The sequence below is a fragment of the Rhinoraja longicauda genome, chromosome 8, assembly GCF_053455715.1.
Source record: "Rhinoraja longicauda isolate Sanriku21f chromosome 8, sRhiLon1.1, whole genome shotgun sequence".
NCBI lineage: Eukaryota > Metazoa > Chordata > Chondrichthyes > Rajiformes > Arhynchobatidae > Rhinoraja > Rhinoraja longicauda.
The window spans coordinates 33258934-33401433 of NC_135960.1; the positions used below are offsets into that span (position 1 = coordinate 33258934).

The window sequence follows — 142500 nt, forward strand, 5'->3', positions numbered from 1 at the left end:
ACATGTAGCACCAATAAGACTGTCACCGTACTGGGAATGTTTTCCTAAATTGGAGAACTTTAAAAGGTTTGATTTGGGCACCTGTGGTGCTCTCACTGACTCGCTTTCAAACCCTGGGATAGAAACCATCTGGTCCTGGGATTGGCAAATTCCAGTACCATTATTTTCTTCATAATCTAATTTTTCTTACTTTTTTTCCCGGAAAGTCACTGTCCCTGACCTCACTATTAGTTTGCTCGGGATGTCTGGGATGCTTCTCTCTAATGTAAGCACTGATGCAAAGTCAACGTTCTCTGGTTCTGTTATGATGTTGGACTATTATCTGCTACCTGGTGAATTGCTACAGCCTTTTGGAACTCTTTTAAACTTGCTGCAGCATTCTTCAGCTTCAACTGAAGAGAAACCGATGTTGCTCCATGTCTAAGTGAGTGAATGAGTGAAGGTGACACTCAGCACTAGACACATTCCAAAGAACCCACAATGGCAATGAGGGCAGGTTACATAGAAGATTCAGATTGGTGAAAGTAGGGCTTAGGTGAGTTTGCTAATTTGAAAAAGCACAGTAAAGGGAAGGCATTCCTTTAAACTACAAGGCTGTCACAGGGAACAAGAGAGCTCAAGAAAGATGACAGAAACAGCATAACTTGCGTAAACTCGATTGCTTAGGAAATGCAGAAAAGCACCAGCTGGTTCTTCAAGGCTGTGCATAACACTGTTGGTAATCCAAGAGCAGAAAGTGCCATATAAATAGAGGAGAGCTCTGACACTTCTGTGCCAACAAGGCAACTTATTTTCCCTGCGGAGTGCGATAGACGCCCTTTAATGACAGGGCAATCGATGCCAATAGAACAAAATTCAGAGTTACAGCTTCAGTGTTCATAACAAAATGCAAGAAAAGACAATTACATTACACTGTGAGTTTGAGGGACCCAGCCAGCTAGTCTAACTTTGGCATGTCTTGGACAATGCACTGTGAAAGGTCAGTGGTAGGGTTAAATGATGAGCAAATTCAGGACAAACATTTTAATCCAAGGGAACACTTTTACAAGGGCAGAAAGAATTGCAGTTTCAGTGGAAATGAGGGAGGTATTTTGGTCAGCTCAAGGTCTAGAATCAGAGTCCAATAGCATAGAAACAGGCCCTTCAGCGCAACTCATCCATGCTGACCAGATTTTATAACTGAGCTCACATTCCATTTTCCTGCATTTGTTCCCTATTCCTCTAAACCTTTCCTATCCGTGTACCATTTAAAATATATTTTAAACATTGTCGCCGCACCCGGCCTCTACAGCTACCTCTGGCAAACCATTCTATATATACACACTTCCCTCTGTGTGAAGAAATTGTCCCCCAGGCCGCTTTCAAACCTGTCCCCTCTCAGCTTAAACCTATGCCCTCTAGTTCTGGACTGTTCTACCCTGGGAGAAAGACTGAGCTTTATCTATGGCTCTTCGTATATCTCTGCGATCACCCTTAGGCCACCTATACTCCAGGGAAGTGAGTCCCAGGCCTTGTTAAAGTCCCATATTAGCTCTCTCTTCAACTCTTTAATAGTTAAACACTGAGAAAGATTTTTGGACCTCAGGATCGTCAAAAGTGTAGAGAACAGGGCAGCAAGGTGGAGCCGTGAACCAGATCAAATCAGTCAGGATCTTTTGAATATTGGAGCAGGTTTGGCTGCGAGTCTTCGGCGAGGGAGGCTGAGGTGAGGAGGTTACACTTGTTTTTGAGCCTGATTTGTTTTTCGACAATAAAGTAATGGCAGATAAGTTGGTGCAGTGTGTTTCCTGCAGGATGTGGGAAGGTAGGGACACTGCTGGAGCTTCTGGGAGATACACCTGTAAGAACTGTGTCCAGGTGCAGCTCCTAAATGGACGTGTGGCGGAGTTGGAAAAGCAGCTGGATGACCTCAGGGCCATCCGGGAATGTGAGAGTTTCCTGGACAGGACCTACTGCGAGGCTGTCCAGGTCGAGTGAAGGTGGGAGACCGTTTCAGGGGTGAGTGAACATGGACTACAGGAGATCCCAGTGGCTGTGCCTATTGCAAACAGGTACACACTCTTGGGAGCTGTTGGGGCAGAAGACGCTTCCAATCCGAGCAGCGGACAGGTTGGCGGCTCTAATCCAGGCAAGGAGACTCGACCGGGGAGACCGAAGTCAGGAAGAGCCATAGTAATGGGTGACTCAATTGTCCAAGGTACAAACAGTAGATTCTGTGGCGGCAGGTGGGACGAGGATGGTCTGTTGCCTCCCTGGTGACAGGGTTCAAGACATTACGGACCGGCTTCAGAACATCCTAGCGAGGGAAGGCGATCAACCGGAAGTAGTTGTGCACGTGGGCACGAACGACGTCAGGAGGAAGAGGAAGGAGATACTGCAACGTGCGTTTAGAGAGTTAGGAAGAAGACTGAGAAGTAGGCCGTCGAAGGTGGTTGTCACTGGACTGTTACCTGTACCTCGTGCTGGTGAGGGCAGGAACAGAGAGATCGGGGATATGAATGTATGGCTGAGGGGCTGGTGCAGGGAGCAGGGATTTAGATTTCTAGACCACTGGGACCACTGGGATCTCTTCTGGGGTAGGGGTGACCTGTACAAAAGGGACAGGTTGCACCTTAACAGCAGGGGGACCAACATTCTGGCAGGCAGGTTTGTTAGCGCTACACGTGTGGCTTTAAACTAAGTAGTGGGGGGGAGGGGTTGACAAATTGGGAATATGAAGATGGAGTTAAAGGGGAAGCGAATACAGGAGAAATTGCAAAGGACTCTCGAATAAATGGGAAGGGAAGTTCTAGATGGGATAAAAGAGTAAGGTCAGGGCCAATTGTGACCGGTGTGAGAGGGGAGGTGAATACCGAAGTTAAAGTGTTGTATTTAAATGCGCGAAAAATGAAAAATAAAGTGGATGAGCTTGAGGCTCAGTTAGACATTGGCAAGTATAATGTTGTGGGAATCACAGAGACATGGCTACAAGAGGACCAGGGCTGGGAACTGAATATTCAAGGGTATACAACAAATAGAAAAGACAGACAGGTGGGCAGAGGGGGTGGGGTCGCTCTGTTGGTAAGGAATGATATTGTCCCTTGCAAGGGGTGAAATGGAATCAGGAGATGTAGAATCAGTATGGATAGAAATGAGGAATTGTAAGGGTAAAAAGACCCCAATGGGAGTTATCTACAGGCCCCCAAACAGTAGCCTCGACATAGGGTGCAAGTTGAATGAGGAGCTAAAATTGGCATGTCGCAAATGTAATGCTATGGTGGTTATGGGAGATTTCAACATGCAGGTAGACTGGGAAAATCAGGTTGGTAATGGACCCCAGGAAAGAGAGTTTGTGGAGTGCCTCCGAGATGGATTCTTAGAACAGCTTGTACTGGAGCCTACCAGGGAGAAGGCAATTCTGGATTTAGTGTTGTGTAATGAACCTGATCTGATAAGGGGACTCGAGGTAAAAGAGCCATTAGGGTGCAGTGATCACAATATGATGTTTTACTCTACAAATTGAGAGGGAGAAGGGAAAATCGGAAGTGTCAGTATTACAGTATAGCAAAGGGGATTATAGAGGCATGAGGCAGGAGCTGGCCAGATTTGACTGGAAGGAGGCCCTAGCAGGGAAGAACAGCAATGGCAGGTATTCCTGGGAACAATGCAGAAGTTGCAGGATCAATTTATCCCAAAGAGGAGGAAAGATTCTAAGGGGAGTAAGAGGCTCCCGTGGCTGACAAGGGAAGTCAAGGACAGCATTAAAAAAAAAGAGAAGTATATCATAGCAAAGAAGAGTTGGAAGCCAGAGGATTGGGAATCTTTTAAAGAGCAACAGAAGATAACTAAAAAGGCAATACGGGGAGAAAAGATGAGTGAGGTACGAGGGTAAACTAGCCAATAATATAAAGGAGGACAGTAAAAGCTTTTTTAGGTATGTGAAGAGGAAAAAAATAGTCAAGGCAAATGTGGCTCCCTTGAAGTCAGAAGCAGGGGAATTTATTATGGGGAACAAGGAAATGGCAGACGAGTTGAACCGGTACTTTGGATCTGTCTTCACTAAGGAAGATACAAACAATCTCCCAGATGTTCTAGTGGCCAGAGATCCTAGGGTGACGGAGGAACTGAAGGAGATTCACATTAGGCAGGAAATGGTGTTGGGTAGACTGATGGGACTGAAGGCCGATAAATCCCCAGGACCTGATGGTCTGCATCCCAGGGTACTTAAGGAGGTGGCTTTAGAAATTGTGGACGCATTGGTGATCATTTTCCAATGTTGCATAGATTCAGGATCAGTCCCTGTGGGTTGGAGGGTAGCTAATGTTATCCCACTTTTTAAGAAAGGAGGGAGAGAGAAAACGGGAAATTATAGACCAGTTAGTCTGACATCAGTGGTGGGGAAGATACTGGAGTCAATTATAAAAGACGAAATTGCGGAGCATTTGGATAGTAATAACAGGATCATTCCGAGTCAGCATGGATTTATGAAGGGGAAATCATGCTTGACTAATCTTCTGGGGTTTTTTGAGGATGTAACTAGGAAAATTGACAGGGGAGAGCCGGTGGATGTGGTGTACCTCAACATTCAGAAAGCCTTCGACAAGGTTCCACAATTGAAATTAATGGGCAAAATTAGAGCACATGGTGTTGGGGGTAGGGTACTGACATGGATAGAAAATTGGTTGACAGACAGAAAGCAAAGAGTGGGGATAAATGGGTCCCTTTCCGAATGGCAGGCAGTGACTAGTGGGGTACCGCGAAGCTCGGTGCTGGGACCGCAGCTATTTACAGATGATACAAAGCTGGGTGGTAGTGTGAGCTGTGAGGAAGATGCTATGAGGTTGCTATGAGGTTGCAGGGTGACTTGGACAGGTTGTGTGAGTGGGCGGATGCATGGCAGATGCAGTTTAATGTGGATAGGTGTGAGGTTATCCACTTTGGTGGTAAGAATAAGAAATCAGATTATTGTCTGAATAGTGTCAAGTTAGGAAAAGGGGACGTACAACGAGATCTGGGTGTCCTAGTGCATCAGTCACTGAAAGGAAGCATGCAGGTACAGCAGGCAGTGAAGAAAGCCAATGGAATATTGGCCTTCATAACAAGAGGAGTTGAGTATAGGTCCTTCTACAGTTGTATAGGGCCCTGGAATGGCGGGACTGTCATGTGTTGAAAGACTGGAGCGGCTTGGCTTGTATACACTGGAATTTAGAAGGATGAGAGGGGATCTTATTGAAACATATAGGATTATTAAGGGATTGGACACGTTAGAGGCAGGAAACATGTTCCCAATGTTGGGGGAGTCCAGAACCAGGGGCCACAATTTATGAATAAGGGGTAGGCCATTTAGAACGGAGATGAGGAAAAACTTTTTCAGTCAGAGAGTTGTAAATCTGTGGAATTCACTGCCTCAGAAGGCAGTGGAGGCCAATTCTCTGAATGCATTCAAGAGAGAGCTAGATAGAGCTCTTAAGGATAGCGGAGTCAGGGGTATGGGGAGAAGGCAGGAACGGGGTACTGATTGAGAATGATCAGCCATGATCACATTGAATGGTGGTGCTGGCTCGAAGGGCCGAATGGCCTACTCCTGCACCTATTGTCTATGTTCTGTTGTTTGAAGGCCAGTGTAGCCTGCTGTCGATCCTATTTCTTAGATTCTCAAGAGGGAAAACACCCAAGCCTATTCATCTTTTATGGAGAAGGACAACTTCACATACTGGTATCAATCCATTCATTCATTTTATTAAGGACTTAACATTTGTATTTCTATTATTTTGTCTCTATTGTCCTTAAGTAATTTCCTTTTGAAAGCATATTTAAACAAACCATATCAAAGAGTTCCATTGATAATGATCTGTTATGGGATATTACAGAGATGTGATCGGCTGGTCAATAAGAACAATCTTTCCTTTACATGTAGCGCCAAACTCCATTCACCTTAATTGACATATGGTGCAACCCAACATTTGTCACAAACTATTTATTGTTTATATGCAATGATCCTTTCTCCAAACAACATAATATTTCCCCCCAAAAAGATATACTATGAGGAGTTAAGACCATTTGCCTCCACGTTTAGATTACTGAGAATGAGGAACGTCCAGTTGGGTTTGGGAATCTGCATGTTACACACCATTTGAGGGTCTTAATTCTGATTGGAATCCTCCCACTGTGTTTGTAAAAGGTAAGGTGTTATCTGTTTCAGGAAATAAAAGATTCAGATTCCACGTTAACTTTCTTACACCTTGAGGGTACAACATGAGGGTTTGAGGAGAGCAAAGGGAGGAGCTTCCTGTTCTCAAACTCTGAACGGATAAGGAGTGGCGGCAGCAATGGGCTTTCAGAGGAAAATAATGAAGATAATACATGGGTCGAGCTGCTGAGCTTTGCTGAAAGCTAGCAATTTAGTTAATGAAGAGGGGACTGCACGAGGCTTGGCTGTGACAAGATACATAGATATGTGGGCTGAGCGGAATGCCATTACATCTTTAACAAATTATGCTTATCCTCACATAGAGTGAAAGAGCCATAGAGCACGGAAACAGACTCTTTTGCTCATTAAGGCCACATTAGCTGTCAAGCACCCATCTATACTAATCCACACTAATCCCTGTTCAGCCAAAATTCTGGTGAAATATATACCTCTAGTTTAGAATGGCCCAGAGCTATGTTCATGCTTTCAAACTGAAGGTCACAATCTATCTTTGCAATGAAGACAAAATGCCATATAAACACAACAGCTCCAATAAATCTGAAAAGAATCGTGTTAATGTTTTGTATATGTATCCCTGGAAGGGTCTACACCCAAAACATTAAACTACCTTACTCCACAGACGTTGACAACTATGGAACCACAAATCAACAATATTTTTAACTTTTCTTTCAAGCTTCTTTCATGGTAGTTTAACATTTTTTTTAATACCTGTTCCTTTTGCATATAATCGTTACTGTTAGGTTTAGTTTATTTTGTTTTACTCTGGTTGCTGGGTGTAGTTCTACTCCCGAGGCACTGCTAGGGAGGGAGGGAGGAAGTTCTACTCTGTTGGAGGTGTCTCAGGTTATCTCAGATAATGAGTCTAAAGAAGAGTTGCAACCCTAAACATTGTCTGTCCATTTCCCTCCACATATGCTGCCTGACCTGCTGAGTTCCTCCAGCAGTTTGTTTTTAACCAACATTTTTGGCTGCATGTAACAGTTTGAGGAGAGTAAAGAAGTTATAGGGAGGGGGAATGGTGGAGGAGAGGGAGAGGGGGAGGGAGGGGGAGTGGGGGAGGAGAGGGAGAGGGGGAGGGAGGGGGAGTGGGGGAGGAGAGGGTGCTGCACCAATGCAGGAGAGGTTTGGGTCCAACGGGTCCACTTGGTCTAGTGTTCTAAAAAGATGCTGCTGAATTACTCCAGCGCTTTGTGCCTTTCTGTCCCTGTGCTGTATTACTACTGTCATTCCAATACTGCCTTCCATCGCCCGGTGCGGCGCGGCCGCGGGACTGAACAGCGCCCTTTCCATTCTGCTTTAGTTAAACATTTTGTTCAAGATGGCCGCGCCGTTGTGTTTGGCTGCCTGCCACTGTATGTTTCTTTTTTTTTTTTCTAATCAGATGTGCAGCACTTTGGTCAACGTGGGTTGTTTTTAAATGTGCTATACAAATAAAATTGACTTGACTTGACAAAGTACAATGTTGTCAGACATGCTGACTTTTGGATGCAATGTTAAACTCAGGCTCTCTTTGATTGCTTGGATGAATGTAAAGTTCCCACATGCAATTTTAAAGAAGTGTTGTGTAATTATCTTTTTTGCCCTCATCTGTATTTTGCCTGATCAACAATAACTAAACACATTGATATTTTTTAAGAGAGTTTGCTGTGTCCAAATTAGCCATTAAACTTCCTAACAACAGTGACAAAACTTCCAAGATATTTCACTGGTGACAAATTTTTTTTAGATGTACTGAATGTAATGTAAAAATGGATAAATAATGTCACTCTTTCTTCTATTTTAGTTTAGTTTAATTTAGTTTAGAGATACAGCATAAAAACAGGGCCTTTAGCCCATGCCAACCAACCAGTTCTACACTCTAGGGGCAATTTACAGAATCAAATTAACCTACAAACCTCCATGTCTTTGGAATGTGGGAGGAAACCGACACTCCCGGAGAAAAACCAAACGGTCACAGGGAGAACGTCCAAACTCTGTACAGACAGCACCCGCAATCAGGATCGGACCCAGGTCTCAGGTGCTGTAAGGCAGCCACTCTACTGCTATGCTACTGAGTCATCCATAAAGTATGTTCTAAGTATGACCTTTACCATGAATTGATAGAATCTATTGGTTAGTAGGTTAATTGGCCATTGTAAATTGCCCCTAATGGTGAATGGTGGTCTTGGGGCAAATGATGGGAGAATGGATCTGAGGGAAAATGAGTGGGAGGGATAGGATTGCTCTGTGAACTGGTGATGACTCTGTAAGTCAAAATGGGTTCCTTCCTTATCATCAGGAAATATGATATATAAACCAGCAAAAACACGCAAAGTTTATTTTCTCAGATCTGCTGGTCAGACATCCAGATTACCCTCAAAAGCAGCTGGCTTGGATTGACATTTCTCGTTCAAAGTCTTCCAGAGGTTTCAACAAATGAGCTCCTGCTGCCAATCACCTTCCTCTACACACATCACAGCTTGCTCAACATGTCCACCTCACAGTGTCTTATATCCCTGCACCAATCAGATGATTCTTAACTGCTCAAATACACCTATTTACCCCAATACCAAATACTATAATCAACAAATATGTCTAAAGAAAATGAATGAATCCATGCTTTTTGTAAATGCCCCATGCGATTTTTCTGTCGCTTGCTCCAGGCACTGGAAATTAATCATTAATTCCTGGCAGTTGCAAGATAGTTTTGGAGAATCGGAGTCCTTGCAGGAGCCCCTGATTTCCTCCTGGATCAGAACACCAGATGAGTCCAAGCTGCACCCATGAAGCAACAATTGCTTCTCATTGAAAGTCTATCTGAACCATCAAACTTTCCTGGGCTGTCCCCTATCAACAAGCTCCTTTCATCTGAAGCCAAGTTTCAATTGTCTCCACTCAACCACACAGAGGGAGCAGTAATCTCAATAAATCAGCCTCAGTACTTTTGGGTTTCACTTACATTGAACAAAGCACAGAGCACGTCTGTGTGGGAACTGCCACTGATCAAAAACACTGGTAAAGGAAACTCAAAGAATATCAGTCAGATAACAAGTAACAGAAAGAAATAAAACAGGAAAATGGCTGTAAAGAATTTCTCGATTTACATAATTTTATTGGAATTTGTGTTGTACTCTACAATGGCTATGGAATTTACAACTGATCGAATTGGAACACATTTCTCAATAAAGAATAGTAATGGTTCATTAATTCTTCCATATTAATTCACAACAAAGACAATAGGCACTGTGACAAGTACTGGCAAGCACAGGGGGAAAGAACTATTTTTTTTTTCTCCTGTCATTATTGATTTATAAGTAAATTATTAGAGGTCCTTAATTATAGTTTGGCCAATGAATCATACACAAACCTTTATTACTCTAAATATAAAGAACTTTCATTAATGGTGTGCTTTTGAAGCCGTCTGAACGTTCTGAAATATTTTACAACCGATTTTTTAGGTGAATTCACTGGCGGAATGTAGGATTCCTGACACCAATTTGCATGCAGATGTGGGGAAGAAAAATGGTGATGAGCAAGATGCCTCAACATGGAGAAGCACGGGCTTGGAGCAGGTCACAGAGGTCAGGAGGAATAAGGCCAGGAGCAGTTTGTATGACAAGGATATAAGAAATGTGGAAACTGTAGTGGCCTGGCGGAGGCCAGAGAAAAGGCAAGACGCCAGGCAGTTTTAAGTAAGGTTCTTTATTAGGCTGTGAGCTCCTGCCCACAGCGTAGTCCACCTAGGGATGAGCCACGCCTCTCCATGGGCTGGCTTTTAACCCCTTACGCCTGTCCGTCACGTAACGAGGGGGCTGACCCAAGGAGTGGCCTGATCCGCCACAAAACTTACAAAAGCCACAACATAGACCAACTGCAATGGTGGCTCCGTGTCTAGGTTATCAAACCAGTAGTTCAAAGGCCTAAAGCACTTGCCAGAAATATGAGTTTATATGCCATGGCAGCAGAGTGGAATTTATATTCAGTTGATAATTTGAAGATTTTAGAAAAGAACTGGACTTTGTAATAATGTCCACGTAATTATCAGATTGTGAGAAAAGAAATAGGTGGATGACTAATGGCCTTCAGGTGGATGAGGGTGTTTCTCATACAGATGGTGGTGGTTTTCTGGACCGAGCTGCTGAAGAGGCGGTAGAGGTAGATAAAATTACAACTTTGAAAAGGTACATGGCCAGGTACTTGAATAGGAAAGACGTAGAGGGATGTAGGCCTAATGTGGGAAAATAGGATTGCGTAGAAGGGCATCATGGTCAGTCTGGATAGGATGGCTGTTAGGGCCCATTTCTGTGCTGTATGATTCTATGATTCCACCATATCAAGAAATGGTTAAGAACGGCAGATGGAGTTTAACCCGAGTAAGTGTGATGTGTTTGCACTTTGATAGGTTAGATACAGCAAAGGATGAAGGAAAAGAAAACAATGCTGTGCCTCAAGCCAAACTGTTCCAATGATGTTACCATGCTGACCCAGAAGATAGAAACATAGAAAATAGGTGCAGGAGTAGGCCATTCGGCCCTTCGAGCCTGCACCGCCATTCAATATGATCATGGCTGATCATCCAGCTCAGTAACCTGTACCTGCTTTCTCTCCATACTCCCTGATCCCTTTAGCCACAGGGGCCACATCTAACTCCCTCTTAAATATAGCCAATGAACTGGCCTCAACTACCTTCTGTGGCAGAAAATTCCACAGATTCACCACTCTCTGTGTGAAGAAATGTTTTCTCATCTCGGTCCTAAAAGACTTCCCCCTTATCCTTAAGCTGTGACCCCTGGTTCTGGACTTCCCCAACATCGGGAACAATCTTCCCGCATCTAGCCTCTCCAACCCCTTAAGAATCTTATATGTTTCAATAAGATCCCCCCTCAGTCTTCTAAATTCCAGCGAGTATAAGCCTAGTCTATCCAGTCTTTCTTCAAATGAAAGTCCTGCCATCCCAGGGATACAACCAGTTCATGAAAAGAACACATTCATTCCAGATAACTGCCCCATAATCAGTCTAAGATTAGATTGTCACCAACAGTGCTAGTAAGCAGAACCTACTCACCGATCACCTGTTCACAGAGTATCGTATCAAGCTTGGGATCTGCCAGGAGCACTCAGCTCCAGACCCCAGCACAATCTCCATCCAAACTTGCTCCAAACAGCTGAATCCCAGAGGGGAGGTCCAACTGACTGCACTTGACATCAAGGCAACATTTGACCAAGTCAAGGGCATGAAGGAGCCCCGGCAAAAGTGAAGTCTATGGGGAAAATACTCCATAAGCTGTAGTCACACTTCACATCTTGAAATAGATAGTTGTGGATTTTGGTGGTTAATTATTCCAGTCTCCAGACATCAGCGCAGGAAATCTCCCGACCCAACTATCTTCAGCTGCGTCATCAATGACCGATGTCTGCCAGGGCTACATCATGAGCCGCAACAACAGCTGCGTCAACCAGGTGTTGCGGCAGCTGGTGAAGAAGGGCTCGCTTGTGCAGACAAGCAGAATCGGTGCCCAGTTTTAGGGTGAAACAGTAGGTGCTGAAGTAACTCAACGGACTGAATCAGTCTCAAGAAGGATCCTGACCCGTAATGTCCATGTTCTCCAGAGATGCCGCCTGACCCGTAATGTCACCTGTCCATGTTCTCCAGAGATTGCTGAGTCACTCCAGCAATTTCAGTCATTTTGTGTATTATCCAGCATCTGCAGTTCTGCTTCTACTTAGTTTTAAGGTGATTCCGAATTGCGTAAAATCTGAATTACGTAAAGGTTTATGGAATGTAAACCTTACACAAGTCTGGACATGGATTTTAGTAAGGTTTTTGATAAGGTCCCTCATGGTGGGCTGATCCAGAAAACGAAGATCTACGGAATTCACAATGACTTGGACGTATGGATTCAGAACTGACTTATTCATAGAAGGTTGAAGTGGAAGATAAATATTCTGGCTGGAGGTCTATGACCAGTGGAGTTCTGCAGGGATTTGTGCTGCGACGTCTGCTCTTTGTAATGTATATAAAATGACCGAGATGTAAATGTAGACGGGTCGGTGAGTAAGTTTACTGATCACATCAAAATTGGAGGAATTGCAGTGAGGAATGCTGTCAGAAGATACAGTGGGATTTAGATCAGCTGTAGAAATGGGCAAGGAAACAGCAGATGGAGTTTAACCCGAGCAAGTGTGAGGTGTTTGCACTTTGGTAAGCTGAATGTAAGGAGAGATATAGTTAATGCCAAGACCCATAGCAGCATTGGTGTGCAGAGGGATCTTGGAGTCCAGGTTCATAGCTCACTGTAGGTAGCAACACAAGTAGATAGGGTGACTAACAAGCCATACGGTATACTCGCTTTCATTTCTAGGTGCACTGAATACAAGAGTTAGGAAGTCATGATGGACCTCTATAGGACTTTGACCAGGCCACATTTGGAGTATTGTATGCAGTTCTGATCACCCCACCACAGAAAAAATGTGGAGGCTTTGAAGAGGATGCAGAGGTGGTTTACCACAATGCAGCCTGGATTAGAAGATTTAAGCTACAGGGAGAGGTTCGATAAACTTGGATTGTTTTCTCAGGAAAGTCAGAGGTTGAGGGGAGCATTGATAGAAGTATATAAAATTATGGGAGGCATGGATAGGGTAGACAGTCAGAGCCTTTTTTTCCAGGGTGGAATGCCCTCCAACACTAGAGGGCATTGCTATAAGGGGAGAGGGGGAATGTTTAATGGAGATGTGCGAGGCATGTTTTTTTACAGGGAATGGTGGGACCCTGGAATGCATTGCCAGGGATGGAGGTGGAGGTTCATACGATTGTGGTGATTCAGGGACTTTTAGATAGACACATGGAAGTGTTGGGAATAGATTGTGGGCCGAAGAGCCCGTTCCTGTGCTATACTGTTCTATGTTCTGTGTGTAAATGCATTGGCTATGAGAGAGGCTGGGTGTCCTGTGGCCAGTTAAACACCTGACCCTCAGAACCTTTCTATCTTCTACAAGGCACAAATCAGGTGTGATCCAACAACACTGAAGATCAAGACCATCTCACTTGACTGGCACCCAATCCAACACCACAAAGAACCATTACTCCATTACCAAGCACCAAGACTGCTGTGGAAACTACCTGCAAAATGCATTGTACCTGCACACCTCTGCACTTCAACAGCTCCCCCCCAATCAGTGACCTTTACCAGCAAGGAGGACAAAGGCAATGTACACAAAGGAAGAAACAAGAAACTGCAGATGCTGGTTTCCAAGAAAAACAGAAAGTGCTGCAGTTATTCAGCGGGTCAGACAGCATCACTGGAGAACATGGCTAGATGATGTTTTGGGTTGTGACCCTTCTTCATACATAGCGAGCACCATCATTGGCAGATTCCTCTTCAAATAAAATACTAAAATTTGTGGACAGTGCATATTGGGGAGATGGCCATGAAATCCTTGGAACAGCTGAGTTTTGAGATAACAAAATAATAAATTAAGATTTCATCAGCTGAGTAAAGGACAGAGAAAACCAATGTGATGGAAGTGGAAACAAACTGTCTTGATGATGTATAAGCCTCAATATGGATTCATCAAACAGTTTTAACTTGTAGTTAATAAGTGAAACAAACAGGAGTATGATTAAAGCCAAGTTAACTTCTAGCATTGCATTTACTAATGCCTTACATTGCTTGGTACCATATCTTGCTGATTGTAATCTGAGGTTAGACATTTACACCGATGAGCGAAAACATTATGGCCATTGATATTGATTATCTTGTTACAATGGCACCTGTCAAGGGGTGGGATATATTAGGCAGCAAGTGAACTGTCAGTTCTTGAAGTTGATGTGTTGGAAGAAGGAGAAATGGGCAGGAGTAAAGACCTGAGAGACTTTGACAAGGACCAAATTGTTATGGCCAGACAGCTGGGTCAGAGCATCTCTGAAACGGCAAGGCTTGTGGGGTGCTCCCGGTCAGCAGTGGTGAGTACCTACCGACAGTGGTCCGAGGAGGGACAAACTACAAACCGGCGACAGGGTGTTGGGCGCCCAAGGCTCATCGATGCGCAAGGGTGGAAGACCAACAGCATATTAGACAGGTGGTCATAACGTTTTGGCTCATCAGGGCACTGAAGCATATTTAATGAGTTTTGAAACAAGCTTGTCAGTTTGACAAAAAATCAAATAATCCAGTGTCAGGTTTAGATGGCACTCTATTTAGCAGACAAAGCAGAGATTCAGACATAGATCCTGTTAGCCTGTCACAGACCAATGTTCCCCATTTCCTAATTAATTACCTACTGGAGATAGTATCTGTTCAATGATCAAACACGTCATCGTAAACTACTTGTATCTGAAGCTCTAGGGAATGGTGGAAGTGACTTGTCCGATGATTGACATTAACTTCTCAATGAATATTGACTCCCTCACCTGTGACAGTCACAAAAATTAATGCATAAAAACTGGCTGCAGCTTTAATATCCAAAGACATATGAATCAATTGTTTTAAATCCCTAATTGCTTATTTCCCTGAAAGTGTGTTTGAAAACATGAATTTATACAATCTCAGTATTTTTTCAGCAAATGAAGACATTGTGAGAAGTGTGGTTCCCATAGGAATGCAGGAATTGCTACTTTTAGCAGTTGCTGACGAATAGCAATGTGAACGATTAGTTAATCTGCTTCCAGTGATGTGTGATGGATGAATATTGGGCAGGATATCAATAGAATGACCCTGCTCTCTCTCTCAAGTAATGCCACAGATTTTATTGTTACCCTGAAAAAAATAGATGGTTAGTTTATCTTCACACAACACCTCTGATGGTGAAGCACTCTCCCCGGACTGCACTGGAACCTCAGCCAGGATTTGGATCTCAAAGCTGAGCTAAACTTACAATCTTCCAATTCCGAGACAAGAATGCTACCAACCGAATCACAGCTGACGTCTTGGAACACCTTCTACAATGACACCACCATCCAAGTGTGTCAATAGCACTCTTGCCTCTGATCCCAAAAATTGTGACACCCGAGAGACTTGAGTTAAAATAAGAATGAATGCTGACACTCCAGTAAAGTATTGAGATAGTACCCGACCGTTGGAAATGCTGGCTTTGAAATGAAAAGTTAATCCAAGTCCCATCTGCTTGCTCAGGCAAAAAAATTTGAAGAGAGTACTTTGAAGAGGGAACTTATTCCTAGTTTTGTGGGTATTTGCAGATTAGAGAGCCTTCTATCAGCAAATTGCTATATTTCCTGCATTGTGACCTTACCTGGATGTCAGAAGTGCTTTGGGATGACTTGAGATGATGAAATTGACTTTCAAGTCAAATTGAGTTTATTGCCATGTGTACAAGAACAATTCATCATAGTTACAATGAAAATCTTGCTTGTAGCCACATCGCAGGTCTGTGTACTCAGAGAACACCAAATCAAATGACATGTAATTGTACATAAATATTGGACAAATTTTACAAGACAGTGAAAAGATAAGATGACAATGCAAAAAACAAGACATTAGTGCAAAACACAATTAGAAAATAAATCCATAGAAGTGCAAGAAGTGGTCCACAATGTTCTGTTGTCGAGGTAGGGTCAGAGTTGTTCAGGTCCGTTGAAGAAACTAATGGTTGCAAGAAAGTAGTTGTTCCTGAATCTGATGGTTTGAGACTTCAGGCTTCTTGCCCAATGGTAGCAGTGAGAAGAGGGCATGGCCCAGATGGTTGTGATCCTTGATGATAGATGCAACCTCCTTGAGGAATAAAACATCTTCTTTCTCTGGCACTTGCCAATTAGTGTACTCAGTATCATTGATTCATTCGTGCACGTTATTATTCCATAGAGACCTGAGTGTTCAAATCCCCTTCCCATTTGTTTCTTCCACCTTCTCCCCCACCACTTTATGCTTTGCCAAACATTCAACATTGAACTAGACAGGAATGTCAGCAGATTATTTGACCAAGGAGAGTTTATCAAATACTTAAGTGTGCCATACCAAATAAAAGTGAGGAGCAGCACCCACACTTTATTTTCCTCTCACAGACCAGGGTGACAGAAGCCATTTTGAGAATACAAGGTGCTAATCCAATTGGAATCAATTCATTTCACCGCAGGTTAAACCCAGGGCAAAACACTTATTTCAGTCTGCCAAGGCCTGCTAGATCTCCCAGTTGCTAACCATTTAACTCCCTTTCCCATCCCATACCAACCATTCTTTCGGCTTCCTCCATTGCCATAGTGAGGCCAAACTGGAGGAATAGCACCTCATATACCACTTGAGTAGCTTACAACCAAACAGTCTGAACATTGAATGCTCCAGTTCCAAGTGATCTCCCCCTCCCCCTCTCTTTAGGGGTACTGACTTCCGCAGTTATGTGGACGATGCATCCTCCCACCTTGCCTCTTGCAATGACCTATCCTCTCAATTTCTTCACCTCCACCACGTCTGAACCAATATAAGGCTTTCCATTCCACGAATTCTGACATCTTCATTCTTTTGTAAACATGGTTTCCCCCCTGCTTTCATAAATGGATCCCTTAAACTTTCTCCAACCATCCTTGTCACCCTGCTCCTTTCCCCTCCTTTGTACAATCATTGTAAATCACGTGTGGCGGCACTGCGCAGCAGTTGCGGCTCACCTGCAGTCCGTTTGTCTTTTTGTGGGTTTTTTTGGTTTTTGTCTTAATTGTAGTGTTTGGATGTGATGTAGTATTTTTTTGTGGTTGTGTAATATGTGTGTGGGTGGGGGGACGGACTATAAAACATTGTCTCTTCTGAATGGAAATGCGACCTTTTTCCTGGGTGGTGTTTCCATTCACACTGCGGCCTACCATTAGCCAAACACCTGGAGCTGGCGGCCTCCAGCTGGGACCACCTGGGGCTCTGGTTCGCAGAGCCCATGGACCGGACTGTACTCACCACCTGCGGAGCTGGCTGTCTTCAGAGGCTGTGGTGGCGCTGCGAGTGCGGCTGCGACTCGCCTTCGGAGGCTTCGGCCGTGGGCCCTGTGGACGTCGAATGCTCGCAGATCCCAGGGCGGGTGCCGACTTCGGGAACTCCGGCAGCAGCAGCGTCTTCGTCCACCCCGAATCGCGGGGCTTGGGTCGGCCCACTGCGAACATTTCACTGTCGGCGCGGCCTGGAATAGGCTGCGGGATTTTCCACCGCCCGGCAGGGGCTTCAATGTCGGGAGCCTTGACCACCCCGACGTGGCAAGTTCGACAGCCTGACCGCGGGAGAAGACGGCAGGGAGGGGAAAGACATTCTGGCCTTCCATCATAGTGAGGAGGTAACTGGAGGATACTCACTGTGATGGATGTTTTTTTGTTGTTTTAAGTTGGTTTTGTGATTGTGTGCTTTATTGCTTTCATTTTATTGCCTCTCATTGTTGACTGTGGGTAACGTAACTTTCTTCAAAAACATGTTTTTGGATGACAATAAAGGCTATTCTATTTTATTCTATTCTATTTCCCATCCTTGAATTCCACATTTCCCTTTTGTTTCCACTTTCCCCTCCTCCCTGTCACCTTCTATCCTTATCCCTCCCTCTGGCTTTATATTTAATAATAATAATATATTCCTTTATTCGTCCCACACTGGGGAAATGTCACTTCTTTCCTCTTATCTGACACCTTTTTATCTCCTTTTCACCTCCAGCCTTTTCACCTACTCCACCCATCTACCAATTAGCCCCCTCCTTCACGTGTATCTACTTATCACTTGCCAGGCTTTGCCCCACCCCACCTTTCTAGTGCAGCTTTCTCCCCCTGCGCCATCAGTCGTCAGTCCATTCCCCCCCACAGATGCTGCCTGACCAGCTGAATTCTTCTAGCACTTTGTTTTTGGTGAAAGATTCCAGCAAATGAAGTTTCTGATGTCTTGCAGGGCTGCCTTAACGTTTAACTTTTATCCACCAAAACAATCGCACTGTAGATACATGACATCTTTAAAATATATGAATAATCAAAGATACTTCCAGAGTGTGAGCGTCATTGATATTATACAAGACAATGTGATGACTTGATCTTGCCTCCTCAAAACATGGGATCTTTTACATCCCTGGGGCTGGATGGGCCTCTGCTTAGAATCTCAACTAAAATATAGTACTTCTAATCATGTTGCATTCCCTCAGAATTGCCTGGAGTGTCAGCCCATATTATATGGTCCTGTCCCTCAACTGAGGTTTGAATGCATGCAATTAACGAAGGGCTGAGTTGAAACAAGTAGAAATATTCAATTTGTGTCATTCTGGTTGGGGGGATATTAGATTCCTGTCCGCCTGCTGGGGGATATTAAAATCTTGTCAGTCTCATAGATAATAATAATTCCTGTCAAATTGCAAACAGTCCAACAGTAGCTTGTCCAATCTGATGGTCTATCTTCTCTCTAACACGTCCCTACTAGTCGAAAGGAGAATACTATTTTCAGTCATATAGCATATGTTTCTGACAATCCAGTTACCTAGGAAGAATTTAATAAATTTGAAAGATTCACATTCACAGCAATGTCAGGAAGTCATGATGCAACTTTATGGACTTTGGTTAGGTTGCATTTGGAGCAATGTATGCAGTCCTGGTCACCCCATCATAGGCAGGATGTTGATGGTTTGGAAAGGGTGCAGAGGAGGTTTATCAGAATTATACCTGGACTGAGGGGTATACTGGCACGGTGGTGCTGCGGTAGAGTTGCTGCCTTACAGCGAATGCAGCACCGGAGACTCAGGTTCGATCCTAACTACGGGCGCCATCTGTACAGAGTTTGTACGTTCTCCCCGTGACCTGCGTGGGTTTTCTCTGAGATCTTCGGTTTCCTCCCACACTCCAAAGACGTACAGGTTTGTGGGTTATTTGGCTGGGCAAATGTAAAAATTGTCCCTAGTGGGTGTCGGATAGTGTTAATGTGCGGGGATCGCTGGGCGGCGCGGACCCGGTGGGCCGAAGGGCCTGTTTCTGCGCTGTATCTCTAAATTCAAAATCTAGATACAGGGAGAGGTTGGACAAACTTGGATTATTTTCTCTGGAATGCCAGAAGTTGCAAGGAAACCAGATAGAAGTATGTAAAATTATGAAAGGCAATGATAGGGTAGACTGTCAAAGCCTTTTTTTTAACCAGGATTGAAAAATCAAATACCAGAGGGCATAGCTCTAAGATGAGAGGGGAAAAGTTTGAAGGAGATGCGTGTGTTTTTACACACATCCACCACCAATATCCAGGCAATACCATTGAATAGAAATTAATTTCCACAGAAATTCTGTGGCTGCAAGAGTATATTGGAGGATGGGTGCTCTGCAGCAGGTTACTTGCCTTTCGTCCCAAAACCAATCCACTATCTACATGGATAATTGTATTGATTGATAACATATATCTCTTGATGCTCCTGAACACATCATCAGTGATGTAACCTGGGGTCTTTGGGTGTTTCGGGTCTTTCAAAATCAGACACCCTCGTGGTTGATCAGACCACGATTTGTGTTCAGGTTTCATTCGCTCCACCCCATGGACCTCCTCTCCTGATCCAAAGCCATCTCGAGGCTTTCTCCGCTGCCTGTGGTGTTCTTGATGGCTCTTCTCTCCATTCCAGTGATGCCCAGTGCACTCAAGGCCTTGTAGAGCGATTGCCCTGCAAAACCTCTACAGTCAACCTCGATGGGCATACACCTTGCCTTCCAGCCCTGCTAACAGCAGTCTATGACCAGCTCTTGGTACTTGGTCTTCTTTGTCTCATAGGCCTCCTCCAGACAGCCCTCCCACGGCACTGTCAGTTCCAACAAGACGATGTTTTTAGTCACCCCTGAAACCAGGAGGATGTCTGGCCTCAGGGTGGTCGTGGCAATGTGCCGGGGGAACTTCAGCTGATTCACCAGGTATACAGAAAGCTGCCAGTCCTGCGCAGTCACCAGGATTCCCGACGGATTCTTGGCTGCTGTGGTTCTTGGCAGCTGCACTCCAGCCTTCACAAAGGTGATCATCTGGGTGGTGGGGCGTGCTCGTCTGCAGCTGCTGATTCCCATGCTGATGGCTTCTGCAACGGGTTTCAGAACCTGGTCGTGACGCCAGGTGTACCGGCCCTGCCCAAGAGCCTTTGGGCAGCAGCTCAGGATGTGTTCCAACGTCCCCTTGCCTGAACATTGCGGACAATCCGAAAATTCTGCTTTGCCCCAGATGAAGAGGTTCGCTGGGCTGGGCAGGACATCGTTCGCTGCCTGGACTAGGAACTTGATATGCTGTGGTTCAGCCTGCCAGAGCTCAGTCCATGTGACTTTTTGGTCCATGGCCTGCTCCCACCTTGCCCAGGCCCCCTGCTGCCTCAAGCCAACCACTCTGCTAGACCTCTCCTCCTCCACCGCTGCCTTCACTTCCTCTTGTATTGTAATTAATTTATTAGTCAAATATGTAAAAACATACAAGAAATTTGTTTTGCCAAAAAAGCAACAAGACACACAACTACATAAAAATTAACATAAACATCTACCACAGCGCACTGTGATGGAAGGCAATAACATATTATCTTCTTCCCTCCTTTTCTCCCATGGTCGGGGCAGTCGAACCATCTGCAGCCGGGGCGATCAAAGCTCCTGCAGCCGGCGATCGAAGCTCCCGCAGCCGGCAATCGAAGCTCCTGCGATCGGGGCAGTCGAAGCTCCTACAGTTGGAGCTCCCGAGGTCGGTCCCTAGCCGACCTCGGGAGCTCCACGATGTTGTTCGCAGGCTCCCGCAGTTGGAGCTCCCAAAGTCGATCCCTGACAACGGGATCGCAAGCTCCACAATTTTAAGTCCGCAGGCTCCCATGGTTGGAGCTCCCAAAGTCGATCCCCAGCAAAGGGGCTGCCAGCTCCACGATGTTAGGCCGCAGTGTGGACGGAAATACGATACGGAAAAGTCGCATCTTGTTAAGGAAAAATATTTTAAAAGTTTCCCTCGCCACAATCCACCCCCCCCCCCCCATTAAATACAAAACGAAAGATACACTAAAACATACATTTAACAACAGACTAAAAACAACCGACCGTTGGCGAGGCTGCCATCATACGGCGCCACCTGGTGGAATGGAATGGAATACTCCACGTATGAATGAATGAAGCTCTAACAACTCTTCAGAAGCTTGACACTATCCAGGACAGAGCAATTTACTTAGTGGCACACCATCCAATGTTCACTTCCTCCACCAACCGCACATTATAGCTGCAGTGTACAAAATGCACTGCAACTACTTGTCCAGGCTACTCTGACAACACCTCCTGAACACCTCAGCCTCTACCATCTAGACAGACAAAGCTTCAGGCAGATGGAATCACCACCATACCAAAAATATAGACACAAAATGCTGGGTAACTCAGCAGAACAGGCAGCATCTCTGGAGAGAAGAAATGGGTCGAGACCCTTCTTCAGACTCCTTCTTACACACCACCATCCCACACTGACTTAAAAATCTATTGTTGTTCCCATTGCCTTAGGGTCAAGGGCTCAGTGTAAGTACCTTCAGCAGAAGGATTCTAGTGGTTACCATCCTCTCCTCACTGTTAATTAGTGATGGGTGACAAATGTGCACCTTACCCCAATACCCAGATTCCGAAAAAGGAACAAACATTCAGCAGAAGCACAGAAGTTTCTGGTTGATAATTAATGCCAAATGACATCACTGAGTGTGCGTGGAGTATTTACCAGAACTAACTTCAGAAGTGCGAATTCGTAATAGAAATAGACAGCCTTGCATTGTCTTGCCTGCTGAAACCCACACTGGAACTAGAGATATTCCTGACATAAATAGATGGTAATTGTGAGACGGTGAGACATTCAGAATGTTTTCTGGAGATTCATTCGGCAGGATGTTCACCTTTGAGTTAGAGTGTTGTGGCTCCAAGAACTTGAGATGAAAGTCCTGACTGATGTGAAAATACTATTGTTGAGGAAATATTGCACAGCGAGTGGTGCTGCCCTTGTGAATGGGTCATTAAAACAAGGCTCCAAGCAAGCAAAATTATAAATATCTCTGGTATCTTTTTGGAAAGGGGAGGGGCGTTTTGCACAGGTGATATCAATCCCTCAACCAACAATTAAAAATAGATCCAAAATTAAAATGCTGCAGTTGTTGGAAATCTGAAATAAAACTAACAACACTGGAGCGCATAGATCAACTTGCACTTTATCACTTGCTGTTGTCTAAATTAATTAAATTATTGCATCGTATGGCAGGCGCATTCCCAATCTCGTTGTACCCCTGGGTACAATGACAATAAAGATATATTGTATTGTATTGTATTGTATTGATAGATCACAGGTCAGGCAGCTTATGTACAGAGAGAAACAAAATTAAGTTCCACGTTGTTAACCTAACCTTCCATCAGATGTTTTAAACACAAACTCTGCATGTACACTACATAAACTACTGAGTATTTTCAGCATTTTACCCAAATCCGGTTACCATCCCTGTTCATAAAAACTTGTGTGTTGACGCATTTCCCACTTACTATGTCAAAGGTAACTTATTTGCAATAAGGTGCTGTTGGACTTTGAAAAGGTGAAGGACAAGTTGAGCTTACTTTCATAGTATCCCAATCTTTCCAGACAGTTTCTCTGAAGCAATTGTGCGGCTAACTCGCGGGAGTGTTCATCTATCCCTATTACATTCTGAGGTACCCACCTGCTTCAAGAAGACCACTATCATCCACCGGTGCCAAAGAAAACTAAGATCTCATGCCTTAACAATGATAATTCCTAGAGAATGGAATGGAAAGTATGGAAGGCAAAATATCCTTGACAACTTTCCTCTATTCAATGAATAGATCCAAAGGTGCAGTCATGGTGTATCACTGATGGAAGGATCAATGTTAACATTGGAGGACAGTGTCCAGTCATTTGGATTGATTTGTTCTGGAGCATATTCAATTCCTTGGTCCAAACAAGTGGACCCAAAAAGTAACCCACATAGGATCAGTTAGTTCGATTTTTCACTGTTCTTCTACTGATGAAAGTTATCTACTAAAAACATTTTCTAAACTTTTTCTATAGAATATGGAAAGTAGCAGAAAGATGCAGTTTATGTATTCTTTTCCATTACAGAAAGCACTCAAGAAGTTAACAGCAAAATGCATATATTTTGTTCCTGCTGTTATTCACCTGCTTAGTTACTATTTCATATATTTAGTTGTCAGAATAAAATATACATTAAATGTACTGTTAGTAGACATCTACAGTAAAAATAGTAATTAATGGTGTCTTGTGCCAAGAAGCAATCATCACATTGATCTCATATATTCTGTGTATCCAAAATATATTAAATCAAAACTTTATCTCCACTCCACAATTTATTTTAACCATAAATGATGATGTTCAAAGTAAATTGTTGTAAGGTATATAAAGACTACAGCAAACATTATTTTAATTGTTAATGAAATTGGGTGAGACCATTCATCAACAGTCATTGTTTTCCAGGCGAATGATTTTCTCTTAAATTAAAATATGGCCTTCTGCCCTCTCAAGATGTCAAGGTATATTTACAACCTATTTCAAAATGTCACCGTGCTCTCTGTTATCACAGTGCCGCTCCTGCAACCTTGCTGACTCTTCCAAAGCAGTACCATGCCATCAACTGTGTAAACATTTAGATTATATGTTAAACTGAGGCACAAATACCTTTCAGGTCTACACAAAAAGTCCTATGATAACATTTTGATGAGGTTTAAGAGGCACACTAAAATGAAGGGAAAGGAGAGATAAGAATCATGTAGGCAGATGGTATTAGGTTCATTTGGCATCATGATCGTACAGACATCATGGGCTGAAGGGACTGTTCCTGGGTTACACTTTTCTATGTTCTGTGAACAGGAATGTTAATCCCAGAGTCCCAGTTAATATTAATGCTTGTCAAAATAACTAACCTTAGATTTTTCAGATTTCCAAAGCGTTATTTATTGATGATTGTGGGAGGTTGTGGTGCAGACAGTTTGTTGCATTTTCGCCTTATAACAACGACTACTTATCTGTGGTCATGATGCCCATTATCTGGGTCTAAATGAGGGTCCTGACCTGAAATGTCACCTATTCCTTTTCTCCAGAGATGCTGCCTGACCTGCTGAGTTACTCCAGCTTTATCTATCTTCTATTGTTAGATTAATGGACAGAGAACCATGGGGCCAGGCCTTTGGCTACTGCCATGCGGCTCTGAGCTGCTTTTACAACACACTAATAGAGAGCTTTCTATTCTTAAGCAAGGGGTCATGTCATTTGAGGGGGAAAATTTAAAAGGAACCCGAGGGGCAAGCTTTTCACACAGAAGGTGGTGGATACATCTCAAAGGAAGTGCTAGAGATAGTTACAATTATAACTTTGATCGACTTTGGGATTTGTACACGGATCTCCTTCTTGCGTTTGAGGCAGCAGAAATTATGTAACGCCCTCCAGGCGCTATAGCCAGTGCAATGTGCTGTTGTCAAGGGCCATGAGGCCTACCCCTCCACCAGGGGGACGGAGGATAGTGCAGTCGAAAATGATGTGCTGCGCTGTTTGCTGGTCTGCTCCACACACGCAGGCTGCTGATGAACGCCAGGCCCAACGATGCATGTTGGCATTGAACCAGCCGACCCCTGTGCGGAGCCGGTTCAGGGCAACCCACTCTTTGCGGGGCATGTCCGAGCTGGGTGGGGCTGTGGTGTTCGGTGCGACAGTGAATTGAGGAGGTCGCGATGTCTGTTCCCAGCTGGTTCTCCATGCTCCTAGTATGTTGTACACAGATAAGAATGCCTTACAGACAGACCAATAGCAGGCAAATGGTACAGGTAGGCATCTTAGCTTGCATTGACAAGTTCGGCCTTAAGGATGTGTTTTGATGCTAGATAACTATCCAGGGCCAGGCCAAACACATCTTTTTCTGTTTAAAATGTAAAGCTAATTCTCCTCTACCCCCATAACATCTTTAGACTCCAATCTTAGGAGACCATCCCCAAACAGAGCCAATGGGACAACTCCCACACCAATCACTACTCTTGCCAGTGATGTATTATTTAGGAACAGAGTAGGCAGCTCAGGTACTCAATTAATTACATTGGTATTTGAACTTTAGCTTTTAATACCTTTACTTAACAAAAATCTGTCAATCTCATTTCTGATGTTTTCATTTGACCATCAGTCTCAACAGTATTTGAGGATAAAGGTCTCTCCTAGTCTCAGCCCTGAACAGACTAGATCCAAGGGCGAGAGTAAATTTCTTACCAGTGAAGTTGTACCGCTAACATTGCTGATTGAACCCGTTTCTTTTGACTGTATCAGCTACGTTCTGACTGGAACAATCTACCAGCCTGTTACAGCTTTCATTTTAAAGAGAACAAGGCAGAGTGTTTGTGAATGCTATAACCTTCCCAATGAGGAAATAATAATTTGTCGCTACCAACATCAACTTCAGTAAATATATTAAGCACCTTAATTAATGTTCAATGCTCAAACATTTGCAATCCTAGCTGATACAACCTGCTCCCATAACTTAACCCTTAAACCACATTCTCATGCATCACATCCTCTGGGAAATGGATCAAATTGCCACACAAAATCATTTCAAGCAGCAATGAGGTGGAACACCATCCCAACCATTGCTGCGGGTTTAAAATGAGAGTGGCAGAGGTACGAATACTGCATGAAAATCAAAACTGTGCTAATTATTCTAAATGTGCATTCCAATAAGAGCCATGTTAAAATTAGGCTAAACATCTCCATAATCAATACTGCACTTCAAAACTTTGAAATACTTTAATACAGAATGAAAACAATATTTTTAAAAGTACAATGAATGTGAAATTTGGCCTGTTTACTTCTGCGCAATTTCTTCTAAATTTTGAACAGATGCTGCATCTGCACAAGAGATTATCAACCATTGCTGCTTTGCGTTATGGTTTACATTGAGAAGGGTGTGACTGTCAGGTTTGAGCAAAACCTGGCATTCTGATGTGTTGGATCACATTTGGAAAACCATCAAAATCAGTCAGCTTTATCTTGGTTCTAGTTAGTAACTGCAAAAATAAACATTTTAAAGCTTTCCTAAGCAATGTTATTGAAGTGTACCAAATGGTAAAGCAGGTCAACTGAAAAAGTTTCCATAGGAATGTAAAAAAGAAAAGATTAGTGAAGGCGAATGTAGGTCCCTTACAGTCAGTCAGGTGAATTTTTTTAATGGGAAACAAGGAAATGGCAGAACAGTAAAATGAGTTCTTTGGGTTCTGTCTTCACTAAGGAAGACACAAACAATCTCCTGGAAATACCAGGGGACCGAGGTTCTTGTGGGAGGGAGGAACTGAAGGGAATCCACAATAGTCAGAAAATGGTATAAGGTAAACTGTTGGGACTGAAGGCAGATAAATCCCCAGGGCCAGATGGTCTGCATCGCAGAGGACTCAAGGAGGTGGCTCTAGAAATCGTGGATGCATTGGTGATTATTTTCCAATGTTCTCTCGACTCTTGATCAGTTCCTGTGGTCTGGAGGGTAGCCAATGTAACTCCAATTTTTAAGAGAAAAAACAGGGAATTATAGACCAGTTAGCCTTACATCGCTAGTGGGGAAGATGCTGGAGTTGATTATTAAAGATGTTATAGCAGCGCATTTGGAAAGCAGTGACGGGGTCGGTCAAAGTCAGCATGGATTTATGAAGGGGAAATCATGCTTGACTAATCTTTTGGAATTTTTTGAGGATGTAACAAGTAGAATGGATAAGGGAAAGCCAGTGGATGTAGTGTATCTGGACTTTAAAAAGTCTTTGACAAGGTCCCACACAAGAGATTAGTGTGCAAAATTAGAGCACATGGTATTGGGGGAAGGGTATTGACATGGATCGAGAACTGGTTTGGCAGACAGGAAGCAAAGAGTAGGAATTAACGGGTCCTTTTCAGAATGGCAGGCAGTGACTAGTCGGGTGCCGCAAGGCTCGGTGCAGGGACCCCAGTTATTTACAATATATATTAACGATTTAGACGAGGGAATTAAATGTAATATCTCTAAGTTTGCGGATGACACAGAGCTGGGTGGCAGTGTGAGCTGGATGCTACGAGCCTGCAGGGTAACTTGGATAGGTTGGGTAAGTGGGCAGGAGATGGAGTATAATGTGGAAAAATGTGAGGTTATCCACTTAGGTGGCAAGAACAGGAAGGTATATTATTATCTGAATGGTGTCAGATTAGGAGAAAGGGAGGTGCAATGAGACCTGGGTGTGCTTGTACATCAGTCACTGAAAATAAGCATGCAGGTACAGCAGGCAGTGAAGAAAGCCAATGGCATGTTGGTCTTCATTGCAAGAGGATTTGAGTTTAGGAGCAAGGAGGTCCTACTGCAATTGTACAGGGTCCTGGTGAGACCGCACCTGGAGTATTGTGTGTGCAATTTTGGTCTCCTAATTTGAGGAAGGACATTGTTGTTGTTGAGGGAGTGCAGCGTAGCTTCACCAGGTTAATTCCTGGGTTGGCAGGATTGACATATGATGAAAGAATGGGTCGACTGGGCTTGTATTCACTGGAATTTAGAAGGATGAGAGCGGAACATAGAAACATATAAAATTCTTAGAGGATTGGACAGGGTAGATGCAGGAAAAATGTTCCCGATGTTGGGGGAGTCCAGAACCAGGGGTCACAGTTTAAGAATAAGGGGTAGGCCATTTAGGACTGAGATGAGGGAAAACGTTTTCACCCAGAGTTGTGAATCTGTGGAATTCTCTGCCACAGAAGGTAGTGGAGGCCAAATTCACTGGATGTTTTCAAGAAAGAGTTAGCTTTAGCTCTTAGGGCTAAGGGAATCAAGGGATATAGGGAAAAAGTCAGAAAGGGGTACTGATTTTGGATAATCAGCCATGATCATATTGAATGGCAGTGCTGGCTAGAAGGGCTGAATGCCCTACTTCTGCACCTGTTTTCTATGTTAGGAGATGCATTTACAATTCCCCCCATCAAAAGGAGGGTTGCTATGAGAATTGTTCAGGAGTCAGAGTATTTTATTGTCATATGTCCCAAAACAGAACAATGAAATTCTTACTTGCAGCAGCACAACAGATATGTAAACATAGTACTCAGTTGACACCATAAAAATCAACTAAAAGTTGAATGTGTAAAAACGAACAAACAAAACAATATAGTGCAAAGACAAAGATAATGCCCCCAAGTTCCTCGTGCAATCAAGGCAGTTCGTAGTTCGGAGTAGTTTGTCGTTTGTAATTCTGATAATTTGCTCACAAATCAACCTATCTTGGCCATTATACCAAAATCAGTGTCTGTCAATTTATTGCATGAAAATGAAAGATAATTAACAAACTCCTTTCTTCACAGAATCTATGCCATGACATAGTACATGCACACATAGAGTCATAGAAACTTGCCACACCGGCCAACATGTCCCAGCTACACTAGTCCCACCTGCCCGCGTTTGGTCCATATCCCTCCAAACTTGTCCTGCCTAGCTATTTCTTAAATGTTGGGATAGTCCCTGCCTTAACTACCCACTGGCAACTTGTTCCATACACCCACCACCCTTTGTGTGAAAAAGCTACCCCTCAGATTCCTATGAAATCTTAAACCTATGTCCTCTGGTCCTCGATTCACCTACTCTGGGCCAGAGACTCTGTGCATCTACCTGATCGATTCCTCTCATGATTTTTTACACAATAATATACATAATATACACACTAATTTACATAATATATACATGTTGTTTCTCTACATGGCTCGGTCAGTGGGATATAGTTGCAAGATCTAAAGCTCACTGGGAAGGTGACACTCCAATACTTGAAGCTGTCCGGTGTGATCTGAAAATTCCTTGAGAAGACAAGGGTTGTTAGGGCTTGAGCCTTAGGGCTTCTGACTCAGAGGCAGAAATGTAATTGCTCAGCCAAATCTGATATATTCAATGGGGAAGAACCTGCTCAGTCCCAGCCAATCTCTGCTGGAGCATTAGCTGAGGTAATATAATTAGCAATGGTTACACAGGAACCCATGTTTCTGATCCAAATCGAGTGAAGAATTGTATCAGCCAGTAAGGTGACCATAGAGTCAAAGCAGACTCTCAGAAAAGGTGCTCTAGCTCCCACAGGCTGTCCCTTGGTAATGAACAAGTTCCGTTTTCACAGATGTCCTTAACTAGAAGTGTCCACAAATTGAATATTCATAACCCGGGGATAGCTTGTACTTAGTTTTGTGCAGGAAGTTTACCAGCTACCAACCTTTAACCTGATTTGTTAAAACCGGATTAGCTGACCATTATTGCATTGGTGTTTTTTTGCGTGCTGTTGCTGTGCAAATTGGCTGCTGGATTTCCTTCAAGACTGCACTGCAATATACTTCAATAATTGCTGAACTCTTAAAAGTCAGAGGATACACAGTGGAAATGCAATTAATTAAATAAGCACTTGGTCCACATGATCATCCATGAGATCAAGCAGCAAGCCTTCAAAGTCTAACTAATTTGCTATAACATCAGTAAGGGAGTAGTATTAGCTATTAACAGCTTTAGGCCGGCCATTTTTTGCTAAGAACGTGCGCTCTGTTTGAGGGCCAAACTGTTAAAACAAAATCTGAACTGAACTGTTCAAACAGATCAAAACAGAATAGAAGCAACTTTCAGCTGTTGATACAACATCATTTACATCTTCTAGTTCATCAGCAAAGGCAATGAACACCTATTATTACTGATAAATGAATATAAAATTCTTGTACTTAATTAGTTTGAAGTACAAAATTACTTTTTTATTTCAAGTAAAACATTTGTACACTAGTCCAGATCTGCCCTGAAATGTAATTTTTCCATATAAACTAAACTGAAGTATGTTATTGGTGTTTTTTCTTAAGAAATATGGTTTATTCCAATCATGCAATTGCTGTATTTTGGCAAGTACAAACAGGTACAGTATGTATGTGGAGAGGACTGTTGGCTCTAAGCCAGAAGTTTGAGTTCAATTCCCTTTCCAAATACTTGCGTAAATAGATTAGGATAACTTTCCAGTGTAACACTAAGGGAAGGGTGCATCTTCAGCAGTTCCATCTTTTCATCGGGATATTAATCTGACCACCGATCTCCTCTCTCAGGTAAATATAAATAATTTCACTTCTCCATTTCTAGAAGAGCCTGTGAGCTCTCCTGATTGCCAAATTTATCTCCCAACCCGGGTCACTACAACAGATCACCGCATTACTATCTTACTGTTATTTATAGAAATTTACTGTGCATCAATTGACTGCCAAAATGCCTACTTTGGACAGTGACTGTACTTCAAGAGTACTTTGTTGGTGAAGGAAACTCTGACATTTCATGAAAGAAACTATATGAATATGTTCTTTCTTTCTCCATGGCCCAACTATTTTTCATCAATATGGCATTCAGAGATTAGGTGCCTGCAGCTGTTTTGAATTCTTGCTCAACATCATCAATCTTGCATAGAGGTTCAAGAGTAGCGTGACTAAAAGGTGACGGCTTACCAGAATTGGCTGTCACAGCCATGTTCTTCTCAGCAACATTATGTCTGCTTCACACTCCACATGATGTGGCATCTATTCTGCCCCCTCACAACTACATATTATTCCAATACCCATCAATGAAAATATTCTAATAGTCAAATCTTGCCAGAAATGAACAAATACTTGAGCCCAGCATGGACACTGCACTAGGAAGGGGAGTAAAGTTTCAACAGCACCTCATATTCCGCGTGTATTTTAATGCCAATGGTATGGCACTGATTTCTTCAATTTTAGGTAACACCCTCTTTTTTCCCTCTTTTCTGTGCCTCCAACCCTAGTGCATACCCTTTTCTCCCACTATCTCGCTCTAATTTACCCTTTCCCCGTTCCCTTCTCACCTCCAGTATATCCCTCCCTCTGCCTTTAGATTGAACTCTTCTCTCTTTATCTGACGACCTTTCTTCTCTAGCCTTTGTCCACCCATCAGCCAATCACTTGCCAGGCTTTGTCCTGCCCCCGGCTCTGATCCAGTTTTCCTCCCCCTAGCCCAGTCAGTCTGAAGAAGGGTTCTAATACAAAATGCCACCTATGTCCTCTATAGATGATGCCAGACCTGCCGAGTTATTCCAACACTTTGTGTTTTCATCAACATTTTAGCATCTGCAGTTCCTTTGTATCATGAATCATCTATTCTATGTATCGCTGGTACTCAGGAGCTTTGATTTTAGTACACCCGCTTTGATTTAGTCGGTAGTCTGCACCACTGCTTTGCACAGAATATCAGTTGACTAAATGGGACAAGCTGTGAGTTCAAGAAAATCAACATCAATAGTCATCCAAAGGATAAGGTCCATGCAGAGTTTGTAAATGAAATTTGAGCAAAATCCCCCAAATCACTTGCACACAGATTTAGCATGATTTTATTCAGAGCAAATCAAAAAGAGCTGTCTTATTTTAACCACTCGTGCTATACCATAAAAGAAAACATACACTGCAATAAATTACAAGTTTTTAAATGAAACTGGAAAAAAACATGGTTTCAATTTGTAACATTTGCTGAGAGACATAAAAACACAAGTTAGACAAAATCTGTGCAGGGTTCATTGCTCAATATTACAGTGGTAACTGGAATAATAAAATACCAACTACTTCACTACAATTCCCACAATATGACAACAGTATTAGACTTCAGACAGGGTGATGGACAGACTTGTGTAGATGAAGTTCAAGTGCAATGTGATTTTGTAGGAACAATGAGGAGAGACAGTATAACCTAATATATACTGTTGTGGAGAGCTGAGAAACAATTTACATCTATATAAAATGTGGTGACATAACAAATTGACAAAGCATTTGAAAAAAACATATGGGATCCTGGGCATCAAAAATAAAAGCAGAGAATATAAGCGCAAGGAGTCACTATTGAAATATTAGTTTGATTACAATTCGAGCATTGTTCCCCAAACCAGATGTGGTCCTTTAGTAAGGATGTGAAAGCCTTCAAGTGGGTGCTGAAGGGATTTACAGGGAAGAGGGATTACAGTTACTGAGATAAACCACAAGCAGGAGGGCTGAATGGAAATTTTACCCGTGCTCAAGATCATGGAGATGCTGAACCAATTATATGAGAAATCGTTTCCCTTGATGGTAAGTTCAAGAACCAGAGATTGAAAATGTATCAAGACAGAACCAAGGGAGACATGAAAATTTTTGTGTTAACATAGTTATGATCTGGAATGCATGCCTGAAAGGGTTTTCGTGACTGGTTGCATCATGACCTGATACAACAATTCCAGCACACAAGAAGCTGAAGAATGGAATACTCAGCCCAGTTCATCATGGGCCCAGTCCACATCACCATCGAAAGCATCTATGTGCAATGTTGCCTCAATATGGCGGCATCGATCACCATCTCAGTCATGCCTTCTTTTCACTGCTGCCAGGAGGTACAAAGATCTGAAGTCAGAGGAATACAGGAATACAGAGGAATACAGAGCTTTATATGTCATTCGGTACCGAGGTACCGAACGAAATTACATTGCAGTCACACACAAAAAAAAAGAACACAAGACACATGACCCCCAACACAAACATCCATCACAGTGACTCCAAACACCCCCTCACTGTGATGGAGGCAACAAAACTTCCACTCTCTTCCGCACCACCAAACTGAGGAACAGCTGTTTCCTATAATCATCAGGTTCTTGAACCAATCTGCACAACCTTAATTCTACAGACCATCTCTAGCACTTCCATGGACTTGTTTTCCAATTGCATTTTGCACCAATCTCCTGTTTTTGCAATCTTTCTTTTCACTATCTTGTGGAAATTGTGTGTAATTTATGTATGATTTATGTTTTTGTGTGATGTTTATGTGCCTACGATACTGCTACACCTGTACCTCACCATACTTGTGCATATGACAATAAACTCGACTTGACGTGAAGCAGATGCATTGAGACTTTCAGAAGGGAATAAGTTTTTAACAGAAAAGATCTGCAGGGCTACATGTAAAGAAACAAGGAAGGGGACCGAATTATTTTACATAAAGCTGACAGAAACACAATGTACTAAATGATTTCGGAAAGAACTGCAGATGCTGGTTTAAATCGAAGGTAGACACAAAATGCTGGAGTAACTCAGCAGGACAGGCAGCATCTCTGGAGAGAAGGAATGGGTGACGTTTCGGGTCGAGACCTTTCTTCAGTCTCAGTTTCCGTTCAGATGGGTCTTGAGTTACTCCAGCATTTTGTGTCGACGTACTGAATGGTTTCTTCTGTTCTGTAATCATTTTATAATTTGAGAATTAAAACAGTAATATATCAAAGGTACTGAATTGGCTGTAAGGGTGGAAGAGTGACTTGATGCCGTGAGGGATTCTGTAATAAATTCAAGCATTTCTCGTCCCTTTCCACACCAGCTTCCCTGGAATCTCTCAATCAGCATTCACAGGTAGCAATAATGGTATTGTTTCAATCAGTTGTTGAATCATATTTGAATTGGAACTGAGCTTTAAACCCCATATCTATTTTTTTTGGCCAGAACTGCCTCCTTCACCTACTTAATTGGCCTCTTAGGATCAAGGATGATTTACCACTATTCCAATTTAATGGATTCTAAAATGGCTGTTGAGGGGTACTGTGAATCCTGGATAATCTGTCACATTTAGAGTAGGAGGTGTTTGATCCAATTCAATATAATTAGAGCTTGGATAGTTGGGCGGTTGGCTTGGGAGAAAATGCTGACATTGGTTTGCAAAATCCAGCAGATTTGGAGGATTTTGTGGAGAAACTGATGGCATGTCTCAGTACTTTGAGGTGAATACCCTAAGTAGTCCATGTCTCATATGCCCGTCGGAGAATAAGGATCACTGCTGCACTGTAGACTATGTGCTTTAGAAACATAGAAAATAGGTGCAAGAGGAGGCCATTCGGCCCTTCGAGCTAGCACCGCCATTCGTGATCATGGCTGATCTTCCACAACCTGTGCCCAACATCTCCCCATATCCCTTGATTCTACTAGCCCTTAGAGCTCTATCTAACTCTCTCTTAAATTCATCCAGTGATTTGGCCTCCATTGCCCTCTGTGGCAGAGAATTCCACAAATTCACAACTCTCTGGGTGAAAAAGTTCTTTCTCACCTCAGTTTTTAATGGTCTCCCCTTTATTCTAAGACTGTGGCCCTTGGTTCTGGACTCGCCCAACATTGGGAACATTTTCCTGCATCTAGCTTGTCCAGTCCTTTTATAATTTTATATATCTCTATAGGATCCCCTCTCATCCTTCTAAACGCCAGTGAATACAAGCCTAGTCTTTTCAATCTTTCCTCATATGACAGCCCTGCCATCCCAGGGACCAATCTCATGAACCTACGCTGCACTGCCTCAATTACAAGGATGTCCTTCCTCAAATTAGGAGACCAAAACTGTACACAATACTCCATATGTGGTCTTACAAGGGGCCTATACAACTGCAGAAGAACCTCTTTACTCCTATACTGAAATCCTCTCGTTATGAAGGCCAACATGCCATTAGCTTTCTTCACTACTTGCTGTACCTGCACGCCAACTTTCAGTGACTGGTGTACAAGGACACCCAGGTCTCGCTGCACTTCCCCCTTACCTAACCTGACAGCATTGAGATAATAATCTGCCTCCTTGTTTTTGCCGCCAAAGTGGATAACCTCACATTTATCTACATTATACTGCATCTGCCATGCATCTGCCCACTCACTCAACCTGTCCAGGTCACCCTGCAACCTCCTAGCATCCTCTTCGCAGTTCACACTGCCACCCAGCTTTGTGTCATCCGCAAACTTGCTAGTGTTACTTCTAATTCCTTCATCCAAATCATTAATATATATGTGGTAAACAGTAGCGAGCCCCAACACCGAGCCTTGCAGCACTCCACTCGCCACTGCCTGCCATTCTGAAAAGGAATTATGTTTAAGGTTTTGCTCCTCAGGTATTCTTTTCCTCAGAAGGCCAATGGCTGTGCTGATTTAAAAAGAATAATGATGAATTTCATCAGTGATGTCTACGTGCAGTGAGATAATTCCTGAGATATGGGAAGTGATCCATGTTTTCCAGGGTCTTGTTAGAGTTTATTTAATGTTGGGGGACGGTGGTGTTCTGCAGAGGGAACAGGTTTGTAGAGGTGCAGAACCTGGCAGACTGGTGCTCTGATAACAACCTGTCCCTAAATACCACCAAGACCAAGGAGCTGATCATCAACTTCCGTAGGTCACACAACGGGGAATATGCCCCGATCTTTATCAATGGGGACAGTGTGGAGAGAGTGTCCAGCTTCAAGTTTCTGGGCACTCACATTTCGGAGGACCTAACATGGTCCAATAACACTGCTGCGCTGGTCAAGAAGGCACAGCAACGACTGTTCTACCTCAGAACACCGAAGAAGTCTGGTCTACCCCAACAGCTGCTGACGACATTCTACCGCTGCACCATAGAGAGCATCCTAACACATGGCATCCCTGTGTGGTACCTCAGCTGCACGGAGGCAGAGAGGAAAGCTTTTCAGCGGGTAGTCCACAGAGCTCAGGGGACCATCGGAACACAGCTACCAGCCTTGAAGGGCATCTACAACACACGATGCCTCAGAAAAGCCACCAGCATCCACAAAGACTCTTCACACCCCTGCAACAGTCTGTTCGAACTTCTACCATCGGGCAGACAATACAAGGCCTTCTACGCCCGCACCTTCAGACTCAGGAACAGCTTCATCCCCAGGGCCATAGCTGCTATGAACCGGTCCTGCTGAGCCGGATGGTCACATCGCACAGTGAACCGGCACAGATCTATGTGCACTTTATTCTGTTTTAAAACTGTTACAATTTGTTTCATTGGGTTGTTTAAATTAATACTGACTAGCTAATTAATTTATTGCATCGTATGGGAGGCGCATTCCCAATCTCGTTGTACCCCTGTACAATGACAATAAAGATATATTGTATTGTATTGTATTGTATAGCCTCAGATTGTTTAAACATGGGGAGACCAGTGATTAGTGAGGCTACTAAGAGCATCACAGTTCCTCACACAATGTACGTGGGGCAGATTACAATCATGGTCTTTCATGCTGGCCGTAAATTTAAAATGCAAATAACTACCGCACATTGTGCCAAAAATGGTTGAGGATGTTGGTGATGGGGTGGAAGGTGAGGACAAGGGGGACTCTGTCCTTGTTGCGAATGGGGGGGGGGGGGGGGGGGAACAAGAGCAGAGCAGTGGGATATCGAGACCCTAGTGAGAGCCTCATCTATAATGGAAGAGGGGAACCCCCGTTACCCATTCCTTCTCTCCAGAGATACTCGTGCATCTGCCTTTTCACCAGATGGAATTTCTTCATGTTTTCTGATGCTTCTCCCATGGCTATGCTCTGATATATTTAAGACCTCAGGTTGTATGTTTGTCTGTCCCGCTGAGTTACTCCAGCATTTTGTGTCTACCTTCGATTTAAACCATCATCCGCAGTTCTTTCCAACACATTTTGTCCGCTCCTCTGCGAAATCTCCTCAAGGCATGTCTACTTTGAAGAAGTTCTCCTCCTCTCTCTGACGAGAGTTCAGCAAAACCCATTCCTTCTTTCCAGAGATGCTGCCTGTCCCGCTGAGTTACTCCAGCATTTTGTGTCTATCTTCGATTTAAACCAGCATCTGCAGTTCTTTCCTACACTTTCAACTTCTTGCTCTGCTACTCCTAACAAGATCTCAGGATAGGGGAGGAACACAGGCAGACAAACCTGTACAGGTGAAGAAACCAGATATGAACCTTTACTTCAGACTTCCATCCAATTTATGGATTACTTATAAAATTATCTCTGCCACCTAGGACAGCAAGAAAGGATGAAGAAAGATTTATATTAATCTAGCATCTTTCATGTTCTATTCAAAAAAATCCATAAAGTCTTTTAAGGCAACATTTAGCTACTATTATAATGCAGGAGAATGCCTATTTATGCAATTCGAGAATATCATTTATTAGAAATGATGATTAATGAAATAAATAGTGACTCGGATACCACAGATAACTTGAAACAGAGCAATAGGACATTTTGCTGCAACTTCCAGCAGTATAACACTCTCAGTACTACACACGACATACACCTTGATTATTCTAAGTATAACGTCAATTGAGCCTCACAGTAAGGCACAGTAAGGTAGAACAGTCTACAGTAATGTGGTGGAAAAGACAAATCATTTGGTTCACTGTAGTACGGGAGGACATTCAGCCACTATGTCTGTTCTGGCTCTTGGTTGAGGAATTTAGTCCTATTTTCGTGTTCCTCGCCCACTCCACTGATGTGCAGAGGGATCTGGAGTCAGAGTTCATTGCTCACAGAAGGTGGCAACACAAGTAGGCAGGGCAACCAGAACTGTACAAAAGCACTGTATAGAATGACATGAAAAACTCTTGGGGTTACGGATTTCGCAAGTGCATTAATCATTCATTTGTTTTATATGCTCTTGGCATAAAATAATGTTTGTCTTTTCCTGTTTTCTTTGAGTGAATGTTACCTTTGGATGATATGCTCAATTTGAGCACCTCCATTGATTAAACTGCTTCTGTCATGTTGTTTGTGTAAAAGTTGATTAAAAATATGAATCCTCTCCCAAAAGGCCTAGAATCTCCTAGGAATCAGGGTGGAGATTGAGTGATTCAGAGCACTTAGTAACACATCTCAGAGTTTAATCTCTCCCCAGGTCTTGGCTAATGATAGAATGCTGAATACAGATATACAGTATTGCAGGTGCAGGTATCAACTATCACATTGAAGTGTCAGGTATCCTTTATTTCAGTGTAGGGAATATTATGCTATTTAATCTCGGAAAGATGACAGATGGGGCATGCAACTCTGAAGAGTCATATCTTATTATGTCTTTAAATTACATCAAGGTCTCGGAAGAGGGTATCAGGGTTCTTTAAGGTGTATGGGAGGTGGGAAAGAAAGAGCTTCAATTACTTCCTTTATCCGTATGAACATGAGAGCCCTTATGTTTTTCTATGGCTGTGGTAAAATGTGCATTTAAAGATAAGTGTGTTTAAGCCTTCAAATACAGCCTTTTTGTGACCCGATGGAAAGGAAACTAGACCACAAGGCTGCCTTTCAAATAACACTTTGACCCTTAATGGCAAAAACAGTAGCAAGTATTAAGGATTTCCTTCTATTGAAGACAATCATGCACCACTGCTGGCTCTTGGTTGTATTACAAACACATTCCATCAACAACCACAGAATGCTTTCCTCGAACCCAGAAGCCAAATAATTCCCAAACATATTCCCACCATAATTAACTCACATTTCAGTAGGAAAAAGCCTTCGCAACATTTTGTGGCACTGAAACAGTTTTGATTCACTGATAGATGCATAACAAAAGGTCATTTAACACATATGCAACTGGAACAGTTCCCAGATTAGCCTCTCTTTTGTAATAGCTTGTAGATCTTTCTTTAAAATGCTCACGCCCAATTATTGTTGGAGGGTTGGTTCTGCAGTTCAATTTTTGTATTTATTCTTTGACCTTCTTATACAACTTGAAGTTCTGCTGGTTTCCACATTCTTCCCCAGGGTTTTTTTTTAGAGATACAGCATGGAAACAGGCCCTTCGGCCCACCGGGTCCGCGCCGCCCAGCGATCCCCGCACATTAACACTATCCTACACCCTAGGGACAGTTTTTTTAAACATTTTGCCAAGCCAATTAACCTACATACCTGTGCATCTTTGGAGTGTGGGAGGAAACCGAAGATCTCGAAAAAACCCACGCTGGTCACGGGGAGAACGTACAAACTCCGTACAGACAGCGCCCGTAGTCAGGATCGAACCTGAGTCTCCGGTGCTGCATTTGCTGTAAGGCAACAACTCTACCGCTGTGCCACCGTGCCGCATTATACAGTTAGGGCAATACGCATTGATGATCCAGAGTGGAGTGTACCTGAACATTACATGACGAATTACACATCAACAACCTATATGCCTTCAGTTATGAAGACGTTGTCTGCCTATGACAGGGTAACCAGGCTGTAGATGTAACAGGTCATTGGTCACCTCCTATCTCTCAAAGCATATCGATAGATCATGGAACCATCACCACGGCCACTAGACGTGTTGTTAGGGCACAGAAATGCACTTTGATCTCCCACCACCCCATTCCTAAGTTTTCTCTGCCTGTGATATTGACTTCCTGGGAAGGCTCCATCTTCAGACAAGAAACAGCTGCCACCTGTTACCTCTTTTCCCCTGCTTATCTTGTTATCCAAGACTCCATGGCTTTTGGGTGGTGCTTTTTGTGATTTATTCTTATTCACCACCTGTTTGTTCCTCTTCAGCCTCCATTTCCATTAAATTCATCTTCAAGGATGAAGCCAGAAGCTGTCAGTTGGTGCTTGGCAGCTTGAGGTGGTCAGACTTTCCTTGTCTCACCTGAGTCACTCTCAACTGGAGCCTCAGTAGGGATAGGGAAGGTTATTTCTGGAGTACTGCTGCCAGCTCCCCTGCTTATTACCCTTACATATTTACAAGTGCTTGGGGCAAGCAGTACAGAAGTGTCCTGCTTTCTAACACAGACTCAGCAATGGTCTGCTTTCTGCATGCAACTTTTATAGAGGAATAAATTGCATGGAGATGCCTCGTATCCATGCACACTACAGTTATGGCATAATGTAGGTTGTCTTGCATACATCATCTAAACCCCATTCCCTCCAAATCCAAGTTTAATATCATTTGTAAAAAAATAAATGGCGCAGACAAAAACAATTCAATAACCACTGAAGTTTCAATATAGTATTATGTACCAAAAGTGCAAATGTAGTAATTGTGCAACATATCAAAAAATAAGATCTAAAGTATCAGCACATCCTTAAACCAATACTGTTCTTGGGATGAAAGTAAACTATGCTTGAGGCGCCAGATTTCAACAAGATAACGCAGTCAGGCTCAATGTATTGTGCTCTATTCCAGGAAAAAACTTTATCATTCCCAGTCTCACCCAAAAGAGAATACATGAATCACAATGAAGAGTCATTATTGCTTGTCAGAATTAAAAAGGTATTGTATGCTAGTGTAACTTGGTCCTCAGTGCTGGGGATATTGGTCTGAGAAAGAATACTGTTGGTTCACTTATCCTACCCTGAATTTGGGAGCATTTTGCAAGCAGATTTGATTGCTGGTAATTTTCCAGTGCCTTGAGTTGCCCACCCTAGGTAGTCCACATCTCAGAAACATATTGGAAGGTATGGATCACCGCTGCCTGGTGCACCATGAATGACATATCTGGCAGCCAACCGCATCGATAGGGTGCTCCAAGATGTGGAAATTGATCCACATTTTCAGACAGTGTTGAGCGTGAAGCCCACCCTCTCACGTGCTTTAGCGAATGAATGAATAATGTATTACTCTGCCAGCGTACACGCAATATCTGCATTCTGCAGTTTGATTACTCTTGTTCAGTTGAGGCATAAAAGACTTCAGATGCCGGAATGTGTAGTAAAAAAGAAAGCAGTTGGAGGAACTCAGCTGTTCAAGCAGTAATTGTAGGAAATGGACAGTGGCATTTTGAGTCAAGGCTCCTCATCTAGACTAGTCTTGATGAAGTCTCAACTCGAAACGTCAAAGGTTAAGGTGACCTTGGTTCTGCAGTGTACTTGCTGTAGGTTGAACATTTTTTCAGTCGTTTTGTAGATACCCTCCATGCATGTGGGAAGTTTATTGGAGACAAGGAGCAACATTGTTGTGAGAAAAGTGTGACTGCAAGTTTTGCCACCTCATTTGACCAGGTCTTCACCAAGATCAACTAGGTTGTAGACAAGATGGTTACACCATGATGCTATATGCAAACGTGAAATGAGTTTCTGTGGCCAGCCAAATTTGAGGATGGGCTTCCATTGATCTTGGACAAAAGCCTTAGTGAAAAAGCAAAGATATGCTCCCTCAGCTCATGTGGCAAAGATTCCTGGCAGCCAGGAGATCTCTTTTGAGTTCAACATTCCTGAACACGGTGACAATGTCAATTCCTCAGAGGTCCCCATGTAAATAAAAGGAGAACTGGAAAAAGTCAGTGGTTCAGGCAGCATCTGTGGAGGGAAATAGATAGTCGACGTTTAGGTGTAACACCCTCTTTTCAAAGGTAGAGAATGAGACTATGGATTTGTGACTGAAGCTTCATCTGCCAAGTTTTAGAATTTAGGATTTTTTGAATTTTCTACTGAAGCTTTTTTAATATATATATATACACTATGCATTGGAAAATGGCCATGTCAGTCATGAGCAACACCTAGGTAGACACAATAAGGTTGTTCAAAAAGGTCAAAACTTCAGTGCTAACTTCAAAAGCAGTCAGTTTGGGAGAGCTGTCAACCTCTCTGCCCCAGACGACCACACCTCTGTTCTCTGTGGGACCAGATGACCTTGAAAGTACTGAATAGTCTACAGCCACAACGGACATCATTGAGTTGTTGAACCACCAACCTTAAGTCATTGAAGATAGACACAAAATGCTGGACTGCCTCAGTAGGGCAGGCTGGAGAGAAGGAATGGGTGACATTCTACATTTCCTTGATCACCATCCCCTTTGATCTGTTTCCACACCATGCCCTTCCATCTCTATGTCTCCCTCTCCCCTGACTCTTAGTCTGAAGAAGTCATCTCGACCTGAAAAGTCACCCATTCATTCACTCCAGAGATGCTGCACGTCCCGCTGACTACAGCATTTTGATTCCATCTTCAGAATAGAATAGAATAGTTCCTTTATTGTCATTGTAACATGAGCCATGTACAACGAAATTGTAAAATGTCAGCCAGTCAGTGCACCATTCAAACATTTCTAAAAGCTAACGATACATACAAGGTAAAATATTTTAAAAAAGATAAACAACTAAAATAAATATCATGAAAATAGCACGCATAAACACCCAACCCTACATCCTTCTGTCGATTTCACAGTCTCTTATTATGTATCGCCCCTGCGTTCCTTGGCGGCTACATTTAGTGCCTTTATAGCAGTGGGGTAAAAACTATTTTTAAGTCTGTTTGTCCTTGTCCTTGTAGATCTGTACCGTCTGCCTGACGGTAACAGTTCAAACAGGGAGTGTCCGGGGTGGGAAATGTCCTTTATAATACTCTGGGATTTTTTGATGCAGCGGGAACTGTGTAAGTCCTCCAAGGTAAGTAGAGGGCAGCCGACAATCCTCTGGGCGTTGTCAATGGCCCTCTGGAGCGCTTTCCTCTGAGCCGCTGTGCAGCTGGTGTACCATACGCATACACAGTATGTTAGGATGCTCTCAATGTAGCACCGATAAAAGGACAACAGCAGTCTCTGAGTGATGTTATTCTTCCTGAGCACCCTCAGGAAGTGCAGTCTCTGCTGGACCTTTTTCAGCAGCGCAGAGGTGTTCACGCTCCACGTCAGGTCCTCCTCAATATGGATTCCCAGGAAGCGGAAATCCGCCACCCTCTCCACACAGTCCCCTCTGATAGTTAATGGTACCATGTCCGTTTTATTCTTTCTGAAGTCTATTATTATTTCCTTTGTCTTTAAGGTGTTGAGGAGCAGGTTATTTTCTCCACACCACACTGTCAGCTGCTCCGCCTCATCCCGGTAGGCGTACTCGTCCCCCCCGGTGATGAGTCCCACCACCGTAGTGTCATCCGCAAATTTGACAATGGTGTTGCTGTGGTGGGCGGGGGTGCAGTCATGTGTATAGATGGTGTAGAGCAGGGGGCTCAGCACGCAGCCCTGTGGAGAGCCGGTACTGAGGCTGAGGGCCGTAGATGTGTGATGGCCCACTCTGACTCTCTGGCTGCGAGCTGACAGGAAGCTATTTATCCACATGCAGGTGGAGTGTGGAAGTCCCAAGTCCCCCAGTTTGTCCACCAGTTTATGGGGAAGGATGGTATTAAAGGCAGAGCTGTAGTCCACAAAGAGCATCCGCACGTAGCTCCCCGGCTGCTCCAGGTGGAACAGTGCAGCATGGAGGGCTGTGGCTATAGCGTCCTCTGTGGATCTATTCGCTCTGTACGCAAACTGGTGGGGGTCAAAGCTTCGGGGCAGGAGTGATGTGATATGACCCCGGACCAGTTTTTCAAAACACTTCATCACCACTGGTGTGAGTGCGACTGGCCGGTAGTCGTTGAGGCTGGAAATGTGGGGTTTTTTGGGCAAGGGGACTATGATTGCAGACTTCAGACAGGATGGAACAGTGGACTGGGCCAGAGACTGGTTGAAAATCCTCGTACAGACTCCAGCCAGCTGGTCAGCGCAGTCCTTCAGCACGCGTCCAGAGACGCCGTCGGGTCCAGTAGCCTTCCTTGGATTGATGGCCCGCAGCGTGCGCCTCACCTCATGCTCCTCTATCTTGAGGGTTAGGCTGCTGTGGACCATGTGGTGTGATATGGCTGTCTCGGGTGGCTCCACTTCAAAGCGAGCAAAGAAGAGGTTCAGCTCCTCTGCCAACGAGGCGTCACCTTCAGCAGCTCCAAGGTTGGTCTTATAGTTGGTTAGATACTGGATCCCCTGCCACACCTGCCTGCTGTTGTTACTGTCCAGGTGGTCCTCTATCTTCCTCCTGTAGTCTAATTTGGCCTCTCTGATGCCTCTCTTCAGGTTAGCTCGGGCCATGCTGTATAAAGCCCTATCGCCAGACCTAAAAGCAGTGTTCCTCTCTTTTAACAGCCGCTGGACCTCCCGGGTCATCCAGGGCTTCTGGTTGGGGTAGACCCGGATGCGTTTGTCCACTGTGACAGTGTCCATGCAGTTTTTAATGTAACATAGTACACTGTCTGTGAACACCTCCAGGTCCCGGTGTTCAAACACATCCCAGTTGGTCCTGTCGAAGCAGTCCTGCAGCTGCTGAGATGCACCATCAGGCCAAGTTGTGATGGTCTTTGTGATGGTAGGAGCGGTTTTCCTGAGGGGGGCATATGCAGGAATTAAAAACAGGGACATATGGTCCGACTGACCCAGGTGTGGTAGTTGTCTAGCCCTGTAGCCCAGCTTGATGTTGGAGTAGACCTTGTCCAGTGTGTTAGCTCCTCTTGTAGCACATTTAACATGCTGATAGAATTTGGGGAGCATTTTCTTCAAGTCCGCGTGGTTAAAGTCCCCTGCTATGATGTGAACACAGTGTAAAGCAGCATTTGCAGTTCCTTCCTACACATAATCTTGTCATTGTTTTTCCTTGGCTGTATCTCAGCCTTCAGATCATGGAAGAGCCCTTACTTATTCTTTGAGGAATTTTGAAAATTACAGTATATTTGCCTTGTATTTGCTGTTAGCTGGCTTTTATCAAACCAGTTTCCACAGTGAACTTAATTTTGAAATAATAACAGGGAATAATGTGTCCTATGGGTGGTTTAAACCAGAAATTGAAGCATTCACCTCTCATGCTGTTGGACTTCGGCTGCCCAATGGAAATAAGAGGTGTTCTTCTAGCTTGCACCCAGTGGTGGAGGCAGAGGACAGTCAGTTAGTCAGTATAGAAATGGGAATTAAAATGCCATCTTCAAAGCGATCCATCAGACATATCTTCCCCTCCCCACCCCTTTCTGGTTTCCCCAGAGTAGTCTCTCTGCAGTCCAGTGTTTCTTTCATCCCTCCCGAGGCACTTTTCCGTGCATGCACAGGAGGTATAACAGCATCTTCCTGCACCTTCTCCCTCTCCCCATTCAGAGACCTCAAAAGCCCTTGAAACAGAGGTTTACATGCACATCCTTCAACCTCTTCTATTACAGTCACTTGAAAAAAAAAACAGGGTGGCCTTATCTAAAATTGGAGAGTTTGGTTCAAGCTACCCAAATGGAATACAAGGTGTCGTTCCTCCAGTTTGCCTGTGGCAACACTGACAATGAAGGCGGCTCAAGTCAGAAAAATCAGAAGGGGAAGAGAGCTAAAATTATAAGCAATCGGGAGATGCAACAGGCCTTGATGTAACGAGCACATGTTCAGCGAAATGGCCTAATCTACACCTGGTCTCCCCATTGTAAAATGAGAAGCACCGAAAGCTGCAGACAAGTGCAGGTGCATGTGAACCTGTCTCACCTGGAAGGGCTGCTGAGGTCCCTGGGTGTAGATACTGATGTGTAGGAAGGGGTGTTATATCTCCTGCTGTTGGGGGATGGTGCCTACGTACATTTGGAACTACGTTACCAGCAGAAAGGCGGTCATAACTGGTGCCTATGTGAGGGCCCATGGCATGTTTAACTTCAAGAAAATTCAGAAACAGGTGGTACAGTGCTGCAGCAGTAGAGCTGCAGCTCAATGGATTAAATTCTGACTGCGGGTGCTGTCAATGCGGAGTTTGCATGTTCTCCCTGTGACTGCGTGGTTTTGGTCCAGGATGCTTCAGTTTCCTCCCACATTTGAAAGACATGCATATTTGTATGTTAATGGCTTCTGTAAACTGCCTCTAGTGTGTAGGAGGTAAAAGTGGAATAACATTGAACTAGTGTGCAGATGATCAATGGTCGACGTGGACTCATTGGACTGAACGGCCCTTTTCCAAGCAGTATCTCTAAACTAAAACTAAAATGAGAGGAGTCAATAGGAAAAGTTCTTATAGCTGAGGTGCAAGATCCACCAGGCAGAAGTGTTCCTTGGACAGAGACCTGATCAGTTCCCCATTACTAGGTGTTAGTAATGGGGAACAGATCAGGTGTCTGTTCAAGGAACAACCCAAAGACTCCAGAAAGGATGGAAGATCAGCAGGGGGAGTTCATGAGCTGGAGGAATGTTAGACAGTGGTCATCACTGTGAGATGAGGACTCCTTGCCAGAAAAATAGACCCAGAAGCAAAGGAGATGGAAGAACTCAACATGATGATGGGCTCTGAATTTGTTGAGGTGTGGGCATAGGGATACAAAAGTAAGGCCTCTGCTGAGGACATCCTGTTCCACATGGGAAGGGAGAGGTGGGGAGGCAGTTTACCCTGGTCCTTACTTTTCACCCCATCAGCCTCCGCATCCAACAAATCATTTCCCGACATTTCTACCACCTTCAATGTGATCCATCGCATCTACCCATTCCCAACTCTGCAACTCCTTGGTTCACTCAGCCCTTCCCACCCAAACCACCCCCTCCCAAGGTACTTTCCCCTGCAACTGCAGATGTAATTCCTGTCCCTATACCTCCCCCCGATATCCATTCAGAGACTCCAGTACCCCTTCCAGGTGAGACAGAGGTTTACAAGCACCTCCTCTAATCTCATCTTCTGATTCAGTGTCCCCAATGTGGCCTCCTTTACGTTGGCAAGACAAAGCGTAGACCAGACGACCGTTTCTTCAAGCACTTGCGGTCAGTCTGCCAAGGCTTTCTGGATTGCCTGGTTGCTAACCATTTTAACTTCCCTTCTCATATTGTCCTTACTGTCCTGGGCCTCCTCCATTGCCAGAAAGAGGCCACACACAAACTGGAGGCACAGCATTTCATATAGTGGGTAGTTTACCAGCCAACAATCTGAACATTCAATTGTCCAATTTTAGATAACTAACCTACAAACACCTCCCCCCTTTTCTTCCCTGAATCCCACCTGGATACCCACCCATTTCTCTTTCGATCTGTTTTCCTTCCTCTGGCTTACATTTCATGTTTCTTCTCTCATTGTCTCACACTTTATCTTTTCATCTCTGTCAATCTGTCTGCCTATCATAACCTCTCCTCACCGGTATCTATCATGGCTATGCTATCTTGCCATGCTTTGTCCCACTCCCAACTCTCTTCCAGCTTTCTCTCCCCCACCACCCCCCCTCCCCCTGCCTGGTACAATCTAATGGTCCCAACATGAAATATCACCTGTCCATGTTCTCCAGAGATGCTGCCTGACCCGCTGAGCTACTCCCAGCACTTTGTGTCTTAAGTGATGAGTGGATACAGGTGAAGAGGTTTGATTGGAAGATGGGTGGAGTGACTGCAGGGGATATTACACTCATCCCTACGCCTCCTCTCTCACTACCTAGGGAACCCTGCAGCCCTTCCAGGTGAAACCCAGCAGTTCACATGGGTCTCTTCCAACCTTGTCTATTGCATTGGGTTTTTCCAATATGGTTTCCTTTACATCAGCAAGAACAAGCATAGATGCGGCAAACATTGCGCTCAATACTTGCACTCTGTCCACCAAGGCCTGCTGGATCTCCTGGTTGCTTACCAATTTAAACTCACTTTGCATCCCCAGACCGACCTTTCTATCCTGGGCCTTCTCAATTGGCAGTGAGGCTACACCACATACAAACTGAAGGAACTCCTCACATTCCATTTGAGCAGCTTAGACCCAATTATATAAAAAATCAAATTTTAAGTAGTACTACACCCACACCCCCCCCCCCCCCCCCCCCCATTCCCTCTTTATATCCAGTGCCAGAGCAATCACGGTTCTGGAAAAAGGTCTTGTGGACAGATGATACGAAGATTAACTTATATCAGAGTGATGGCAAGAGCACAGTTTGGAGGAGAGAAGGAACTGTCCAAGATCCAAAGCATACCACCTCATCTGTGAAACATGGTGGTGGGGGTGTTATGGCCTGGGCATGTATGGTTGCTGAAGGTATTGGCTCACTTATCTTCATTGATGATACAACTGCCGATGGTAGTAGCATAATGAATTTGGAAGTGTATAGACACATCCTATCTGCTCAAGTTCAAACAAATGCCTCAAAACGCATTGGCCGGCGGTTCATTCTACAGCAAGACAATGATCCCAAACATACTGCTAAACAAGGGACTTTTTCAAAGCTAAAAAATGTCAGTTCTTGAGTGGGCAAGTCAATCACCCGATCTGAACCCAATTGAGCATGCCTTTTATATGCTGAAGAGAAAATGTAAGAGGACTAGCCCCCAAAACAAGCAGAAGCTAAAGATGGCTGCAATACAGGCCTGGCAGTGCATCACCAGAGCAACTAGTGATGTCCATGAATCGCAGACTTCAAGCAGTCATTGGATGCAAAGGATATGCAACAAAATACTAAACATGACTACTTTCATTTACATGACATTGCTGTGTCCCAAACATTATGGTGCCCTGAAATGGGGGGACTATTTATAAACACTGCTGTAATTTCTACATGGTGAAACCAAAATGTATAAAAATGGCCTTTATTAAAATCTAACAATGTGCACTTTAACCACATGTGATTTTTTTCTATTACAAATCTCAAATTGTGGAGTACAGAGGCAAACAAAAAAAAAGATGGGTCTTTGTCTCAAACATTATGGAAGGCATTGTATGGCACTCCCTTAAATCTTAATTAACAATAATGTCCTACAATGATTACCCATGTGTAAAGAAAAGCTTTATTGCAGTAAATCTGATTTGTTTCACTAATCAACTGGGATGAATCTGCACATACAAGCTGCAACTGTTACTGCCATTCCAAATGTTCTAATTATTGGCACCATTGAATCAGAGCTGTAAACTGGGGTCATTCTAGTTATGGACACAAGTTGACTGCCTGATAGTTTAGTTTCTGAATAGCATGCCTCTGGCATGTTCATTATTTTTCAACTGCTCAGCCAAATAAGTGCAAGTGTTGCCCATATGGCCTTTGAGAATGAAGAGAGTAAAAGCTTTAAATTATAGCATCGACACAAAATAAATATTGTGATATTTTGCTCCAGTAAAGACACAGATGTCACCGTGTCAGATGTTGAAAAACGAGAATCGGGCAAGCTGCAGAACATTGTTCCTTCCATTTTGATCAAATGAGTCCGAGGCCCATCTTTAGAACATCATGGGGCACCGGTTGTAACAGAAATATTTCCTTTATCCAAGGAATGAGCTACCTTATGAAGTTGAGAGGATATGCATATTTAAGTAGCTATACATAGATTTTCATGACTGGCCAAAAGATAAGGGAAATGGAGAGTGATGAATTATGAAGGCTAGTGCTGTGTGACAGAGGCTCATGTGAAATACATACACAAGTACAGAGCAAGTAGCCCATTCCAATATTATAAATTACCTGTAATTCTGTACAGCTTGTGCTGGAGTCAGATTGGAGAGTGGTTCCAATCCTATCAGTCGCTGAAGTCCACTGTCTGGAAGCTATTCCAACAGACATTGTGGTGGTATACTTACTGTATTTATTTTCAAAGTCTTGCACCTCCGCAATCACAGTATTATGCAAATCGATTGTTCCATCTTTCTACCAACAGACTACTCTGCTGGAAAGAATTGTGCTATCAAATGACCACAGCAGAACAGTAAGTGGATGAAACATACAAGATATTTGGAATTTGTTGCTATTTATGTTAAGGAACCATCAAAAGAAAGTAAAACAATATACTTTGCTGTGGAGTAGACAAAGTGACAGTAAGACATACTTTGCAGTGAATGAGATTCAGAGTACATTCGCAATTTTCACTGTTATCTATTGAAATAACTTTATTAAATAATCAGGCAAGCATGTTGCTACTTCTAGGAAGAAGTGGGAAAAAGAATTAAAGCAATTATACTAAAAGTCAGGATATGGCCTTAATTTAAGACCCATCATTTAATGGCCCATTCCCAATTCCCCGTGAGAAGGCAGTGGAGATTCATCTTCTTGAACCGCTGCAATTCCTCTGATGAAAGTAATCCCATTGACCTGTCAGTGTAGGATTTCCAGGAGTGTGACTCAGTAAAGGAATATTTCTAAGAGAAAATGGCGGGCAACTAGGAACGGAACCTGCAGTGATTGGATTCTCATATGCCTGCTCCCCCTTGGTAGAACTCTGTTGGAGTGATCTAGAGTAACTAGAATGCATTTATAGATTGTATATTTGCAGTCATTATGTACAACTGGTAAAGAGAATGAATGCTTAGAATGGTGGACATTGGTCCAATTAAGTGGGCTGCTATCGCCTGGGTGATGTCAAGCTACTTTAACATTATAGCTACTCCTCGTCCAAGCTTTGGTATTGGTACCAAGTTATTATTGTCACATATATTAAGTTACACTGAAAAGATTTGCTTTGCATGCTATCTAGGTAAATCATACTATACATGAGTACATCAGGTTGCACAAAAGCGAAAATAAACAGTGTAGAACATAGTGTACAGATGCAGAGAAAGTACTGATAAAGTGCAAGAGCTGCAACGAGGTAGATTGGAAGATTGGGAATTCATCCTTAGCATACGAGAGTTCAAGAGTCTGAAAAAGTAGAGAAGAAGCTGTTCTTGAATCTGGTGGTATACACTTTCAAGTTTTTATATCTTCTGCCCAATGGGAGAGGGGAGAACAGAAAATGACGGGTTTAAATGGTCCTTGGTCACATTAGCTGCCTTCCAGAGGCAGCACAAAGTATAGATGGAGTCTATGGGGAGTGGGGTGGGGGAATAGAGAGGGGAAAACAGAGGCTTGTTTGTGTGATGGACAGGGCTGCCTTCACAACACTCTGCAATTTTTTCAAGTCTTGAGCACAGCCGTTGCATATCAGGCTGTGATGCATCCAATTACAATGCTTTCTATGGTGCATCTAGTGAAATTGGCAAGAATAATTGGAGGCCCGCGGAATATCCTTGGCCTTCTGAGGAAAGGGAGACATTGATGTGCTTTCTTGTACTTGGATGAGGACAAATTGTTGGTGATGTTTACAGCTCGGAAATTGATACTCTCAATCATCTCCACTTTAGCACCACCGGTACATTCCAAGGCGCTTACTCCACCCCCTTTCCCGAAGTCGATGACCAGCTCTTTCATTTTGCTGATGTTGAGGGAATGATTGCTGTATTGACACCAAGTTACGAAGCTCTCCCTCTCTCTCTCTCTTTCTCCTTGTTGTGCTCTGTCTGATCATTTCCTGGGATCTGGCACACTATAGTGGTGTCATCTGCAAAGTTGAGTTTGAGGAGAATTTGGCTACACAGCCATGTGTGTATACAAAGGGTCTGAGAACAGCCTGATGGGCTGTTATCGTAGAGGATGTTTTGTTGTCTATCCTTGCTAATTGTAGTCTATCGGTCAAGAATTCAAGGATCCAGTTGCCAAGATGGGTGCCAAGTCCGTGTTCCAGGAGTTTGGTTGGATTATGGTATTAAAGGCAGATCAAGAGTAGAGAGTATTACATCTCACCCCAACTTGTGCCTCGAAGATTGTGAAAATAATTTGGCAAGTTGCTTGCTACCAGATACAAGTCTCCTCCTGCTCTTGTAGTTGAAAGATTTTAGTTCTGATCCAACAGAGTTTCTGGTCAATGGCAACTTCAGGATATCGACGGCAAGAGCTCAATAATGCAACTGCTTATCAAGCCGAGATGTTAGAGCCTCTCCTGTTGGGACTGGTCATTGCCTGGTACTTGTGTGGCATGAAGATAATTTGCCCGAATATTGTCTAGGTCTTGTTACGATTATGAAGCAGAGCAGTCTTTTCATTCCAGAGCATGACATTCACCAAACATGTCAAAACGCGTGCGTGCATGCACACACAGTACCTATCTCTAATGGAAGGCAAATACCTCCATCATCAGATTTCTTTGCTGGTAGGAAATAAAGTAGTTGAAATGGCTTTGGTGCTTTGAAGGGACTTTCCCCAGATATTTGCTGTTTCTTGTAGTTTTCGTATTCTTTAATTTTTTTGTGTCGAATAGCTTCTTGCACTAGCGCACAGTTTTCCTCCACGAATGAATCCATCTCAGAAACCATCAGCATGCTGTAACTTTTGTGCAAATGCTGGATGGGGACAGGTGCATGCAATTATCACCTGGTAAATGACATTGCTGCAAATTTTAAACCATGCTGCACTCATCTCTACAACACACTGTACAACCTTAACAGAACAGGCAAGAAAATGTGCTGAAGGCTTTCTACATGAGGAATCAAAATTCAGCTTGTTCCTGCATTCAGAGATTAATCAAATGGCTAAACAGAGTCTCATCACTGTCCCCAGGACTAAGCAGAGATGTCCCAGAAATGTGGATGTAACAGAAATACTACCTTTCCCATTTACAGCAATATTTAGGAGAAACAAAACTCATGTTACCAAGTGTCTTTTGCAGCAGTTATTTTTTACCTCTTCCGTTATTCCTTTAAGCAAGTTCAAACTATTTGCATCCAAAATGGAAAACAGAACATTACTTCAGGAATGGGAGCCACTCAATAGTCCTGGTGACATTTTAACAGCAGGCCAAATAAGTTCTAACACCAAAGAAAACAGGATGATCCTTAACATTATCCTTGAATACGAATAGCAAGAAACAAACTGCATTGTGCAAAGAACCATTAAATACCGCCGACAATCCCCAGACAATTGAAGGGCTTTCCAATCACAGTCCAAGGGATTTTCGCACAGTTTGCTGGGCAATTTTGCAAAACTGCACCCGGTCATCACGCCACATCTTCGAGGCATCCACATTGGCCCCACTTTCATCATTAGGCTCTGTGGAAAGGATGTCAAAAGTAATGCAAATAGTGAATACAATTATAGTAAAATTAAAGTTTTAAAACATTAATGACTATTATAATTATAGAGCCAGGATGTTTAGGCGCTAGAAAACTCTGAAATAGGCAGGCAAATAGGCATAATAAAATTACTAAAAGGCACGAAAAAGGCATTTATTGACAAAAAAAGGCATAACAAAGCGTATTACCACCACCAATATATGGTTTAAAATGATATTATAAAGGTCATATGGGCCTAGTCGAAATGGGCCGAGGAGGTAGCGGAATCTCGGGTGCCATTCCCTTGAACAACTGAATATGTTACGGTGCTTTGAAGAAGATTTTCTTGACATTGGAAACTAGGCGATCGACATTTGGAAACAAGCTATGTCGGCAATTCTATGAAGTCCATGAGTTAAGCATGTCAAATGCAACATTTTAGGGAATAAAACTTTAAGAGCACAGCATCTTTTTTCATGTACGGAGCTGCATCAGTCACAAACAGAAGAACATTCTCGTGTTTTATACCTTCTGGCCAAAGTACAGCAAGTGAAGATGTAAACAACTGAGCAATAGTTGAGCTGTTTGACTTCAATACTTCCGATGTCTGACCTGCCTCCAGTGTACCAATGACCACATTGGCAACATATCTCCCCACAGCATCGGTTGTCTCGTTTATTGAGATCCATATTTTGTTGCATGCAACTTCATCTCTAATTTTCTGCACAACAATGTTGAAGTTGCTGTCAACATAATTTTTCCGTAATGATGACTCGCTCGGTATATGTTCCTCTGTGTATTTTTCTAAAAAACCTCTGAGAGATTTGTTTTCCAATATCCACAGTGGAATTCCAGCATCAATGAACGCCTTGCACAGATCACTCGAAAACTCAGATTTGCGACTGGAGCCAGCAGTAAATGCAGTGAGGAGACAAGCTTGTGTATTTCCCGCCTTCAGTTTCTCTGCCGCCGATGTGTTTAGCTGTCTGTAAAGCTGGGAGACTAAATATTTCTTCTCGTGATTCACTGCTTTCTCACAAGCTTTGCAAAACAGCACATAGTTGTCTGTAGAGAATATATCACTCCCGTACACTCTCACCAAATCGTTCAGTTTTTTTACAAGGCGTTGACTTGACTTTAGGCATTTTGACGTTTGATGGGGTTGATCCTACAGAAGCGGGGATGCAGACCTCTACAGGCAGGCCAAGTACAAGCTGAGAAGAGGAATCAGAGCTGCCAAGGAAAGGTACTCTGAGAAGTTCAGGAGCAAGTTCTCAGCTAATCACTCTTCTTCAGTTTGGAAGGGCTTGCAAGAAATCACAAGCTACAAGAGGAAAACACCCCGCTCCTTGGACAATCATCAGCTGACCAACGACCTGAACGAGTTCTACTGCAGGTTCGATAAACAGAAACTTAATCCTGGTACCCGCTCCCCAACCAACACTTCACACCTACTCACAGCCTGACTCCAGTTTGAAAAGACTGGACCCTTCCCCACCCACCCCTCTCCAATCACTACTTAACACCCACTTACAGCCTGACTGCTAAAGACTGGGGCCTCGTCCACTACCCACGAATGAACGACCGACGGTGGCGCCCCCTGTTTCTACCTGGTGGTGGAAATATTCTTGTAAGTTACGGCAAAAAAAGGCTGATTTAGGCACTTGAACGTGAAAAGGGCATTATCTTGCTGAAATCATCAAAAAAAAACACTCACTTAGGAACAAGGAGTGTGTTGTCTACATTTTGTTCATATACATTTTGTTTTGTGTTTAAAGCAATATACAGGTAACGGCTGCATTTTTGTAGAGTTGTGCTTTGAAAAAATGGTCCATATCACAAAGCTGTGCCATTTACACACGTCAGGAAATGCAAGTTGAAAAAACTGTTATTTCATTTACTTTTTTTCCCCCAAATAAATTCAGAGCGAATATTATCCCATATATCAATTTTTTTGGAGTAGTGATTTATGAATTCTATAAGGCCGAATATCCGTTACCAAAACAGCTGTTATGTGGGGGATTACACACATTCAGGCAATAGTTGGTAATATGACGACGGTCTGCCTATTAGTTCAACTGGATCTAAAGTTGAGCCAAGGTTAAGGGTCAGTTTTTTAATTCTTGCAAAAAGGACTCACGGCACTTCATAGGTGCACCACCAATCAAAATTTTACAAAATCAACAAGGAACTATTTTAGTAAATGACACATATTTTGAGTTTTTAGACCATCTTTAAAGTCTTAGTTTAAGAGATACAGTGTGGAAACAGGTCCTCTGGCCCACTGAAACCGGGCCGACCACCGATCATCCGTACACTGGTTCTATCCTACACACTGGGGGTAATTTACAGAAACCAATTAACCTACAAACCTGCATGATTTGGAACGTGGGAGGAAACCCAGAGAAAACCCACGCGGTCACAGGGAAAACTCCATATGAACAGCATCAGTAGACAGGGTCAAACCCGGTCTCTGGCGCTGTAAGGCAGCAACTCTACCGCTGTGCCACTGTAGAAAAGTAGAAAAAGGGTACAGAACTAAAGGGTTTAAGACCTAAGCGACTGAGGGCACAGATGTCAACATATGATACATTCAGGATTGATCAACAGGTAGAATTGGGAGTGCCAATATTTTTGGAGGTTTGGGCTAGAATGCAGGAGCGGCAAAAGCCAATATAGCCAGACATAAAAACAGCTTTTTTTGTACGAGCAGCAAGTTCTACTCAGCAGCCAAAAGTCTGTAGCCTCCTTTTGCTCTGGTATTTTATTTATTTCCTCATATGTTTAAATTATGTTTCATTTTTAATTGTCTACTGTCTATTGTGTTGTTACTTGCGAGCAAAGCACCAAGGCAAATTCCTTGTATGTATACATACTTGGCTAATAAAATTTATTCAATTCAATTCAAAATCATGGAGGAATTTTGAAAACAAAAAAGATGAGAATTGTAAAATCAGTATGTCATTTGTTAGGAGTCAATGTATGTCAGGAAACACAGGCAGTGAACAATGATTGGTCAAGATAGCAGACAGATAATAGACTATGAGTCCAATTAAGAAAGAGTCGTTGTCGTCAAAGGTAACAATGGATGAAAGTTTCAGCAACATACTGTACAAGCCAAGGCAGGCTGAAAGTTGCGTTAGAGGTGGATAAGGTGGTCCAACGTTCATCTCAGAATCACATAGGACCAAGGATGTGAAGTATCCTGTTCATTTCCCAGTAGTTGCCAGGAAAAGGCATAGAGGTAGAAGCATTTCAGGTGAAAACTTAGAAGTATAACATATTCAAGCATTTTGGAGAGGAAAAGGAAGATGGTAGTTTATAACAATAGAAGGAAAGCGAGGGACTGCAAAATTATAATAATGGGCATGTGAGAAGATGGAATCCGAAACAAGAGAAAAAAGTTTAAAAATTCCAAATGGTGGCAAACATCTGACAACAATACCAGCTGCCCACTCTTATCCTGGTCAAAAGCATAACCCACTTATGTTTTACCTGCCAGCATGCTGACAACAGAGAGGAGAATCTTCTCAACACTCTGAACAGGACTCCACCGCTCTGCACTGCTCTCATATCCCATGGGGTCATCACCTGGTGCATGTAGAATTGAGATGCAAACTCTCCCATCTGGGTAAACTGTAGCGATAAATCAATGATCAAATATAAAAGGCAACCACAAAATGCACAGCATACATGAATGTTCACATCTTAAATAGTCTCTACCCTGTAAGGAAAAGGTTCAGCAAACTCTTCCTGCTAATAAGCAGAAGCCATTAGGACCACATACAAACAATTGCTTACCATTTGGGTGAAACATTTCTCCTGTGAAACGCATTTTTGGTGGACTCAGTGGGTAATCATGTGGGAAACTTAGTATAGCTGGAAACACACCACCTTCAAAACACGTGTCCTCCGGGCCCCTATTGAACAAATAACAAGTCAGATTTATGGTATTTGAATCATTCACAGTGATCATATCCATATTCAAAGCTGCTGAGATTCAACTACAATGATATTTAAATAGAACAAGATCATGTTCAGTGTCCTTGCAGTTCATGAGATCAGAAGGGAATAAAATACTAATCCCATCTGTCAGGGGCTTTTTCGATTTAACGGCCATTACAATCTCTCATTTCTGTTTCAAGTGAACATGGTCCACTTTTTTCTTCATTTGTAAATGCCATTCATGTATTGTACTAATTGAAGGTATTTATTCACAAAAAAACTGGAGTAACTCAGCAGGTCAGGCAGCATCTCAGGAGAGAAGGAATGGGTGACATTTCGGGTCGAGACCCTTCTTCAGACTGATGTCAGGGGGGGGCAGGACAAAGGAAGGATATAGGTGGAGACAGGAAGACAGTGGGAGATCTGGGAAGGGGGAGGGGAAGAGAGGGACAGAGGAACTATCTAAAGTTGGAGAAGTCAACGTTCATACCACTGGGCTGCAAGCTGCCCAGGCGAAATATGAGGTGATGTTCTTCCAATTTCCGGTGGGACTCACTATGGCACTGGAGGAGGCCCATGACAGAAAGGTCAGACTGGGAATGGGAGGGGGAGTTGAAGTGCTCGGCCACCAGGAGATCAGATTGGTTAACGCGGACCGAGCGCAGGCGTTGAGCGAAGCAATCGCCGAGCCTGCGTTTGGTATAGCCGATGTAAATAAGTTGACATCTGGAGCAGCGATTTGTACCAGCATCTGCAGTTATTTTCTTATACTATATGTATTGTACTAATAATCTATATGACCTCCAAACCTCTTCCAACACAATGGTTCAATGATACTTTATTGGCACATGTACAGTAAAATTATTTTTTGCATACAGTTCAGTATAAATATCACTATACACAAGTACATCGCAGATACAGTACAAGTGCATAGAAATAGGATACTGAGACAGCATACAGGAGTCAACAGATTTGGCACCAAGGGAGAGTGTTTCAGGAATATGATATAGGTCCACAGTTCACACAACAGAGGGAAGGAGGGGGGTGGGAGAAAGAGAGCGAGCGAGTTTGCTTCCCTTTCCTGCTTCAAGCTCTGTATCAGTGTCATTTGTTGTTTGAACCAAGGCCCCTTCTCCTCTTTGCTTGCCCTGTCAAGGAACAGGTGACGGCCTGCCGACTTGTCGATGCATGGTATTTGGGAATTAGCTTTCATGACAATGTACTTCGATCCAGCACTGAATCTGGAGTTGCATTGACAACTAAGGAAATTAAACTGTCTTGAGAGACACATGGTTTAAAAGGTATGCACTTCTGAAGCATGTTTCACAGCCATGCCAAATCAATTTACAGCCAATAAAGTATTTTTGAATGTAGTCACTGATTTACGACAGGAAAGACATGAACCGTTTTGCCCACAGCCCAGGCTCACTATCAGTAATTTGATAGTTATTAGAAAATCTGTATTGAAATGTTGTCGGTAATGCTCAGCAAGTCAAACGGTAACTGTGGAGAGAGAAACAATTAACATTTCGGTTTGTGGACTTGTTTCCTGTAAGTCCAGAGTTTGACAGATTTGGAGGCATGAATTGCCACAGTTGGACTGCTCAGTGGCAGTGCCCAGTCACGTGAGGATTACACTGGAGGGAAACAAAATAACCTCCATGATCCTGAAACAGTGTAGGTCGGTACAGTATGAGACACCCCCATTTATTTCAGTGGGATCCTACACTAGAAGGCAAATAGGGAACCAATTTTTGGTTTGTTTTGATTTTACATTTAGAATTACATCACACAAAAGTGGGTGGTATTGTAGATAGCAAAGATAGTTATCAAGGTTACAGCAGGATCTTGATCAGGTAGGCAAGTGGGCAGAGGAATAGTTAATGGAGGATAATGTAAATAAATGAGGAATTGCTTTTTGGGAAATCTAACCAGAATAGGAAACGGCAGAGGGATCTAGGAGTACAGGTACATAGTTCGTTGAAAGTGGCATCACAGGCAGATAATGTGGGCAAAGCGGCTTTCGGCACATTTATGTTACAGCTGCACAAGGCACTGGTGAGGCCACAGTTGGAGTTCGTTGAGCTTTGGTCACCTTGCTGTAGGAATGCTATTGAGGGCGTGCAGCGTAGGTTTACTAGGTTAATTCCCGGAATGGCGGGACAGTCATATGTTGAAAGACTGGAGAGACTAGGTTTGTATACACTGGAATTTAGAAGGATGAGAGGGGATCTTATCGAAACGTATAAGATTATTAAGGGGTTGGACATGTTAGAGGCAGGAAACATGTTCCCAATGTTGGGGGAGTCCAGAACCAGGGGCCACAGTTTAAGAATAAGGGGTAGGCCATTTAGAACAGAGATGAGGAAAAACTTTTTTAGTCAGAGAGTTGTGAATCTGTGGAATTCTCTGCCTCAGAGGGCAGTGGAGGCCAATTCTCTGAATACATTCAAGAGAGAGCTAGATAGAGCTCTTAAGGATAGCGGAGTCAGGGGGTATGGGGAGAAAGCAGGAACGGGGTACTGATTGAGAATGATCAGCCGTGATCACATCGAATGGCTCGAAGGGCCGAATGGCCTACTCCTGCACCTATTGTCTATTGTTAAGCTGGAAAGAGTGCACAGAAGCTATAAGAGAATGTTGCCTCGACTTGAGGGTTTGAGCTGTATGGAGAGGTTGGACAGGCTAGGGCTACATTCCTTGGAGTGTAGGAGGAGGAGAGGTAATCTTACAGAGGTGTATAAGATTATGAGACGACTAGATAGTTTGGATGCACAGAGTCTTTTATGCCACGTAGGGAATCAAGAACCAGAAGATCTAGTTTTAAGAGAGGGGAAAGATTTAATGTGAATCTGAGGGGAAACATTTTCACATAGAGGGTGGTAGGTAACTGGAATGAACTACTGGAGGAGGTAGTTGAGGCAGAAATTATAACAACATTCAAAACATATTTGAATAGGTACATGTAAAGGAAGGTTTGAGGGGGATATGGGCCAAACGCAGGCAGGTGGAACAAGAGTAGTTGGGGCATCTTGGTCGTCATGGGTAAGCTGGGCTGAAGGGCTATTTCCATGCTCGATGACTCCAAATTCCATCATGGTTTCAATGAACATCGATTGTAATTTGTTTTAACTATCACACATTCTATGCCACTGCTTCCTTAATAATGGCTTCCAGCGATTTTCCAAATGAAAGACCAGGCTCAATTCTTGGTCTATAATTTATTGACTTTAGTCTCCCACTTTCTTGAAGAGGGGCGATTTATTTTACACCAACCCTCCAATAGGAACTTTCTTAGCAAATTACAGATATTTTGTGTTTACAATTTTCAAAGCTGCTGGGTCTTTTGTAAAATACAATGAATCTACAATTTCTGAAGCTATTTATTTTGACCTTTGGAAGCAAAATAACAGGAGAAAGGCTGACAAGAACATCATCTTCAGATTTGTGATAGCTTTAAAGATTCTCGCCCATTTCTGCTGCTGAATTTCTTAATAATGGAATTTGATTGCATTTACTAACGTGGTGGCAGATACAAAATGTTCAAAGTTTCTGCCATTTCCCCACTTCTGAACTCAAAGAATGCAATCAGTAAGGAAAGGTGATAAAACGTCCACGATAATTAGCTTGTATCATCCTCCATGATGTTACCTTGTATTAGACTTTAATACAACAATGTCCCATCATTTGAGGACAGCAGCAGAGGTTTTAGTTACCATCAGAAGGTGTATTAATAATGCCTCTATAATACATAATTTGGCCATTCCTTCCCAGGACAACTGATCAGTTAAAAAAACAAAATGACAAATGCAGCTGAACACAAGCATGCCAACCATCATATCGCCACAGGATCATGGGCAGGGCACTTATCCTCTCAATCCTGCTTCATTATTTATTTAGAATGTGATGATTTTTAAAAAATCAATGGATTTGCATTTCCCTCTATTTGGTGGCATTTCATTTTTACTGATACATGCCAATAGCATATGCATGGAATAGAAGGATATGGATTATGTGCAGGCAGACAAGAATTGGCCTTGGCATCAGGTTTGGCACAGACATCAAGGGCCGAAAGGCCTGTTCTTGTGCTGTACTATTCCATCAAAAAACACTCAATCAACTTCACTTCCAGAATTACTTCCACCACATGGATAGGACAGGTTTGGAAGGATATGGAGCAAGTGCAGGCAAGTGGAACTAGTGTAGCTGGGACATTGTTGGCTAGCGTGGGCAAGTTGGGCCGAAGGGCCTGTTTCCACACTGTATCACTCTATGAACCTAATTGTTCTATGAACCTCATAAACAACTCGGCTTTTGGAAAAAGTTCAAATTTTCCATTACTTTGTGTGAAGATGTTTCCAGCCACACCAAATCAAGCCGGGGAGGAGCCAGCGCTGCCGTCGCAGCTGCGGCTTGCCTGCAGTCCGTCTGTCTTTTGTGTTTTTTGTTGTTTTTGTCTGAATTGTAGTTTAATATGATGTAGTGTTGTATGTTATGTTTTGGGGGGGGGGGGGGGGTGGGAGGGAACGGGAACTGTAACATTCTCTCTCCAGAACGGAGACGTGACCTTTGTTCTGTGTCGTGTCTCCGTTCCCGTTGCGGCCTACCACCGGCCATTCACCTGGGAACACCTGGGGCTCTGGTTCGCAGAGCCCGCGGCGCGGACTCACCACCTGCGGCGCTGGCTGCCTGCGGATGTTGCGGGCGCGGCTGCGACTCGTCTCCGGAGGCTCCGGCGCGGGCCGCGTGGACGTCGGAAGCCCGCAGACCCCTGGGTGGGGGCCGACATCGGGAGCTCCGGCAACGGCAGAGGCAGCGTGTTCGCCCGCCCCGAATCGCGGGGCTTGGGTCGGCCCGCCACGGACCTTTCACCGTCCGGCGCGGCCTGAAATAGGCCGTTGACCTTTCACCGCCCAGCGGCGGCTTCAATATCGGGAGCCCCGACAGCCCCGACGTGGCAAATCCAACAGCCTGACCGCGGGACAAGACGGCAGGGAAGAGAAAAATACATTTTGGCCTTCCACCACAGTGAGGAGGGACTGGAGGAGACTCACTGTGATGGATGTTTCTTTTTGTTTGGTGTTAGTTGTGATTGTATGTGTTATTGCATTTTTATTGATTAATCTTATTGGTCTTATTGTTCAACTGCGGGTAATGTTTCATTTTACTACACATTTATGTGTATGTAACAAATAAACGACTATTGACTATTGACTATCTATGGTTACATTCCCTTGTTCTGGACTTACCCATAAGACAAGTTTCCATCTACCCAGCCAAATCCTTTAATCATGCAAAACATCTCAATTAGACTATCCAGGCAAAGTGCAAATTTAACCGTTAGATTTTATAATAATTCTGGTCAAACTGCACGGAATCTCCAACAAGGCTGATACATCTTTCCTCAGTTACAGTACCCAAAACTGAATAAAGCATTCTAAATGGAGTCTAAGCAGAGTTCATCTATTACCGGAATGCCTTCCCACTCACACACAGAAACAAATACTTCAAACATCTCAAGTTACTGCCATTAAAAAGTCAACCTTGAATTTAAAAAGCATAACCAGAGCCTTTGAACCCATTTTGTGCTTAGAACCAAACACACTCCCTCATTAACTGCATTTCTTTCCAACCTGTCCCTTCAGAAACCCCTTTACTCCAATTCCAGACAACAGAAAAACATATTCAAAAGCTTTCATTTTAAAGCTTTAGAATTGAGAACAGTTCTCTTCAGTTCAAATTATGATAATTATTCTTTTGTGCAAATAAAATCAACAAATACAATTTAATTTAAAAAAAAAAATCCCACAGCATATTCACTACCAGGATTTCTAAACAATTGGATGCAAATCAAAGAGCCTTCTATATGTGGAATCGTTCAAAAATCACAACCATAGGACTCTTATCCAAATTAGAATGTTCTGGGTTCAAGTCCATTGAGTTGAGTACATTATCATGGTACAGTGATATACATAAAATCATGAGGGATCGTCGTGGCTATCCCTCGAGGATGAGGATGATGGTCTGCGTTCCGTTGATTTTAAGAACTCTCAGGTGGCTTACGAGTCCAAAGTTGAGCGATTGAATCAAGTATTCACCGATTCCGTGCTGGTTCTTGACTAGGAGCTTCCAGCCATCATGTAACCTGCTCCCGTCGCCCTTCCCCGATCGCCGAAAGTCTTGAGTGAAGTTTTGTGCTGCTCACAGTACGAAGACGTCTGTGCGTGTGTTTGTTTAACATGTACTTGATGTTGCATTCCAAGAAGCACACAGTCCTTCACAAATCAATCAACTAATTCCAATGGCAAAGGAACCAAGACGATTGGAGCTGATAGATCTGTTGCAGCCTTCATCCACCTTCACAGCCGTTGACTTCAAGATAACTTTGTCCGCCTGGTCCGCCGTTGAGGTCTTGAAGGTTGGATCGTTCTTAGTCTGGACCCTCATCTTCGACCTTACTGCCTCTTTGGATCGTTCACCTTGTCTTGGTGAAGAGGCTTGCGTACCCCCATGATTCCAAGACCGATGCCATCGGAAGCACTAACTTCTGGTAGGGCCACCCATGGCGGACATGAGGGATATACGCAAGGTGAACAGCAAGTCTTTTCCCCAGGGGGAAAACTAGATACCATGGGTTTATGGCAAGAGAGAAATGATTTTAAAGGGATCAATGGACAACTTTCTCTCCCCACACGGAAATGCATATATGGAACCAGCTACCACAGGATGTCATAGAGGTGGGCAGCAGTACAACATTTAAAATAAAGTTAGACAGCTACATGGATAGTAAAGGCATCTGAACAATCCTACCACAACTAGAGAGCAGTCCTGAACTACTATGTACCTCATTGGAGACCCTTGGACTATCTTTGATTGGACTTTACTGGCTTTACCTTGCATCATGTATTGTCTTTCCGCTGACTGGTTTGCACACAAAAGTTTTTCACTGTACCTAGGTACACATGTCAATAAAATAAACTGAAACTGAATTGGAAAGCATTTGATATATTATATGGGGTATATGAAAAATATTTTTTCCAGTAGAGTCATCTGAAATACATTAAAGCATGCAAGATCATAAAAAGATCACAGGTCTATTCATATGGTTCAGTCATGGAACAATTATTCATCACTCAACACCAGTAAGAGCGAAAACTGCAGACAAGCAAAGGGTAGACAAATCATTAGAAGTAATGACGTGCACTAATGAAGTCAAAATAGTAATGAAACTGGGGCTCATTTCTGGAGGTTAAAAGCAAAAAAAGTTGATTAGTTATATTAGGCTTATAAAAAAAGTTGGTGCAGAAAGTTGTTGAATCATTGAAACATTTAACAGGAAACCAAATAATTCAATGGGAAAGAACAGAAGGTTAGACCCCCTCCAAGACTGGTAAAACAGTTAGATGAAAGGATAGTGTAAGATGGGTTAATTGCCATTTTGGACAAGCTGGACTAAATTTATTGTTTCTGTGCTGCAATTGTCCAGAAAAGGCTGATTAACTAGCAAATTATAAAATCACTTGCAAATGCAAGAAACATTCAGGAGTTCAGGCATCATCTGTGGGAAGAGAAACTGCATTTAAGAAAACCAATAACTCTGTTTCCAGAATTTTCATATTTTGTTTTGTATTACAACATTTGAACCTCAGCAGGGGTACTGTAGAAAACTCTGGGCAATATACTTTTAAACATACCAAGGGCTTTAAGCTACTCAAAGATTTACTGGAAAAAACAATTCTAACATGATGTTTGACCACCACCATTATTCTTGTTAACTATCTCACCAGCCTCTTCTGCTGGACTAGTGACAGAGCACAGTGACCTAAATGGTGGCATCTGTCACTCAAAAAGTCACAGACTTAATGAATACACACAACTGTATGTTCAGTTGTTTTTTAATGGGTTTGCTGAATACCAGCTGTTACTTTGGAACCAGCCACTGAAACCATGAAGATTCAGCCCAATTCTTTACCTTTATTCATTTTCCTGTTCACTTCTGAAGAAGGGTCTCGACCCGAAATGTCACCCACCTTCTCTCCTGAGATGCTGCCTGACCCACTGAGTTCTCCAGCATTTGAGGATACCTTACTATTCCCTTCTACACCTCCTCTTCCTGTGCATATGGCCGACCACCCACCACTATTTTATACAACACTCAATATTGCTCAGCTAACTCTAGGCTCCACATAGTGGCAGACACAATGCAACAAATCCAATGCAAAAGAGTTGCACTGAAAAGCCATGGCTGATGGATTTATTTAGATAGTGTAAGAAAATAACTGCAGATGCTAGTACAAATCGAAGGTATTTATTTCACAAAAAGTAACTCAGCAGGTCAGGCAGCATCTCAGGAGAGAAGGAATGGGTGACATTTCGGGTCGAGACCCTTCTTCAGAAGTGAACAGGAAAATGAATAAAGTCTGAAGAAGGGTCTCGACCCGAAACGTCACCCATTTCTTCTCTCCTGAGATGCTGCCTGACCTGCTGAGTTACTCCAACATTTTGTGAAATAAATACCTTCGAATTATTTAGATACTGCACTTTAAGTCTGAGGCAAAAAGTGACCACCGGGTGGCACCAGCAATGACTGCCTCGCCAACAATCTGTCCTTTCCTTCTTTGTGTTTTAATAGTATGCATTAAATGCATGTTTTTAGTGTTCTTTAGCTTGTTTTATGTGGGGAGTGGAGGGGGTTCTTTCCTACACAAAGAAACTGTAGAAGTTGGTTTAAAGATAGACACAAAAAGCTGGAGTAACGCAGCGGGGTCAGACAGCATCTCTGGAGAAAATAGGTGACGTTTCAGGTCGGGACGCTTCTTCAGTCTGTCTGATTCGCCAAGTTACTTCAGCTTTTTGTGTCTACCGATGGCTTTCCATTGCTGATTGTACGCCAAGTAGTTCCTGAAAGGCATCATTGGAGCTCTGTATTATTCACACACACTTATCAAAATTCTGCTCAAGCCATTAATGGAAATCTACAAAATAGGTCAAGTCAATTAGAGCAACACAAAGATAGGGCAAAACATTTTATAAACTTTTAATCTTACATGATTAAGGCCTCCCATTCAAAAAAGTTCTCCTCACTGATTGGACCTGTGAACAGCATAAAGAGCAAAAATTAAAGGGCTGCTCCAATTGAAGTACACAAGATGATCAGACGATTTAAATGTCTTAATGTAGCTGATTCTACATGGTAGCCACCATTGTTCAATGCTTATATATATAAGAAAATAACTGCAGATGCTGGTACAAATCGATTTATTCACAAAATGCTGGAGTAACTCAGCAGGTCAGGCAGCATCTCGGGAGAGAAGGAATGGGTGACGTTTCGGGTCGAGACCCTTCTTCAGACTGATGTCAGGGGGGCGGGACAAAGGAAGGATATAGGTGGAGACAGGAAGATAGAGGGAGATCTGGGAAGGAGGAGGGGAAGGGAGGGACAGAGGAGCTATCTGAAGTTGGAGAAGTCGACGTTCATACCACCGGGCTGCAAACTGCCCAGGCGAAATATGAGGTGCTACTCCTCCAATTTCCGGCGGGCCTCACTATGGCACTGGAGGAGGCCCATGACAGAAAGGTCAGACTGGGAATGGGAGGGGGAGTTAAAGTGCTCGGCCACTGGGAGATCAGTTTTGTTAATGCGGACCGAGCGCAGGTGTTCAGCGAAGCGATCGCCGAGCCTGCGCTTGGTTTCGCCGATGTAAATAAGTTGGCATCTAGAGCAGCGGATGCAGTAGATGAGGTTGGAGGAGGTGCAGGTGAACCTTTGTCTCACCTGGAAAGACTGTTTGGGTCCTTGGATGGAGTTGAGGGGGGAGGTAAAGGGACAGGTGTTGCATCTCGTGCGGTTGCAGGGGAAAGTGCCCGGGGTTGGGGTGGTTTGGGTAGGAAGGGACGAGTGGACCAGGGAGTTACGGAGGGAACGGTCTCTGCGGAACGCAGAGAGGGGAGGGGATGGGAAGATATGGCCAGTGGTGGGGTCCCGTTGTAGGTGACGGAAATGTTGGTGGATGATATGTTGGATCCGCTGGCTGGTGGGGTGGAAGGTGAGAACGAGGGGGATTCTGTCCTTGTTGCGAGTGGGGGGAGGGGGAGCAAGAGCGGAGCTGCGGGATGTAGAAGAGATCCTAGTGAGAGCCTCATCTATAATGGAGGAGGGGAAGCCCCGTTTTCTGAAGAACGAGGACATCTCGGAAGCCCTAGTGTGAAACACCTCATCCCGGGCGCAGATGCGGCGTAGACGGAGGAATTGGGAGTAGGGGATAGACTTTTTGCAGGGGACCGGGTGGGAAGAAGTGTAGTCCAGATAGCTGTGTGAGTCGGTGGGTTTGTAGTAAATGTCCGTCACTAGTCTGTCTCCTGTGATGGAGATGGTGAGGTCCAGAAACGGGAGGGAGATGTCAGAGATAGTCCAGGTATATTTAAGGGCAGGATGGGAATTGGAGGTGAAGTGTATGAAGTCAGTGAGTTCTGCATGGGTGCAAGAGGTAGCACCAATGCAGTCGTCGATGTAGCGGAGGTAGAGTTCGGGGATGGGGCCAGTGTATGTCTGGAACAGGGATTGTTCGACGTACCCGACAAAGAGGCAGGCGTAGCTAGGGCCCATGCGTGTGCCCATAGCTACGCCTCTGGTTTGGAGGAAGTGGGAGGAGTCAAAGGAGAAGTTGTTGAGGGTAAGAACCAGCTCTGCTAGGCGGAGGAGAGTGTTGGTCGATGGGGATTGGCTGGTTCTACGGTCGAGGAAGAAACGGAGGGCTTCGAGACCATCCTTGTGGGGGATGGAAGTGTAGAGTGACTGGACATCCATGGTGAAGATGAGGGAGTGGGGGCCTGGGAACCGGAAGTTATCCAGGAGATGGAGAGCGTGTGAGGTGTCTTGGACGTAGGTGGGGAGGGATTTAACCAGGGGGGATAGGATGGAGTCGAGGTAGGTAGAGATAAGTTCGGTGGGGCATGAGCAGGCAGAGACAATGGGTCTGCCGGGACAGTTATGTTTGTGGATTTTGGGTAGGAGGTAGAATCGGGCCGTGCGGAGCTGGGGAACTATGAGATTGGAGGCACTGGGGGGTAGATCGCCGGAGATGATGAGGTCAGTGATGGTGCTGCTGATAAAGGTCTGGTGTTTATCGGTGGGGTCATGGTCCAGGGATAGGTAGGAAGAGGTGTCTGATAGTTGTCGTCTGGCCTCGGTCCGGTAGAGATCAGCACGCCAGACTACCACAGCCCCTCCCTTGTCAGCGGGTTTAATGATTAAGTCCGGGTTGTTGCGGAGTGAGTGGAGGGCTGCACGTTCAGGAGGGGAGAGGTTGGAGTTAGTCAGGGGAGTGGAGAATTTGAGGCGGCTGATGTCACGCCGGCAGTTTGAGATAAAAAGTTCTAGTGAGGGTGGTTGGCCACACGGGGGGGTCCAAGAGGAGGGGGTCCACTGGAGACGGGAGAAGGGGTCATCAGTGTGGGGTCGGGACTCCTTACCATGGTAAAAGGCTCGGAGGCGGCGGAAGAAGAGCTCCACGTCATGGCGGACGCGGAACTCGTTGATGTGGGGGCGGAGGGGAACAAAGGTAAGGCCTCTGCTGAGGACCGACCGTTCGGTGTCTGAAAGGGGGAGGTCAGGGGGGATGGTGAACACCCGGCAATGGTGGGGGTTGGGGTCGGATGGAGGCAGGGGGGGCAGGTGGAGGGGGAGGGGATGTATGGTGGGGGGGGTGGTGGGTTAGCAGGGCAGAGGGGGGAATGAGGACCGATGTGGGGAGTACTGGGGGTCGCCTGGCTGGAGGGGGAAGGGGGAGACCCAGTGGAACCCCTGCTGCAGTTACCTGTAGTAGGGGGTGGGCAGTAGGACCCAGCAGTGTTGAGGGGCTCTGCCTGGTGGGGGCTGTGGGCCCAGCGCGGTGTCTGTGAGCCGGGTGGAGCTGCAGCCTGTTGTTGGTCCCGGGGGCCGGATACAGCGACGGCTGTGACCTGCTGCTGGGCAGTGGAGCGGTGTGGGTCGACAAAGTCGCTGGGGGAGGCCCGCGGGGAACTGGAGCCCGGGTAAGTGGTGGTCGGCTCGGTCAGCGGATGGCCGGGGAGGGTGTGGGCGGCGGTGAAGGGGTCGGGAAGGTCGGTGGCAGCGGTGAAGGGGTCGGGAAAGACGTGGGCGGCAGCTGCGGTGCAGAGGCCTCGGTCGTCGGCGGCAGCGGCCCCGGGGAGGCGGTGGAGGTCGGCGGCGGCAGCCTCAGGTAAGCCTCGGCAATCGGCGGCCCCGGGGAGGCGGTGGAGGTCGGCGGTGGTCGCAGCGGACCCGGGAAGGCGGTGGAGGTCCCATCCCCTCCCCTCTCTGCGTTCCGCAGAGACCGTTCCCTCCGTAACTCCCTGGTCCCTTCCTACCCAAACCACCCCAACCCCGGGCACTTTCCCCTGCAACCGCACGAGATGCAACACCTGTCCCTTTACCTCCCCCCTCAACTCCATCCAAGGACCCAAACAGTCTTTCCAGGTGAGACAAAGGTTCACCTGCACCTCCTCCAACCTCATCTATTGCATCTGCTGCTCTAGATGCCAACTTATTTACATCGGCGAAACCAAGCGCAGGCTCGGCGATCGCTTCGCTGAACACCTGCGCTCGGTCCGCATTAACAAAACTGATCTCCCGGTGGCCGAGCACTTTAACTCCCTCTCCCATTCCCAGTCTGACCTTTCTGTCATGGGCCTCCTCCAGTGCTACAGTGAGGCCCGCCGGAAATTGGAGGAGCAGCACCTCATATTTCGCCTGGGCAGCTTGCAGCCCGGTGGTATGAACGTCGACTTCTCCAACTTCAGATAGCTCCTCTGTCCCTCCCTTCCCAGATCTCCCTCTATCTTCCTGTCTCCACCTATATCCTTCCTTTGTCCCGCCCCCCTGACATCAGTCTGAAGAAGGGTCTCGACCCGAAACGTCACCCATTCCTTCTCTCCCGAGATGCTGCCTGACCTGCTGAATTACTCCAGCATTTTGTGAATTGTTCAATGCTTGACTGGAACAGCTGCATAAACAACAGTTAAAAGAACAAAGGGCTGGATATCCTGCAGTAAAAGGCTTGACATTGCAGTCTGACTGACAGTGGCTGCCGTATGTGACAGCTACAAAATTAACTGCAGTTACCACCTCCTTGGTGGTAAAAGTAATAGGTCCCAAAGCAATTATCTCTACCACCAATGTGAGCAAGAGAAGTAGGACTTTGGGAACTCTGTAGGTTGCTCTCAGAGGAACATAATTGCTGGGTCTAGGTCTGGGGTCTACCTACCCTGCAGCATATGGAAATATCTTCTTTAGACTGCAGCAGAACAAACATGTGGTTCACCATCAAATTGCACGCAGAAAGTGGGAATGGGCAATAAATGCTGCTATTACCAGCAACACCCAGATCCTAAAAATAAATAAGTTTAAAAAAGACATTGTTCCACATTCTAACCATTTCCTAAGCAGTTTTCCCAATATCCCAAATTGAATTTAGTGTCCCACTTATTTAGTGCCTTGGGCTTGAATTCACCTACCACAGGTGAAACCATTTTCTATTTGTCAACCTTTCCAAACCCTTTAATAATTTAATGAACAACAAATAACATACTAGAAGAATTTAGTGGCTCCATCAGCATCTGTGGAGGCAAAAGATGCAAATCAACATTCCTAGTCAAGACTCTGCATCAGGACAAAGTAGGAAGAGGAAATATTATCAGTACGAATTGAGGTGCTATAAAGGTTGGTAGGTGATAGGTGGAACTGGATGGGGAAGGATATGATGGGTAGATAAAACTCATCATCCACTCCCACACCCAAATTTAAATTGTGATCGACATCTGCTACAAACCGACTGACTCCCACAGCTATCTTGACTACACTTCTTCCCACCCTGTCTCCTGCAAAACGTCTATCCCCTACTCCCAATTCCTCCATCTACGCCGCATCTGCGCCCAGGATGAGGTGTTTCACACAAGGGCATCAGAGATGTCCTAATTCTTTAGGAAACAGGGCTTCCCCTCTTCCATCATAGATGAGGCTCTCTCAAGGGCCTCTATATCCCTCAGCTCCGCTCTTGCTCCCCCTCCCTCCATTCGTAACAAGGATAGAGTCCCGCTTGTCCTCATCTTCCACCCCATCATCCAGCGTACACAACATATTATCCTCCAACATTTCCATCACCTCCAACGGGATCCCACTACTGGCCACATCTTCCCATCTCAACCCCTTTCTGCTTTCTGCAGAGACCGTTCCCTCCGTAACTCCCTAGTCCACTCGTCCCTTCCCACCCAAACCACCCCCTCCCCAGGGACTATCCCCTACAACTGCAGGAGATGCAACACCTGTCCCTTTACCTCCCCCCTCAACTCCATCCAAGGACCCAAACAGTCTTTCCAGATGAGGCAGAGGTTCACCTGCACCTCCTCCAACCTCATCTATTGTATCCGCTGTTCCAGATGTCAACTTCTCTACATCGGCGAGACCAAATGCAGGCTCGGCGATCGTTTCGCTCAACATCTTCGCTCAGTCTGCCTTAACCAACCTGATCTTCCAGTGGCTCAGCACTTCAACTCCCCCTCCCACTCTGACCTTTCTGTCATGGGCCTCCTCCATTGTCATAGTGAGGCCCACCGCAAATTGGAGGAACAGCACCTCATATTTCGCTTGGGCAGCTTACACCCCAGCGGTATGAACATTGACTTCTCTAACTTTAGATAGCTCTTCCATCCCTCTCTTCCCCTCCCCCTTCCCAGATCTCCCACTGTCTTCCTGTCTCCAACTACATCCTTTCTTTGTCCTGCCCCCTCCCCTGACATCAGTTTGAAGGGTCTCGACCAGAGACGTCACCCATTCCTTCTCTCCTGAGATGCTGCCTGACCCGCTGAGTTACTCCAGCTCTTTGTGATACCTTCGATTTGTACCAGCACCTGCAGTTATTTTCCTACACAATTTTAAATGATTTTTATAAAGACCTCTCTTTGCTAAAGAAGGGAGACTTGGTCAGTTTGTTATTTCATTCAATTCTAATTTTATTTCCACCTTCTCCAGTAGTGCCTTCCCTTTTGCAATAAGACGAATCAAATGATTCAGTGTTCAAAGGATGGTTTTTCCAAAGTTTCATAACACCTGGGCAAACATTAAATATTAGATTGTTCAAGTACAAACATCAACATATAAAATAATACTATATTTAACAACGTGATACAAAATACTAATTTCAATTGACGGAGAAGATCCATAATTAAGCGAGGATTTTACAATATTATGCTACTATTCAATGCACAGAGTTCAACGTGAAAACAGTATGTATGTATAATCTCTGCTATGCCCAGCATACATTTCTCTTGACAGTTAATTGATTTTAAAATACCATTTGCAGACCAATGAAATGTGGAGTGAGTTATGGAAGTTGTACCATGTGGCATTGCTTACCTGCAACAATGCCTTCTGGAGGATTTAGTGTTAATTCTGCAAAGAAACATAGATGGATTACAAACAGATTCAAGTCTTCAAAACCTACACAATTCCAAAATTTGTGCTTCAAAAGATTACACAGGGATACAAGTGGTCGGGGGAAGGAGACAGCGACTGAACTTATATATGCAACAACGTATTTATTTCATTCACAACATTGAGTGGCCTGATTGCACTATTTACTTGCATAATAACCACTATGATTCAATTTCCCATTAAAGTTTTTAATTTGTCACATTGGATGGAGGAGGAATGTCTATAGGGAAACTTTTCACTACACCTCAAGGATACCTTCAGGTGTCACACCTTTTTAGATGCCGTGAGGTCGTGCGAGTTGTAATGGGTTGATTTTGACTTTAACATATTTCATTAGCATTTTCCCAAATCACAAGAAGCAGCAACCCTTAACTTCAAGTTCCCCTGACGGGATCTTTACATTCTTCAGAACATCATCATCTCAAAACATTAACACTGACTCGCCCCACAGATGTTGCCTGGCCTGTTGAATGGTTCCAGAACTTTGTTTTAATGTCAGATTTCAAGCATCTACATTTTTGTTTTGCTTTTCTAATAGAGGCTAGAATGTTAGACTTATTCTTGCTGGAGGTGGTCAATACCTGCCACTTTTGTAGCACAAATATTGCTCTCCACCTATCAGCAACACCCAAAAGTCATAGATGACCATCTGTCACAGCATTGTAAAGGAATTGAACATTGTGGAATTATTACTAAATCTTCCCAGTTCTGGCCATTTGGCACAAAATCATTGATCAAGCGCTGGATTCTGGTGAACTCCTGGTTGATCAGAATCAGAATAGCCTTTATTGTCATCCAAAAAATGTATTTTGGACGAAATTCCGTTACCCACAGTCCAACAATAAGAGCAATAACACACACAATCACAAACCAGCACAAAAAAAAAAAAAAGAAACATCCATCACAGTGAGTCTCCTCCAGTCAGTCACCTCCTCACTGTGATGGAAGGCCAGAATGTCTTTTCTCTTCCCCTGCAGTCAGGCTGTTGAAGTTGCCACGTTCCAGGTCGTGCCGGACAGTGAAAAGTCCGCAGCGGGCCGACCCAAGCTCCGTGATTCGGGGCGGGCGAAGACGCTGCCGCTGCATGTCGGGGCGGTCGTGGCTCCCGACATTGAAGCCCCCGCCGGGCAGAGAAAAATCCCGGGGCCTATTTCAGGCCGCACCGGACGGTGAAAGGTCCGCAGTGGGCCGACACAAGCCCTGCAATTCGGGGCGGGCGAAGACGCTGCCGGAGCTCCCGATGTTGGCCCTCACCCAGGGGCCTGCGAGCTTCCGATATCTACGCGGCCCACGGCCGAAGAACCCTTTGGAGCCTCCGAAGGCGAGTCGCAGCCACACTCGCAGCGCCACCACAGCCTCCGAAGACAGCCAGCTCCGCAGATGGTGGGTACAGTCCGTGGGCTCCGAACCAGAGCCCAAGTGGTCCCAGGTGGAGGCCGCCAGCTCCAGGTGTTTGGCTGATGGTAGGCCGCAGCGGGAACGGAGACACCACCCAGAAAAAAAAGGTCGGGTCTCCGTTCGGAAGAGACAATTTTACAGTTCCCCTCCCCCCCCACAAATAGTACACAACCACAAAAAACACATCATCACATCTAAACACTACAATTAAGACAAAAAACAACAAAAAACACAAAAGAGAAGCGGACTGCAGGTGAGCAGCAGCTGCTAGGGATAATCAGCCAATAATCACAACCATCTTCTTTTGAGCAAGATTTGCCTCCACCATTTGGAGTGGTTTCCTCTGGCACCCAAATAACTCTATTTTCAGCAGAGCTTCTTGATGCACCAGACCCAAACAAATGTTACCTTTTATGTTATGTGCCCAGGATGAGGTGTTTCATACTCGGGCATCAGATTTCCTAATTCTTTAGGAAACGGGGCTTCCCCTCTTCCATTATAGATGAAGCTCTCACTAGGGCCTCCTCTATATCCTGCAGCTCCTCTCTTGCTCCCCCTCTCCCCATTCGTAACAAGGATAGAGTCCCCCTTGTCCTCACCTTCCACCCCATCAGCCAGCGTATCCAACAAATCATCCTCCAACATTTCCCTCACCTCCAACGGGATCCCGCTACTGGCCACATCTTCCCATCTCCTCCCCTTTCTGCTTTTCATTCCCTCCGTATCTCCCTGGTCCAATCGTCCCTTCCCACCCAAACCACCCCCTCCCCAGGTACTTTCCCCTGCAACCGCAGGAGATGCAACATCTGTCCTTTTACCTCCCCCCTCGACTACATCCAAGGACCCAAACAGTCTTTCCAGGTGAGGCAGAGGTTCACCTGCACCTCCTCCAATCTCATCTATTGTATCCGCTGTTCCAGATGTCAACTTCTCTACATCAGCGAGACCAATCGCAGGTTCGGCAATCGTTTCGCTCAACACCTTCACTCAGTCCGCCTTAACCAACCTGATCTCCCGTTGGCTCAGCACTTCAACTCCCCCTCCCACTCTGACCTTTCTGTCATGGGCTGCCTCCATTGTCATAGTGAGGCCCACCGCAAATTGGAGGAACAGCATCTCATATTCCGCTTGGGCAGCTTACACCCCAGCGGTATGAACATTGATTTATCTAACTTCAGATAGTTTCTCTGTCCCTCTCTTTCCCCTCCCCTTCCCAGTTCTCCCTCCGTCTTCCTGTCTCCAACTACATCCTATCTTTGTCCCACCCCATCCCCTGACATCAGTCTGAAGAAGGGTCTCGACCCGAAATGTCACCCATTCCTTCTCTCCTGAGATGCTGCCTGACCCGCTGAGTTACTCCAGCATTTTGTGATACCTTCGATTCGTACCAGCATATGCAGTTATTTTCCTACACAACTTTATGTTATGTGCTGTAATTTTTATCATTTCCAGAATTCAGCTTTTTAATCTACGAATAGACAAATATTAAAGCTGGGCGATTCTGGCAAAGGACAAACTGGGCATCAGGTGATGATCCACTAACTTTGAGACAGACAAACACAAACTAAACCAGAAAATAGGAGAGCCACTATGGGTCACTTGTGTGTATGGCACAAATTGTGAGGTCCCATACTGTCCAGCAAAGCTCTACCAGTAATTTCCTGGTTACACTCTGCCTGAAGTTGGTGGAGCATGACCCATTGAATTCCTTGGAGAATCTGCCTACTAATGCCTGTTAAACTTTGTACATGATAACAGTTAACTGTGAAGTTCTGTCTCTAGCCTTTCAGCAAGTTCAGCCTTCCAAATACAAAATCAGGCAATTGCCCAATTATTTCACACATCAGCAACAAACCATTCAAAATTTACTGGATTCCCCCTCCACCACGTACAATTCTTGACTTGAATTATATTTATTACATAATGAACGTTTTTTTGCAACTCCTAAATCTAGTCTGAGGTTTCTTTTTCTTTGGTATCACAAAATGCTGGAGTAACTCAGCGGGTCAGGCAGTATCTCTGGAGAGAAGGAATGGGTGACGTTTCAGGTCGAGACCTTTCTTCAGACTGATGTCGGGGAGGGGGGGGGGGGGGCGGCGGGACAAAAAAAGGCACTTTCTTTGGATCATCAATAGCGACTTTACGAAGTTCAAGGGCAACACACTGGTCAACCTGAGAAGCACCTTCAGCAACAGACTCGTTCCACCAAGATGCAGGACAGAATGCCACAGGAGATCCTTCTTCCCTGTGGCTCTCACACTGCACAACTCCTCCCCCTTCTGTCATGGGTTAGACCGAGACTAACTCCCTGACCCCCCCCCCCCCCCCCCCCCCAATCTTTGCACATCCCCAATCCTTTCCACTCGTCAATTTAATTTAATGTTTCCTGTATTTTGTGTTTTTATGACTGTTGGCATATCAATTTCCCTCCTGGGATATATAAAGTTCTATTGTGTCGTATCGTAAACCAAATGGCATTGGTATTATATAAACCGTAACTCCAGACCAAAGTAATTATTTAAATTACTGTCTTTTTCCACATGGGGAATTTTTTTTTAATTGTCCAGACATGGGACAAAATTGTAAAGCTAATTGACTTCAATCAACTTTAATCCAATTTGTAGCAGACATGTCCCAAGGCACAGGTCATTTCATTAATCTAATTAATTTGTAGTAAAATAAAAGCCCACATGGATAGAAAGAGAATCTTTGCAACACTAGAGGATGACTATTAGAGACAATAATGAGGACTTCACTGAATTGTTACGATCTTTTTTGCTTGAAAGTGATATTGGATCCAAACAGTGAACACCTTCAATTTCCAATCTGCAGCTCAATATTAAATACCCAAAGGAGAAAGTGAAACAGACATCAGTATTGAGGGACAAGGATGTGAATCTAACTGTCCTAAGAGTTTTGCACTCCATCTGCACACCACCCCGTCCCCTCAAATGTAATTCAAGCATGTGGGACTTCAGTTTTATGCAGAGGCGAGGGAATCTGGAAGTATTCTCCTTAGAACATCGACCACCCAAGATACATTAAACAAACATGCTTAAGAAACTGCCGAGTAAATAAGGACAAAATGGTTTCCATTGACAGGTGAACTAGTAGCATTAAGTTAATGGGCAAGGAATATAAAAGGGGAGATGACAAGTCATCCTCTGCAGCCAATTGTTAGGAATCCAAAGCTAACTCAAAAGGGAATCAGATTCAGATGAAAACAAAAAAAATGTGCAGGACCGTGCGGAAATGTGGGGAAACTGAGAATAATAATTCCTCTATCTCATCATCAACACATAAGATGGGCTGAACATTTATCTCTATGCAACGACTGATTCCACATCTCAATAATCCTAGGAACAGCTGATGGACAAGACGGTAGAGACGGGTGAAAAAATCAGAGGAAAACATGGAAAAATGTAGAAGTGAGATAAAAGATACCAGGTTATGCATGGATTGAAGCATTAGCAAGGCAGTATTTTTTTGATTAAAGGACAAACTCAGTAGTGCAGGAAAGGCCTGCTATTTTAACAGTGGAGGGGAAATGATCTGACTGCAGAGGGAACAAGCAGCTTAATTCTGCTTATTGCCTATCATCCAGCCAACCTGACACAAAGCAATAAAAACAGAAACAGTTTCCAAGTCTAAGTAGATACGTTTACAAATAATTAGTGTCCAAACCACAATCACGAAAATTATTTCCTTTTAAAAATGGAGCAAATGAAAAGGATCAAATAAGCTATTTAAACGTCTCAGCAGGCAAGAGTAGAGGAATCCTTTGGGATAAATTGAGCAGAAATAATAATTTGGAAATGGCAGGCATGATAAATTAATTCTTCACATCAGTCTTCAATAACAAAGAAGATGGTCAAACTCCAGAACCATTCAAATTGCTTCAAGAGTCCACCGTGTATGCCGAGGTCAGCAAAGCATATACAGAAGAAAATTCAACGTATTAAGTGCCAATAGAGCACTTTGGCATTACTAGACATACTAAAATGCTCAAAGAAATGAATAATGCAGTGGACAGCATGCCCATAAACTCCCTCAACATTAAAACAGCTACTGTGGCTTGGAGAAAATATAATTTTCATGCAACTGAGGCATGTAAGATGTCAGTAAGTATATTTCACTATTTTAAGTTCAAATAGAGTTCAAAGAGCCAGTTTAAACAATTATCACCCCAATATTTTTAAGCAACTACATAAATGACAATAGACAATAGGTGCAGGAGGAGGCCATTCGGCCCTTCGAGCCAGCACCGCCATTCAATGTGATCATGGCTGATCATTCTCAATCAGTACTCCGTTCCTGCCTTCTCCCCATACCCCCTGACTCCGCTATCCTTAAGAGCTCTATCTAGCTCTCTCTTGAATGCATTCAGAAAATTGGCCTCCACTGCCTTCTGAGGCAGAGAATTCCACAGATTCACAACTCTCTGACTGAAAAAGTTTTTCCTCATCTCAGTTCTAAATGGCCTAACCCTTATTCTTAAACTGTGGCCCCTTGTTCTGGACTCCCCCAACATTGGGAACATGTTTCCTGCCTCTAACGTGTCCAACCCCTTAATAATCTTATACGTTTCGATAAGATCTCCTCTCATTCTTCTAAATTCCAGTGTATACAAGCCTAGTCGCTCCAGTCTTTCAACAAATGATAGTCCCGCCATTCCGGGAATTAACCTAGTAAACCTACGCTGCACGCCCTCAATAGCAAGAATATCCTTCCTCAAATTTGGAGACCAAAACTGCACACAGTACTCCAGGTGCGGTCTCACTAGGGCCCTGTACAACTGCAGAAGGACCTCTTTGCTCCTATACTCAACTCCTCTTGTTATGAAGGCCAACATTCCATTGGCTTTCTTCACTGCCTGCTGTACCTGCATGCTTCCTTTCAGTGACTGATGCACTAGGACACCCAGATCTCGTTGTACATCCCCTGTTCCTAACTTGACACCATTCAGATAATACTCCGCTTTCCTATTCTTACCACCAAAGTGAATAACCTCACACTTATCCACATTAAACTGCATCCGCCATGCATCCGCCCACTCACACAACCTGTCCAAGTCACCCTGCAACCTCATAGCATCTTCCTCACAGTTGACACTACCACCCAGCTTTGTATCATCTGCAAATTTGCTAATGGTACTTTTAATCCATTCATCCAAGTCATTAATGTATATGGACAAAGGCTATGTAAGATGTCAGTTTGGACTTTTTCAAATTTGCACTATGTTCAGCATTTAACAGCTGACAATATGATGCAGCCTCATTGATTTAATTACACGTTAAACAACTAGCTCAAAACATTTGACATAATAAAGTTGTGAATTAGCAATAATTTGTTTATAGTCCTCTGCAATTCACAAGTTAATTCGTTAACCATGGCATCCGTTTGCACTCTTGCTTTTGGTCTGGTGCTCCAGTTCAATGATCTTAAAGCAAAGATACACAAAAACCTGGAGTAACTCAGCGGGTCAGACAGCATCTCTGGAGAAAATAGGTGACGCTTCGGGACCCGACCGGAAATGTCACCTATTCTTTTATTCCAAAGAGATGCTGTCTGACCCGCAGATTTACTCCAGCTTTTTGTGCTTATCTTCAGTTTAAACCAGCATCTGCAGTTTCTTCCTACACATCAGCTTAAAGCATTTGGGCTACACAAATATGACACTGATGTTAAACCAAGACCACACCAGCCCTCTCTAATGGGGATTAGATCCCTTCGATGGTGGGGAGGTCAGAATGCATGATGGACAGGACAGTGTTCACAATTTTTTGCAGTCTTCTTCACTCCTTGCAACTTGAGACAGGGCACCTTTCTCCTGACTGTACTTACAGAGCATTTATATTACGACCTAACGCACACACGATCTGGATTTACAATACCATTGCTGATCTGAATGGAAAAGCTGCATCTGCTTTCAGGACATGAGCAATGGTTCTAGGTTGGGAGGGTTCATGAAGAGAAAGGAACGGAACATTGATTATGGTTAATATTAATAGTTGCAGGGCAGATTTTAGTCATAAGGAATAACAAGAGATAATAAAGCCCTCGTAGAGGGGGGACAGGAAAGGGGAGAGGGTGCCACTCACCTCGGCCCCGTGGCACCAATGCTGCAGCCCAGGCAAGCCATGGATCTAAAGCCTGTATTGGTCTACGATACTCACCCCCCCCCCCAAATCAATCCCCCTTATCCACCCACTCCATTCCCCCCTAACCCACCCCCACTTCCCCCTCCCCCACCCCTACTCCGCTACCCTCCCCACCCCCACTCCGCTACCCTCCCCACCCCCACTCTACTCCCCTCCCACCCCAACCGTCCCCCAACCCCCCTCCCCCACTCTTCCTCACCCCCCACTCTTCCTCACCCCCCCACCACCCTCCCCCTCATTCCCCCTCTCCCTCCATCCCCACTCCCCTTCCCCCAATCCCCCTCACCCAGCCCTCCTCCCCTCTCTTTCACCCCCACCCAGCCCTCCTCCCCCCTCTCCTCCACCTTCCCCCCCACCATCCCCACTCTCCCCTACTCCACTCCCTCAACCCAGGCATCAGTCAGACCTCCCACATCCTCCTCCCCTGTAAGAGATTAATATATATTGAAAGATATAGAATATAACATTTTATCGCCCGCGGGGCCTTCCAGCTCGGCCGCTGGCCTTAACATCGCCGGCGCGGCTCGGTCGCGGGACCTAACAGTGCCTGGCGCGGCTCGGCCGCGGGGCCTTCCATCGCCCGGTATGGCCGCGGGACGGTTCAGTGCTCGGTGCGGCTCGGCCGCGGGGCCTTCCATCGCCCGGTGCGGCTCGGCCGCTGGACTTAACATCGCCGGCGCGGCTCGGCTGCGGGACGTTTCAGTGCCCGGTGCGGCTCGGCCGCTGGACTTAACATCGCCGGCGCGGCTCGGCTGCGGGACGTTTCAGTGCCCGGTGCGGCTCGGCCGCTGGACTTAACATCGCCGGCGCGGCTCGGCTGCGGGACGTTTCAGTGCCCGGTGCGGCTCGGCCGCTGGACTTAACATCGCCGGCGCGGCTCGGCCGCAGGACATTTCAGTGCCCGGTGCGCTCGGCCGCTGGACTTAACATCGCCGGCGCGGCTCGGCTGCGGGACGTTTCAGTGCCCGGTGCAGCTCGGCCGCTGGACTTAACATCGCCGGTGCGGCTTGGCCGCGGGACGTTTCAGTGCCCGGTGCGGCTCGGCCGCTGGACTTAACATCGCCGGCGCGGCTCGGCCGCGGGACATTTCAGTGCCCGGTGCGGCTCGGCCGCTGGACTTAACATCGCCGGCGCGGCTCGGCTGCGGGACGTTTCAGTGCCCGGTGCGGCTTGGCCGCTGGACTTAACATCGCCGGCGCGGCTCGGCTGCGGGACGTTTCAGTGCCCGGTGCGGCTCGGCCGCTGGATTTAACATCGCCGGCGCGGCTCGGCTGCGGGACGTTTCAGTGCCCGGTGCGGCTCGGCCGCTGGACTTAACATCGCCGGCGCGGCTCGGCTGCGGGACGTTTCAGTGCCCGGTGCGGCTCGGCCGCTGGACTTAACATCGGCGGCGCGGCTCGGCCGCGGGACGTTTCATTGCCCGGTGCGGCTCGGCCGCTGGACTTAACATCGCCGGCACGGCTCGGCCACGGGACATTTCAGTGCCCGGTGCGGCTCGGCCGCTGGACTTAACATCGCCGGCGCCGCTCGGCTGCGGGACGTTTCAGTGCCCGGTGCGGCTCGGCCGCTGGACTTAACATCGCCGGCGCGGCTCGGCCACGGGACGTTTCAGTGCCCGGTGCGGCTCGGCCGCTGGACTTAACATCGCCGGCGCGGCTCGGCTGCGGGACGTTTCAGTGCCCGGTGCGGCTCGGCCGCTGGACTTAACATCGCCGGCGCGGCTCGGCTGCGGGACGTTTCAGTGCCCGGTGCGGCTCGGCCGCGGGGCCTTCCATCCCCTTGCGGGGGCTGTGCGTGTCGGTTGCCTCGGTAGGGGTCGAACTGCCTGTCCGTGGGCGCGGGGGGGAAGAGAGTGGAAGTTTTGTTGCCTTCCATCACAGTGCGGGGGTGTTTGGAGTCACTGTGATGGATGTTGGTGTTGGGGTCGTGTGTCCTGTGTTCTTTTCTTTTTTGCTGTGTCTTGTGACTGCTGAAATTTGGTTCGGTATTTATACCGAATGACAATAAAGTTCTGTTATACTGTTATGTTATATACCAAGTAGACCCGTTGGGCCCATTCCTCGTGGGGGGGGGGGGGGGGGGGGGGGAGGGGAGAGAGTATGCGTGAGTGAGCCCTGGACCCAAAGCCTCTCCTGTATTGGTGTAGCACCCTCAACCCCCTCACTCAATCCCCCTCCTCCCCCCACTGACCCACTCCATTCCGCCCTACCCCCACCCCCACTTGCCCCTCCCCTTCTCCCACTCCCCCCCAGCCCTCTCCACCCCCATTCCCCCCCTCCCCACCCCTATTCCCCCTCCCCTCACCTACTCTCCCTGCCCGCACCCCACTCTCCTCCCCACCCCAATCTTCCGTCCTCCCCATCCCCACTCTCCCCCACCCCACTCTTCCCTCCTCCCCACTGCACCCTGCCCTCCTCCACAGCCCTGCCCTCCTCCACAGCCCCACTCTCCCCCCCAGCCCCTCCCCCCCGGCGACGGCCCAGCCAACATGGGACTATTCGAGGCCGGCGGCGGCCCGGGAACTACTCGAGGCAGACATCGCGTTGGCTGGGACCCGGCAGAGGTGGGACTACTCGATCTGGGACTACTCGAGGCGGACAGCGCAGCGGTGGGAGGCGCGCACAAGCTGGCGGAGCGTGAAGAGGAGGGGGAGAGCGGCTGCCATTTTTCTGGAGTCGCGACGGGGCCGTCGGTGGCAGCGGCCCTCGTCGACGACACCATCGGTGGAAGCGGCCGCTGAAGAAGGAGGAGAAGAAGCTGCCCGCTGGTGCTGGCGCGGTAATGGTGCGGGGCGCTGGGCCTGGGCGGGAGCGGGGACTCGAGGACGCCGTGGGTTGAAGGGACGGAAGGGAAAGATCAGTGGACCATCAATCCGACCATCTCCCTGCTGCTCGGAGTGTCCGCCGGGTGTGAGAGAGTGGGGAGAGAGGAGGCACTGGGATGGGGCTGACGGCCTCGCTAACGGCATCCATCTTGTTTGGGCGGGTGAGGAGAGAGGTCGTGCGTGCCCCATTGTGACATCATACGCAGAGCACTTTGAAAAATTTGGTTAGAAATGAAATTTTGAAACTTTAAAATCTCTCTAACTTAAAAAATATAAGACCAATTTAAATAAAACTTGTTATAAACAGTCGCCAGGACAGTGGTGATTAAGGTGGTCCTAAAATTGTGGCGCTATGGTTTACCGTTTTGGCTGTACACATGTCCACAACCAGATCTCAAATTTTAGGTGACATTTCAGATCAGGACCCTTCTTCAGACATTTTAGTAGAGGGAAGACAGCTGGAAGAGCGGTGGGGCGTGACAAAGCTAGGCGAGTGATAGGTGGATAAAGGTGTGGAAGACTGATTGGCAGATGGATGGACAAAGGCCTGAGATGAAAAGGGAACAGAGGAGAGAAAAGGCATGGAATGTGAGGCCAGAGGAAGGGATATTGGTGGAAGGGCACAGTGGGAGAAATGGTTAAGCATCCAGCTGGGGGACGGGGGGGAGAGAGGAAAAAAGGGACTCGCACTTCACACCATCATACCCTCCAAACTCAAAGACCTGGGCCTCTGGGGGAGAGGCGAAAGAGGGGGAATACAAGAGACTGCAGAGAGAGGACTCAGCCCAGTCCACCATGGTCGCAACTCTTCCCTTCATCAAAAGCATCTCATTTAGCTGCTGCCTCAAAGCCATCCAGACCCTCTTGTCACTGTTAGGTATAGAAGCCTGTAGTTTCAGACCACCATGTTCAGGAAGAGCTACTTTCTTACAACTATCAGGTTCTTGAACCAACTTACATAATACTAATTCTAACTCAATGATGGAACATTAACATGCACCTTTTGCACTACTATAGGCTTGTATGTTTTCTAATTGTTTTTGCACTAATGTCATTTATTTGTAGAGTCTTTTTTAGTGTTTCGTGTGTAGTTTATGGTTAATTTGTTTATGCGTTTGTCTGTGTCTATGCGCTTGATGCAAGCAAGATATTTCATTCTACCTGTACCTCAATGTCCTCATGTATATGATAAACTTAAAGTTGAACTTGACATGTTACGTTGCAGTGAAAGATGAGGGAAAGAAAGAACAAAGGGAATTCGGTAGATACCAAGAAAAAGAATTACACCAAAGGCTTAATTAGAACAGTGAAGGGGTGAAGAAAGATCCAAGTAGAAATGGAATACAGAATTAAGTGACAGTCACCAATACAGATCAAATGGAGGAGAGGAGCATCGTGTGCACCAAAGCATTGCTACTTTATCTGCAAGGAATGTTTGCATCTTTCGTGAAAAGGAAAAGATGAAAGGGCAGGAGATTTTGTTCCATTATCGTATCGCCCTGCTCCTCGTTCATCTCCTATTTACCCCACCTCCATGCAATTAACAAACGCACTACCGTCTCTCAGCAGATACTAGATTGTATCATTTGATATTTCATGGTCTCCAACCAATGAACCTGTTCTTGCTAGCACCTGCCGCTTAAAACACACCCTCTGATTTTCATGGATCTGACAGCAGATCGTTGATCCAAAACATTTACTGTTTATTTTCACTCCACTGCTACAGCCCGACCTATGTATTTTGAGACAATGGAGGGCCGGCGTGGGGAGCATCGTTAGGGAGGGGGGAGAAGAATGGACAGCCCAGCGTGGTGGATTGCCGTGGGGGAGGGGGGGTTGTGTCCTGAGACAGTAGAGGCTTTTAAAAAAGTAGTGTGCTTTTTAGGTCAAAACTTCCATGTGGTTGGTGCAGGGCAAATTGTTGGTTATATTTATGCCCAGGAACTTGAAGTTCTCAAATACTTCCACATTTGCACTATTGGGGCACATATCCCACATCGCTTCCTGAAATCAATAACTAGTTCCTACAAGACGTAAATTGACATTGATTTCTCTCAATGTTTAAGCAATGGTGATATTGGTGTTAAATCCTATACTTTAAATGACCTCAATGCTGGTGAAATATTTCAAACTACACCCTGTCTTTTCCACAGCTAGATCTTAGAACCAATATTATGTTACAAAAAGATATTGAGCAAAACTGAAGCTTTGACAATCAGAGTCTGTATGGCTCTCAGGAGATCCAAGAAACAATCTGTCAGCATTCACAGTGCACCTTAAACTATCTGAACAATCAGTATAATAGCAAAACAGCAGTGTGGGATTTTAAATCAAACCACAATCTAAAATTGTGGTATTGCACATTAAATGCAAGTCAAAATATAGACTGGCCAGATGAATTGCCACTATGGGGAATAAGCAAAATTACCTGTTGTATTGCCAGGTTAGTCAGGGATTTCTGGCACAGCAGTAAAAATAAAATGCTCTAACCACAAAAACTACTGAAACAAAGAAATTGTACTGAATTCCCACAAATGATACTTAAAACATTGACAAAGCTTGAATTGCCTGGATCTAATCTTTATAACATTGCAGTACTGTAAATCATTCCAATTACAACAAGCATTTAGATAAGTGTACAAAGAAGGAAACGTTTCTCAAAAGAGACAGTTACTCCTTACAGCAAAGCCCAAGGGTAGAATATTTTTTGGATGCTCCAAATCCAGGTCTGATTAAACACAACATTGGCTAATAGATAAAACAACACCGGTCTGAACTTGGGAATGCTTAAGAATATTTGTTTTAACATTCAGTCATGACCTCATTTATTTTCCTACTTTCTTCTGATTAACAGTTCGTCCACTCCAGGAAATACAATCTAGATCTGGGCTTTTGCTTAGTAGCAAATAAATGCAGCAGTGTTCAGGGTACTGCCTTTGACTCTGTTTAGCAAGTCTATTTGGAAAATCTAGTTTCATCTGAAGTGCAGTGAAAGTACTAGCTTATTACCAGCATTGGATCAACCATAATTGTATCTCACCAAGAAGGATGTGTGATTTTCAGTACATGGAAAACCAACATATCAGATGGAGAAATAATGAAACTTGACTATGAATGAGCCAAATATCCACCTAGATTCAGCATTCACGATAACAAATTCAATTTTGGTATTAAATTTAAGGTAACAAATTCAAATTCAGTTTATTATGGTGACATATTGTGCGCCAAATAAAAGGAAGCATCAAGGAGAAAATTGGCTAGACTGCAAGTTTTCAATCAATCCAGTGTAGAGAAACCAATGAATATGATTTAGGGTCTCGACCAGAAATGTCACCCATTCCTTCTCTCCAGAGATGCTGCCTATCCCGCTGAGTTACTCCAGCTTTTTGTGTCTATCTTCGGTTTAAACCAGCATCTGCAATTCCTTCTTACACAATATGATTTAGTTACTCATTTTAAAAGTCTTCATAACCTAGGTCAACTTGGTATAGATATGTTAAAAATAACTTCAAAAGCCCAAAGGCAATAAACTTCTTGGACACTCCAAACCTGTCTAATTAAATGTTATCACCTTCCACCCCATCACCTTCCACCCCATCAGCCAGCGTATCCACCTTCCACCCCATCAGCCAGCATATCCAACAAATCATCCTCCAACATTTCCGTCACCTCCAACGGGACCCCACTACTGGCCACATCTTCCCATCCCCTCCCCTTTCTGCGTTCCGCAGAGACTGACCGTTCCCTCCATAACTCCCTGGTCCACTCGTTCCTTCTTACCCAAACCACCCCATCCCCGGGCACTTTCCCCAGCAACCGCAAGAGATGCAACACCTGTCCCTTTACCTCCCCCCTCAACTTCATCCAAGGACCCAAACAGTCTTTCCAGGTGAGACAGAGGTTCACCTGCACCTCCTCCAACCTCATCTATTGTATCCGCTGCTCTAGATGTCAACTTATTTACATCGACGAAACCAAACGCAGGCTCGGCGATCGCTTCGCTCAACACCTTCGCTCAGTCCACCTCAACCAACCTGATCTCCCGGTGGCTGAGCACTTCAACTCCCACTCCCAGTCTGACCTTTCTGTCATGGGCCTCCTCCAGTGCCATAGTGAGGCCCTCCGGAAATTGGAGGAACAGCACCTTATATTTCGCTTGGGCAGCTTGCAGGCCAGCGGTATGAACATTGACTTCTCCAACTTTAGATAGTTCCTCTGTCCCTCTCTTCCCCTCCCCCTTCCCAGTTCTCCCTCTATCTTCCTGTCTCCACCTATATCCTTCCTTTGTCCCGCCCACCTGACATCAGTCTGAAGAAGGGTCTCGACGCCAAACGTCACCCATTCCTTCTCTCCTGAGATGCTGCCTGACCTGCTGAGTTACTCCAGCATTTTGTGAAATAAATACCTTCGATTTGTACCAGCATCTGCAGTTATTTTCTTACACTAATTAAATGTTATGTTATCTGTTGAATAATATCACCCTAAACCTGAGAATATTTTGTGGTGTTAGCTTCAACATCCATTCATAAGATCTCTGTAGTTAATTTCCAGTTAATCAGTTTCCAAAGTAGTAGGTTATGGGATTAAACTTCACTCCAAGATTTCTAGCATGCTCATACACAGGGTTTATAATCTATGCTCATACTGATGAAATGGTGCACCGTTCAGGATGCTATCTTTTGGATGAAGCACCTCATCTTCAACTCCCTTAAAAATAGAAAGAGCTCAGCTCTTATCAGTGCCCAATTCAGTGTGAAGGTAGTATTCAAGGTGGACTCAAAATATCGAGTGTCCGTGTGGTTTGTTCAATAACTGAATGCTGATCGGTCATCTCAAAAGCACTCAGTTGACTGGCACCACCCTAAATATACACACCGACCACCACTGGTGCAGGGCAGCAAGCACACGCAAACGCCATTTCTAGGATTTCTTTCAAAAGAGTTTTCCTTCCATTTTGCTGCCAAAACCGTAGAATTCCTGACACAGCAGCACTGTAGAAACACCAACCATCAAGCCTTCAGGATGGCACCTCATCAGCAAATTCTCAAAGGCAATTACAAATGGACAATATAGGTGGGCTTCCAGCAATACCCTCATCCTACAAATATTCTAATAACTAAAGGGAAAAAAAAATAATGTATGTCACACAGGTACAAAGGAACAGGAACCAAATCAAAATATGGGTACTTCTTTGAATCAGCACTATCATTCAAGAAAAGAAATTGTATACAATCCCAACATTTCTTCAGATCAGGTGATATCAGGCATGGACTAATAACCCAAACTTAAATAGTGAGCTGAAAGGTCAGATTGGGAATGGGAGGGGGAGTTGAAGTGCTGAGCCACCGGGAGATCAGGTTGGTTAAGGTGGGCTGAGCGAAGGTGTTGAGCGAAATGATCGCCGAGCCTGCGCTTGGTCTCGCCGATGTAGAGAAGTTGACATCTGGAACAGTGGATACAATAAATGAGGTTGGAGGAGGTGCAGGTGAACCTCTGCCTCACCTGGAAAGACTGTTTGGGTCCTTGGATGGAGTCAAGGGGGGGAGGTAAAGGGACAGGTGTTGCATCTCCTGCGGTTGCAGGGGAAAGTGCCTGGTTTGGGTGGGAAGGGACAATGGACCAGGGAGTAACGGAGGGAACGGTCTCTGCCGAAAGCAGAAAGGGGTGGAGGTGGGAAGATGTGGCCAGTAGTGGGATCCCGTTGGAGGTAGGAGAAACGTTTGGAGGATAATTTGTTGTATACGATGGCTGATGGGGTGGAAGGTGAAGACAAGGGGACTCTATCCTTGTTACGAATGGGGAGAGGGGGAGTAAGAGCAGAGCTGCGGGATATAGAGGAGACCCAAGTGATCATGGGAGACATTGTCCATTCTTATGGACCATAAGTTGATTTTGTCTGCAAGTTGGAAAGTACAAAAAAAAACAAAAAAAATCATTCTATGTGGTACCCATATAGGCAGAGCAATGTAATGAATGGCATCAAAAGTACATAATGCAGATAAAAAACAATTACTAAAAGGAGAGAAAGAGAGCCAACCAGAATTCAGAATTATGCCTATTAGACATAAATTTAATAATATTATGCAAACTTGTTCGTATGCAGCGGTGTCCATCAGTCAGGCATTAATAACCCAGATGTGGCCTGTACTGGGTTTTTCAATTTTACTGAAGAAACCTGACTGTTAAAAAATAAAAAGCAAAGATGATTTGTATTAATAGCAAGACTGACCTGATAATTTCCCAAGACAACATAGGTGCAGTAGCACCCTCTGGTGACAGAAAGCCCTTACCACAAAATTTGTAAAAGATATAAGATGTGGTGAAAAAGAGAAGCTGTTCCCATTGGTAACGAGGTCATGAAGTTAGATAAATCGCCTGAGTCTAATCAGATATTTCCACGCACAAGAGGAAGCTGGTCGAGAGGTTGGAAGAGTTCTGGCTGAGATATTTGAATCATCGTTAGACACTGGTGAGGGGTTGGAAGACTGGAGGGTGGCTAATGTTGTGCCTCTATTTAAGGAGAGCAAAGAAAACCTGGGATCTATAGACCAGTAAGCCTGACATACGAGGTAGGAAAATTGCTGGAGAGTATCATAAGATAATGTGATAGGAAAGAATTAGGCCATTCGGCCCATCAAGTCTACTCCATCATTCAATCATGACTGATCTATCTCTCTCTCCCTTAACCCCATTCTCCTGCCTTCTCCCATAACCTCTGACACCCATACTAATCAATTTTTTATTTCATTGCCACTTTAGCCCCCCCATCCCGCTCTCAAGGATTCTGAGCAATAAGATATACATGCATTTGGATAGACAAGGATTGACCAGGGATAGTCAGCGCAGGCAAGAGAATGTGTCTCAGGAATTTGAGCTTAGGGAAGAAGGTTGACAAGGGCAGGGCCATTGACAGATACATGGACTTCAGAAAGGTCTTTGATAAGATCCTGCACGTTTAGCTGCTCTGGAATGTTAGATCGCATAGGATCCACAGACAGCGAGCTAACCCATGCAGAAGATTTATTTGGTGTTACCAGGGATTGAGGACCCGAGCTAAAGGACGAGGCTGAACAGGCTAAGACTTTATTCTTTGGAGAGCAAGAGGCCAAAGAAGGGGCAATCTTATTAGAAATCATAAGACATAGGAACATTCGGCTCAGTCTAATCTGCTATTCAATCACAGCTCATCTGTCTTTCCCTCTCAACCCCTTTCTCCTGCTTTTTTGCCATAACCTTTGACACCCTTACTAATCAAGAACTCAATCCCCGCTTTAAAAATACCCAAAGACTTGCCCCAAAAGCCATCTATGGCAATGTATTTCACAGATTCACCAACCTCTGGCTAAAGAGATTCCTCCTTATCTCCTTTCTAAAGTACGTCCTTTTATTCTGACCTGTGCCCATTGGTCCTAGACTCTCCCGCTAATGGAAACATCCTTTCCACATCCACTCTATTTAGGCCTTTCATTATTAATAAGTTTCAATGAGATCCCCCCTCATTTTTCAAAACTCCAGAGAGTACAGACCCAGAGCCATCAAATGTTCATCATATGTTAATCCAATCATTCTCAGGATCCTTTTTACTTCCATCCCTGAACTTTCTGTTCTTTTTCTGCTATATTCCAATTCCATATGTCTTGCGTCCAGATATTGAACATTTCCATATTGTTCCACAAACAGTAAAACTGGCCATTTTGCAATTTTGACAACTTCTCTTTAAACTACGCATAATCTGATTGATGATTACTACCACAATAAAGCACTCCCAATTATATTCTGGTTGTATAGCTTGTCCCTTCCCACCCAAAAACCGCTCCCTCCGCAACAGCCTGGTCAACTCGTCCCTACCCACCCAAAAACCATTCCCTCCGCAACTCCCTGGTCATCTTGTTCCATCCCACCCAAAAACCGTTCCCTCCGCAACTCTCGTCCCTACCTACCTAAACCACCTCCGCAGGTACTTTCCCCTGCAACCGCAGCAGATAGCTGTCCCTTTACCTCCCCACTCAACTGTCCAAAGACCCAGACAGTCTTTTCAGGTGAGGCAGAGGTTCACTTGCACCTCCTCCAATCTCATCTACTGTATCAGCTGTTCCAGGTGTGGACTCCTATATATCGGTGGGACTAAGCGCAGGCTCAAGTCCGCCTAAAGCTACCTGATCTCCCGGTTGTTTAACACATTAACTTCCCTTCCCATTCCCACACTGCCCTTTCTGTCCTGGGCCTCCTCCATTGTCAGAGTGAGGCCCAACACAAATTGGAGGAACAGCGCCTCATATTTCGCTTGGGTAGCTTACACCCCAAACAGTCATTCTGCTAAAGCATTTATTCACAAAATGCTGGAGTAACTCAGCAGGTCAGGCAGCATCTCAGGAGAGAAGGAATGGGTGACATTTCGGGTTGAGACCCTTCATCAGTCTGAAGAAGGGTCTCGACCCGAAACGTCACCCATTCCTTCTCTCCTGAGATGCTGCCTGACCTGCTGAGTTACTCCAGCATTTGTGAATAAATACCTTCGATTTGTACCAGCAGTTATTTTCTTATACATTCTGCTAAAGCAGATCATTTGGATAATGGGCCATTCTTAGTTACGTGTGTGACCAAAAATATGAAAAATTGCGAAATACATCTCTTCTAATTCTGAAAGCATTACAGGTATATTGTTTTGTACTGTATATATGACTTGTATATGTCGAAGTTTATCAAGTGAAATTTTTATATGTTGTGCTGACAATGTTTGTTTAGGGTCAGAAGTCAAATGACCCTAGGTCATTTGCAAGGACAATCTTCCTACATCTTGGGAGCCATCTCCCATCAAATACAGACACATGGAATTCACCATCACCTTCAGTGCTCCAAAACAATCTTTGGCTGACTGAGTAAAAAGGCAAAAAAAAGACAAAGTGCTGAAGTAACTCAGCAAGTCAGGCAGCATATCTGGAGAACATGGATTGGTGGCATCTTGGGTCGGGACAATGAGTAAAAGGGCAGTTGAAATCAAGACTTCGAAGGCAGCCATGATCCCTAACATCATGTAAGGTTATGAGACTTGGGACCTTTATCGCAGGCACCTATAGGTACTGGAGAGACACCATCATCATTGTCTCCACAAAATCCTCCAAATCCATCAGCAGTGTCTTCAAGACTACCATCCACAGCACCAATCAGTGAGCTCTGTAGTACAGGACACGTTGTTCATAAACCCATCACCAGACTCCTGAGATAGGCATTATTTCAAGCTGTGTCAAGGGCAGCGATTACCAGACACAAAGGAAGAGATTCAAGGAAGCTCTCAAAGCTTCCTTTAAAAAAAAGTAACATCCCTACTGACACTTGGGAATTCCTAGCCCACAAATGCAAATATTGCACTTAGGATGGCATTGAGAGCCTCACAACCAGGAGTTGGAAATACATGGAAGCCCATCAGAGACATCACCTGACAAAAATAGCCACTTGCCTTTCCATTCAGGCACCTTTTGCCTAACTTGTCAATCTTCAGGTCTCACGCTGGCCTCATCATCCAACTTAGAACTGGTGCAGCAACAAGTGCTACTTGATTCCCTGAGAGAATGTGTTGGCTCAAGCCAGCAGATACATGTCCCAAAGGTAAACTTTGTGACCAGAGAGTACACACCTACTTGATACCCACAGACACTGCAGAAATCACAGTAGAGAAGTGATTACGAAGACTTTCGGCACATTGGGGGAGGGGTTAATCAGTTTGTGTTATGAGTATACAAGTTGGGATGTTATGTTACAGCTGGACAAGGTGCTGGTGAGGCCACAGTTGGAGTATTGTGTTCAGATTTGGTCATTCTGCTATAGGAAAGATGTTGTGAAGTTGGAAAGAGAGCAGGGATTTACGAGGATGTTGCCAGATCTTGAGGGCTTGAGCTATAGGGAAGAGGTTGGCAGGCTAGGACTATATTCTTTGCAGCATAGGTGACCTTATAGAAGTATATGAGATCATGAGGGAAATAGATAGGCTAGATACAGAGTATTTTACCCATAGTAGGGGAATCAAGAGCAAGGGGACATAGGTTTGAGGTGAGAAGGGAAAGATTTAATAGGAATCTGAGAGGCAACTTTTTCCACAAGGGGTCGTGAGTGTATGGAATGAGCTGTTAAGGTAGAAACTATAACAACATTTAAAAGTCATTCGGACAGGTACATGGATAGGAGGTTACGAGGGATATGGGCCAAATGCGGGCAGGTGGGACTGCAGTGTAGATGGGGCACCAAGGACGGCATGGGGAGGCTGGGCTGAAGGGCTTGTTTCCGTGCTGTACGACTTTATGACTCTAAATACGTATCTTTCTTCCAGCTCTCAAACACGTTGACAACTTAAAACACAATTTTCATCACAAGGACCAACTCCGTAGTAGCCAATGATTCAGTTATCTGGATCACCAGGGATCCAAAACACTTCCAGCGTCAGGTCTTTAGAGACCAAGAGGGCTTGTAGAGGAGAGAGAAAAATAAATAAACAAATAGATAAAGAAATAACTAAATGAAGGAGGGAGGGAGGGAGGGAAGGAATGAAGGGGGAATGACAATATCAATAACAATGACACGAGGCGGCGGTGCAAAGACCTGAACCACAGCACAGGGCCGGGGACCGAGATCAGGCCCACAAACTACCAAAGATTCGCCTCCAGACTCCGACCTTTAGAAGGCGGTGGTTCCAGTCCCTTCCTCACTCACTATCCTTTCCCTCCCTTCGCCACCACTCACGCTTGTACTCGGCCATCAACCGCTTCAGCGCCGTTCCCGCCATCACCGACTACCAGTCCGTTACTGCGCCACAGAGGGGACCGATTATATCGACACACCGCGGCCACTTCCGGCCGAGGACCTGGGGGAGGATGATCAGCGGTGCACGGCTGAGGTTCTCACCCATCGCCATGGTGGCGTTGCCCTTGTATGATGGGCTCTGGCTCGTCTGTTTACTCGCCTCAGTGTCGCTCAGCCGTGGTCAACTAGCGGAGAATGGAGGAGCCTTCGACACCGGGCAGTCAGCCCCCGCGGTTGCGTCTGCAGCCCAACAGCGCAGGTAACGGAGGGGAGGGGGCGGTGGCGGTGAGTGTTGGCCCACCCAGACCCAGCTGCAACTTCAACTTCTTACTGCTTGAACGTTGAAGAAATGCGGGGCAACTCGGAGATATTGTTTCGTTTTCACTTCGTTTTTTTTTCTCTGACCATCGTCTCCATTCTCTCCCCCCCCCCCCCCCCCCCCGGTTCACTGATCTCTGCTCCCTGAGTTTATTCCTTTTCAACCCCCAAATTTTCCCACCTTCCAAATTCCTTCCTCAACCCCCTCTACGTGCTTTCTTTCTTTAAGATGCACCAACCTTTTTTTAAAAATCAATCCTTTGGTTATGTTCACGATCATCTATATTTGCAAAAAAAAAAATCAGTTTTGTGCCTAGTTCTTATGTTATGACGTTGGTTTTGACAGCCTCCATGTTTAAACCACCAGGTTGAAGTGAAATAACTGAATCCATCAGTGTGACCATGATGACCAAGATTTTATCTTGGAATTTCAGACCATACCTACTTTTGCTGTGATAATTTAGTAAATGCCCAACCTTGCAAGTTAATGCTCCAAGCCCTCTGGGATCTTCTCTCTCTAAGGGCCACCAATCTCTTTCTCAGATACATCAGTAATGCCAATTGTAGTATTGGAAAGGAAAATAGTAAAAATAAATAATAAGAGTTGTTCAGGGCGATGCAGTGGTAGAGCTGCTGCCTCACAGTGCCAGAGACCCGGGTTCAATTCTAACCTAGGGTGCTGTCAGTGTGGAGTTTGTATCTTCTCCCTGTGACCATGTGGGTTTTCTCCGGTCGCTCGGGTTTTCTCACACATCCCAAAGATCCCGTTTGTAGGTTGATTGGCCTCTGAAAATTGCACCTAGTGTGTCGGATGCGAAACTTGAGATAACATGGAATTAGTGTACGGGTGATCGATGGTCAGAGTGGACATAGTGGGCCGATTGGGCCTGTTTCAAAACTGTATCTCTAACAATCTTAGACTTGTGTAGCATCTCTCACAATCTTGGATGCCCGTTTTGCAGTCAATGAAGAATTCATGAGGTTTGGTCACAGCTTGTGACAAAGTAAATGCAGTAACCAATTTGCCCACAAGATTGTCTCACAAAAAAACAAATGTGATAATGATCAGAATATCTGTTAGAGCAGTAGATTATACTGGGAGAACCTGCCTTCAAAATAATGCCATGGGATCTTTTAATGAGATTATAAGGAGAGATTGGACAAACTTGTATTGTTTTCTCTAAGTGTCAGAAACTGAGGGGAGAGAAGTGTATAACATTATGAGGGGCTTAGTTAGGGTAAATTATCAGAACCTTTTATTCAGGGTGGAAATGCCAAAACTAGAGCCCATAGATTTAAGATGAGGGGAAAGTTTAAAGGATATGTGCAGGACAAGTTTTATTTACACTATCTAAAAGCCTCTTGAACACCATTATCATATTTGCTTCCACCACCACTTATAATGAGTCCTGGAACATGGTGCATGGTGGTGGAGGCAAATACGATAGTGGTGTTCAAGAGGCTTTTAGATAGGCACAGATATGCAAGGAATGGAGGGATATTAATCACGTGCAGGGAGAGAGGATTAGTTTAACGTAATCATGCACAGACATTGTGAACCAAAGAGCCCGTTCCTGTGCTGTACTGTTTTATGCTTTAATGTTTTCTATCCATCCGAGTGGCAAATAGGACTTTGATTTTGTCCCAATGTGAAATAAGTTATTGATGTCAATTTAATTGTTTATAAATCCTGATAGGCAATCTCACGGAAGCAGTATGGCCAAACAAGCATGGAGTGCAGCATGTTCTATTAATGTTTTGTGTTATTAGGTATTTGTTATATGATGTGAATCCACCTGAAGGATTTAATCTTAGGCGGGATGTCTATCTACGCATGGCGTCTTTGATGAAAAGTCTGCTAAAGAGTGAAACTTGGGTACTGGTCTTACCTCCCTGGGGGCGTCTCTACCATTGGCAAAGCAAAGATCTTGAACAAGTTCGCATTCCCTGGTCTGCATTCTTTGACGTGCCTAGCCTAAACAAGAACATTCCCGTTATCGAATATGAGGAGTTCATTGCAGGTATCTGTAATCTTAATGTGCCTCTGGAAATTTTAGCTGCCTGTTGGTTTAGTTCAGACAGAAACCTGTCTGAAACAAGAAACATAATTTTATTTTAATGAGAGCTTCCTAGTCGATTTTGGGGTTTTAATGTTTTATTTAGTGATATCTTTCAGATTCAGTCTTAATTATGTTGTACCAAGCACGATCTATAAAAACATTTCTAAGATTAGACTTCAGTTGTCAACTTTTCACTTAATCCTTTCCTGTCTGAGTTAAAACTCGCAGCTCTAAATCCATATTTTAAAATCGTTGCCTTATCTACTCTGATGCCTCAAAATACTTTTTATAATATGGTAACCAAAGTTGTACACAATTCTCCCAAGTATGGCCTAACCAAATTTAATTTGCGCCTTATTTATTTGTGCACTCTTTTCATCCTGCCCACTCATTCTTTCTTTGTAATTTTTACAATCATCTCCTTTTCTTGCCAAAATAAAATAGCACATGTGCAAAAGTTTATTTGCCAATTATTTGCTCATTCTCTAAATCTAATAATATTTTGTAATTTGTTTAATTCCACCTCAGCATAGAATAATCCTCCTCTCAAAATTGGTGTCATTTGAAAATTTAAGAAGTTGTTTGAATAGTGTCATACAGTGTGGAAACAGGCCCTTCAGCCCAATTTGCCCACACCGACCATCATGTCCCAGCTACACTAGTCCCACCTGCCAGCATTTGGTCCATATCCCTCCAAACCCGTGCTTAAATGTTGGGATAATCCCTGCCTCAACTATCTCCTCTGGCAGCTTGTCCCATACATCCACCACCCTTTGGGTGACAAAGTTACTCCTCAGATTCTAATTAAATCTTTTCCCCTTCACCTTAAACCTATGTCCTCTTGTTCTCGATTCACTAACTCTGGGCAAGACATTCCGTGCATCTACCCGATCTATTCCTCTCATGATCTTATACACTCCTCATCCGCCTGCGCTCTAAGGAATAGAGTCCCAGCCTACTCAACCTCTGCCTGCAGCTCAGACTCTCTAGTCCTGGCAACATCCTCGTAAATCTTCACTGTACCCTTTCCAGCTTAACAACATCTTCCCTTTAACATGTTATCCAGAACTGAACACATAGAAACATCGAAAAATTGGCCCTTCGAGCCAGCACTGCCACTCAATATGATCATGGCTGATCATCTGAAATCAGTACCCGGTTCCTGCTTTTCCCCATATCCCTTGAGCTTTTTCCCCATATCCCTTGAGCCCTAAGAGTTAAATCTAACTCTCTTGAAAACATCCAGTGAATTGGCCTCCACTACCTTCTGTGGCAGAGAATTCCACAGATTTACAGCTCTCTGGGTGAAAAAGTTTTTCCTTATCTCAGTCCTAAATGGCCTACCCCTTATTCTTGAACTGTGACCCCTAGTTCTGGACTCCCCCAACATCGGGAACAATTTTCCTGCATCTACCCTGTCCAATCCTCTAAGAATTTTATATGTTTCTTTAAGATCCCCACTCATCCTTCTAAATTCCAGTGAATACAAGCCCAGTCGACCCATTCTTTCATCATATGTCCATTCTGCCAACCCGGGAATTAACCTGGTGAACCTACGCTGCACTCCCTCAATAGCAATAATGTCCTTCCTCAAATTAGGAGACCAAAATTGCACACAATACTGCATGTGCAGTCTCACCAGAACCCTGTACAACTGCAGTAGGACCTCCTTGCTCCTAAACTCAAATCCTCTCGCAATGAAGGCCAATATGCCATTAGCTTTCTTCACTGCCTCCTGTACCTGCATGCTTACTTTCAGTGACTGATGTATAAGCTTACCCAGGTCTCGTTGTACTTCCCCTTTTCCTAATCTATCACCATTCAGATAATAGGTAGACACAAAATGCTGGAGTAACTCAGCGGGTCAGGCAGCATCTCTGGAGAGAAGCTGGTGACGTTTCGGGTCGAGACCCTTCTTCAGACCGATGTCAGTCAGGGGAGGGGACGGGACAAAGATAGAATTCCTCTCTCACCATTCAGATAATAATCTGCCTTCCTGTTCTTGCCACCAAAGTGGATAACCTCACATTTATCCACATTATACTGCATCTGCCAACTCACCCAACCTATCCAAGTCACCCTGCACACTGCAGCCTCATAGCATCCTCATCGCAGCTCACTCTGCCACCCAGCTTTGTGTCATCCGCAAACTTGGAGATGTCACATTTAATTCCCTTGTCTAAAGCATTGCGGCACCCCACTAGTCACTGCCTGCCATTCTGAAAAGGACCCGTTAATTCCTACTCTTTGCTTCCTGTCTGCCAAACCAGTTCAATATCCATGTCAATACCCTACCCCCAATATCATGTCCTCTAATTTTGCACCCTAATCTCTTGTGTGGTACCTTGTCAAAGGCTTTTTGAAAGTCCAGATACACCACATCCACTGGCTCACCCTTATCCATTCTACTTGTTACATCCTCAAAAAATTCCTGAAGATTAGTCAAGGATGATTTCCCCTTCATAAATCCATGCTGACTTTATCTGATCCTGTCACTGCTTTCCAAATCCGCTGCTATAACATCTGTAATAATCGACTCAAGCATCTTTCCCACTACCGAAGTAAGGCTAACTGGTCTTTAATTCACAGTTTTCTCTCTCCCTCCTTTCTTAGTGGAGTTTCATTGGCTACCCTCCAGTCCACAGGAACTGATTTAGTCAAGAGAACATTGGAAAATGATCACCAATGCATCCACAATTTTTAGGGCCACCTCCTTGAGTATTCTGGGATGCAGACCACCAGGCCCTGGGGATTTATCTGTCTTCAGTCCCAACAGTTTACCTAACACTATTTCCTGACTAATGTGGATTCCCTTCAGTTCCTCCCTCCCACTAGATCCTCGGTCCCCTAGTATTTCTGGGACATTATTTGTGTCTTCCTTAGTGAAGACAGAACCAAAGTACTCATTTAACTGTTTCTGCCATACAATACTCTAAATGTGGCCTCACCAACATCTTCTACAAGTGCAACATGACCTCCCAACTTCTATATTCGTATAGATAGAACAGAGGAAATAGTAGGTCATTTTTGTTACTGTCATTTCTCCTTTGCAAAATATTGCAATATTTTCTTGTTGCAACGACATGTACAGGTTCAAATGTATTCACTTAAAATATGGATCTCTACTAATCAATCTCTGTTCAGAATCTGGTGGGCCATTCATCCAGCAAATCTATGTTCTGCAAGGATATGCAGAAGGTTGGACAGAGGGCCATTGGGAGGAAAAGGTGGATGAGCGACTTTGCATGGAGGATCATGCATATGTGAATGACAAACAAGGATTTTATAGGTATTTGCTTGGCTTATTTGTAACTCGTGTTTAAACATTGTAATATTGTAAATGTGGAGATTTCCTGGTAGATCATGGAAGCTTTACTTGGTAGGACCGATAGTCACACAGCATAGAAGGTAGTCTTAGAGTGATACCGCATAGAAACAAGCCCATCTGGCCCACCAAATCTATGATGGCCATCATGCCTAGCTATACTAATCTCATTTGCCTGCATTAATTCCATATCCGTCTAGGCCCTGCTTATCAAGTATTGTCTGGATGTCTCAAATATTATTACTGTTTCTGCCTCCACCACCTCCCCTGGCAGCTCATTTCAGATACCAACGAAACTCTGATAATATTTTTTTCTTTAAACCTTCTCCCTCTCACCTTAATCCTATGCCCTCTAGTCTTAAGCACTCTTACCATGTGAAACAGACTCTTTACTATCTACCCTAAGTATACCTCATAATTTTATATGCAAATTTAGATTGAGATTTAAATCCATTGAGATTAAAACAAAATGCTGGAGTAACTCAGCAGGACAGGCAGCATCTCTGGAGAAAAGGAATGGGAGCCTTTTGAGAAAAGGTTTGTTATGTAGGAAGTACGATTGTAAGGCGATGAAGTTAGCATGTTACTAACTCTGCTATTTATTATTTTTTTTATAACAGAGGTTGGTTTTGGGGTTACAAGGAGTCAAGAGGCCTCAGTGTCGCCTGTATGTCCGTGCAAGGTTCAGCATCCATCATGGTGCCAGTTCTTCTGAAAAACACCACAGCACAGTGAGTGAGTGACCTGAACATAGATAGTCCAAAATATATTTTTATACTTGTGCTATGATGATTTATCAATTTTGTTGCACAGTGCAATAAAATTGACAAAGCGCCACAAGGACATTACAAAATAGGTGAAGCAAGTAAATTACCTGATAAACAGTATCACTTCCTTCAGGTGAAGCTTCTGGTGAATATAGAGATTTACAAAAGAAAGAAGCAAGACTTGTATTGAGTTAATGCATTTCGAGATGCAAGAGCACGTCAGAGAGTACTAGACCAAATGGACCTGTTGGGCCCAAAACTCTCCTGCATTGGTGCAGCACCCCCTCCCCTCCCCCCTTCCCCCTCTCCATCCCCCCCAACCCCCCTTAACCACCCTCATCCCCCCCACCTTCCTCCCCTCCCTCCCTCCCTCCCTCCCTAGGAGATAGATTTAAACATTAAAATGTGAATAACTTAAAAAATATAACACCGATTTCAATAAAACTACTTGCTTTACCATTAAAGCGACGATGGTGAGTAAGGTGGGCCTAAAATTGTCAAGCTATCGTGTACCGTTTTGGCTGTAGTTCGATCACAAATAAACAAACAAACGAGAGTTTTAGTATATAGATGTGGCTATTTGAGCCTGTTCTATTTTCAATGAGGTCTGAATGTACATTCTCCTTTATTTTTCCACCTGATGCCTATATTCCTTGATTCTGTTAGTATCCAAATTATTACCTTGATTTAACTCAACAACTCAGCTTGCACATTGGCCATGAAGCAGAATATTCCAAAGATTCACAAACAACAAAGTAAATAAATGTATTTTATCGAAGTTCCAAATGCTCCCATTAATTCTAGACTGCTCAACCAAAACAGTCTTGCAACCATCTCAGGACCATGTACATCTCAAGGAAATTGCTTCCTCTTGTAAACTCCACTGAGGATATGTACATTATCTCCCTGCATGAAACGGTTAGCAAAGATAGCCTTGATGATGAGTTCATACAGTATATTCACAGCATTTCCATGATTAATAGCTATGAAACCCATCAGGGAAGTAGCTGTTTTAGATTTAATCATGTGTAATGAGTGGATTAATTAACAATCTTATAATACAGGATCCTGGGGAAAATAGTGATCATATCATGATAAAATTTTGTTTGATAATTTGAAGTCTGAAACTTTTGGTCGAGAGGGGAGTTGAAGGAAATGGGAAAGTGGTCAAGAGCAAATTCCGGTTAGCCATAAGGAGTTTTCACTCGTCCTTTTAAGATAAACCTATCTTTCTTTAGGAATAGGGACCAGACATAGTATACACCAGCTCTGAAAAGTTGCATGAATAGTTACAAAGACATCTTAACACTGATACTCTATTCTCCTTGCTGTAAAATGCCAAAGTATCTTTGCTACCTTTGGTACTTGATACATATATACATTAGTCATCTCTGTTTTGTGTACAAGAACACTGGCATTTATTTGGAACAAATAAAGTGCTGGAGGAAATCAGCAGATCAGGCAGCATCCGTGGAGGGAAATGGATAGACATTGTTTTGGGTCAGGACACTTCTTCAGACTGAAGAAGGGGAAGCAAGCAGGGAAAGGGGGGGGGGGGAGGTCAGGGCAATGCCTGACTAGTAATAGGTGGATACAGTTGAGGTACGGTGATTGGCAGATGGTGGAATAGGTGGCATAGGCTAGACGTGGATGGAGACAAAGGGGTGTTGGATAAGCAAAAAAGAGGAGTGAAATGTAAAACTGGAGGGAAGTGTAAGGGGACATGGGGAGGGGAAATGGAAGGCTGAAAGAAATATTGGACGGGGATGGGAAATGAGTGTACAAAGGAGGAGAAAGGAACAAAATGATGGGATGGGAGACAGTGGGAGGAACATATACGCCCTTGGGTGAGGGGGGGGGGCAATGGAAAGAGAAGGAGGTTATTACTTGAAATTTGAGAATACAATGTTCATACCATCGGGTGTTAAACTACCCAAGTGTAATTTGTGCTGTTCTTCCAGTTTTATGGCCTCGCTCTGGCAAAGGAAGGGGCTAAGGACAGAAAGGTCGGAATCGGAAGAGGAGTTAAAATAGTTTGCAACTGGGATTTTCTTTCTCAAGGACATTTAAAGATGGGCAAAACATTTTTTGCCTTGCCAGCAACATGCATGTTCGAGCAAATGAAAAAAAGACAAATATCCACTGTATGATATTCCAGTATTCTCATGTGGGAGACGTTTTCCTCCACTGAGAGTTAAACAGAGGCTCAGTCCTTGTTCTTCATTAGAAGTTAAAGATCTTTTGGCATTATTCAAAGATGCTCTTTTTGTTGTCTTCTTGTGCTTTGACTTGCATTTGTCCCTTGTCATCTAGCAACAAATGAACTGGTCATTTTATTTTGTTGCTGTTTGTGGGATCTTGCTGTGTATATTGATTGCCACAACTTCTATAATGTGGCATTGACCATAATCAGATGAATTCTATTGGCTGCAACATTTTGGGATGCCTGAAATGTGAAAGGTGCTGTCTGAATTCCAGTTTTTTGTGGTATTCTTTATACGTATTATTTGTGACCTCTGATATATTTGGGATTCATCAAAGTGTAATGTTAGATGTTTTGTGGTGCAAGGAAGCCTGAAAAGGTTTCTGATTGTATTCCAGGTCTGTAATGTTAGATAGAGCAGAGAACCTCCTTCATGACCATTACGCAGGGAAAAGTTACTGGGATGTGAGTACTATATATGTTCAGTGATTTAACTTCAGCAGTAGAAATTCTCGATTAGAAAACCTCTATCACCTAAAACTCTTAAATCTTAGAAAATTTGTGTAACACTAATGCATGTTCACTAACAATTTCTGCCTGCACCCTCAAATATCACTCCCCAATCTCACCAGTGTCATTCGACACATCAACCTGTAAAACTAAATCTGCTCCCTAACCCACACTTTGCTTTTCTTTTTCAACGCATTCTTTAAAATGTCCCCATTCACCTCTGCTCATCTGTGGTCCTTTCTAAAACGTTGTCCTGTACAGTCATATAAAATGTCTTGGGATTATTTTACTGCTTTAAAGATGTGTAAAAATATTGTTGTTGTTTCTAGATAATTCCTTGAAGCATGTGATCCATCCTTCTTGCCCCACCAGCTGCCACCACTCCTCAAATCCATTGAATATTTTGTTTTTGTGGGTCTCCACATTTTTCTTTCCATCAGAAATCCACGAGTAATTTTAAATATATCTTTTTGAGTGATCCAGTAGGTTGCACTACTCCCTTCCAACTGTTTCCCATTGTCAGATATAGTCATACAGCCCCTTTAGCCCAACTCATCCATGTCATCCAAGATGCCCCATCTATGCTAGCCCCAGTTGCCCATGTTTAGCCCTTATCACCATAAATCTTTTGTATCCATGTACCTGTCCAAATGTCTTTTAAATGCTGTATAATCTCTGCCTCAATTATCCTCTGGCAGCTTGTTCCATATACCCACCACCTTCTGAGTGGAAAAAGTTGCCCCATGGGTTCCTATTAAATCTTTCATCCCTCACCTTAAACCGGTGGCCTGATTCGCCTACACATTTTTGTGTACATTCAAAATATAAAAGCAAGGAACTGCAGATACTGGTTTACACAAAGGACACAAAGTGCCGGAGTAACTTTGTGGGTCAGGCAGTATCTCTGGAGAACATAGAGAGGTGACGTTTTGAGTCCGGATCCTTCAGACCTCTGTGAAGACGTTCTTCAGAACACTGCATTCATCCTATCTATTGCATTCATGTTTTTATACACCTCGACAAGATCTCCCTCCGGCACTCCAAATAATAAAGCCCTAGCCTGTCCAACCTTTCCCTATAAATCATGTTGTCGAGTCCTGACTGTATCCTCATACATCTTCTCTGCACAATTTCTAGCTTCATAACATCCATTCCATAGCAGGGTGACCAAAACTGGGCACAGTACTCAACATGTGACCTCACCAACATCTTGTACAATGGTAACATAACCTCCCACCTTCTATACTCAATATCCCGATGGATGAAGACCAATGTACCAAAAGCCGCATTTACTGCCCTATCTACATGTGATGCCACTTTCAGGGAACCATGTACCTGTACTCCTAGATCTCTCTGCTCCACAACACTCCAGGGAACACTCCTTATGGACCAGGCAATGTACAAAATGGCTGCCATGTTTCTTGTATTACAACCGTGACCAATCCTGAGAAGCAGACCATTGGCTGAGATGTGGTTTAGGCCTTTTTAAGCTTGTGAAAAGAGCTTAACAAATCTAAGTCCTGTTTTTTCTGCCATTCACAGGCTCGTAGAAGCATGGTGTTTGCCAAGCATCTACGTGTAGTTGGGGATGAATTCAGGGCAAAGTACCTAAACTCTGCAGATGAATTGGACAACACCATTTACAATGAAGATTGGACCAAAATGAAGGTAAGTTGTGATCGGAATTAGAGTGAGGTATGAGCCCGTAGAATGGGATTAGCAAAGATTGCACAGTTCTTTCCCCTCTGAGATCAATGGATACAGTTTTCAGAGGAACAGAGATGGTCTCTTTTTTAATCAATTGATCTTTAAAAATAGATCTTGTACTTTATTTCATTTATACATGTGGGTCTTTGCACTATTTATTACATTATATATTTGCTTATATTTCCCCATTTTCTCCCCCCCTCACCTTGTCCTATGTCCCCTAAGATTCTGTGCATTTACCCTATCTATTCCTCATAACTAAAAGATCATCCTCCTGCACACCAAGGAATAAAGTCCTAGCCTGCTCAATCCATCTCTATAGCTCAGGCTCTCGAGTCTTGCATCCTCGTAAATCTTCACTGCACCCTTTCAGGTTTTCCTGTAATAGGGTAACTAAAACTGAACACGATACTCCAAATGTGGCCTCGCCAATGTCTTGAACAACTGTAATATAACCTCCCAACTTCTACATTTGTCAAGATAGTGAAAATCTATGTTTTGCTTGCTATCCAAGTTACTCATACAACTCTGCAATCAAACAGTACACGATTACAACTGGTGGTGTAAAAAGAGAAAGGAAAGTGCAAAATAGAAGATTACAGATGAAGAGAAAATGCAGATTTTTAAAAGTGCAAGAGCTGCAGCGAGTTAGATTAGGAGATTGGCAATTAGTTTATGAGATCCATTCAAGAGTTTGACAACAGCAGGGAAGAAGTTGTTCTGGAATCTGGTTGTGAAAGCCATTATATAAATGCACAACTTTTTCAGGCATCATGTTTTTGAACCACGCCACGCAGTCTTGGAGGACAAGAATCTACTGTCCTTCACTATAATGAATGCTGCCTGCCTGCCTTACCATATCAACCTGAAACTTTTTTTATCCCTTTGCTACAGGTGAAGTTAGGCACAGCCAAAGGAGACCCTTATTTGGGTGTGCATCTGAGAAGGAAAGACTTTATCTGGGGCCACAGAAAGGATGTCCCAAGCATCAAGGGCACAGCCATGAAGATTCAAAGCCTGATGAAAGAGCTGAAATTGGAGAAAGTGTTTGTAGCCACAGATGCTGTCGAGGATGGTAATAATCCTAGTGCCGTCCAGTCTGGGCAGCACCTGCCAGAACCTCCCTGCTCGGAGAGCTCTGTATTCCTCCTTCACGCTGCATGGGACCACTAATAATGGCATTGCTAAACGTTTAGTCAATTGTGATGGATTTATGCCATAACTTTCTTGTGTCCATAACTTGCAGAAAGTTTTTATATTTAAAGAGACACACATAGAAACATAGATGCAGGAGGAGGCGGCCATTTGGCCCTTCGAGCCAGCACCGCCATTCATTGTGATCATGGCTGATCATCCACAATCAGTAACCTGTGCCTGCTTTCGCCCCATGTCCCTTGATTCCACTAGTCCCTAGAGCTCTATCTAACTCTCTTTTAAATTCATCCAGTGAATTAGCCTCCACTACCTTCTGTGGCAGAGAATTCCACAAATTCACAACTCTGGGTGAAAAAGTTTCTTCTCACCTCAGTTTTAAATGGACTCCCCTTTATTCTTAGACTGTGGCCCCTGGTTCTGGACTCCCCCAACATTGGGAACATTTTTCAGCTCCTTCAAGTCTAAAAAAAACAAGGTTTAAATTTTGTTATGCCTGCATCTAGTTTGTCCAGTCCTTTTATAATTTTATACGTCTCTAGAAGATCCGCCCTCATCCTTCTAAACTCCAGTGAATACAAGCCCAGTCTTTCCAATCTTTCCTCATATGACAGTCCCTCCATCCCAGGGATTAACTTCGTGAACCTACGCTGCACTGCCTCAATAACAAGGATGTACTTCCTCAAATTAGGAGACCAAAACTGCACACAATACTCCATATGTGGACTCACCAGGGCCCTATACAGCTGCAGAAGGACCTCTTTGCTCCTATACTCAAATCCTCTCGTTATAAAGGCCAACATGTCATTAACGTTCTTCGCTCTACCTGCACGCTTACATATTTAGTTTAGACAAGCTGCTGGATTCACTTATCTATCCTTCCTGACATGCAATACCCAAAATACTCCTTTTTTTCTTCTTATACCATAATTTTGTGTTCCAGTCTGAGGATAAAGGCCAAGATTCCATTAATGTCTCTATAAATCTCTTTTTTAAAGTGTGGGCTGATGTTTTTCGTCGTTGCTGTGAAATGGCCAAGAGACTGGGTTAAAGTCAAGACTAGTTGCTAATGATCAATGGATTTACTCAACACTAGGAGCTCAGTTGAGTCAAAGTCTTATACAGTTGACATGATACATTTTAAACAAAAATACAATTTGCATCTGTTCAATTGGATGAGACAATTTCACAAGATTTACAAAGCTGTGGAGAGGGAAGACAAATAATAAATGCAACAAAGGTAACAAATATGTATGTATATGCTAAATTTGATTAAAAATGAAGCCAATTTTAGATGTCAAGAATGGATGCTCCAATTGGAACAGGTAGAGTAAATAGACAATGGAGTGCAGATTTTTTTTTTGAGCTGCCATAACAAAATTTAAACCTTGTTTTTTTTTTAGACATGAAGGAGCTGAAAAGCTTTCTTCCAAAGATAATTCGATTTGAACCAACCCAAGAGGAGCTCCAATTATATAAAGACGGAGGCATCGCCATCATTGACCAATGGATCTGCGCTCATGCAAGGTAGAAGCAGGGATGACTAGAGTTAACAAAAAAAGAAATGCTGGAGGAATCTAGCCAGTCAAGCAGCATCTGTGGAAAGAGAAACCAGTCAGCATTTTGGGTCCAGCATTGGGGACGTGTGAGATGTAAGACAAAAGACTACAAAGGATAAAACAGATTATGTATAAGGAGCACGAGTACTCGAGGGGGCATCATGTGATAATGGGAAATGATAGTTTACCTGAAGTTGTGCATGGGTGTGGGTTTGCCAAACAAATTAGTGGCTCCTCTATCCCAGAAGATAGTCACGGAGCGAGTAAGGGAAGAAGAATAGGATGGCACAGTGGCGTAGCAGTAGAGCTGCTGCCTTAGTGCCAGAGAACCGGGTTCATTCCTGACTACGGGTGCTGTCTGTACGGAGTTTGTATGTTCTCCCTGTGTCTAACTGCCTCTTCTCCCCACTCCCTCTCCCCCACCATCTGATTTGATATTGTGCAGATTTTTCATTGGAACCTCAGTGTCGACCTTTTCATTCCGTATCCATGAAGAGCGGGAGATTCTTGGCTTTGACCCAAAAACTACTTACAACAGGTTTTGCGGTGACCACGAAAAGGAATGTGAACAGCCAACACATTGGAAGATCGTATACTGAATGGCGCAGAGTTGCAATGCTACAGAATTACCTCAACTCATCTACATTATCCAGATGGCTATGAGAGAGTCAAGCACATTGTTTACAAGAGGCCTTGCACATCATTTTGTGGTGGCGTTCTGGTACTGTGAAACAAACTCTCAAGGGCACAGTTCCCCTGGAAGCAACTGGGCTGTATTCTCTCAGCAGTTCCCACTGGACAGTTGGACCATTGCCTTTAATCATTCACCAAGTAAGCAGGAGAGTTCGTGAAGAGTAAACTTCATCAGCACTTCTCCTGTAGTTCAGTGAAATTCCTCGCAGATGTAGAGGCAGTTTGTTGCTTCCTCTTTTAGGATCTTGCGGCAAGTTGGCATGGGAAAAGTGTTAATCGCAATAGAACATCAATTACTGCCATCGTAAACTTTTTCTGTTTATACTTTAAAATACTTTATTTTCTAATTCCACATCAGTATTTATCGCAACTTTTTACAATCATGGTTTACAAGTAAATTGTAAAGATACAAAAGGGATATTTTACTTGGCTACATTCAGATTCCCAATATCACCTCCCAAGTATAGCTACTAATTTAATTTGGTAGGAAACACCTGCATTTTCGAATGAAATACAAACTCCTTATACCCGCTCTGAGTTGATCAGAGCCCACCAGTCTATGCCAAATTATTTTTAACAATTCATTGAACAGCAACATTTAAATATTTGATTAATCAACATTGTCCCAAGGTAAACATAGTTCCCATCGTTCAATTTTGAGTGCATCACATTTGCTGGAAAATATTTCCCCATGAATTCCTTTCTAGTCCGGATCCACAATAGATTCCATTTTATGCTCTTGCCATTCTTTTTCATTTCAAACATTGCCTGCATTGGATGTTAATATTCTGAATTGAGAAGGTGAAGAAGTTAGCTGTTTCAGAGTGCCAGGTAGCTAGTGCCTTGCTTATAGAGGATGGGTATCTTCAAACAGTTTGAACAAAAGATACACAAATGCCAGAAAGAATTGTAATTCAGCTCTGCATGAATCTGCTCAACGTGAAAACGTGGCCTGTAAAATCGTGAAGTGTGAAGTATTTTATACTTTCATTCTATAACATAGGATATTATTTCCCACTTTGTATTGTAGAATATAAAATTTACAGTACCTTGATTAGTGTTTTATTTTAGATGGAAAATACAAAAAATGCTGGAGGAATTCAGCTGCTCCGACAACATTAGTGGAACATTTCTGGCTGTTGTCACTAATGCTGCCAATCACTTCCCTGCCCTTCACCTATCATTCACCAGGCTATGCCCCATCCACCACACTGGGGGAAAAATGCCCTACAAATCTCCTTTAAACTTGCCCCTCATACCTATAATTTAGATGGATTGTACCCATTTGTATTGGAGCACTTTAAATGTTCCCAGTCATCGTCGACATAGCCTGCGGTTGTAATGCATAAGGGTAAGCATTATATTAAGTTTTGTTTTGTAAATACAAACAATATTGAAATGCGTTGTTAGAGTGTATATATTTTGAGCTTGCGTCTGAAATACCAGTATTCACTCTGCTTTAACTGTCAATTGCATATTTAAATACTAAAATGGATTTTGGATGACCTCTCATTCTCTTATTTTCTTCTAATACATCTCTACCTGGTATTTCTATTCTTGCTCATTTATCACATCAGGTCACAACTTTCCATACAGCTTCTCGCCAAAGTTCACATCAAGAACTATAGCTTTCCCAGAAACAATTCCAACCACAAAAAGCATAAAAATTTATAGTACAATGAGCAGTTTGCAGACAGAATGTCATGACTCTTGCTTGAGCTTAGAGCATCTAGTATTTATAAAACGTTTATATATTATTTTTGTAATAAAAACCTGCACAATCTAATCATTTCAGTTCTTCATTCTAATTGTGGTCTGCCAATTGCCACAGAATGCTCAGAGCCCTCAGCAAGAAACCATAGACAAACATGCCAACCTCCACTTCAGAATTGGCCAACTATGATGAATGCAATAATAATCAGCTGGAGGAATTCAGTGGGTCGAGCAGCATGAGGGAAATGGATGGAAGATGTTTCGAATCAGGACCCTTCAGTGGGTCAGGACCCACAGTTCCTCCAGCAGATTATTTGTTGCTCCAGATTCCAATGACTGCAGTCTCTTGTGTCTCCATGGCATATGCAATATTCTAATACTTGTCATATCTTCTTCTAGCGTTTGAGGCAACAGAAGTTATGAAGCTGCTTTTGCTGTCTCTGTTTGTTGTCGTTCGCCTGACTGAGGTCACCACGGGGAGGTCGACAACATGAGCCCCACTTGTCATGTAATCATCCTTGATTTAGTCCTGAGTTGTGCATGTAATGAATGGTATATGTCTTGGGAAAAGTTGAAGAAACTGGTTGCTTTCTCAGGAGAGAAGGAGGCAGAAGTGATCCGTTATTGATCTTTAAAATTATCAATATGGGCTGGATATCATTTCCACAGTAGGTGGAATGTGGAAGTGGCTCCCACAGCTGGGGAATAAAGCAAGTTGATGCATTCAAGAGTTAGCTAGATAAACAATCAACGAAAAGTATAGGGTGCATCGTTGAAGTCAGATGAATGGTGGGTGGATGACCAAGTCCCATATTGAAACTGGACCCAAAACCCGTGTAATTGACCAAACAAAGGAGATGTGCAAGTACTTTGTTCCGTGAAATGGTTCAGCAACGCAGGATGATGTTTCCAATCCTTGACCCAAAATCAAACAGGTGAAATTGCATCAGCCTTTAGTGGGTTTTTTTTGCCTATGGAGTGTCCTGGGATTAGAGGTGACCATGCCTGCACTTCCTGTTATCAGCACCAGATGGTGTCTGGTTGACGTTTGTCCACAATCAAGATTCAAGATTCAAGATTCAATTTATTTGTCATCCAAAAAACAAGTTTTTTGGACGAAATTTCGTCACCCACAGTCCAACAATAAGAGCAATAAAATAAGCAAATTACACAACCCCAACCAACACAAAACCCCCCAAAAAGAAACATCCATCACAGTGAGTCTCCTCCAGTCCCCTCCTCACTGTGATGGAAGGCCAGAATGTCTTTTTCTCTTCCCCTGCCGTCTTCTCCTGCGGTCAGGCTGTTGTCGTTGCCATGTTCCAGGCTGCGCCGGACGGTGAAATCAGTAGGCCAACTGACAATAAGCTCACCTGATGATTTGACACCAGCAATGCCTATTTTAAAATCACATCTATACCACTCCTTAGTCCCCTTCAGTTAAATATGGTGTCAAACAATGAAGGATTCCCCTCTCCCACAAACAGTTTTACATAAGGGATGTGTAGGAAAATAACTGCAGATGCTGGCACAAATCGAAGGTATCACACAATGCTGGAGTAACTCAGCGGGTCAGGCAGCATCTCTGGAGAGAAGGAATGGATGATGTTTCGGGTCGAGACCCTTCAGACATAAGGGATCATGCTTTCAGCTTGATTGTTTTCTTGCCGACGGTGCATAATTTGAACTGTTTGCACAATGTAAAATATTAGCATCACTGCACATTACGAGGTGGTTGCCTTCATAGAAAAAGGGCCATATCAATTTCCCATAACACAAAGGCACATTACCTATGCATAAGTCAGCAAACATGAAATTAACTATTTTCCCACTAAAGCAAATTTTATTCCACGTCACATTTTTGGGTCGTGATTCAATTAGGCAGTGACTGAATTCTGCAACCAGAACAGCAGTATTGCGGGGGTCACTTGTACTAAGATATTTATTTGTTAATTTAAAAGCTTGTGCTGAGATCCGCCAACTATTGCAGGCACAACAGTGGCTTCAAAGTTGCTCAAAGACTGCAATTACCACGACTCAAATGGCAGCTGACCCGCGTGTCTTCCAACCCTTTGCCAAAGATACAACCGACAACCACAATTTACAGTGTATTGTGGCATCAGTAAAGTCACTCAGGAAACTCATTATCCAGGTAAAAGCACATCTGTATTTAACACACAGCAGCAAACTCAATTCAGGCTGTTGGACAACAATATCAATCCAAGATAGGCCTCGATGTTCCAATCTAGAACATTGCACTCATTGAGTGGAACTTGTAGGAGTATTATTAATGACACCATGGGTGTTCTAAAGCATTTCCACTGCATTGAATAAGCAGGAGGGATCTGACAGCAGTCAACTGAGGTACATAGAGGCAACACAATTTTGTAATATGTAGAGTTGGCAGGTGAGGCCCTGACACAGCCTCAAATTCTCCACTCCCCTGACTAACTCCAACCTCTCCCCTCCTGAACGTGCAGCCCTCAACTCACTCCGCAACAACCCGGACTTAATAATTGAACCCGCTGACAAGGGAGGGGCTGTGGTAGTCTGGCGTGCTGACCTCTACCGCACCGAGGCCAGACGACAACTATCAGACACCTCTTCCTACCTATCCCTGGACCATGACCCCACCGATAAACACCAGACCTTCATCAGCAGCGTCATCACCGACCTCACCAACTGCGGCGAACTACCCCTCAGTGCCTCCAATCTCATAGTTCCCCAGCCCCGCACGGCCCGATTCTACCTCATACCCAAAATCCACAAACACAATTGTCCCGGCAGACCCATTGTCTCTGCCTGCTCATGCCCCACCGAACTTATCTCTACCTACCTCGACTCCATCCTATCCCCCCTGGTCAAATCCCTCCCCACCTACGTCCAAGACACCTCACACGCTCTCCATCTCCTGGATAACTTCCGGTTCCCAGGCCCCCACTCCCTCATTTTCACCATGGATGTCCAGTCACTCTACACTTCCATCCCCCACAAGGATGGTCTCGAAGCCCTCCGTTTCTTCCTCGACCGTAGAACCAGCCAATCCCCATCGACCAACACTCTCCTCCGCCTAGCAGAGCTGGTTCTTACCCTCAACAACTTCTCCAAACCTCCCACTTCCTCCAAACCAGAGGCGTAGCTATGGGCACTCGCATGGGCCCTAGCTACGCCTGCCTCTTTGTCGGGTACGTCGAACAATCCCTATTCCAGACGTACACTGGCCCCATCCCCGAACTCTACCTCCGCTACATCGACGACTGCATTGGTGCTACCTCTTGCACCCATGCAGAACTCACTGACTTTATACACTTCACCTCCAATTTCCATCCTGCCCTTAAATATACCTGGACTATCTCTGACATCTCCCTCCCGTTTCTGGACCTCACCATCTCCATCACAGGAGAAAAACTAGTGACGGACATTTATTACAAGCCCACCGACTTGCACAGCTATCTGGACTACACTTCTTCCCACCCGGTCCCCTGCAAAAAGTCTATCCCCTACTCCCAATTCCTCCGTCTACGCCGCATTTGCGCCCGGGATGAGGTGTTTCAGACTAGGGCTTCCGAGATGTCCTCGTTTTTCAGAAAACGGGGCTTCCCCTCCTCCATTATAGATGAGGCTCTCACTAGGGTCTCTTCTACATCCCGCAGCTCCGCTCTTGCTCCCCATCCCCCCACTCGCAACAAGGACAGGATCCCCCTCGTTCTCACCTTCCACCCCACCAGCCAGCGGATCCAACATATCCACCAACATTTCCGTCACCTACAACAGGACCCCACCACTGGCCATATCTTCCCATCCCCTTCCCTCTCTGCATTCCGCAGAGACCGTTCCCTCCGCAACTCCCTGGTCCACTCGTCCCTTCCTACCCAAACCACCCTAACCCCGGGCACTTTCCCTTGCAACCGCACGAGATGCAACACCTGTCCCTTTACCTCCCCCCTCAACTCCATCAAAGGACCCAAACATTCTTTCCAGGTGAGACAGAGGTTCACCTGCACCTCCTCCAACCTCATCTATTGCATCCGCTGCTCTAGATGTCAACTTATCTATATCGACGAAACCAAGCGCAGGCTCGGCGATCGCTTCGCTGAACACCTGCGCTCGGTCCGCATTAACGCAACTGATCCCCCGGTTTCCCAGCACTTTAACTCCCCCTCCCATTCCCAGTCTGACCTCTCTGTCATGGGCCTCCTCCAGTGCCATAGTGAGGCCCGCCGGAAATTGGAGGAGCAGCACCTCATATTTCGCCTGGGCAGTTTGCGGCCCGGTGGTATGAACGTCGACTTCTCCAACTTCAGATAGCTCCTCTGTCCCTCCCTTCCCTTCCTCCTTCCCAGATCTCCCTCTATCTTCCTGTCTCCACCTATATCCTTCCTTTGTCCCACCCCCGACATCAGTCTGAAGAAGGGTCTCGACCCGAAACGTCACCCATTCCTTCTCTCCCGAGATGCTGCCTGACCTGCTGAGTTACTCCAGCATTTTGTAAATAAATCGATTTGTACCAGCATCTGCAGTTATTTTCTTATACAACTATGAGGAGGATGAATTAGATTAGTACTAGAGTACGAGGAAGAAAGGGTGAGGTGACAATGGGGTCCACCTGAGTTCCAAGGGACAAGATAGTGTGCTTCTGCCCCCATGTTTTATGAAACTTGAACAAACTTGATGCCCCTCCCCATCTCTATTTTCAATCGCCCTAAACCCCAGCACCTCTCTCATAACCAATCCAAATCAAACCACTTCAGGAGGCACAGTTCAAATTGTCTTACCTGTAGAACCATTGTTCTGGATCTGACTGGGGTTAATCTTCACCAGAGACTGAAAGCAACATCATCCCAACACATATTCACTCCTCTCTGGTCAGGTTAGTTAGACATCAGTCAAGAGAGAGGCTGAAGAGTCAAGAGTTTTTATTGTCATCTATATATTACTAAAACTCGGTTTGTTTGTGTGTACATGTTTATGTGTGTACTATGCTCTCTACACAGCCAAAACGGTACACAACAGCACAACAATTTTAGGCCCATCCTACTCACCATTCCCCTGTGGCACTCCCCGCCCAGCAACGGGCCACAGTTGGGCCGAGGGGGGAGGGGAGGGGAGGGGGTGCTGCACCAATGCAGGAGAGGTTTGGATCCAACAGCTCCACTTGGACTAGTATGTACTAAAGTGGAAAAATGAAATTCTTAGCAGCACGACAAATATGTAAACAGTAGACACCATTATAAACAACAAAAAGTTCAATGTATAAAAACAAACAATATAGTGCAAAGACAAAAACTGCCCCAAGTACCTAGTGCGATCTCGATAGTTTGTAGGTTGGAATTTAGTTGGAGTTCGTGGCGTTTAATAGCCTGATGGTTGTTGGGAAGAAGCTGCTCCTGAACTTGGACATTAAAGTTTTATGGGTTCCTTTGCCTTCTTCCCAATGACAGTAATGAAATGAGAATGTTGCTAGGGTGGCGTGAGTCCATGATGAAGCTGGCTGCCTTTTTGAGGCAGCACCTCCTATAGATCCCTTTGATGATGGCGAGGTCAGTGATTCACCACTTTTTGCAATCTTCTTTGTTCCTGGACGTTCAAGTTGCCAAACCAATTGTGATGCAACCAGTCAATATGCTCTCTACTGTACACCTGTAGAAGTTCAAGAGAGTATTCATTAACATTACAAATCTCCTAATCTTCTATGGAAGTAGAGGCATTGATGGGCTTTCTTTATGATTGCATCAATGTGCTGGGTCCAGGACAGGTCTTCAGAGATATGCATGCCCAGGAATTTAAAGTTTTTGACACTTCACCACCAACCTGTCAATGAAGACAAGTTTGTGGATCATCAGCCTTCCTCCAAAAGTCAACAATCAGTCCTTGGTTTTATTGACATTAAGGGCAAAGTTATTGTTTTGGCACAATTCAGTCAGGCAATCGATCTCCCTCTTATACTCTGATTCATCATCACCCGTAATTTGTTCAACAACGGTGGTGTTGTCGGCGAATTTAAAGATGGTGTTGGAACTGAGTCCAGCTACAGTTGTAAGTACAGAGTGAGTTGAGCAGGGGGCTGACCACACAGTCTTGAGATGCTCCTATGCTGATGGTTAACAAGGAGTAAGTGTTGCTGCCAGTTCGTACTGATTGTGTTCGTTGATGAGGAAGTCATGGATCCAATTGCAAAGGGATGTGGACAGACCCAGTTTCCTGAGCTTGGTAACCAGTTTGGAGAGGATGATGGTGTTGAATGCCGAGCAGTAGTATGAGAACAACAACAACAGTACAGTATATGTTTTTTATTATCCAAATGGTTCAATGCATAGTGGAGAGCCAGCGAGATCGCATCTTCCGTTGATGTATTGTGGCAGTAGGCAAATTGTAGTAGGTCCAGGTTCTTGTTGAGGTAGGAGTTGACATGCGCCATAACCAACCTCTCAAAGCATTTCCTAACCACCGACATCAGTGCCACCGGTTGGTAATCATTGTGGCCTGTCACCTTACTCTTGGCACCAGTGTTATTGTGTCCTTTTAAAGCAGGTGGGAACCTCAAACCTCAGTAATGAGGTTGAAGATGTCCGCAAAAACGCCAGCCAGTTATTGCGTGCAGGTTTTGAGAATGCGACCAGATACACCATTAGGTCCAGATATTTTCCGAGCGTTCACCCTCCTAGTTCTGTCCTGCCATCCATCAAGGACACGACAAATGCATTCAGTGGTTATCACAGGTAGAATCGAGTTGTGTTGCAGAAGGGAAGACCAGCGATATTCCATTGGAACAGCTGGCTGAGGTATTCACCAGGATCTTTAATCTGTCACTATCTCTGGTCTACGGTTCCAAAGTGCCTGAAGTCGGCTACCATAGTGCCAGTGCCGAAAAAAGCAAAGATCACCAACCTGAACGACTACCGTCCGGTTGCCCTAAATCCGATAGACATGAAGTGCTTTGAAAGGCTGGTCCTCTCACACATCAAATCCAGCATCCCTGACTCACTGGACCCACATCAATTTGCATACAGGGCAAATAGATCCACAGAGGACGCCATCTCTCTGGCTCTTCACACTGTCCTGACTCACCTGGAGAGACAGGGCACGTACGTGAGGATGCTATTCATTGACTATAGCTCTGCCTTCAACACGGTCATCCCCACCAAGCTCATCACCAAACTCCACCAGCTAGGCCTCAGCTCGTCATTATGTGGCTGGATCCTGGACTTCCAGCTGGAGCGACCGCAGGCAGTGAGAATGGGCCCGCACCTCTCCTCCACTATCACCCTGAGTACCGGCACACCACAGGGCTGTGTTCTGAGCCCCATGCTCTACTCCCTCTTCACACACGACCGTGTTCCTGCATTCGACACCAACACCATTGTCAAGTTTGCAGACGACACAACGGTGATCGGGCTGATCACCAACGGTGATGAAACAAAATACAGAGCGGAGGTGCAGAACCTGGCAGACTGGTGCTCTGATAACAACCTGTCCCTAAATACCACCAAGACCAAGGATTTAATCATCAACCTCCGGAGGTCACATAACGGGGAATACGTCCGGATCTTTATCAACGGGGACAGTGTGGAGAGAGTGTCCAGCTTCAAGTTTCTGGGCACTCACATTTCGGAGGACCTCACATGGTCCACTAACACTGCTGCGCTGGTCAAGAAGGCACAGCAACCACTGTTCTACCTAAAAACACTGAAAAAGTCTGGTCTACCCCAACAGCTGCTGACGACCTTCTACCGCTGCACCATAGAGAGCATCCTAACACATGGCATCCCTGTGTGGTACCTCAGCTGCATGGAGGCAGAAAGGAAAGCTCTTTAGCGGGTAGTCCATAGAGCTCAGAGGACCATCGGAACACAGCTACCAGCCTTGGAGGGCATCTACAACACACGATGCCTCAGAAAAGCCACCAGCATTCACAAAGACTCTTCACACCCCTGCAACAGTCTGTTTGAACTCCTTCCATCGGGCAGACGATACAAGGCCTTCTACGCCCGCACCTCCAGACTCAGGAACAGCTTCACCCAGGGCCATAGCTGCTATGAACCGGTCCTGCTGAGCCGGATGGTCACATCGCACAGTGAACCGGCACAGATCTACTTGCACTTTATTCTGTCTTAAAACTGTTGCAATTTGTTTCGTTGGGTTGTTGTTGTTTAAATTAATTAAATTATTGCATCGTATGGGAGGTGCATTCCCAATCTCGTACCCCTGTACAATGACAATAAAGATATATTGTATTGTATTGTATTGTTATATGCTGAGCAATCAAACTTGAGGCTATTTTCATTCATGAGACACAAATAAGCATCTGGAAGAACTCAGCAGGTCAAGCAATACCAATGGAGGGAAATCAACAAGTGAATTTCGGATCCGGACCCATCATATGGGCGGGACCCTTCATACAAACTGCTGCTCCACCTGGAGTTCCTCCACACACTGTTCATTGCTCTGGATTTTAGTATCTGCAGCCTCTTGTGTCCCCATTCGTGAGAACTTTGAATTGCCTGTTACTGAGCACCTGAAACACCAGGTGGCAGCCTCTCAACAGCATGGGGCTCTCGGAACAGAAGGCTGCTGCATAATTTTACATTCTACTCCCTGAGGATACATGACTGGCACATCCATAACATATATCTGTCTGCATAAACATCACTGTTCACCATGTGTAATTGCCAGAATAATTCAGAAGGTTATAAAATTATGATTTCCTTAAAAACTAAGCAAGCATAATTTCATTAGACTATGCTTGTACATTTTAACAGTTGAAATATATTGCATGTCACAAACTTATCATCTCCTGCTGACCTCCCATTTAAAAACTGGGTCCGTGCCGACTGCAGAAACTCAAACAAATGCAAGCAGTGCATTTGCGCATCTACAGGAAGAGAGACATAGTTAGATCTCGTAATGAAATAGATCAAAGCAGTGACATATATGTGGGAGAGTATCATGAAACTAGAGATTTCAGTACAATCCAAATTAAGTGTGGAGATGATGGTACACAAACACGAATAGCAGATAAGATTTGGGCAAGTTTCAGAAGTAGCCAGTTCCAGGAAAGGCACAGTCAACCATTGATTTCCCTTCTGCAACACAAGTGTGCAATTATTGGTCTGATTACCATGGAAAGTATTTCTGTGTCCTTAATCGATGGCAGGACAAAACTATAAGGAGGAATATCTCACAAAGTAAGTACAGAGAGAGCGGCAACATGCTGGGATAATGCATGTTTTTAGTACCAAGTTGTTGAGGAACGACCAGTCAAACGTCACGTGTCCCAGTGGAGGGTGGCAGGAGAGGGGGGTGGGGGGGGGGGGGGGGGGGAGTAATGGCAGTCTCAAAATCTTGGCCCAGGGTGGGGATAATCAGGACCATGAGGATTGAGAAAGGGGAGAATTGGAGGGGGAGGGATAGCAAAAATCAGTTCAGGTGGTGGGAGAAGGAGATTTGTAGTGTGGGTTAAGTGCAGAGTCTGAGGAAAACCTGCCCATATGTGGTTCCCAACAGCAGACTCATCGGCTTTACACCTCGACGTCTGGCTGACACTGGTTTTGTCTGTTGAGGGTGCTTGCTCGTGCCCAACTAGCCCACATCATTCACAGGCCACCCATCCAGTACTCTTATTGTGCAGATGTTCTAGCCAAACAATTATTGTCCCTGGATGGGTAAAACTGCATATCTCCAGTTGTCTCTGAAAGTATGCACACCAGTTCAGACTGATGGAGTAGAGGAGAGGGGTGAGGGTGGGACAAAGCCTGGCAAGTGGTAGGTGAATACAAGAGAGTGGGGTAATTGGCAGATAGCTGGAGATAGTGACAAATGGTAAAGAAAAAAAAAGGTCAGATTAGGAATTATAGGGAACATAAGGAATGTAAAATCAGAGGGAGAGAAATGAGTGGAAGGGAAAGGGGTGAATAAAAGGGAAATGGAAAACTCAGTGTAGGAAGGGATGGTAGATGAGCAGGAGGAGGGAGCAGGAGCATGATCACGGAGGGGTGGGACCAATGTGTGCACACTGGGGGGAGGGGGGGGGGAGATGAGGGGTGCAGAGGGGATTTTATTTAAATGAGAGTAATCAATGTTTATACCATTGAGTTGTAGGCTGCCCAAGCAGAATATGAGGTATTCTTCCAGTTCGCAGTTTGCATGTGGCCTCACTGGCAAAGGACGGGGCTAAGGACAGAAAGGATTCTAGTCATTTCAGGTTAGGCAGAGGTTCACTCCAACCTCATCTACTGTATCCGTTGTTCAAGATGTGGACTCTCATACATCGGCGAGACCAAACGCAGACTGGATGGTCGTTTCGCGGAACACTTTCGCTCAGCCTGCCTCAACCAACCTGATCTCCCGGTTGCTGGACACTTTAATTCTCCTTCCCATTTTTACACAGACCTTTCTGTCCTCAGTCTCCTCCATTGTCAGAGTGAGGGCTAAACACAAATTGGAGGAATAGCATCTCATATTTCGCTTGGGCAGCTTACAGCCCAATGGTATGAATATTGATTTCTCTCACTTCAGGTAGGCCCAGCATTCTCTCTCTCTCTATCCCTCCCCCATCTAAGTCCCACTAGCTTCTCATTTTCACCCTACAAACAGCTAACAATGACCTGTTCCTTTATCATCGTTACTTTTTTGCATATCTTTCATTCATTGTTCGTTACCTCTCTACGTAATCGTCAATATCTCGTTTCCCTTATCCCTAACCAGTCTGACGAAGGGTCTCGACCCGAAACGTCACCCATTCCTTCACTCCAGAGATGCTGCCTGTCATTTTGTGTCTATCTTCGAATTAAACCAGCATCTGCAGCTCTTCCCTACACATTACTCTTAGCAAAATTGTTTCATTTCATGTAGCTGTAGTTCCTCAATCAACCCACCATATAACCTCAAGGTACTAAACTCCAAAATTCACTATCTATTTTACATTGCTTTACAGTTTGTAAACCTTAGCAAAAATTACATGAGATTTAATCATTAATCTCTGCCCTTCAGACAAAGGATATTATGTCAATGCTACTTGCTTCTGAGCATATGATGTCTTAATTTATATGGGCTCATTATATGCCAGGTCACAGCACAAGGTTTAATTCAAACTGTCCAAAGTGGCTAAAGTAAAACAGGACTAATGTCAGTAAGTATAAATTAATGAATTGGCTAAGTAACACTTTCAGCTAAGCCCGTACTAAGGAGCAGTGTAATGTCATAAATTGTTAACAGTGTTTCTCCCTGCAGACGCTATCTGACTCGCTGGCCATAGTTTGTATTTAAAATAAAATGGGAAAATACAGAATTTGCATCATTTAAATGCATAGTTTAATTACAAACTATGCCTCCTGTCTGAAGAATCGGTGCATGCGAACAGCAAGCTCAGCTGTGTATTAACCGGTAGACTGCGCTAAACTACACAGCTCCTTCCTTGAACCTTCGTCTTGCTCTGAAGAGTGGCCAGTATCAGCTGTGTCAAGTTTCCTTTATAGAGGTTGATCGAAATTGACAATTACCAATCCATTCCCTTGTTACCTGCCCCAAATGGATTTTACATCAGAATTAATCAACCAACTGAACTATTCACTTGCTTCAAGGATGATAAATTGGCCCTCTTTAGCAAATCATGCGTAACAGAATTTAACCCTGCAAATGACAAAGCTTTGAGTTTCTCCATTAAAGGAGTAACTGAGCTCCAGATAAAAGACAGAGCAACCAATATTTCCTTAATACATAGAATGAGGCCATTCAACCCACTGAGTCTGTAGCAGCTCACAGAGCCCATTCCCATGGATTTTCCCTCCAGCCTATTCTCCCCACATTATCATCAATTCCACCTCTCCAACCAACCCCCACCCTTCCGATCTTCTGAATTAACTGCCTCCAAACTTTAAAACCTGCATGAGCAGACAGAATCGGAAGAACAATTACCTCGATTAAAAAGGTAACACAGTGCGAATGGCGAGGTACTTTTCTTAAGCAGACAGGCAAAATCAATTTGACTTGTTCCATGCCTGCAGTTACCGAGGTCCATTTATCAAACCACAAACCAAATGAGTTGTAAAGAAAAGAGGAAATCACTGGAAACCTATTTCAAGCCGGAAAGACACCTGGTTAACGATGCCTTACCTCGGTGTTAATGAGACCTGATTTTGCAATTTTGCACACCCTAATCGACGTTCCATTTCTGAGGGGAAAGTGCCTCCAATATATCATCTAGGACATACATGGGAAGAAATTGCAAGAGTATATTCACACACAATTAATGGATCAACAACAGAGATAAGATAACATTTTATAAGCACTTTGGGTTTAGAGTTTCTGATCTTGCAGTCATGTCTTGTACCTTTTATAATAATGTGAGATGCAAATGTGAGTGCTCACAATTACGATGCTCGAGACAATCTAGAGAAACAAGTATTTTATTTGCAAGTCTGCAGAGTTGGGTGCCTTCCCTCTCAAGACACACCGAGGTCGGGAAAATCCCTTCTTTTTATTCACTTCACTTTACAATTGTAACATCTTAAATTCCTCCCCTTCGGGCTCCTTCCAATCGGAGCACTGAGGTGCACAATCTACCGTCATCGCCCCTGTTGCCTCCCACATCATACATCGCATGTACATTTAAATGAGGCATCTTGTCATGCGGGGCGTTTTTGCAATATTCATTTATCTCATTAGGCTTGCGCAGTACAGAGTAGTTCATGCCCTCTCCCCTAGTGCTCTGGTCATCTTGCCCTCTCTCCTAGTTCTTTGGCTATCTTGCCCTTATCCTTGGAACGTCACTAGTTCCTTGGATATCTTGCCCTCTCCTTGGAACGTCTCTAGTTCCTTGGATATCTTGCCCTTATCCTCGGAATGTCACTATTGCCCTTATCCTTGGAACGTCACTAGTTCCTTGGATATCTTGCCCTTATCCTCGGAATGTCACTATTTACTCTTGCGGTTCTTAGTCAGGTCAGCTATTTCTCATGGTCCTTAGTTTAAATCAATTAACCCTTTTTACTTCTCTCTCACAATCCACCCTTTTTCTTATGCCACGCTACTTTGATTTATACTATTTCCTCCTTTTCTAGTGCTAACAGCAGGGTCTTTGCCTCTCTATATTCCTCCTGCTGGTCATACTGTACTCTGCAGGCCATCATGGTGATGTCGTTCTTTGTCAGGGCTGTCTCTATCAATCGCTGAGACAACCCCCGTATGCAGGGAATGATACAACATCCGAATAGACACATCAACCCCATCACAACTACCACTGATGTTAGGGCTGATGTAAAGATGTGCTTCCATTTCCCAAACCAGGAGTCTAGAAACCCGGTCCAGGAGGTGTCTACCCCAGAGTTTTCGGCCAATTCGATAGAGAGGGAGGTGAGACTTGCTAGGGCTCTTGATACAGACCCATCAGGAGCAGTGTTGTTGGGGATGTAGGTGCAACATTGTTCCCCAAACATCACACACACATTACATTTGTATAGCGCTTTTCTAGACACTCAAAGACGCTTTACATGGTTAAGTAAGACATAAAAATAAATAAATAAACGAACAGAAAATGAATCTTCTAAATTTTTGACATGCTGATTATGATTCTCACTTAAAAACATGACAACAAACAAATTGTTTCTGATAAACTGTTAGCAAGAGTCAGTGTGACCCAAATAGACATTTCATCAACATCACCGTTAATTGCTTCATAATATTCTTGGTTACCTGCTATTTTAATGTCTCTTGAGTATCTTTTTCTTAAATTTGGAGCAATAATTAAAACAAAACCCAGACCTAATATTAAAGAACGAACAGAGTAATGCTTTGGTGGAAAGGAAGGTGGGTAGAAAAATGCATAGTCAGAGTTCGGAGCAGTTGGGGTTAGATTTTTGGAATAGAAAGCATTACTTTAGGGATACATTGGGAAATAGGCTTTTCCTCCCATAACAAGAGGAGTTGAGTATAGGAGCAAAGAGGTCCTTCTGCAGTTGTACAGGGCCCTAGTAAGACCGCACCTGGAGTACTGTGTGCAGTTTTGGTCTCCAAATTTGAGGAAGGATATTCTTGCTATTAAGGGCGTGCAGCGTAGGTTTACTAGGTTAATTCCCGGAATGGCGGGACTGTCATATGTTGAAAGACTGGAGCGACTAGGTTTGTATACACTGGAATTTAGAAGGATGAGAGGGGATCTTATCGAAACGAATAAGATTATTAAGGGGTTGGACATGTTAGAGGCAGGAAACATGTTCCCAATGTTGGGGGAGTCCAGAACCAGGGCCACAGTTTAAGAATAAGGGGTAGGCCATTTAGAACAGAGATGAGGAAAAACTTTTTTAGTCAGAGAGTTGTGAATCTGTGGAATTCTCTGCCTCAGAGGGCAGTGGAGGCCAATTCTCTGAATACATTCAAGAGAGAGCTAGATAGAGCTCTTAAGGATAGCGGAGTCAGGGGGTATGGGGAGAAAGCAGGAACGGGGTACTGATTGAGAATGATCAGCCATGATCACATTGAATGGCGGTGCTGGCTCGAGGGGCCGAATGGCCTACTTCTGCACCTATTGTCTATTGAGCCCATGCCGACCAGCAATCAGGCCGTATACTGGCATTATCCTACACACTAGGGGCAATTTACAATTTTTACCTGCTAATTAACCTACAAACATGAACATCTTTGGAGTGTGGGAGGAAACCAGCAACTCTACTGCTGCGCCACATGTGCTGCGTATCATAATACAGATCCATTTTTAATATTATTCTAACTTGGTTTTTAAGACTGTGCTTCCACAAGTTCTGTCTTTTCTGCTAAATGGCATTGATTTCATGATAGAAAGATGAATTTAAAGTTATGAGAAATTGTCTTGCAGAGCAAAAACTATGCAAATTATTAAATATATATGTAGATATGGACTTTATTTACAAATTGTTGGGAGTGTTAGCATCAGGATTCCTACACTTTGAGAAAGGGTGAAAGGTTTGTATAATAAAGCAATAGTTCAAGACCCACATGAATTCTGGATTGAAAAGGCACAAGTGCCCTCAGCCCTGTCTGACAATGGAATAGAAGAACCAGGACAATGAGGTTGGAGCACAAAGATTGGATATTAATTAAAAAAGGACACAAAGTGCTGGAGTTACTCAGCAGGTCAGGCAGCATTTCTGGTGAACATTTCTCATGAGGTTATGTTTCAGGCAGAATCTTCTATCCTGAAGGTTATAGACCATGGGAAAAGTTGTAAGTTGCAATGTTTAAGAAGAACGTTTTGCTTATTTTACGGGTTACATACAAAATAAGCCCTTTTCATGATTTGCACTCACATGATGACACTGTGGTGGTGGGCCGGATCTCCAACAACGATGAGAAGGCCTACCGGGAGGAGGTGGCTGATCTGGCACTCTGGTGTCAGGACAATAGCCTCCTCTTGAACGTCACTAAAACTAAGGAGCTGATTGTGGACTTTAGAAGGGCTCAACATCCAAGGACGTACACGCCACTGGAGATAAATGGGTCTACTGTGGATAGGGTGAGCAGTTTTAAATACTTGGGAGTCCACATCACAGAGGATCTGACATGGGCAACGCACATTGCAGCACTGGTGGGTACGGCAAAGCAGCGCCTTTACCACCTTAGACAGCTGAGGAAATTCAGAGTGTCTCTGAGGATCCTTCATTGCTTCTACTCTGGGGCTGTAGAGAGCATCCTGTCCGGCAACATTACAGTCTGGTTTGGGAACAGCTCTGCCCAGGATAGGATGGCCCTGCAGAGAGTAGTGCGTTCGGCAGAACGCACCATGGGAACTACACTCGCCCCCCTGCAGGACCTATACATCAGGAGGTGCAGATCTAGAGCAAGCAAGATCATGAGGGACCCCTGCCACCCCAGCAACGGACTGTTCCAGATGCTACGGTCAGGCAAACGCCTCCGCTGTCATGCTGTGAAAACGGAGAGGATGAGACGGTTTCTTCCCACAGGCCATCTGGACTGTTAACTTTTATAACTCCAGGGACTAAATTTTGTCTTCTCTATATTAACTTTATTAACAATATTTATTTGCTGTAACTGTAATTCTTTTTTTGTGCACAATCCGCAGGCATTGCCACTTTCATTTCACTGCACATTGTGTATGTGTATGTGACAAATAAACTTGACTTGACTTGACTTGATCTTTGCCCATGAGCTTTTACTGTGAGATTAACAAGATGGTTCAAAATAAATATTTTACAAGAAAGATTATTCCCTGATGTATTAGTACCTCTTATATTTTTCAATCTGTTGAAGGGTTAAAAAAATGGAATTATCCTGCAATAAGTTCACCCGTCATGGTTCCAACCAGAACAAACTCTAACCCAATAAAGTAGTCTGTGTTTGGTGATTGCAGATTTTAATAGGAAAATATGACAACAATTTAAAACTGCTGTGGCTCTACCTTGTTGAATTGAGTGCTCGGTAGTCAGCAGCTCACAACTCTGCCTACACTTCGCAAGCCATTCTGTCAGAAATGATCGATGCTCCCACTGCGATGGAACTGAAGAAAAATCAGACATTTACAAACATTCAGCGTCAGTATGTGAATTCCAACTGGTGTAATTGCAATGGAAAAAGGTACGTGTGGCCAATGGCCCTGTTTCCCAAATGACTTAAGCCCGTGGACCTGGAGGGAGTTTTGTATAACATGTGAGACAGAAAGAAAGCAGCTTGAATAGGCTGCAGTTGGAGCCAACATTTCCCGTTGCTACTTGTACATAATTAATGCAAACTGCTCATGTCTATTGAGAATAGTTGCCTCTCACAAAGAAAACTATTACTTATGATCCAAATTTAAATAAAGTTATCAAATTGGTGCCCGAGCCTTATTGTTTATTGTAGGCATTGTCAATTCTCCACTCAACACTGCAACACATACAGAGTTTAACATTACTTATGTAATTAAAAAGAAACAAAGTAAACTGCGGCATAATTGCAGTCAGGAAATCCCATACCTGAAATATAAAGTCAAGTCATGTTTATTGTTCTTCGCACAAATATGGTGAGGTACATGTACAATGAGAAACCTTACTTACAGCAGCATTACAGACACATAGATTCAGGCAAACACACAAACATAAATTATACATAAATTATTCATGACATTTCTTTAAGAAAGAAGATTGTGCAAAAAAAAGATATTAGTGCAAAATCATAATAAAAAACCCCCCAAATCCACAGTAGAGCAGAGGTGGTCCATAGTGTTCCATTGAGAAGGTAGGATTAAGATTGTTCATGTTGGTTCAAGAACCTGATAATTGTAGGAAAGGAGCAGGTCCTGAACCATGGCAATGTGGAACTTTACCTCCTGTCATATTGTACCAAAGGGAAGAGGACATGACCCCAATGATGGGGATCATTGATGATAGATGACAATTTCTTGTAGGAGCACCTCACACAGATGCTTTCAATGGCCTGTGGCCTTGATAGACCAGGCTGAGTCCAACACTCTCTGAAGCTTCATGCATTCTTGTGCATTCGAATTGCCTTCCAGATTATGATGCAACCAGGGTACATTTTACAATGCAAGTTTGTAGAGTATTAGATGTCATGCTGAATCTTCCAAGAAAGAAGAGGTGCTGGCATGGCTACTTCATGATTGCATCCATGTGTAGGGCCCAGGACAGGTCAAATCTCCACTGGCCAAAATCAGTGTGCCTATGATGCTGCTGCCAACAAGATTAGCATAGTACTTGTACTTCACCATACCTGCGCATATGACAATGAACTGGATTTGACTTCACCAGCAGCCCCAGTCCTTGTAGTTTGCTCCAATGTAGTCCCCAGTTCAGTGGTTCAGTCTTCCGCTGGAAGTCCAGCTCCAGCACACTGACACAGCTACAATCACCAGCAGTCGGTGATACGACTGAAAACACCACTGACGTTCAGGAAAACACAACAACGTCCCAAAGACAAGGGGCAGGCGAGTTAATTGGCCGCTGAAAATTGTCCCTAATGTGTAGGTGAGGGGTGGGATCTTGGGGGAGTTGAGAGGAATGTGGCGAGGAAAGGGGGCATTGTAAACAGGTGCTTGATGGTCAGCGTGGCTTCGATAGAGCGAAGGTCCAGTTATCCACGGACCACCCCCAGAGGTTATCTCTGACTCCTGCATTATTCATAGAGCAATGAAATCCTCCTCGATGACCTGACCAGCATTCCTCAAACAACAAGAAGCTCATTTTCTCAGTGCTGTTTGTACAAAATGAGCACGGCGTTTTCCTTTCAACATTGTCCACAGTCCAAAATGTATTTCAGTGTCTGTGAAATGCTCTGGGATATTCTGAGGCTGTGAAATGAATTTATTCAACTGCTCATTAATTTTGTTATTCTCCCAGATGGCCATTTGGGGAAAAAAGGCAATGAACCTGATGTTTCCGCTGTAATTAGAGGTATTGCTCTCTCTGGAGCCCAGGTGGAATCTCAGCTGACATTCTGGGAGTTGGTCAGCCCAAGTGTTGCATCCCCTTTACAACTGAGCACACAAATGATGGGGAAGCTGCAGTTCTCACCCAATTATCTTCCAACTTAAAGGGACTGACCGACCAAATGCACGGTTCACACCATCACTCAGCGCTCACATCAGGATCTCGTTACTGGTGATACGGAACAGCTAACCTGACCTTTCAGAATTTCAGACAAACTGGAAGTCCAAAGGATCAGCAGCAGAAACATTGGAACAAAACCCCAAACCTATTATTTATACAATTCTCCTGAGTTACCAAATAATAATTAGTGTGACTGAAACATAGTTACAGACCAGAGTCTGCCTCAGGTTACCCAAGCAATGTCATTCAGTTATTCCATCAGCTTTCACAGATCATAAGTATGATAACAGCAACACAATCAATGGCAGTTATCGACCGATTTGTCGTAGAAATATATTGCTCTCACTGCTGTCATCTCTCACTTTTATGAATATATGTGACAACCTGCTGCTCATTATACAGTTACCCAATTAACATCCAAATTCGACAGAACAAATTGGAAAACATAACACTATAACCTTGTTCAACATTGCAAGGAATGAGACCTCATGTTGCTAAGGACCAAGAATAACCTACTTAAAATATAGGTTGAGGTTTAGGCTTAAATTTAGTTTTATCATTGTCACATGAAGTGAGGTGCATTGAAAAACTTTGCTTTGTATGCAATCAAGTCAAACTTATGTACAATAGACAGAGCAAATGGGAAGATACATGCAAAATAGTTCTCAGCATCGTAACACAATACAATGTAGTCACGACTATGGGGCGGCAGAGTGGTAGAGTTGTTTCTTTACAGCGAAGAGAGAACCAAAATGCTGGAGTAACTCTGCGGGACAGGCAGCATCTCTGGAGAGAAGGATTGGGTGATGTTTCAGGAGACCCTTCTTTAGACTGATGTCAGTGGAGAGGAAGATACATAGATAAGGAAGTGTAAGGTGTGAAAACAAGAGAAAGGGATTTGAGATCAAGGAAAATCTAGAATAGATCATTGTTAGCTGGGAGAAGGTAACAACAAAGCAAACAGAGATAAACTGTAGTTGGAGACAGTAGGACTGGTCGGAGAACTGGGAAGGGGGAGAGATGGAGAGGGAGGGAAAGCAAGGGTGACTTGTTCAAGAAGTTAATGTTCATACCGCTGGTGTGTAAGCTGACCGAGTGAAATATGAGGTGCTGTTCCTCCCATTTGCGCTGGGCCTCACTCTGACAATAGAGGAGGCTCGGGATGAAAGGTCAGTGTGGGAATGGGAGGGGAAATTAAAGACTTTGGCAACCGGGTGATCAGGTAGGTTTAGGCTGCCTGTCCCGTTGAGTTATTCTAGCATTTTGTGTCTATCTTCACTGTAAGGGAACAACTCTACCACTATGCTGCCCCACATGCGTAACTACATTGCATTGTGTTACGATGCTGAGAACTATTTTGCAATCTGTATCTTCCTATTTGCACTGTTTATTGTACTTAAGTTTGACAGAGTAAGGCCCAGCGCAAATTATAGGAACCGTACCTCATATTTTGCCAGGGCAGCTTACACCCCAGCGGGTGTAAGAAATATAAAAAGAACAAGTAAGAGAATCTGGGACTTTGGGGGAGATGGGGAGACAAGGTAGGTGAAAGAACAAATGAACAAGCTAGAGACAGACATAGGGGAAAAGGCAGCCGAACAATGTAAATCTGACGGTGAGGTGTACACTGATATACAAAATTAATGCCATTCCGCTAAATGAAGAAAGGAAAGGCACCCAATGCAATAATGAAACTCCAATATCGAAGAGCTTTTTACCAGACACCATTACTGTCCTCCACTACCTTGCTGGAGCTGGCCGGCAGGGGACTGCTCCAGCAGTTTACCAGACACCATTACTGTCCTCCACTACCTTGCTGGAGCTGGCCGGCAGGGGACTGCTCCAGCAGTTTACCAGACACCATTACTGTCCTCCACTACCTTGCTGGAGCTGGCCGGCAGGGGACTGCTCCAGTAGTTTCCTTGCAACGCTTGCACTGAAAGAAATTGGATACTAATAAAAACCACATTACCCTGAAAAATGAGCACCGGCTGGCCGTACATTCTGAAACCACACTCCATTATTGCAGGATGTGTTCTGTCATGTGGACTCCTCGGCTGAAGATTTATGGAAAGACGTTACCAGCCTGCACAGAAATAATTGCAATATTTTATGGATGGTTTGCAGCAAATGGGTCACAGTATTGAGATTGTTGCTGTTCACATGTTGTTGAGGGGAATAAATTGAAGCTCCATCCCATTTATGCCCAGCAGCACCACTTTTGTTTTCTTGGTAGTGACGTACAGGTAAGAACAAACACATTCATCTTCAGAGGATGCATTACTTTAAGGTCTAATTGAAAATATTCCAAAATTCACAACAACTTCAGAGCACATTCTGAATTTACAAAACATTTCCACCATTTCCAAAATAAGGTCCCCAGTCTCCCCAGCTGTGCTGGGGAATCACAGGACTGCAACTGGCAATCACTCAGTCAGTGGTGTTGAGTAAACTGTTGGAGCTGGGTGGAGAAATATTCGGGAATGGATAAGATTTTTGATGCACTGGTGTTCATTTTCCAAAATTCTCTAGATTCGATTAGATTAGAAATAGCAAATGCAACTCCTTTCAAAAAGGGAGGGAGACCAAGAGAAAGAAACTACAGGCCGACCCCAAGTTATAAACGCCCAGCTCTTATGGACACCTGCAAATATGAACAAGCTCCCACAATATGACTAAATTCAAGAGAAGACAGTGCTGGAGTAGCTCAGTGGGTCAGGCAGCATCTCAGGACAACATGGATAGGCGATGCTTTGGGTGAAGACCCTAATTCAGACTGACTGGTGGGAATCTCCTTTACACATTCTCCCTTTAATCTTATAGCTGTACCCTTTAGTATTTGACCGCTTCACCATAGGAAAAGATTCTGACTGTCTATACCTAATTTAATAAACTTCTATCAGGTTGCCCCTCAATCTCTGCCGATCCAGAGAAAATAACTGGAGTTGTCCAACCCCTCCTGAAAGCTTCAAAACTTAAACCTTCGAAAACTGCCAGCATCCTGGTAAACCTCTTCTGAACCTTAAATATAACATCTCCAAGTTTGCGGATGGTACCAAGCTGGGTATGAGCTGCGAGGAGGATGCAATGAGGCTACAGGGTGACTTGGATAGGTTGGGTGGGTGGGCAGATGCATGGCAGATACAGGAAAATGTGGATAAATGTGAGGTTATCCACTTTGGTGGCAAGAACAAGAAGGCAGATTATTATCGGAATGGTGTCAGATTAGGAAAAGGGGAGATGCAAGGAGACCTGGGTGTCCTTGTACATCAATCACTGAAAGTAAGCATGAAGGTAAAGCAGGCAGTGAAGAAAGCAAATGGCATGTTGGCCTTCATAGCGAGAGGATTTGAGTATAGGATCAATGAGGTCCTACTGCATTGTATAGGGCCCTGGTGAGACCACACCTGGAGTATTTTGTGCAGTTTTGGTCCTAGTTTGAGGAACGACATTCTTACTATTGAGGGAGGTTCACCAGGTTCATTCGTGGGATGGGGGGACTGACATATGATGAAAGAATGGGTCGACTGGGCTTGTAGTCACTGGAATTTAGAAGGATGAGAGGGGATCTTATAGAAAAACATAAAATTCTTAAAGGATTGGACAGGCTCGATGCAGGAAAAATGTTCCTGATGTTAGGGGAGTCCAGAACCAGGGGTCACAGTTTAAGAATAAGTGATAGGCCATTTAGGACTGTGATGAGGAAAAACCTTTTCACCCAGAGAGTTGTGAATCTGTGTAATTCTCTGCCACAGAAGGCAGCTGAGGCCACTTCACTGGATGTATTCAAGAGAGAGTTGGATATAGCTCTTAGGGCTAAAGGAATCAAGGGATATGTGGAGAAAGCAGGAACGGGGTACAGATTCGGGATGATCAGCAATGATCATATTGAATGGCGATGCTGGCTCGAAGGGCTGAATGGCCTACTCCTGCAGCTATTTTCTATTTTTCTCTGAACCACATCCTTACTCTGGGGCAACCAGCACCCCAAATGTAGTCTAGCCAAAATCCTGTAAAGCTGCAACATGACTTTCTGACTATTGTACTCAATGCCCCAGCCAAGGAAGGTAAACATATCATACGCCTTCATTACCACTTTATCCACTTGTGTTGCTACATTCAGGGAACTATTAACCGGACCCTAAAATTCATCTGAACATCAATGCCATTAATACTTGAGCAGATGTTTTTTGCCTATGTTCAGGAATTTGTCTTCGTGGATATTTATAAGTAAGTTTTAATTCTTGCAGGAAAACCTCACGTTAATCTTTGCTTTGATTGTTTATTTCATTGTTGCCATTAAATGTATACATTCCACTTATATTTGACCTCCCAAAGTCCAGCACCTCAGACTTGCTCAGATTAAACGCCATCTGCCAGTTCTCTGTCCATATCTGTAACTGATTTATAACCTACTATATCCTTCAACAGCCTTCATAACTGTCCACAACTCCACCAATGTTTACGGCATCTGCAAAACTTACACACCAACTCAGCTACATTTTCATCCAAGAGATATATATCTATCTTGAACAGCAGAGGTCCCAGTACAGACCCTTGTGATCACTGATAGACACAAAATGCCGGAGTAACTCAGCGGGACAGGCAACATCTCTGGAGGGAAGGAATGGGTGACGTTTCGGAACCTGAAACGTCACCCATTCCTTCTCTCCAGAAATGCTGCCTGTCCCGCTGAGTTATTCTGGCATTTTGTGTCTATCTTCGGTTTAAACCAGCATATGCAGTATCTTCCTACACATTCCCTGTGAACACCACATCTAGCCAGAAAGGACACCCTTCCACCACTACCCTTTGCCATCTATAGGTAAGCCAGTTCTGAATCCAAGCTATTTAGTCACCGTGGATTGCATGCAGCTTCATCTTCTGAATCAGCCTACATGAGGAACCTTGTCAAATGCCTTGTTAAAGTTCCTCAAGCCTTCAGGTTATTGATCTGAAACATTAACTTAGTGTCCCTCTTCACCAATGCTGCCTGACTTGTTCAGTATCTCCAGCAATTTCTATTTACATTACATGATTTAATATTACCTTCGCAAAGGAAATTGGATAGAATTTCAAAGGTGATAATTTTAAACGGAGAAAGCTGAGGCAGTGCGATTATTCAGAATAGTCTAGCAAAGGGCAAGCATTGGCACAATGGACTGAATATGCTGTAACATTCAATGAAATTCTTCCACCTCATTGTGTGGGTAAAGCAGCTAAATCAACAGGCAGATGATGGTGCCTTTATCCGGCTCTCATGCTAATCATTGAGCATGTTCGTGCATACCAGACAGCGATTTCATCAGTCTGACTGACAAATGACCTTCTCCCTGACATTTTCTAACACAGATTGTTAAAAACTACTTTTCACCACTCTTACAAATCTTTCAGCATGGTCTATGCTTTCACAAAATAGAATATGCATAATTTGAGGAAAAACCCTGTTTTAGAAAGATTCCACAATTCTTGCCGCCTTAAAGAACTCTGCACATTCTTTAATCAGAAGCAGCTTTCCACACATTACAAGGAAAACAATCCTCAGCTTCCAGAGCCAACAACATCTTCAGCATTATCATCCACCATAGGGTCATGGAGCTATACAGCACAGAAACACATCCTTCAGCCCATCTTCTCCATGCTAACCGTGTTGGCACACCAGGGCAAGTGCTTTTGCCTGTATTTGGCCCATATCCTGAAAATCCTTCCAATTCATATATCTGTCCAAATGGTGTTCACTTCTTTAGGTCATTGCGCATATGGTCGACCCTCTAAGTGAAAAATATGCCCCTTAGGACCCTTTAAATCTTTCCCCTATCACTGTACGCCTATGCCCTCTAGTTAAAGAATCCTGAGAAAATGACTGTGAGCATTCACTTTATCCATGCTCCTCATCATCATGAACACCTCTACAAGGTCACCCTTCAGACTCTTACACTACAAAGAAAAAATCCCACCCTACCCAACCTCTCCCTCGAACTCAAGGCTAGGTAATCTCTTGTGAATCTCCTCTTCCCCCTTTCCAACTTAACAACATCCTTCTTCCAACTGAGCAACCAGAACTGCACACAGTACTCCAACTATGTTCTCACCAATGACTGTACGGCTGCACCAATGTGCCAATTTTTGTACTCCATTTCCTTCCTAATGAAGACAAGAATGCTAAAAGCCTTCTTCAATACAGTGTTCACCTGACTCATCACTTTTAGAGAACCATACACCAGTACTGCCAGATCTCTCTGTCCTGCAATATTCTACAGGTCTCTACTGACACCTCAATCACTTGCCCTGCCCTAAGAAGAGGTCCAATGTTCTGCCCTCTCTAGTAGGGCCTCTCTAGTATGTTGATTAAGGAATCTTGGACACATTTCAAAAGTTCCATCGCAACCAAGCCCTTTACACTAAAGGTCGCATGGATGAACTACAACAAGTGTTCATCCCAGTTTGGCAAAAGAACAAACCAGGAAAGGTAGTGCATCCGTGGCTAACAAGGGAAATCAAGGATAGTATTAAAACAAAAGATGAAGCATACAGATTAGCCAGAAAAAGTAGCATACCAGAGGACTGGGAGAAATTCAGAGTCCAGCAGAGGAGGACAAAGGGCTTAATTAGGAAAGGGAAAATAGATTATGAGGGAAAACTGGCAAGGAACATAAAAACAGACTGCAAAAGCTTTTATAGATATGTCAAGAGAAAAAGATTAGTTAAGGCAAATGTAGGTCCCTTGCAGTCGGAAACAGATGAATTGATCATAGGGAACAAGGAGATGGCAGACCAATTGAACAAATACTTTGGTTCTGTCTTCACTAAGGAAGACATAAACCGTCTGCCGGAAATAGCGGGGGACCGGTGGTCTAATGAGATGGAGGAACTGAGGGAAATCCAGGTTAGTCGGGAAGTGGTGTTAGGTAAATTAAATGGATTAAAGGCAGATAAATCCCCAGGGCCAGATAGGCTGCATCCCAGAGTGCTTAAGGAAGTAGCCTCAGAAATAGTGGATGCATTAGTGATAATTTTTCAAAACTCTTTAGATTCTGGAGTAGTTCCTGAGGACTGGAGGGTAGCTAATGTAACCCCACTTTTTAAAAAGGGAGGGAGAGAGAAAACGGGGAATTATAGACCAGTTAGCCTAACATCGGTAGTGGGGAAAATGCTAGAGTCAGTTATTAAAGATGTGATAGCATCACATTTGGAAAGTGGTGAAATCATCGGACAAAGTCAGCATGGATTTACCAAAGGCAAATCATGTCTGACGAATCTTATAGAATTTTTCGAGGATGTATCTAGTAGAGTGGATAAGGGAGAACCAGTCGATGTGTTATATCTGGACTTTCAGAAGGCCTTCGACAAGGTCCCACATAGGAGATTGGTGTACAAACTTAATGCACACGGTATTGACGGTTCAGTTTTGAGGTGGATAGAAAATTGGTTGGCGGACAGGAAGCAAAGAGTAGGAATAAACGGGTCCTTTTCGGAATGGCAGGCAGTGACTAGTGGGGTACCGCAAGGCTCAGTGCTGGGACCCCAGTTATTTACAGTGTATATTAATGATTTGGACGAGGGAATTGAATGCAACATCTCTAAGTTTGCGGATGACACGAAGCTGGGTGGCAGTGTTAGCTGCGAGGAGGATGCTAGGAGGCTGCAGAGTGACTTGGATAGATTAGGCGAGTGGGCAAATGCATGGCAGATGCAATATAATGTGGATAAATGTGAGGTTATCCACTTTGGCGGCAAGAACAGGAAAGCAGAGTATTACCTGAATGGTGACCGATTGGGAGAAGGGGAGATGCAACGTGACCTGGGTGTCATGGTGCACCAGTCATTGAAAGCAAGCATGCAGGTGCAGCAGGCAGTGAAGAAAGCGAATGGTATGTTGGCATTCATAGCAAGAGGATTTGAGTTTAGGAGCAGGGAGGTTCTGCTGCAGTTGTACAGGGCCTTGGTGAGACCGCACCTGGAGTATTGTGTGCAGTTTTGGTCTCCTAACCTGAGGAAAGACGTTCTTGCCTTAGAGGGAGTACAGAGAAGGTTCACCAGATTAATCCCTGGGATGGCAGGACTTACATATGAGGAAAGACTGGATAGACTGGGCTTGTACTCGCTGGAATTTAGAAGACTGAGGGGGGATCTTATAGAAACATATAAAATTCTTAAGGAGTTGGAGAGGCTAGATGCGGGAAGATTGTTCCCGATGTTGGGGGAGTCCAGAACCAGGGGTCACAGCTTAAGGATAAGGGGGGAGTCTTTTAGGACCGAGATGAGAAAACATTTCTTCACACAGAGAGTGGTGAGTCTGTGGAATTCTCTGCCACAGAAGGTAGTTGATGCCAGTACATTGGTTATATTTAAGAGGGAGTTAGATGTGGCCCTTTTTGCTAAAGGGATCAGGGGGTATGGAGAGAAGGCAGGTACAGGCTACTGAGTTGGATGATCAGCCATGATCATATTGAATGGCGGTGCAGGCTCGAAGGGCCGAATGGCCTACTCCTGCACCTATTTTCTATGTTTCTATGAGCCAGTAGAAGGAAAGTTGAAATCTCCCATGAATACCACCCTATTATTTTTTTGCAGCTATCTGCATTCTCTCCACACACCTGCTCCTCTAATTCATGTTGACTATTGGGAGGCCTATAATACAGTCCCCATCAGTGATTGTTTCCTACCTGCTTCAATGTTCTACCTATATAGATTCTCACTGGATGATCCCTCAAGAATCTCCTCTCTGGATACTAGTTGCACCTTCCCTGATACAGAAGGTAACCTCCGCCACCTCCCTTGCCCCATCTCCCTCCTTGCCTCTTTTTTCTTGCCTGCATCAAGAGAATGAAGAGATTTACATTCACTACATTGTAGCATCTATAGCCTGGAACATTGAACTTGTCTCAGTCATGTTCCTGTTCTGGCTATGAAATCCCATCCCTCCAAGCCAATCCATGCCCCGAGTTCCTCTGCCTTACCCGATATGCCTTGTGGTGTGGCAATGACACTAGGTTAGCCAGTGACCATACCAACACTCGCAGTAGGGTGAACTCACATGATACGTTTATTTACAGAGACAAGAAAGTCCAGGACTGCATGGAGGCACCGTCCCTCGTCGTCAGGGTTCATGCACTGTGATCTCCCTTGTACTGCGGTCTCGGGCTTGTCCCGGCTGTTCAGTCCTGATCCCGAAGGAGGGAGCGTGCCGGTCTCAGGCTTCTCCCTGCAGTTCACTCTTGCCTCAAGAGAAGGAACTGGCAGCCCCAGGCCTATCCTATGGGCTCAGTTCTGGGGCTTGAAGAGGTGGCGCTGCTGATCCCCAGTCACCCTGATGGCTGTCTTTGCCTCTGTGTGTGGGCGCAATTCCTCATTGTCTGTGGGCAAGAGGATGCACTGGGAACTCAGGCTTAGCCCAGTATTAGCCTCAGTAGAGGCACTGGCTGTCTAGGGCTTCTTCCCAGCAGCTCAGTCTTGACCACATGGTGACGCTGGTGGCCTTGGGTTTGTCCTAGCAGCTCAGTCTTCCTAGAATCTGCGACAGGGGGGCCTCAGCTAGCAGAGAGGCATTTAGCTTTCGCTCCCTTGCAATCTCCTCTTTCTTCTGCTTCTTCTCTTACCATCTCCTGTGGCTGGAATGACTGGGTTTATAAGGAGTAGGCTGACGAGGTTCAGGTGGGCCACCCAATATCAGCTAATTGGACCCAGCTGTTACCAATAATGCTGGGGCTTGTCCTCTCCTGGCATGTGCACCAGTGTTGTGGATTGGAGGGAGGGAGTCACAATCCCCCCTCCTCCACCCCTGAGCGACAACCTTGAGAGCGAGAGAAAAAAATCTGTATTAGAGAGTTCTACTTTTGTCAATTTCTCACCTTTTTCTGTTCATATTTCCAGCAGCAATTATCTAGTTGGTTAGTTAGCCATCACTAAAGGGAAAAAATATTACTTGGAGACCTCTGAAGGGGCAGAGTTCTACAGTGAACTGGAATGGCTGTAAACGTGCTCAGCATCAGAGACTGTGGCACCTTTCAGTGTCAAAGTAATTTAATGTCCAGTTTTCCTTTTCAAGCAAAGTCTTTCTGAATGATACTCTGGCTACAAGGTGGGGACAGATGCATGGAGTGGCACATCCAGGAAAAGGAGCCGAATCAAAATCAAGAAAATGTGGGAAACAGTAGCAATCTTCCATTTGAATTTCTTCTTCCTTCATGTGGTCGGTCACCCAGTGTGGTCTTGCCTGCATTCTCCACCAGTCTGACAAAGGGGACAATGCCGGGATTGACAGTGACCACACTCGCAGTAGGGTGGACTCGCGTGATATGTTTTATTTACAAAGACAAGAAATTCCAGGAGCTCATTGGGGAGGCGCTGTCCCTCCCCGTTGGGGCACGTGTGCGGTGATACGACCGATCTCTGGCTTGTCCCAGCAGCTGGGGATCAGAGCGGCATGCAAGGCCTCTAGTATTGTCACAGCCTCTAGTATTGCAATGAATGCGGTTTAAACCTCCGGTGTTTCCTTTCTTTTTGCAGTGTTATTTATGATCCCAGCATTGCAGCCTTATCTGTCTCCAGCTATCATTTGCCAGCCTCCCTCCCCTCCCACCACCTGGTCCATGTGCCACTTTTCGTCCCCACCTGATCTGTTTCCACCGATCACCCACCATCTCCGGTCTCCTAAATCCACCCCTCCTCCACCTGCCTCTACTTGCCCATCATCCCCTCCTTACCTGGTTCCACCTCACACCTGACAGTTCTCCCTCGCATTTATATTATCTACCTGCACACCCCCACCCACACCCCACACTCAAATCCCTGACGCAGGTACTCAACCTGAAATGTGGACCATCCCACCAACTCCACAGATGTCGCCTGACCTGTTGCATTTCTCCAGAATTCTATTTGTAACTCCAATATCCTCCATTTCTGTAATATTCTCGGAATATTTTCATTTTCTATTTTAAGAGTATGTCATGGTGATAAATCACTTCCCAAAGGGACCAGACGTTGAAATGTATGCATAGGGAATGTGGACGAACTATAAAAGCAAATGAAACCTGTCCCATTTTTATTGAAGTTGTCTTAATCTAAAGTAACCTGATGCAAAGAAAACATGTAAAGATTCAGAGTTGGTTTGGCCAACTGGATTACTAAAGAACACACAAGAGGGCCAGCTGAATGTTCACACAACTTTCGAACAGTCAACCAGCTCAAAGCCCTTAACCAAAATAAAGTGGGAGTTATTTTAAAGTATCAGCTTCAAGCTCTGCCTCCCTGTATCAACTCTTCGTTCTCTAACAAAGAGTAATGTAATAACAAGGAACTGCAAATGCTGGAGATACCAAAGAAAGACAAAATGGTGTAGTAACTCAGCGGGTCAGGCAGCATCTCTGGAGAACATGGATAGGTGACATTTCAGGTTGGGAGGTACTTCAGACTGATTGCAGCGGAGTGAGAAAGAAAGCTGGAAAAGAGAAGATGCATTAAAGAGCATGGGCGGCAATCGGTGAATGGAGGCGAGGGGGGTTTTCTGATAGGCAGATTGTTGAACAAAGACCAGAGACAAAAAGACAGGTAGAATTCCAAAAGATATAAAGAGCTACGAGTTGTGAAACTCGGGAGGTAGAAAAGTTGGTGATTGTTTAGCCAGTGGAATAGATGCAGGGGGAGAGGGGAGGGGGGAAACTGGTACAGATTGGGATATCAACTCATATGCCTGGAATGTTAGTTCAGATCACTATTGAACAATCTCCTCAATCTTGAATGTTCTCTGTGAATATAACTGACTGTCCGTGAGCTGTCCTATGTTGCTATGATAGCAGCGCTTAGGTTTTGAACATTGTGTGAAATCTCAGATCCCATGTGTGCTTCTTTATTATGTAACTTAATTTGGCCTTCAGCATTTAATGACCTCTGCACACAAACTCCTGACAGATAGACATTAAGCTACAGAGATTGCAGATGCTGGAGTCTTGAGCAAAAAACAAAGTGCTGGAGGAACTCAGCTGGTAAGGCATCATCTGAGGAGGGAAATTAGAAATTTCCCTCCAGAAATGCTGTCTGACTCGCCGGGTTCCTTCGGAAATCCATCAAGCTCTCACCGCCTCTCTTACCAGAACCCTACATCTTTCTCTGTATATGTGGGTCATCAGAGAAAAAAAGACTAAGAAAATAAGGCCCCCAGTACTGTGGATATGCACTGGTTGCATTCTGAGGCTCAGAGGATCAAATTGTTATCTTGAACCTGATTTCCAGCTGAACAGCCATACTTCCTTCAATTCAGCAGCAAGCCTTCTACGCAGCATTGCACCAGAGTTTATGGAACGTTCAAAGCCTTTCAATAGACAATAGACAATGGGTGCAGGAGTAGGCCATTTGGCCATTCAAGCCAGCACCACCATTCAATATGATCATGGCTGATCATTCTCAATCAGTACCCCGTTCCTGCCTTCTCCCCATACCCCCTGACTCCACTATTCTTAAGAGCTCAATCTAGCTCTCTCTTGAATGCATTCAGAGAATTGGTCTCCACTGCCTTCTGAGGCAGAGAATTCCACAAATTCACAACTCTCTGACTGAAAAAGTTTTTTCTCATCTCCGTTCTAAATGGCCTACCCCTTATTCTTAAACTGTGGCCCCTGGTTCTGGATTACCCCAACATTGGGAACATGTTTCCTGCCTCTAACGTGTCCAACCCCTTAATAATCTTACATGTTTCGATAAGATCCCCTCTCTCCCCTTTCTTTCAGCAGTACATCCTCAAACAACTCCAGCGCACTTACCCTGGTGTCTGCTGCAATTTACTCAGCTCTTGCATCACATGTAAGCAGTTTCACACTAAAACATTGTGTGTATTTAAAGAGTCCTGGGAGAAAATAAAATGCAGTGAAATTGGATGAAATAAACAGTTTCATGTGTTGTGACTTTTGCCCTTTGAAACAGTGAGATGCCGAAAATGGTAAATTTGTCCTTGTGAAAATAAAAACTGCTTTTGAGTGCCCCGACATTTAAAATGAAGGTCATGTCAGGACAAAGGGTGACCAATTAGCTCCTTAATAGTTGTGTGGGGACTGAGGTGTTCGGCAGTAGATGGTGAGATTGCATTAGATTCAAAATTACAGAGAAAACATTCTTGGAGAAAGCAGGCTCCCAGCCTTCCAGACACAGCTGTGTTCAAAGACACCTCCCGAAAACAAACTGGTTTCAGAACCAGAGCCTTGTGCAGAATGCATCAAATGCGGTTTACAATAAAGATAGAAAAGAAACAGTCTGAATTCAGCCGAGGGGTTAAAGGCGTACGGAAGTCTTTGTGAGCAGAGAAATAGGACGAGGAAGTCTGTAAGGAGTTAGCAAATAGAAGCATAATTTATTATGATTCAGGTGACCACTGAATGTTCAGTAAAATGTTTGGAGTTATTCAACCATTTCATAAAAATATTCAAAAAACGTGGAAAACAGAAAAACATTAAAAAATAGGTGCAGGATTATGGACATTCGGCCCTTCGAGCCAGCACCGCCATTCAATATGATCATGGCTGATCATCTAAAATCAGTACCCTGTTCCTGCTTTTTCCCCATATCCCTTGATTCCTTTAGCCCTAAGAGCTAAATCTAACTCTCTCTTGAAAACATCCAGTGAATTGGCCTCCACTGCCTTCTGTGGCAGATAATTCCACAGATTCACAACTCTCTGGGTGAAAAAATGCTTCCTCATCTCAGTCCTAAATGGCCTACCCCTTATTCTTAAACTGTGACCCCTGGTTCTGGACTCCCCTAACATCAGGAACATTTTTCCTGCATCTAGCCCATCCAATCTGTTGAATTTTATATGTTTCTATAAGATCCCCTCTCACCCTTCCAAAGTTTAACATTGTTTAAAAACCATGGCCAAAAAGTATTTTATAACCAATTGCATAATTATTGTTGTACAGGACAAAGTGCAGCAGCATTCTAATTCCACGAACCCCACAAACAGAAATGAGATAATTAAAAATAAAAATAAACTGCCGATGCTGGAAAGCTGAAATAAAAACAAAACGTGCTGGAGAACAGTTCAGGCAACTTATGTGGGAAGAGAGGAGACACAAGACACTGCAGATGCTGGAGTCTTGAGGTAATATAACAAACTGCTGGAGGAACTCAGCAGGCCAGGCCACACCTATGGAGGAAAATGGACAGATGACGCTTCAGTTCAGGAGCCTTTTTGAGATTGATGAGAATCATTTGAAATCAATGATCTTTTATAACAATTAGCAAAAGTTAGAAACTCAGCATGCTATAATTTACAAAGAACAAAGTGAATGTTTATAATGGTGACGAGGAAGAGAAAATAGCCGACAGAGTCAGAGTCACACAGCACTGTGAAACTGGTCCCTCGTCACAATTTGCCCATGCCTACCAAGTGGCCCACCTGCCTGCATTTGGCCCACATCCCTCTAAACCTTTCCTGTTCATGTACCTGTCCAAATGTCTTTAAAATGCTGTAATAGTATTGTAAGATTTGAGAAGTTTTCCCTCATTTGGAAAGCAACACCAAACCAAAGAGCTGCAGTTTGGACATTTTAAACGGGAGACTGGGGCTGATAGCGGAGAAAGGCTGCGGTCAGATTAACAAAGGATGTCACAATCCGTGGGTCCTAAAATGGCCGCAGGACCTCGTGACCAGCCACAAAAGTAAAAAACCTTACAACCCAGTCTCTAGGTTTTCTGCAAAGCCATGGCCAGAACAAAGGATGGGTATTGGCCATGCAGAAACCTACGAAACCAGGTCAGAGTCCAGACACTGGGGCGCTGACATCAGCATACTCACAATGCCCCAAGCCGACCTAAACAGTTCATCTCAGTGAGGGGGCACAATAGCCCATAGAAAACTACCTGGTAGGTGATGGGAAACCAGTTAACACCCATCACCTCACAATGAAATCCCAATTTACACCTTCTGGCCATCCCCGGTATCCCCG

General features: G+C 44.4%; 2 protein-coding genes across 3 annotated transcripts; one reads left to right on the plus strand and one right to left on the minus strand.

The window, feature by feature from the left end:
* Positions 1-49286: 49286 nt before the first annotated feature.
* On the minus strand, positions 49287-93070 carry ube2g2 (ubiquitin-conjugating enzyme E2G 2 (UBC7 homolog, yeast)). 2 transcript variants are annotated; one of them, XM_078403578.1, is made up of 7 exons: positions 92968-93070; positions 71773-71808; positions 71380-71466; positions 65408-65453; positions 56217-56335; positions 55911-56051; positions 49287-52413 (listed from the first exon to the last, which is right to left on the minus strand). In XM_078403578.1, exons 1-7 carry the CDS (start codon positions 93008-93010, stop codon positions 52301-52303), a joined length of 585 nt encoding a protein of 194 aa, XP_078259704.1. In that variant the 5' UTR covers positions 93011-93070; the 3' UTR covers positions 49287-52300. The 2 variants fall into 2 exon arrangements, with proteins under 2 accessions (XP_078259704.1, XP_078259705.1); XM_078403579.1 differs by lacking the exon at positions 71380-71466.
* Positions 93071-93093: 23 nt separating this feature from the next.
* Positions 93094-109095, plus strand: pofut2 (protein O-fucosyltransferase 2). Its single transcript, XM_078403580.1, has 9 exons — positions 93094-93286; positions 95116-95366; positions 98550-98694; positions 99351-99461; positions 102099-102165; positions 103753-103878; positions 104812-104992; positions 106473-106596; positions 107074-109095. The coding sequence occupies exons 1-9, from the start codon at positions 93099-93101 to the stop codon at positions 107225-107227; spliced, it is 1347 nt and encodes a 448-aa protein (XP_078259706.1). The 5' UTR covers positions 93094-93098; the 3' UTR covers positions 107228-109095.
* The last annotated feature ends 33405 nt before the right edge of the window (positions 109096-142500 follow it).

Coding starts and splice junctions, on each gene's coding strand:
- ube2g2 (XM_078403578.1), bottom strand. CDS start 93,010: ATGGCGGGAACGGCGCTGAAGCGGTTGATGGCCGAGTACAAGC. Junction 71,467..71,772: donor TCCAGAAGGCATTGTTGCAG/GTAAGCAATGCC, acceptor ATGTTTGCCCAG/GTGTTATGAAACTTTGGAAA. Junction 56,336..65,407: donor GAATGGGAGGCCTTAATCAT/GTAAGATTAAAA, acceptor TTTGTTCAATAG/GGGCCCGGAGGACACGTGTT.
- pofut2 (XM_078403580.1), top strand. CDS start 93,099: ATGATCAGCGGTGCACGGCTGAGGTTCTCACCCATCGCCATGGTGGCG. Junction 95,367..98,549: donor ATATGAGGAGTTCATTGCAG/GTATCTGTAATC, acceptor ATCTCTGTTCAG/AATCTGGTGGGCCATTCATC. Junction 106,597..107,073: donor TGGATCTGCGCTCATGCAAG/GTAGAAGCAGGG, acceptor GATATTGTGCAG/ATTTTTCATTGGAACCTCAG.